The sequence below is a fragment of the Pelecanus crispus genome, chromosome 2 (assembly GCF_030463565.1).
Source record: "Pelecanus crispus isolate bPelCri1 chromosome 2, bPelCri1.pri, whole genome shotgun sequence".
NCBI lineage: Eukaryota > Metazoa > Chordata > Aves > Pelecaniformes > Pelecanidae > Pelecanus > Pelecanus crispus.
This window is the reverse complement of record NC_134644.1, coordinates 79,937,916-80,082,094: the sequence shown is the minus strand read 5'-3', so window position 1 is coordinate 80,082,094 and position 144,179 is coordinate 79,937,916. Positions and strand designations below refer to the sequence as shown.

General features: G+C 40.5%; 2 protein-coding genes across 6 annotated transcripts; one reads left to right on the top strand and one right to left on the bottom strand.

The window, feature by feature from the left end:
• The first annotated feature begins 83,054 nt into the window (after positions 1 to 83,054).
• On the top strand, positions 83,055 to 106,167 carry PRP4K (pre-mRNA processing factor kinase PRP4K). Of its 5 annotated transcripts, XM_075704902.1 has the most exons (17): positions 83,078 to 83,133; positions 87,069 to 88,262; positions 91,286 to 91,459; positions 91,735 to 91,890; positions 92,599 to 92,680; positions 94,254 to 94,464; positions 96,905 to 96,978; positions 98,411 to 98,501; positions 98,879 to 99,026; positions 100,291 to 100,428; positions 101,698 to 101,851; positions 102,815 to 102,929; positions 103,440 to 103,591; positions 104,064 to 104,150; positions 104,838 to 104,933; positions 105,474 to 105,608; positions 106,122 to 106,167. In XM_075704902.1, the coding sequence occupies exons 1-16, from the start codon at positions 83,096 to 83,098 to the stop codon at positions 105,573 to 105,575; spliced, it is 3,012 nt and encodes a 1,003-aa protein (XP_075561017.1). In that variant the 5' UTR covers positions 83,078 to 83,095; the 3' UTR covers positions 105,576 to 105,608; positions 106,122 to 106,167. The 5 variants fall into 5 exon arrangements, 4 of the variants coding, with proteins under 4 accessions (XP_075561018.1, XP_075561017.1, XP_075561016.1 ...); XR_012830828.1 differs by lacking the exon at positions 106,122 to 106,167 and having other exon boundaries at positions 104,838 to 105,115; positions 105,474 to 105,507; XM_075704901.1 differs by having other exon boundaries at positions 105,474 to 106,167.
• A 13,011-nt stretch (positions 106,168 to 119,178) lies between these two features.
• Positions 119,179 to 134,911, bottom strand: ECI2 (enoyl-CoA delta isomerase 2). The gene is made up of 9 exons (XM_009480204.2): positions 134,756 to 134,911; positions 133,372 to 133,470; positions 131,360 to 131,551; positions 130,492 to 130,561; positions 128,543 to 128,645; positions 126,423 to 126,543; positions 123,225 to 123,314; positions 120,485 to 120,628; positions 119,179 to 119,657 (listed from the first exon to the last, which is right to left on the bottom strand). The coding sequence occupies exons 1-9, from the start codon at positions 134,876 to 134,878 to the stop codon at positions 119,502 to 119,504; spliced, it is 1,098 nt and encodes a 365-aa protein (XP_009478479.1). The 5' UTR covers positions 134,879 to 134,911; the 3' UTR covers positions 119,179 to 119,501.
• Positions 134,912 to 144,179: the final 9,268 nt, after the last annotated feature.

The window sequence follows — 144,179 nt, the reverse complement described above, 5'->3', positions numbered from 1 at the left end:
ATACCAAACCTCACCTGAGGCTTGCAGGTGAACAGAAAACGTCATGACCATGCTGCTCTTGTTTGGGAAGCAGCTGTCAAGTTAAGAAAAGTATCTTCTGTTCTTAAATATTGTTCTCTGCCTGCTGGTTTCAGTTGACATCAGTAACTCAGTGTCAAGTAATTAGTCTAGAATGTTCATCAGGATGCAGCACTTACACCATAATTCTTAGGGGAAAAAAAAAGAAATTAGAAAAGACCATCTCTAGTGAGTATTACTGCTATGCAGTCAACAGCAGGGAGTCAAAGTGTCTGCTTCTTACCTGGAGGCTGAGATAATTGTATCGTGTGATCTTCTTGGCATCTCCCAGCTTGATGAAGTAATAACCCAGAGCTGCTCCTGCACCATTCCATGATCTCATGGGTTTAGCTGCCATGCATGATCTTGTTTTGACTCACATGGAAGAGGGTCATTCCCAGTCTCCATCCCCTGCACCGACTGCAAAGCAAAGGGAAAACAATGAGGTCTGAATGCATCACTCATTAAAGACTGCCAGGGTTTCCTTTCACTTGAGATTGCAGTGCTCGGAGTTAAGAAGTTTTATTGCTATCACGTCAACATGGGAAGCCTTTGGTATATATATCCTCCCAGCATTTCCCCTCCTGGATTTATGTCCTTCAGCCAAGCCAGTCTTCCGAGTATTTCACAATGCTGCAATTATCACTGTCTCTTAGCATCAAAGCAAGCACACAGTGAGCAAGCCTTTGTAGGTAACCATAGGAATGGCTCAGGAGAGGTGGGAGAGCCAAGTTTGGTGAGCAGCGCTGAGCGACATTACCTTCTGGAGGGGTTCAGCTGCCCTCCCAGCCCGTACTAAACACATCTTCCCCTCTGGCAGAAAGGAGGAGTCATAAGTAAGTGTTACCTACTCCTGCTGCTATTTCTGAGCCTAATACAAACTTTAAGGTAGCTTCATAATTTACACAGAGAACTTGATTAACTTCTAGCAGATCCAATTACAGGAGGGAGGGCTGGGCACAAAAGCAGAGGAAAGCACCACAACTTCAATTTTTAAAGGTAATTAGGTGATATTTCCATGGCGTTAAGAAACCTAAATGTCATTTTCAGGAGTAACTTAGGTCTGTGGAGGCAAGTCTCAATGACATGCAAGGGGATTTCAGTTGAGTCACAGCCTGAGGTGAACTTCAGCTGTCCACATTACATAGGACATGCAAAAAGTGGAAGAATACCCAATAACCTGTAAAAGCGGAGCCTGGGCCCCTATTCATTGCCAGCAGTATTAAACTTAGCAATCTGTATTTTATTTATTTTCTAAGAGATTCACCCCTTTATGCTTCCATAGCAGAGGGAGCAAACCACTGATTAAGCGATAAACCTGCTAGAGGGTGCAGGCAGTACTTCAGATACACTGTTGCTAATTATCTGCCGATGTACCAGATCCAATTTGTTTCAAAAGACAAAGGCAGAGTGGTCTTTTCAAAGAGTGAGCCAGCTAGTAATAATACAAAGTATTTACTTTAGAGCTACAACTATTTGGAAAGGAAATGTGATTTATCTTTATACAACCTTTAAATATCTTTAAATATCCCTGTTGTCTCCAAAGATGTCTTGGAGAGGTCCAAAGACCCCTTTGTGCACCTGCATCAAAGGAAAAAAGGGGTGCATGAGAAATAACACAGTCACTCAGGCAATCAGATTATTCAACAGAACATAAAGTCCTCAGTAATGTCAGGAGATCTCTGCAACATAAAGCAAGCATGACTCTTTTAAGAAAATGGTTCTAGGTAAAAAAAAAAAAAAACCAAAACAAACCTCCTAGGAACATCAAAATATGGCCAAAGCATATGATTTATAGTAAAAGAATCTCAAAACTGTTTTGAGAAAGCATCTCACTGAAAAGCTCAGACAGCAGATATTTGCTACCTCTGTAGAGCTATTTGGTCTCAATTTTCAGAGGCACTACTTTCATGAGAGTCACAGTTTCATGGTTCTTCTACCGTGGATCATGCGTAAGAAGCAAGAAGTAAGATGAAATGACCCCCTCAAGTTTCCCAGTAACGCTATGAAACATTGGAGAAATGCCCACAGTTTGCCAGTGGAAACCTGGACCCCCAAAGGCCTTTTTGTATGAACCCCCTGCTAAAACAGAGCACAAAAATGCACCCTTTGCAAAAGGCCAGGCCCTGTGAGGCACAGGCTGTTGCTGAAGAGGAACACGCCCAACGAAGGGCATGCAACAGGGTACGGGACGGAGCTGTATGTGGGGAAGCATGCAATGCAGGCCTTCAGTGAAGTACGAGAACTGGGTAATATCATATGGCTATGGTTTCATATAAAGGCCCAGGTCCTTTTTAAAGCATCCTGTTACCTTAAGCACATGCCCAAAGTCCAGAATAAAGGCCATTTGAGGCAATGATGCAGACCCTGGTAATGGCAGTGACATGAGGAAGAGGCACCATATGCCTTGGGAAGGATTAATTTTATCAGGAAACAGACAGCAAAAGCCAAACAATAGCCATAAAACCTGAAACCACCAGAATATGGTTTATTTCCCTGGGAAAGGAACTTTTCATGAAAGCTTAGAAGGTTCCACGTATTTTCCCAGCTCCACAACAGCTATTTTCCATATGGCGCACGGGCTAGACCAAAATAATCAGTCACATAACTCTGCTCTGGTCCTGAACAAATCCTGGCAAAGTTAATCTGGGTGTGGACTTTCCCATATAGGCCCTCCACATAGAGCTGGCTTAATTTGCAGCCCCCACGCATTTCTAGGGGTCAGATAGGACTGACCCACAACTTAGACCCAACTCCAAACATGTCAGTAAGCTGAATCAAATGCATTTTCTCTTAACGATAGACTTCTGGCTATAGGCTGAAGGATACCAGTGACTGCGTTGACCAGTGCATGCAAGGGAATGTCAGATCCACAGTGGGAATTGTTGTGAGCAACCCACTGCTGGGCAAGAAGGGATGGAGATAACCTAGGATGCCTCTGTCCGTGTGGACGTTATTTCTGCAGCTGGCAAAAAAGGTTCTGGGGGAAGCTTCAGAACGACAAAGATGCTAGATTCCTTCTTTGCAGAGAGCATCAAGTCTATCACCACCATCTTGTGAAGAAAAATTACTTAAGCAGCTGCCAAGCACCTGATAAAAAGGTCAGTATTGTTACAGTAGTCAAGGCTGGCTGGGGACACCAGTTTTGTAGGCTCAAATGGCCTACAGCATAGTTTTTATAGGAAGCACTGAATGTTTTGGTGCCCGGAAGGAAAGCAAGTTGTACTGAGCCAAGGAAAGTATATGGGAGTCAGGAGCTTCATTGACATTTCCAGCTCATTGCCTTTCAGATCCCTCTTTTGTAAACTGTGGATGAAGCTTCTCTAAGTCACAGAATTGTTTTGAGAACAAGCTAACGTTTATAAAATACTTTGAAAGTAGAATGGTCAGAGTATTATTTTATTGCATTCATCTTCTCACTTCCTGGGAATCGTTGTCCCATAACAAGATCTCAAACACTCTTAACTGTTTCTGTCCGTTCACTGTTCAAAATGGATGCATATATGAATTCATGCTGGTCAAGACAGATGAAAGGTTGTAGACAGGCCTTCATCTAGACCATTAAATGGCCACTATTTCAGGCCAATATCTTGAGGCACCCATATTCCTCTATTATTTTAATTCATGGCCCAGACTGTGTCTGCTGACAGCATTACAGCACGGACACACAGGGCAGTAAAGTTGTCCTCTGTATGTTCCTGGGAACAGATTGCAGAAGCAGCATGAACTGATGAAACAAACAAAGAAAAACATCTGAGTGATTGCCCACAGAAGATTTCCCTAGGTTCTCACATGGGCATTTCCATTAGAGAGAAGAATCTTAGGGCTGGGGTATCTGAGCTGGTTGTCCACCCTCCAGGTTCAACCAGATGCCGCACAACATCCGTAGGAAGCAAAAATGGGCTTTCTAGGAATATAGAGAGTGTCTAAAGGAGCTGTTGGAATGAAACTGAAGGAACTGCTAACTAACAAAAAAAAAAAAAAAATCAATAATGCATTTTCAAAATAAAAACCCAGACCAGAGGAAATACACTACAGCCACCTACTACTGTCTGAAAGGGGCAAAACTCACTCATCTGGCTTAAAGGCCATGTAGCTAATGCTTCTTGAATTTTTGTTGCCAGACAATGTACCTAAATAGAAGATTTTTTCCTCTCTCACATACATAGCTAATTAAAAATAGTCATGGTGTTATGGGACATCTGTAATTGGCCTTGTGTGGAAGCTCTGTATCCCACTGGTAATTACAATTATTCTCCCATTACAACCAACTTCAGCTTCACTAAATCAGCCATTTATTTTCTCAGCTGTCAGGGTTCTGGCTGAAAACACAGGAACTATTCAACTCCTCTTTCACACTGTGGTATACAAGAAACATCTACATATTCTTCAGTTTTCATAAGACATTTTATTCCTTTAACTCAGAGCATATTTCCTTCAATAATGTACACATTCAAGGCAAAACCCAGCTCCTTTTGGATGGCAGGCTTCAAATGCAAAATAAGTCTTTTTTTCCCCGTAGTTACATCTCTCCTTTCAAAGTGCTGTTAGACAAAACCCCAAGCTGTAATATGTAACACCACTGAAAATGTCCAGATCCCACATCAACCCATAGTCTTAAATACAGGTTGGACCTTCAGTCCATGTAAGAACTAGGCAGTTTCACATGAATTTCATAGTAACAGTAACTGGCATCACTCTGCTTCTGAGGGATTTCCTTTGAAACAGATTCTGCAGACAGTTCCAAATTTGGCATCAGTGCAAGCCCACAGAGTTCATTAGAAATAGCCTTATTTACTATGCCTCATGGAGAAGAAAAAAGGCCTGGGACCCTGGAAATCCAGTCACTTGTAGGCAAAGTGTCAAATTTTTAAAATTAAGAAGCAAGACAGTTGTTCCTGGGAATTTCAGAGTGGATGATTTTGGTGAAGACAAATTCTACATGGAGGCATGTATAGGAACCTGAATTCCTATTCAGGAAAGAGTGACTAAAGCAGGGGAATGACAATGCTACTTGCTCACACCTGGATCTGGGCACACTCCGGGGCTAAAATAGCCAAAATATATTAAGATATATAATATGTTATACAATATAAAACTTCACTGAAGAATGAAGTTTTGTGGAAGGGGGAAGCGACCTACAAATTTGGAACAAGACTATAGAACAGTTTAAGTTAAAAGAACAGGAGAAAAATTAGGATAGCCAAAACAATTATTTTGACATCCTCAAATATTTTTTTTTTCTATTTTGAAAATTGACTAAATATAATATTAAAAGGGAATTAAAGGAGGTTCAGACAAATGTAAATGCCTCAGCAAAACTTGGCTGCTGCCAAAATATTTTATCCAGTCAAAACAGTTTTATTTTTCCAAGAAAAAGGGAAGTGGGGAATGAATTGCTTTTATTTGTGCTTTCCGCATATGAAAATAAGCAATTTGCAGCATGTGCTAGAGTCACCAGTCAATGTCACATCTTGTGACTTGACGTGACTAACCCACATAAGGTCTAGTGGTTTCTGACTGGCTGCTGCTGCAGTGGGAGTGCTCACTAGTCCCCAATGCAAACTCCCTGAACTCTGAAGGGAAAATATAACTTCCCTCCTACGCGTAGACGTCCACTGCTGCAGCATCTCCCTCTTCAGCCTTATGCTCACACTACCAGGACTGCTGTAATCTGAACATGTGCCTACGGCAACAATATATAAGGTTTTAATTAAGCCCGTTTTAAACACTCATCATTCCTGAGATTTCCTCCCAGTGAATCAAGAGTTTATTTTCATACCTCTCCACCAGCCGTGCCTGGAGCTGCTAGCAGGAAAGAGACTCGTGGGGAGGGTCACCTCTCCTCCAAAACAGATGACATTAGTTACTCTCTTTGCGCCACCTTTTTTCCTCTTGCTGAACCACATCTTAAAGTTGAAAGAAGGAGACGTGGTGCCTGGGGCCGCTTGCTGGCACTGGGCAGAGAGGGACCCTCAGCCGCGGCTTTGGATATGGCACAGGCACCTGGTGAGGAGTTCCTCTGAAAACCAATGCCGGTCGTCAGTGAGGGTACGGTGGGAGGCAAAGGGGTAAGCATAGCGACTTCCCCACTGGGGTTTCCTTCTGCGAGAGCATCCACCACCTCCTCGGCACCAACCAGCTTCCTGAAGTGCCTCTTGCAGGCAGGGCCAGAGAGCTCCCCTGGCCAAAATAATCACACTTTTGAGCATCCTCACCTGCTACAGCAGGCAATGACCAGAGCCCTGCTGCCAGCCACAGCTGCCAGGAAAGCTTACTTTAGCAAACTGCGGCCGGTGCACACTATCTGCAAGCTATTGCAGCCCCACCCCAAAAAGCACTGCACCCAGCAGGCTGGCACGCTTGCTCCTTCCTGCTGCTAGGCTATTTTTTTACCTGTGCCTGCTTCTGCCCTTTCGCCTTCCTCCTAACTTGGTCCCATGGCTCTGCCGGTGACATTGCTGACTGACCCGCCTGGCCCTGCCGCTGCGGCTGGTTCCCTTCCACCAGCCGCTGCTTCGCTTTGCGCACCGCTTGTGCCTATTGCAAACAAGCACAGTTAAGGAGGAATCACATGCCAGACGGGCAATCTAACAGCCTACACCTCCTTTTTCTACACCTTTTCCTACACTACACTCCCCCAGTGCAATACAGAGAGCCTGGCAGGGTGGCAGGCGCTACAGCAGAAGCAGTTGCAGCAGCCCCAGGAGCGCGCACACCCTCTGCCCTGCACTGGCACGACGTCCGTGCTTCGGCTTCACTGTCTCTAGAGCAGAGCTGCACAGCTGGGTCACGCTGCAGAGGCTAAAACTGGGCCTTTTCAGTTCTTTCAGCAAGAAGGCCACAATGCAGGAAACGTAATCAATGTGGTTTTGTCAAATATTTTCTACATTTTGAGCCTATTGATAGAAAATTTTTCTCACCAGCTTGCCACAAGGTGTGACTTTTCAGATCACTGTATTATGTCAGTAAACCATCATTACTAACATTAAGTATGTACATTCTTAAAACCAGGACATATTGGACAGGAGTAACAGTATTAATACCCATAAATTTATACAAATCAAGTTTAAAAAACAATTTTGAAATCAGCACATACTTGATTTTGTTCCTCACCAATGTACCTCTGCCACTTTCACATTGAGACATGCTTCTTGCCAGGCAGTGCCACTGATTTTTATTTTATTCTTGTATTGTAGCAGCTGCAGAGACAACCATTGTCCTAGGCACTGTCTACTGAGCTGCAGCAATGTGCTGGATTTCAGAGTCTTACCAGCTCTGCCACTGAGTGGTCCTTAAGCCAAAGCCCCACTTTGAAAGGAAAATATGTCAATGCAAACATGCTGCCTTAGCATCTCAAGATTTTCCAGCTAATCTCTTAAGAGGTACCAGAAGCACAGTCTCAAGAACCCAGGGATAAAGGATATCAGGTCGTGATGAGTGCCTGGCAGCTTCCTTTTCATTATTCTAGAAAATAGATAAGTTTTTTTGCTAGCTTTGTGTTTGCAGAGTTCACAGGAATTGTCACCTACGTATAATTCCTATTCTTAAGAAAAGAAAATCCAGCCAAGCAAACCTGCATTGGCAATCAACTGAGAAATGTAAAGAAGATTAGACACTCCTTACAATTTCTGTACTTTTTTACAGATGCATAATCACCTGTTTGGATGGGATTTTTTCCTCAATACTTTCAGCGGTTTCCCTTGCTACAATTTACACATCCGTATCTCCCACTTGTCATTACTGATAAACCTTACAAGACTACATCTAGTGCTATTTTGCAGGATGGCCAAGAAACCAAACCGCTTCTGCCTCTGAGCATCACTCTGCAACCCCTCTCACAGCAAGGGCTGTGTTTTCCAAGGCCTGGGACGGGATGCCGAAGCACTGATGTCATTTGCCTGAACTGCCAGGCCCTTCTTTTCCTGTTTCTCTTCACTCAACAAACTCCCGAATCATTCCAGCTTCACCATGTGACTCACACACAGCTTGTTCCATAAATAATTGGAAGTAGGAGGGAGCCGAGAGCAATAAAAACAGAACCTGAAAGTGCTGGAATGAGATTGGCTGCCTTGGTGTTGGCTTTTTTTTTCTTTTCCATAAGGAAATCTGCTCTTTAAAAAGGAAAAAAGAAAAGTCATCTGCTTTATTTAGCAGGAGTTAGCAATGCATGCTTTGTTCCCTGCAACAGGCCAAGCTGATGTCACCAGCAGCAGCTGGCTGATAAATATTTTTCAGTATAGCTTCATATATTCCTCAAACCCTTATACTGAAGTTGGGATGAGAGGATTCCAAGCTGATTTGCCTGAATGCAAGCCAGAGGAATAAAATTCCTCTAGTGGTTCCATTTTGTGCTGTCATAGGTATTCATTAGCCACCAAATACCTCACTTTGAATAGTGATAAAACCTTGTAATCCCCTAGTATCTTCCAGCCAATACTTAGCAAATATTAATTACATTAACCTTCAAACACTCCTGTGAAGTAAAGTAGAATCTTTGTCTATCTTATCTCTATTTTAAACAGAACACAACAAGACAAGGGCAAGAACAGATATTTATGCCAACACAGACAATAAGTTTGCACTAAAAATGTGAGTAGAATAAAAGGACTACATTTTCTTATCTGTCATATGATGCGTATTCAACTGAAAAGGGTAGGTGGATTGGATAAACTAGACATAAAACTGTGTTATCTAAGCATCATGAGCAAGGAAAGCTATCACGGAGTTTTGACATACTATAAAAAGTGTGGGAGTGACATTGCAAGGAAGCAAACCAGCAAGGAAACAAATTGTATTCAGGGCCAAATTTCTCACCAATTATTTAACACAGTGCCCTCCAAAACAAGAATCATTTAGACCTGTGAGAGAGATTCAGCTTGCCTATTTTCCACTCTACATGACTGATCTACACAGCAGATACTAGCACAGATGTGAGGTTACTACACATTCAGGGCAGGGTGGGAGCTTTGAGATGCCCCATGCCACAAACAATTTCCAACTCATTTACAACATGAAGGTTTTATTGATTATACATTGATGTTACATGCATACCTCAAATGGGCCAATACTGGTTTCTTGGGGCACACCTGATTTGTGCGGTCACTGTTTCTTCTGGACAATTCACATCTGAATGTATCATATAACCCATTCTGAACCTCTGTTCTCTTACTAATTTCTGTGTTGCCAAATTGGATTAACTGAGCCATGGCCCATGGTGCATTTACGATATGCACACCTGTGAAAACAGTTTCAAGACTGGCAGGTCTGCATTTCTACAGCAGAATTGTCACTGTGAGAGCATGCCATGCAAAGCAGCTGTGCTTGTGGACAGCTGTACCTGAGGTGCCCATTTCCTTTTGAACACCTCCAAATCACCCCTGAAATTATTAACTCATCCAGGATTGCAGCACTGTTGCCCATTGCTACAGGTTCTGGAACAAAATGGGAATTGATGTCAGAGTGTCTCTAGTAAATGTCTGCTAGGTAAGAGCTCATCTTGAAGTGGTCATAAGAAAAAAAGAAAAAATATATCAAAATAATAATGGAGCAAGAAGAAAAATAGTAAAAATTCTCTGCAATTTGGATTTATTTATCCCAGAGGGCTATTCTTCAGCTATGTTGCCAGTGAGTCTTTTAAGACATTTCTTTCCCCTCCAGCCCCCCATAGTTCAGGGGAGTCTGTCACACAGGTCTCTAGTGCCTCAGCTGCTCAGGGCTTGTGAGTTAGACCAGCTCCATTCTCCACAGAAAGGCACTACCCTTTTCATCTTTTAAGTCAGTTTTTCTGCCAAACTGTGGCACTGACACCCTCTGGGTGTGATTCAGCCAATTTTCTCATCCACTTCAATGAGCCTTGACTCTGTGTTAAGAGGATAATTTCTTCCTGCAGCTTCTGGGAACATCAAATGAAATTGGACTGTCACTTACTGGACCCCATTTGTCTTGTTTTTAGGGCAGCCTAAGTCTCCAGTGTACTGGATCTGCTTTCTTTTAATTTCTTTCAGCCTGTGTCAGCCTATCCTTTTACCCCTGTTTTTCTTCCACAACACAAAATAATCTGCCTTGTCCTCATATATGTCTGGAAATTCACCAGCATGGCTCAATCTGCAGGGGAAAAGGTCATCCCAAATTTCCCTTGTGTAGAAAGCTTCAGGTACACAAAAGAGCTGCTCTCATGAAGATGCCGCTGCCTGGGCCCTCTAGCAATTCTGCTTACTGCAAACCCAGCAGGAAAATATCAGTGTTGGAGCAGGTAGGAATATCTGTTCAAATACCCAGTAATATCTGTTCACATTGTGAAGAAACCTGTCATAGAATACACTGTTCTCCTCTACAGCTGTACCCACCACTTTGGTAGAGCAGATTCTCTGCCCCTACAAAGTTATCCCAAGCAAGATGAACTGAAAAGTTTTGTGGGTTTCTCTCCCACAGAAAGCTTTATGGGATGCAGGTCCTGGATCTGACTTCATTAGGAAGTCTGAGGTGGGCCACGGACAAAAGAGCCTTCCCAGCTTGTCCTTGCTGTCTTTCCTGCCCTGGAGCAGGTACGTGCTGTCCTCAAAATTTATTGGGCCCATCTCTAGAAGTATCAGGATTTTTTCCCTAAGGCAAAGAGTCAAACCAGGAAATGTTGCAACCCACAGCAAAAGAGAATTCAAAATTAGAAAGAGAAAGTCCAGCTAAAAAAGGAAGAAATCTGCTGGATATCTATCTCGCTGTCATCACAGTATTATATCCAAGACAATTTTTCAGCACAGTAATGGCAGGAAGACAAAACTAGCAGGCATCTACCAGGTCATTCAGTCTAGCCCACTACTAATACACACACCCACACCGCCCTTTCCCATTCATAACCGCAGCAAGATCTATCTTAAAAGCAGCCACGAATCCCGCTTGTGGGGCTACTGTTCAAATGCTTAGAAACAATTTTCTAATTTCAAGTTTAAATTTATTCCTAGTCATTTGTATTCTAAGGCATCCATGGCTCCTTTTCTCCTCTTTGGTATTTACCCACCTGATGCATTTCCAGACAGCAAACATATCCAATATCTGCTTTTGTTTTGCAAGGTTAAACAAATCGTTCCCTTCAATTTCCTACTGTAAAGCAGGATCCCTGTTCTGCTAATCTCTCTCACTGCCCTCCTCTGCATCTGCCAGTCCCAATTCACCTTCCTACAAAGAGAGCGATCAGAACTGTGTGTGGTGTTGGAGTTAATTTTAACTACCTCAAAATGGGAGAAAAAGGATCACTTTTGAGGACCAGCTTAATTGTAAAGAAAACCCCAACAACATTTATAGCATATGTTAGAACTAAAATCTTTCACTCCTTGTATCTGTGGAAAAAGACTTAAAGAACAGCACTATGTGGCTGTTCTGTCTAAGGATTAGATGGTCAATTGGTCATCACTACTGAAATCTTGTATAATTGTGCTATAACTTGATCCCAGACTCAAAAAGAGGTTGATAGAAAATAAATTGTAAGGTTTGTGGGATGTCTACTGTGTCACGGTAACATTGTTTCTGTCCCTGAACATGGGATTAAGGGCTTGAGGCAAGGACAAAGAACTCAAGCGAAAGCCTCTGTGCTGATTTCAGCAGGCAGAAAACCAGCTCCAGAGGAGTGATTTTCATATTTCTGAACTAATGGACCTTTGCAAGTCCACAGATTTCCCTTCTTTAGGCAGGAGCAGAGCACGGTGCATGGCCTGCCCAACAGCTGTAAGGCCCTGTACATCCTTGCAGCCCCATGCTTGCCACCTACCGGGGTGCATCCTACGTAAGCCCTGATGCAACCCCTGCAACCAGCCAGAACTATTTTCTGTAGCCTTCTGACCATGGAGGGTTTCCTTGGAGCAGAGTTTGTGCAATGCTTCCCTTGGAGCATCCTTGGACACGCACAGAAGCTTTCAAAGCTAGTTTATGAAAGACTATGGACGTATTTTCTCAGGCCAGATGTAGAAAAACCCTCATAATGAAAAGCAAAATGGCTCTACCTGGCAATCACTTCAGTGGCTTTGTTTCTGCAGTCCCAGGAAGGTTTCCTTCAGTTCTGAAGGTAGCACAATGCAACCACAGCAGACACTGTCAATTTGCCGCATTAGGAGTTCTTCCAGGGAAAAAGCGTGTCACCTTCTGGTACCATTCAGTCTTGCATGGATGCATTCTCCAAGTGGGAAAAGGGGAAAGCCAAGAGATTCCCACTGCCATCTGCTTTCTGTCCTTTACACCTTGAAAACTTATGCTATGAACAAAGAAAAGAAATATATGCAGGCACTGGAGCCACAGTGCCAGCAACATCCTCAGAGTATTGGCCAGACCTTCTCTGTAGGCTGTTTTTGAAGCCATTGAAAACAGAGGGATTTCTTCCATTCTTATAATAGAAATAAAGTTCAGAACAGAAAAATGTCTCATGGCTAACTCAAGCAATTGCTGCACTTCAGCTCTTTCTGTTCCACAGTCCTCAAGAATAGTTATTGGCCTTATTGGACCATGTTAATTCCAATTGTACATTAGATTTATGCAGACATATGCTAGTGCTCTACTCACATACAGCAGAGAGGAACAACATCCTTAGGTTTTAACTTCTCTAACTTTCAGCTTTTCTAAGGTCTGTAGTGCATGCTTAGTTGTGTTTACATAGCAATAGCAACAAGAAATGTTTGTTTCTAGGTCTTTGCATTTCAAGATATTTGAAACATACATATTGTTTGCAGCACAAAAGATTTTTCAGGGTATCACATGGACATCAATGAAACACACTTTTGCCAGCATTGGTTGAAGTCACAGAGAAGTCACAATCTCAGAGAGTCAATCTGGCAGGCGAATCCTGGCTGTCATGCCTGCTTTATTTTCTTGCAGGAGACTCTGTCTGTACACATATTTATTCATGGGAGAGAACCATAACAGAAGCAGAAATCTAATTGAGTTTTAAGTTTGCTTACTAACACTTTTTTGACCTAAGGCCCAACATACTGGAAATTGCCAGAGAGAAAAACAATTAAAGTAGCTGTAAATACAAAATTTCTTGTGAAGGGATGAAAGCCATCTCAAAAGGCTAAGCCCTTCCCCCAAGAAGTCTGTAGCAGGCTAGTATCAGAAGAGGATCCAGGACATCTAATGGTACTTAACATCTCAGGAATAGGCATTTAGGTCTCCTGTTCTCATCACAAGGACTTATTAGCTCATCTTCCTTAGACCATAGAAGCTCTACTAGTAAATTCAAGCATGCCCACAATGTGCCTATGCACTCCAACACTGTTACCTATGCTAATAAACTGTGAGAGAGCTCCCTGGCATGAATGTAGCCTGCTCCAACTAGTGCTTTCCCAAGCAACTTCTGGACCTGTTTTGGTCACGGGAGTGTGCCAGGAACCACACCCAAGCACATTTTGCCTCCAGCCACCTAGCGCAGGCAAACCCAGTTCACCTGCATAGATGCAGGCTGTTCCATGCCAGTTGGCCCCAACAGCTGGGAACATTTCCAGGCACGTTTAATATAGTGGCATAAACCCCGCTGAAGTCCTTTAACAAAATTACAAAGTCAAATCGAATCATCACTGAAAAACTGTTATACATACGGTTTTAATAGTGTACTATTTTGCAAGTGTCTGGCATTTTCTGGGCTCCCTACGCTAAGTGTGCTCCAGTTACACACACTGATACAATTTCAGTTAACAGTGGAGTTGCTGCGATGCAGAACTCCAGAAAGGCAGTGATGAACCGGCTCCTTTAGAATGACAAGGGGGAAAGAACCTAAAAAACGACTTTCTAAGGTCAAGTTTGGCCATGACCAAAGTTGCTATCACTAAGCCTTTTCCACATGTGACAATTTCATGATAGTTTTCCACTCTGCCATTGCAATTGCCTCCCACAGCCAGGCACTATCTGAAACAATTCCAAGAAAGCAACTGCTCTCCTATTGTGAGAGCAAAGTTGGAAACACAGATGTGATTGATTGGAGGTCTGGCAAACTCCAAACTCTATTTTTAACTCCAATCACAAGATCTAAGGTGTCTTATTAAATTACTGAAATAAATACAACACCTTATTTCCTTCTAAACCAGCATGCACTCATTCCAGTTGGAAGGGACTTCCAGAGGTCTCCAGTCCAACTTCCTGCTCAAAGCAGGTCCAGTTAAAGCAAGTTGCTCAGGGGCTTGTGCAGCTGTTTTAAAGCTCCCGAAGGGTGGAGAGTTTACAGCTTCTCTAAGAAGTTCCAGTTTTTCTCTGTGTTCCAGTGTTTGACCACCTTCACAGTAAAAAAATTTCCTTACATGAAGTCAGAATTTCCCATGTTCCAGCACGTGTTTGGCTGGCCCAGTCTTCTCTATATTGTCCCATTGTAGATAGCAGTAAGATCTCTCCTCAGCCTTCTCTTCTCCAGGTGGGACAGGCCCAGCTCCCTCAGCCTCTTTTCACACATCTTGTGCTCCAGGCCTCTAATCATTTTGGTGGCCCTCCAGGGAACTCACTCCACTATGTCAATGCTTCTCTTGCACTGGGGAGCCCAAAAATGGACATAGTATCCCAGATGCTGTCTCACAAGTTTCCATGATCTTCCCAGGGACTGAGGTGAGTCTCATCAACCCGTAGCTCCCTGGATCCTTCTTCTTCTTCTTGAATGCAGGTGTGATGCCTCTTCCCAGTCATCAGGAACCTACCTCTGTTGCTATAACCTTTCAGAAAGAATAGAGAGCAGCTTCACTGTGACATCGGTCAGTTCCCTTCACACCCTTGGGTGCATCCCATGTGGTCACATGGACTTTGGTATGTCAGGTTGGCTTAGTACTCCTTACCACCTTACCGTATCTGCAGAAAGTAGTATTTTGCATTCCCACAGACTCTGCTAGAAAGCTCATGGAAGCATGAAGTTAAATGAATTTGGTTTCTGTACCTTTTAGACACATACCTGGTCAGTCACGTGCACTGAAACTGTAAGAGTCAAAGACTTTATTCTACTCTGTTGTCACAGGACAAGCTCAAACAACTTTATTTCACAAACCAGCCAAAACAATATGACAGAAACCAATGAGAAAGGGGTAAACAAAAAAAAAATAATATTAATCAACACTCCAGTAACATTTAACACGTAACAGGTTCAAGGTGTCAGTCAGGGTATTGTTACTACACATTAATACACAAAAGAATGATGATCCAAAGGTGCACACGCACACTCACAAGGGGGGGAAACTCACTCGCGCATGGGTCCCCAGAAGATGTAGTCTCCCACTCGGGGTGGAGGGTGAGGGCTCACTCAAGGACACATCCAGAAGAAATCGCTCACCAAAAGGAGGTGAGGGCACTCAACGCCAGGAAGTTTCCCCAGGCAGCATCCCAGCCCAAGGGGAGAGGCCTCAAGCACAGACCCACTCCTCTGAGAAGACCACACCAAGGTGGTCTCCAGCAGCACCCCACTTATCCCTTGGGTCGGATCTGAGCTGTGGTCATGACTGGTCACGATCCAGAAGCTTCTCTGAGCCAAAGCGCCTCATTGGCTGAGGGCCCTGTCTGTCGACCGAGGGGCCCCGCCTCCCCGCCCCCACCCTCGCCGAGGGGAGTGCGTGCCTGGGGGGCGGCCCCCAGCGGGCGCGGTGGGGCATGAAAGGTGCGAAAATGAGGTGCGAAAAGACGGTGATCCCCGAGTTAAAAGTTCCGATCTTCATCGGGGGTCGGGGTGGAGTGTACCTATCACATCTGTATGCCGAAATGGGCCAAATTCAGATTGCACTGCGACCTGAATTCGTAGTCCTTGCAGCTCCCAAGGGCGAGATTTTGGCAATGCTTTTTTTCAACGCAGGATTTAGTATGTATTTGTAACATATTGTAGAATGCTGTGGTGGGTTGACCCTGGCTGCATGCCAGGTGCCCACCAAAGCCGCTCTATCCCTCCCCTTCTCAAATGAACAGAGGAGAGAAAATACAACTAAAAGCTCATGGGTCGAGATAAGGGCAGGGAGACATCACTCAGCAATTACCGTCACGGGCAAAACAGACTCAACTTGGGGAAATTCAGTTTAATTTATTACCAGTCAAATCAGAGTAGGATAATGAGAAATAAAAACTACATCTTAAACCACCTTCCCCCCCACCTCTCCCTTCTTCCCGGGCTCAACTTCACTCCCGATTTTCTCTACCTCCTCCCCCTGAGCAGCGCAGGGGCATGGGGAATGGAGGTTGTGGTCAGTTCATCACATGTTGTCTCTGCCGCTCCTTCCTCCTCAGGGGAGGACTCCTCACACTCTCCCCCTGCTCCAGCGTGGGCTTCCCGCAGGGTCACAGCCTCCTTTGGGCACATCCAGCTGCTCCGGCGTGGGGTCCTCCCCAGGCTGCAGGTGGGTATCTGCTCCACCGTGGACCTCCATGGGCTGCAGGGGCACAGCTGCCTCACCATGGTCTTCACCACGGGCTGCAGGGGAATCTCTGCTCTGGTGCCTGGAGCACCTCCTCCCCCTCCTTCTGCACTGACCTTGGTGTCTGCAGAGTCGTTCCTCTCACATATTCTCACTCCTCTCTCCAGCTGCAGTTGTGCCTTTTTTTTTTTCCTCCCTTCTTAAATATGTTATCCCAGAGGCGCTACCACTGTCACTGATGGGCTCAGCCTTGGCCAGCGGTGGGTCTGTCTTGGAGCTATTGGACATAGGGGAAGCGTCTAGCAGCTTCTCACAGAAGCCACCTCTGTAGCTCCCCCGCTCCCAAAACCTTGCCACGCAAACCCAATACAAATGCAAGACTGAATATGAAAAGCTTGACAGCTAGAAGTCTACTCCTTACTCTCTCTCACAAATTACAGACAGACAAGCAAGGCCCAAAGAGATTTCTTCCACCTTGTGCTTGTATCTATCTATATGATGCCAGCCATGTAGATGACCACCAATAAACACTAATCAAAACATGCAGTATGCTTTACCAGAGGAGCTTTAGGAGGTAAGGTTTGGCCTTTAAAGCAATTGGTCTGAGCCTTTCATAATAAGGACAGCTGAGCTCAGTTCAGTTCACTATGATTGATGAAATTCCGATTGCTTCCATTAGGAGCTTCGATGGACCAAAAGATGGGGACCAGGGGGGTAAAGCCCCTCCCACTGTAAGGGAAGATCAAGTTCGAGACCACCTGAAGAACCTCAATGTACACAAGTCTATGGGACCTGATGACATGCATCCGAGAGTCCTGAGGGAACTGGCTGATGTAGTTGCCAAGCCACTCTCCACGATACTTGAAAAGTCATGGCAGTCAGGTGAAGTCCCTGCTGACTGGAAAAAGGGGAATGTTGTGCTGATTTTTAAAAAGGGAAGAAAGGAGGACCCTGGGAACTACCGACCTCTCAGCCTCACCTCTGTGCCTGGGAAGATCATGGAACAGATCCTCCTAGAAGCTATGCTCAAGCACATGGAAGACAGAGAGGTGATTCAAGACAGCCAGCACGGCTTCACCAAGGGCAAGTCCTGCCTGACCAACCTAGTGGCTTTCTATGAAGGAGTAACTGCATCAGTGGACAAGGGAAAAGCAATGGATGTCATCTACTTGGATTTCTGTAAAACGTTCGACACAGGCCCCCACAACATCCTTCTCTCTAAATTGGAGAGATATGGGTTTGATGGGTGGACTGTTTGATGGATAAGGAATTGGCTGGATGGTCGCATCCAGAGGGTCATGGTCAATGGCTCGATGTCCACATGGAGACCGGTGACAAGTGGGGTCCCTCAGGGGTCCATACTGGGACCAGTGCTATTTAACATCTTCATCAATGACATAGACAGTGGGATCGAGTGCACCCTCAGCAAGTTTGCAGATGACACCAAGCTGAGTGGTGCCATTGACACACCAGGAGGATGAGATGTCATCCAGAGGGACCTGGACAAGCTGGAGACGTGGGCCTCTGTGAACCTCATGGGGTTCAACAAGGCCAAGTGCAAGGTCCTGCACCTGGGACGGGGCAACCCCCGATATCAATACAGGCTGGGGGATGAAGGGATTGAGAGCAGCCCTGCGGAGAAGGACTTGGGGGTACTGGTGGATGAAAAGCTGGACATGAGCTGGCAATGTGCACTCGCAGCCCAGAAAGCCAACCATACCCTGGGCTGCATCAAAAGAAGCGTGGCCAGCAGGTCAAGGGAGGTGATTCTGCCCCTCTACTCTGCTCTGGTGAGACCTCACCTGGAGTGCTGCGTCCAGCTCTGGGGCCCTCGGCACAAGAAGGACATGGACCTGCTGGAGCAGGTCCAGAAGAGGGCCACCAAAATGATCCGAGGGCTGGAACACCTCTCCTATGAGGCCAGGCTGAGAGAGTTGGGATTGTTCAGCCTAGAGAAGAGAAGGCTGCGAGGAGACCTTATTGCGACCTTCCAATACTTAAAAGGGGCCTACAGGAAAGATGGGGAGAATCTTTTTAATAAGGCCTGTTGTGACAGGACAAGGAATAATGGATTTAAACGAAAGAAGAATAGGAGGCTTGCTGTACTATGAACAGTCAGGAAAAACCCCACCACTACCTTCATTAGGAGAACTTCTATACCGTTTAATAAAAGACAAACCCATCAGACCTCTGTGTCACAAAAGCCATCCCCCCGACTAAAGCGCTTTGTTGGGTCAGGGCAGGAGGTGATGACACCATTCACTGAGCATTTAGGCCAGTGTAGGCACATCCCATTGCATGATTAGGCCCTAAGAGAGGCATCGAGGATTAATTACAGGACGTTTTTTTCTAACAAAGGTTCAAAACCTTGTGACAGAAGATACACTGTGCCCTGACTACTACTGACTTCAGTCTTGTACGGACTGCCAATGAACTTTGTTGTTTGGGCTGCGTCTTTTGCAGTGACTCATGCTGTGACACATTTGTCAGGGGAATACTCACATATACAGAAATACACGCATAGGGCAAACAGGCACTGTATTACAAAGGGAGGTCAAATTATGGTTCCATTAACCTTGAGAGCATCTTTTGAAAAGGAGATGAAAAACAAAACAACAAACAACCAAACCTAACCTCCAGCTAAAAATAGGAGCTCTTCAGCTGAGCTCTTTTGTACTGGAGCAAATATTTATAGATTGCTCAGAAATCCTGAATAATGGGGGGCTTAATGGAGTCTGACAGGTTCTTAACTAAAATAGTGCTAATGGGTACCATGATGAGGCTTCTCTACCCTTTACCACAGGGGCCATCGTGCCGGCAGAGGGTTTGCAGTCTCTACAACCATGGATAATTCATGTTACATAATTAACGACTCCTGAGAGGAAAGCAGACGATCATTCCTGGAGTTTAACGGCAAAGTAAGTGGGTAAATAAATAAATAAAACCTACAGCTTTCAGATTTCTGTCACATCCATCAGGAAAATCTCAGACTAAAATGCAGAGAGAAAGATGTATTAAAGACAAAACACAAGAACAACAATAACATGTTTTTGACTGCCATCCATCTGCAACTGGAAGCAATGAAGGATTTGGGGCAGAGGGACAGTGCACTCAAATTTTTACAATTGCATGTCTTTATTTAAGAATTGCCAGTGTTAATTTTTAAACTTTCCACCGGAAGATAAATGGCTCATTGTAATGTCAAGAACTGTCAACAAATAAGCAAGAGACCTGCGAAGTTCTTCGTCCAGCCCTAGGGTGGGCTCTCTGGTAACAGCAGACAACCCAGAGTACGTTTAAATAACTCAGATGCTAAATCCCGTGGAGAAATGGTGGGTTCTCTTTGCTACTTACACCATTAATAAACAATCTCCTTTCCATTCCTTACAACCCCATCCTGACTCTTTTTTAGGGCACAGGATTTTACAGGAGTCAGCAGGCTAGTTCAGGTCTCGGTGTCAACTGAAAGGACTGAGGTATTTGGCTCTAGAGCTTGGATTCGGCTAACCGGGAAGACAGGAGAGAGCAACAGGGTCCAGAACCAAGGCTGAACCGGGACATCTCTGGACTCAGCATGCCCACGGTTCACATCTGGAGCATCTGTTCACCTCCACAGCAGGACTGCAGAAGTACTAACAGTTACACACATGCAAGATCTGGTATTAATCCCTATGACTTTTATCCCTACATTTCAGAGCAACTTTGTTTATGACTCAATCATCAAGATAATGCTGGAAGCTTTTATTCTGGCGATCCCAAAGCATTCTTTTCCTCTTATGAAAACGTTAGTATTTCTTTGGGGTGTGGTATATAACTTGGATATAAAATTTGGCTGAGGTCTAAGACTAACTAAGAAAAGTGGGAATGACATTTTGCAAGAGATGAACCTTCTTAATTTCTCTCAGTCATTATTGTGAATACCTTAGGCACTTAATTTTGAAACAACATAATCTAAAAGACATGTTAAAAGGCTAAAAAATACATTGCAAAATACTGATCCTTATAATATTGGATTTAGAAAAGTTTAGTGCAAGAAACTGGCTTTAAACCAGTAAATAAACAATGCCTCTTATTTTGTTTCAGATAGCTGGAAGGGGTGGCCAAATCACAGTTCAAAACCACAAAAAATCAAGTCCAGCTTTTCTTATTTTTCTAATATAATAAACAGTTTCATCCTCTTGGGTGAACACTTTATAATAATGATTGCTTAAAGATTTCATTACCTGTAAACACATCACCTCTTTGACTTTGCATATCATTACAGTTTCTCAGAGTGCCAGTCACAGCAGCAGTATGTGCCAACTACTGTCCTTTTTCTCATAAATGGCTGCCTTCCAACAACTTTTGCTATATATAACTACTGGAGTGTTTGAGGAATTTGAGGAATGAAAAATCTCCAGCAGATTAATTTGCACAGGTCTGTCGTAGAAGCTTGAGACCTATCCTTGTATTTCCTAATTAATGGTAATTCAGGAATATCTATTTTGCTGGCCTCTGTATAGTACATTATATCTACAGTCCGCCCAGACCATGGCTCCCGGATGTCTCTTTTAGTGGCAGTGCTCATGTGAACCTCCACCAGCTCCCATCCCCTTCACAGCTATTCATTTCCACTACTTCACCACCCTCCTAGTGGTGCCAAGGACACTTACTGATTAGAAACTCGTGTTCGAACAAACCTCAGGTGGTATCACTTTGTTCTGAGGGAACATTTATTCGGGATGTGGTTATATAATGCAGCTATAAACATCACAAGGTGAACTGATCAGGGAATTGATCCAGGTTTTAAATCAGGATATTTTTAACCCAAGTAAGTTCCCTGATCTGATTCATCATTATAACTAAAGAAGAATGAAACAAAAATGAGGAGACCAGTGGTGTTGAAGGAGGCACTAGCATCAAGAGTATCCATAGACATCTTAAACTCTCTTTCTATGCCCACAAGCCTCTACCAAGCCGCTTCATGCCAAAATTGATGGCTTTATCTCACCTGCTGATGGAGTATATTGACATCTGTGTAGGCCATGAATTAAACCTAAAAGCAGCTTCCCAAGCAAGAATCAGGGACAGCATTCAAGAAGTTCATCCTCTGATGATGATACTGGGTTCAGATGAAAACACGATGATCCGGAGGAGGGCTCTGTCTCCTCCTGTGCTCAGCATGTGCTAGCTGGGGCCCATCCCTCTGGCCAGAGGTGGCCAGGAACTGGACAAAGTCAGTAGGAAAGACTCCAGAACGTATCTCAGGATCCAGCACATCAGTTCAGTTCAAGTGGAGAATTGACACTGCCCAAGCTTCGACTGCTTGTATAGGGAATGGAGAGAGGAAAGCTCCATTATTTAGGCACTCTCAGTCACTCTCTGAAGGTCCCATGGGCTGCATATGATGCCTGCAATTTTATTTTAGGCTCTCAAGCTAGATGAAAACAAAGCCAGACAATGCGAACTCTCCATATATGTCTCTGTACTTAGCATGACTTTTGTCACTTTGAGGGCTAAAGGAAATGAACAGGGGTTCTAAAATTGCAGACTGCTCAAATCCCAGAAGCACTATTACAGACGTGTGTTTGCAAAAGCCATCAAACACCAGTGTGTAACAAATTGTTCTGCAGAAGAAAATCTTCAGTTAGCAGTTGAAAATTAGATCTTTTTTTAACCATTCTCTGATTGCAGTTTCTCATACTATTACTGGACATTTGAAATTATATCTGGAAACCCTTGTGTACACAAGAGCGATTTCCCCCTTCTTTGTCTTAACTCTATACTTTGTGGTATACAGAGTTCATCTGGGTTCCAGTGTAAATTTTGTGCCTCACACCTCTCTGCTAAGGCTGCAGTCTTAGCAGATGCATCAGCAGGTGTTAAGTTTCAGACCATCTAGCAGAATGTTACAGTTCTGAAATTCTTGTTCCTTTTTTTTCCTCAGTCATATTTCCCATTCATTGAGTAGAGTGAGGATGCATATCTCCAGCCTTGGTTCCCTGTAATACACTTTATTTTCTTTTTCTTCAAAGATGCAGTAGGAAAATCAGCTTCTTAAACAGCTCGGCAAGGCCAACAGTTTCAGCAACAATCATTACGAGATGCAAGGTCAGAGGCTCTTACCTGCAGGACAGTGGGTATACCATCCCCACCAGAGCTTTATAAACTATGCTAACATCTTTCTTCATTGTTCTATCTTAACACTATCAAGCATGGGCAGCATAACACAATGGAGACAGCATGTGATTAAGAGGTACCATGTAACAACCTTCCATAGATTTTTTTTTTTTTAATGCCGAAATGCATTACAGAGTTCTCATGCATTTGTGCACTTGTGCAGCAGCCTGCAGTGAAGATTTTGCTGTCTGTCCTCCACAGATACAGGCATGTGGCAACTTGGGCTAAACATAAGGAGTGCATGGGAAAAAGTTGCAAGGTCTTGAAATGTTAATGATCATTTGCTTCTCTTTTTCACTATATAACAACTAAATATACTCATCTTATTGGTACAATCTTAGTAACAAATAACCCAGACTGTTCTGGTTTTGTATAATACTTCTCTCCTAAATCTCTACTGCATTATACTTGAGTGCACATGTGTGCACACAGTCTGCTACAAAATTAGCTGTGATGCCCCCAGCTAAAAAGCATTACAGCCACTACTGGCACTGGCAGAGAAGGGAAGGAGGCACAGCATATTTTTAACAATGATGGTAAGCAAGCTAATAATTAGAATTCATTATGGTCAGCTTCATTCCAGAACACTTTACTGAAGGCACATTAGAAGTCTGACCTTTCTAAAAGATGTTCTCCTGTAAGACTCACATTCATGCAAAAGGCAGATGTGCATCTGTGGTTTTCAGCCTTTCAATAAATAAGTTGCCCACAACTGAAATTTAACAACCCGGAGAAAGCAACAGATGAATGCAGCTTCTAAAGAAGCAAAAGAAATTTTCCTGCTACGGGATGTCACACACAAAACCACTTGAACAGAACATCTGTTGTCTATAATCTGATAGTAGTCTAGTTTTTGTACTGCACAAAGAGATCCTAAAGCATGGGCAGATGTGTGGTTAAAGGCTGCGCACAGGATGGTCCCCGTCCCATGCTACACCATCCCCTCCGATGGAAGAACAAAACCTCACGCCTACCAGAGTGCCGTCTCACTGTCAGCACACATTTGGACAGCCTAAGACCCTAAGGCTTGTTTTATGGAGTACCAGCCTTGTAGCAGTCAACCTGAGCCTTTGTCCTTGTGAAATCATGCCAAAAAGCTGCTCGGGCCAGGGACAGATGTCCTTTGTTCCAGAACAGATGCGGCCTTGCTTTGTGCCCTTTCTTTCATGGCCTCCTGGCCGGGGCTGCAGTGGCACCCTGTCCCCTAAATTGCCGTGTCTGACATCTGCCGCAGCGGCACAGGGGACATCCCTGCCTCAGATGCAGAGCAGCTGCGTGAGCCGTAAGGGCACTGCTGCTGCGCAACTGCCACGATCCGCTCGCTGCTGCCGCGGCCGGGGTATGTGTGTGTGCGCTCGCCTCCCCGTCTGCGTTTCATGACTGCAGGAGGTGACACGTCTGTGATTGAAAGCGGTGACTCCAGCGCTGAGGATGCAAAGCAGCAGGACGTGGGGAAGCACTGGAGTTGCTACGGCTGAGTCAGCAAGCCCCAGCCACTCTCGTGCCTGTTTATCTTACAGCAGTCTGTGCAGCAAGCTCCCCATTACACCATGCTTGCTGGGTAGATTAGTAAAGTGCATTAGAACGGTCTCAGCTCTCCCAAAGCAGAATAAAATATCTGAATTTGCATCTCCAGGCTGGCTACTTCTGCTCTGATCTTTGCAAGCAGAACATCGCTTGCATTTCATCCTTCACAAGACCTCCATGACATTCCTACAGAACTCATCAATGGAGGCAAGGATAAAGATGTTTAATTCTGCTTCCCCATAGAGTTCTGCTTCTTTACAGTCATTCAGAAAGAAAATCTCTGTCCACAACTCTTAAAAATCCCTATTCAACAGCAAGCATGGAATCACTATGGCTGTCTCTAACCTGACCTTAAGCATATTGCAGGATGCTGAATCATCCAGATATTCTGTCTTTGTAGCTTGTCTCCCTACCTTTTCATATGTGGCAGCAATAAGTAGTATAGCAACTGGAATAAGCCACTTCAAGGAGCTTAAAATTAATCTTTTACTTTTTCCTAAACTCATTTTTAGCCAGATCAATTCCTTGAACCATTCCACTGCCTAATAACAGAACTACCTGGGGTGGGAGCAAGCACAGACTGATGGCCAGCTGGATTTGGACTGGCTTCAGCCATGGTGAAAATGCATCCTCCTTCGAGAAGGGAGGCCTCAACCAAGGCATGACTCATGCAATGACCTGGAAGGTTTAAAAAAAAATGTGGTGGGTGATAACAGCAAAGCCCAGGGCAGAAAAAAATGGTGAAGGACAAGCGAGGCAGCATGAAGTAAGGTGGTGTGCTTTCTGAGTGGCCGACCCCTTGGTGGAGCGTGTAATGCCTCTCCTTTTAATAGACACTGCTATTTGGTTGCCTTATGGCTGAGGATTAAACTCTCTAATTTCTAATCACCTCCTGGTGTAGCAAGGACTTGCCACACACACCTTCTGGATGGAGAAGCTATGAGGTTCACATCTATGAAGCTCAAATTGAGAAAAATTTTAAGACACCCAGAGGAAGAAAAGCTCGCTGAGACAGCTACAAGTGTTCATGGAACTGGGGAGAGAGGATCTGAATCTGCCTTGAAAGGGTGGGGAGAAAATATTGCTATTTTCATAGAGAAAATACCTTAATGTCTTTTTGGTCATTGTCAGGGATATGCCTGCAGTTGGAAACTGTGGAGTGATTTAAAACTGTAGAGAAAAAAAAAATCAAATACAAGTCCCCTGATGTCTCATGTTCTCTTCCTGAAGCACATGTGGTAGTCTCAGCTTTTGAAGTTTGGTATCACATCTTTAATTTGTAGGGAAGTTTTCTGTAAGTTGGGATATGTAAGGGCAAGTGAAAACAATGTTCTCTGGCCTCCAGGGCATCTGAAATAATTCTTGTCTTGGAAAAAAAGAATCATTAAGTTGAAGTGCACAGGCTTCCTCAGAGGCCTAACTTTACAGGGCAAACTTCTTAGATCCTCCTACCTGAAATGGTGACAGCAGGGGTTTCAAAATCCCATCTATGCTGTATCCATCCCAATTCTGTAACAGTTTTTCTCACTGAATTCAGAAATAGTTCCCACCGCAGCACAGTTGTTGTACAAAACTGCTGCTTTCTTCCAGGAGTTGAAGAGGGACATGTGTCATATCATCAGCCTGGAGACTAGGGCCAGCAGATGAATGTCAAGAGTTAGCCTGCAGTAAAACATTAAGCATCTCTCTCTTCCTCAGGCATTGCCACAGGCTTCATATCCCTCCCTCAGGACTAGCCATCTCCCAAAGATTATCTTTAATATCCAACTTCTTTCAAGCAATCTAATCTCCCCCTTTGTCTAGACTGCACAATACAGCCTTCAAACAAGAACTGCAGATGAGAACATTTGTATGTTCTCTCCTCATCCCTCCTAAGTGAACAGCCAAGAGACCAACAGGGAACAGAGACTTAGATCTTAGATTTGGTTTATACGCTGCAATAAAATTGCAAACCAAATCGTAGTAATATGAGAGGAGAAGGATTCCTTGGGTATATTCATAGACTCCACAGGCATTTCCTCAGAGATATTCTTTGACACTCAGGGCAAAAGAGCTTCTTCCTCAAACAAAGGGGTTTCTATCTTTTCTAGATGACTTACTGCAGAGGCTTTTCCTTGGCTTGCCACTTGGACTCCGGTTTTCAGGCACGACCTCTTTCTTCGAGAAGCCCTCAGAAAGTCTTTGGTGCTGCTGGCGTTGACCCCCCCCGTGGGAAAACCTGTCAGTGCCCAGGAAGAGGAGGCAATGTTTATAATGTGCAACAATTGGGTGGCTCTCAGCCAACAAGAAGTGCGGTCCAAGGGTCATGTATGCCCTGCTCTGCTGCCTGTTCTGAATGAATACTAACGACCCCCCAAAGACTGCTGTTGCTACAGACTTGTGCTGCAGGTTCTTTGTTGGTGTTTCAAGGAATTTATTTTTAAAATTATTTTTTCTGGCCACAGTTTCCATCTGTTTTTCCTAGAGTTGGTGGATGGTCAATTAACTAGAGTTTGGGGAAATCAGCAGTTTTTTGTTTGCAATCATTCATGCAAATCTTTCTCTGCCTTCAGTCTGAGCTGATTTGCAAAGACAAACAACTAAAATAAACATAGCTATAGCACTGCCTGGTTCAGAGTCAACTGAATATTCAGCTCTGGAAGTACTGCGTGATTTTTGGGTAAAAAGCATAAATCACTCCAAATTTACTTCATGTTTGAAAGAGATCCATCACCAGATGGGCCTGCCTTGGAGCCAGGGGCTGATCGTTAGACTGCGCTCACACTTTCTTCCCGGGATCAGCAGCAGCAATTTCAGTGGAAATACAGAGTAAAAGCTGAACCCTGAGCAGGAGCCTCACAATTTAGTCTTCTGGGTTAACTCCATTTCCTTGGCTCCGCATTGACTGATCAGAAGAAAACACCCTTCAAATAATTCCTGGCTTATTCCCCTGACCTGCCTGCTCCTCACCCCATGCTGTTCATCTTCAGCTCTGCCAACATGGCTCTTTGCATGGCCAAACTGTAAAAACAATAAGGGGAAGAGTCCAGCTTAAAAAAAAAAAAAAAACAGCATGGAAATTTGGGGGAGAGGAGGGAAGTAAGGAGTTATACCCAAATTGGTTCCCCGAGCCCATTTAGGGTGGGATCCCACCAGCCACTGTGTTAGCCTACCCAAGAGGGGGGCCTGAAAAGAAGAAGGGGAAATAAGGACAGGCAGAGATGAAGCAAGTCTTGCTGCCAAGCACAATGGCTTGGGAAGCCCTGACCTGACCTGACAGGGACAGGAGCTCCATAAGCCAGCGCTGCTGCTGCAGCACCCTTTTGATCATGCCACACCATGGGGCAGCCTGAGAAGCAGGTTTAAATCCCTGTGGGCTTTCAAAAGAAGATAAAAAATCTGTAGCTATGGGTGGGAAAAACCCCAGAGGGTATGTTTCATTCTTCCTTGCCATTTATGATTAGATAACTGATGTAAAGTCCACTGAATTCATTTGAAAGACTGCTATGGAGTGCACTGTTTTGGATCAAGACTTCAGATCAAATATTTTAAAGACTTTATAAATTCTTCCACTGGCTACAAAGATACAAATGGGAAAAGATACAAAAAAGAGAAAGAAACACAGAGAGACAGAAACACCATTGAAACAGGATGTTGCTGTGAGATGTAGTTTATAATAATTACTTGATCAACATGCTAGGCAAGGGACTTTTTCCCATTTTGAACCAGAAGATGCACAGATGGGGTCTATAATAGAACTGGCATGTGTCTGGAATTTTTTTTTTTTTTTAAGGCTGCATAATTTTGCAACCACTGCTAATATTCATGTGTGTTGATATAATGGTAAGAGTACTCAAACTTCTGAGAACTGACATTGTCAAACTGGCTTCCTGCCCATCAGGTGACATTGAAATTGCAGTAGTCCTTGTCTGGAGCAGCAGTAGTGGCTACAGCCAGATAGCGCGGATCCACAAACTGCTCCTAAGTAGTAGTAATAGCAGTAGCAGTAATATGATCAGAAGTCATTTAAGAAATGTAATTTTCCCCATGTTTTCAGCCAGAGTCACAGTGACAGCTACCTTGATGAGGATCAAGCAATAGATCTGCTTCTGAGGCAGAGTTAGAAATGAGCTTTTCCAACTCCTGTTCCAGTCCTCTTGCCATATACGATATGGTTTCCCCATGAAAGAGAGCGTCAGCACACACTATCCATTTATTCCACATTGACAAACCATGTCCAAGAGCATTCCCAAGTGCTCCAACGTGCTCCTCTCCACCATTACCTGAACGTCCTCTCTGTCACAAATTTACCACTTCCAGCCACACTCTCCTCAAACCATCACCAGATACATTCTGGCAGTTGGGATGGTCTAGGGACCTTTCCCAAGAGGTCGTTTGCCTGTGACAAGCCTATTCCAGAGGTGATGATAGCCCCCCCAGCCCAGAGATGGGCTGTCCCACATAGGTGGCCAACTGCTTGGGTTCGTTTTGGCCACAGACATAGAGGCCACTTCACAAACGTGCCTCCTGATTGCCCGTTCATGGGTTTATTAAGCGGCCAGATTTTCTAAAGCAAGTTTGAGGAGGGATCATTACCCCTCCCTCATTCACCTCTATCAGTGAGAAGCGAAGAAAATGAATCAAATGACACCATCAGGAGTAAAAAGCCTCAGAAAAAGAAATGTACATCAAAAAATGTGGATTCTGCCTCTCTCCAAGGACAGTGTAGGGAGTACATTTTGTTCCGGGACTTCCACAAGGAAGCAATTAACTCTTGGAGATTAGCAAATAAATATGAGTCAAGATTTTAAAATTTGGATGTGCTAGGGAAACTCACACAAACACGTTTTCAAAATTCTTCTAGTGCTATCAGTTCAGCTGAATGTCACCAGTTCACACGAAGTGCAGGGGGTTCCCTAAGCAACTCAGCACCTTTGAAATACTTATTTAAAATCCAGCCACAGCAGGAAAAGCTTAGCCTTAAGCTAGGTATCTATCAGAGACCCATACATAAAACATTACACTAAAAGAAACTTTTCCAGCATTTGGTCCCTCCTAAGACTGGTCCAAGCTCTTCTGCAAAAATACGGGAGGATGTGTCATGATCCCTGGGATACAACCCAGTTACCGTATATGCCGCTGCAGTCATATTTGTCAGTGGTTTAAAAGAAAGGCCCATATAATGTTAATCTGATCAAACCACAAGCTCAGTGCTTAAGCAATAAAACTGCAGAGTTTTATTGGTCTTTATTGCTGCACAAGTCTTAAAATCTCTGACATGTAATATGACATCCAAACGACCCTTGATATCTGCTATTAAGAGCATAGCAAAGTGAGACCGAAAAATAATTGAGTAAAAATGTAGTAATAATTGAAGTAACCATAATCCAACTAACTAATAATCAAGAGCCTCTCTGAAGGGCTTCCTATTTTGGATGGGTTCTGCTGATCCCTTTTGTTTGTTTGATTTTATCAGCAACATCAGTGAATCAACAGCCCTAAGAGCTGAGGCAGTACAGGCAGCCACTGCATGGCACCGCACCAACATGAATATTACCACTCCAAAATGAGTTGCAAATTCTGGGACATCAGGTGAACAAACCCCACCACCACCAAAAAACAAAACTACAGAATTCAAGCTCTGGAGCAGCTAGCATGAAGAAGGCAATGCTGTGCCAGTAGAGCCATAGATTTTTTCCAGTATGCTTGTCATTCGGATTATTGCCTCCTCAACTGCTGGTAGCTGAATTCCCATCTCACAAAAGCTTTTTGGAAGAAAATCCCTCAGAGATAGTCTACTTTCCAATCTTCTTCTTCATTTCTTTAGCTCTGTGGAAGGCCCACCCACAGTTTTGGCTCCCTATTGCAGCTCTCTATTCTGTCTAAGTTCTTCTCTTCCTCAGTTATTTGCAGCTTCCAATTAGAGCAAAATGTCTGCAGGGCTCTTATTAACGTAAAAAAAAAAAAAAAAGAAAGAAAGAAAGAAAGAAAAGTCTTCATCTCAGTGCTGAAATTAAATTTGGAAAGCTACAAATATTTCAAAATACATCCTATCTTTTTTTTGTTTGGTTGGTTTTTTTGTTCTCTGCCCCAACTACCTCCAAGATCTTTACCTACGATGGAAAAAAACATAAGAAATACATCATCACCTATAGCAGCGATTCACAGTTTGAGGTTTGTGAAGCACCATATATCCATGATGCTTTTCCTCAAGAGATGCCAGAGTAGTCCTCAGAGGACAAGGGTTGCAGCCATGCTGATGCTGTTATAGCGCAAACCATAAGGACTGTATGACCATCTTTTTGGCATTATAAAATGCTTTTGTATAGGATGGGAGTTTTTCCTTGAGTAGCAAGGCCCTGAGATAACTCATGAAAACACCTCATCGTTCCATGAAAGGCTATAAGCAGAAATAACACCTGTATTCTAGGCTACCTTCTTCAGGTTCTGCCTCAAACTTAGACTGCATAAGCCTTTAACTGTTTTTTATAATACATATTTACTGTCTCCAATCCCCCTCTGGTAATGGTACATGCATTAATTGATGTCTCATAATACTGTTACCTCAAAACTTTTTATGGCTCGTAGCCCTGGAAAACACTGTCTTCACTGCACTGCCATTTTATTGTACTTAATACAATTATAAAATAGCATATACATCTGTTAAATATTATTATTACTGAAAGAATAAATCCCCTGTAGCACAAGCAATATTTTTTTTTAGATAGAGCATATTTGTCTTTTGACACTTTATTATACTGACTCATGAAAAATAGAAGCAATACCCTTATTATTTATCTAGTCTAACTTGAAGGATGCTCTAGCCAGTTCCTTCCAGGAAGAAAGGATGTTGAATATTTGATATATGTGATCAGTGAAGTCTGCAGTGACCTCTTCTAGTATTCTGTATTGTTAAAAATCATTGAACCTTACAGAGGAAGAGGAACAGGGGTTTTAAGAGTTGTCATGCATTTAAGACAGTTTCACAAAGCCATTAAATTTCTTGAAGGAAATGGGTAACTTAACCTGTTAAGGAACTTTAACCAAAACATGGGTAAAAGTCACCATCCAAAAAAAAGGGTCATAAGAAGCTGCTCAGGGGGTTGAATCCTGTGCCTCAGTGGGATTCCCTGGGTACTATTTTATGTTTGTTAGAAAGAGACAACAGGAGCACCTCTGGATTTACCTCTTGTCCTCAGCGTTAAAATTTCAAACTACCACAATAACCTTGGTTTTTCTCTAGCTCATCCCCTCAGCAAATCTGCTGCCTGCTAAAAACAGTGTAGAAATGGACCCAAAATACAATGAGCTCTGGGGTCATCACCACCACGATGGCTGAGATGCAGGCTCTTTCCATCCAGACCCTAAAAGAGTAAGAGTGGGCGGTGCTCATAAGTGGGATTTTGGCTTGGGCTCTCCTCCAATCCAAAAGGATCAGGCAAAAAGCAATTGACGCTCACACGAACACAAGTGAAAAAGCTGGGATCATAATTCAGTATTAACTAAAGCACTAGGGTTACCCTTTCGCCCGTCCCAGCACTGCCCTGTTCAGCCGGTGCTCGCTGCCTTTCCCCAGCACTCAGCAGCTGATGGTCCCTCTTGCTGGCACATCCCAGCTCAGCTGTTGCTATGGCAGATTGTGAAATTCACCCTCAGAGCAACATCAGGGATGCTACTGCACCCACTACTTACTTCTACAGTCACTGTGCCGGCTCAAAAGTGCTTTGCAGTTTTGCTGCGAGGCACAGTGAGGGAAGCAGCAGAGCGCAGAAGGGAAAATTCCAGCTGCGGTTGTGTTTCCCCTTCCCTCCCTTCCTGCCCCACAATAGCTTCACTGTCAGAAACAACAACAAACTGCAGGACCGCATTCATGCTGATCCCCAAGAGCAGTTCCTGCCAATTTCAACCCCTCGTCATAGAGATCATTTTCTTTGGCACGTTTAGCTCCAAGCCTCTATGCCCGTCTAAAAAAGCAATATCAATTATTAATAAATGATAATACATAATAGCAATACTCAGAAGCAGTTCTGCCTTGCACTGCTCTGGCTACTACTTCATCAAGCTTTACACTGAAGAATGCTAGAAGATTAATTTTAACATTATTCTATCGTTTAAGGGATATTTCACCATATATTTCTAGGGTAAACAAAAGGAACAACTCCATTCATGGAGTCCAGTACTGGCCAGGTGTATCCATGCTACAATACATACATATATTTATTAGCCCAATGACACAGGATATTGTATGAATTATACAACATGGTCAGAGACAGACTTTCTCAGAGCTATAAATGGTCCAGGGGAGTGCTGAGTAACACTAATGAGATAGCAGTACACACATAGATGAACTGCTGTTTGCCTGTGGGTCTAGAATAACTGTCCGGCCGCTCTCCCTTTCCCTTCAGAGCACTTCCCCAATGTGTGCCAATATGGCTAGTAGCACTGTCCCCATTCTGCAGAGGAAGATGAGGCATGGGTAGGTAGAGCAGCTGGCCAGCAGTTCACCAGCAGAGCCAAGAACAGCAGCCAGGTCCCTCAAGCTCTGCGGCCACGTCCTATTGAGTCAGCCACATACAATGGCGCACCTCACTAAAATAAGGAGAACGTTGCCTTGGTAGAGCTTCCTACACAAATATAGAAGGAAGAGACTTTGGGTCCCAATCCTGTCTGCTCAGGACCTTTCTCAAGCACTGTGCTCATTTCAGAAGAATTTACGGAAAGGATTTGTAATTCATTATCGGCCTTCGTGGCTTTCAGCATTAAATACTGCAGTTCTCAAAACCACAAAATAAACTGAATGCAGATGAGCAAGACCAGAGCCACAGATAATGAAAGAGCCCGGCAGCAGAAAAAAAAGAGAGTGAGATAGAAACACGCCATCCAAATACATTCAAATCATGCCAGTGCCCACTAAAGAATGACAGCAGTGGCCTTCTTTGAGGGATAGGAACCATGTTTGGAGTGCCATTTCATGAGGGAGGAGGTTTATTTATGAATTTGATTTTGTTTGGAGACTTTTAGCTTGACTTTTGCGGTAGGGAAGTCTGGGGCACGGGGCAGAACATCACATAATTTTCTGGAAGAAAGTCCCTTTTCAAAGGTTGTACATATCAAAGCAGGCACATTATCACTACTATTTGCTTAATATATCTATTCCCCAATACCTAAGAGTAAGTAAGGGTGTGTTTCTACACTTGGCAGAAAGAAACAGCAAAGGCACAGCAGAAATGGTGGTGAGGGCACTACGCTGTTACGGAGTAGCAGTGATCCAGGCCTGGCTGATAGGTTTGCACAGATTTTAACCCTCTTTGTCCTTCTGCTCCTCTCCCAGGCTAGAACAGGGAACTATTTTGGCAGCACTGTTCTATACAGCCTGTCTGTATTGTTCCACTTTTGTTCACTACTAGATTCTTCTTGGAAAGGAAGAGATTTTTAGAGCATCACAGAAAATTCATCTGGGGCTTTTTACAAAGCACGTTGCAGCCAAATTCTGACTCCTGCATAGCATAGATGTACAACAACTTGTTTTGAAGTCAACTCTTGAATTTTTCAAAGCAGAAAAAGCACTTCCCTCTCCTGCTGGGAGTAAGGCTACATAGTGCTGATCACAGTGACTTCTCACAGTGATCACTTCCAGAGGCAATAAAATAAACTGCATTTCAGCATTTGTTGACCATAAGGCTTTAACAGTTTCAGCCATAAGCAAGCAAAATATTTTCTTTTCTGTCACAGGTGTGTGAATTTCAGTTGTAAACTCTTAATAAACAGTTATTCGTGTACCTTTTGCAGTTATGTTTCTCAAATGCTTTGAGCAGAAAACTTACTTCTGTACTTCTACAGCTGATCCAAATGGCTTTAAAGCTCTCAACACACTTGTCACCTCTGAAGCCTCATTTAACTGTACAGGCTCTTCTTACATGTCAAGTACAGATTGGAATCCTGAGACAGACACTACAAATTTTTGGAGGTTCATTTCTGCTACAGTCAGAGATGGCAAAAACCACGCTGTCCTAGAACTAATCTTATGAAGCTTCTTTCACTTCAGCCTGAGCAGCCTGCAATAGCTCAGAGACATTGAAACAGTGCTGGCTTTTAAATTTCGACACTGAAAAACTTTTACAAAGACCTTGCCTCCTTTCCATCTCTCATTTTTCTCCTTGGAATAAATTGCCTAGCTCATGGCTGCCTTCTGATGTGCCGTGTTAAAGGGCAGGAGTAACAGTACAGAGCTCCTTTTCACATTAGGCAAAAAGAATCAGTTCATAGGCCGTATTTTTCTTGGAGTTTCTTTATCTTATAAAACATGCGTATTATTTCGCACATACCCAACAGCAGTCCCAGACTTCTACTACTAATGACAGTGATCTGACCTATGATCTTTAGCCCAGTTACCTCTGAACTCATGTAGTCTAATCATCGCCCTCCCTTTCCCCTGATAATAGACACAACTAACACAGCTGCACTCATTCTTCTAGCTGCCACTTGTAAACCCGGGCTCCACATCTGGCAGGAGCTTGTTCCCAGCAATGGCATCAGGCTATGATGCGAAACATCCTTCAAGAGTCCCAGATGCACCACCCGAGCTCTGGAGAATATCCGGGGTTACGGTGGGTGGAATTTCACAGTTTCTCCCTTTGCCACGTTGTAAAGCCATCGTCTACTCTGAAATGTACGGTACTTGCAAACTGCTTTTGTCAGGGGTTAAATACTTTTTATTCACAACACCACAAAGACTCTCTGTGCAACAGTGCCAGAAATGTCTAGGAATTCTGCTTGGCCTCATTTATATCTCTCTGGATGTCGTGCATACTATATTTTCATACATTAAGGATTTCTATAGAATTTATCATTAGCCATAATGGTTTCCAAGAGAATTGCTGGCTCAGCTTTAAAAGTGAATAGCTTCATCTTTAGTTTAGCACTTCTGTCAGGCTAGGATCAAATCCAGACACTCTTTCAATTTTTCTTTTAGTGGTTCATCTACACTTAATGTTAGCCTCTGTCAAACGGGATTAAGAAAACTCTCTATTTTTGTTCAAGGTCCCAAACCCATATATAAACACTGTAATTTACTACATAATGGCAGCTCTTGCAAGGCATAAGTATAAGTAGCAATAACAATCGTGCCTTTTTTGAGAAGTTCGTGTTTCCGGAGGTAGAAATCACACAACTGAAGCGGCGTGTGTGTGACCTTCACATGCCTGATCTCCACAACGCACTGAAAATCCTGCTGCAGAACAGGAGGATCAGCGCAGTCCCTTCTCATCTGGAAAATTGAATGAGATTACATAGAACAGCAACAATTTCTCACCTGATCCCTCCTGCAAATGAGGTTTGTTAAATTGCCTTGGAGATTTCAGAGGGCAAATTCACCCGCTGAGTTGCAGGAGTTATGGCAGGGTTCAGTCTGGTTTCAGTACAGTGAACAGCTTTGGAGTACTGCTGAGGTTACAGTGTGTGCAGAGGTAATGAGATGAAATCACAGATTAGGGAAGGCTTCATTTGCTGAGATATTTTAACAAAAACAGAATATTCCTAAGAGTCTAGTACATTTTATTAGTTTAGCTGGTGGGGGAAAAAAAAACCAAACAACAACGCAAAAAAACCCAAATTATTTTCCATGGAGACTTTAAACAAGGCGAGAAAAGGGTTTCTGAAGTAAAATGGTTTGGTTTTAATTTAACAAACAAAAAGATTTTCTGCTGTGAAGACTTTTGAATGAAACATTTTCATTTTTATTGAAAAATCCCTTTTTGGCTAGAATTAAAATTCCAACTGAGAGAGGAGGAAAAAAGGGTTTTGAACTACTTCTGCAAATATTCCGGGGAAGCTTTGCCTTCTGGTACAGCTATGGCAGGCTAGAAGACAGTATATGCTGGATGTTTTAAAAAGCATACATTTAAATTTCCCTGTTCTTACTTCCTTTACTGCTGAGCTTGCAGAAACAACAGGCCAAAGGGAGGACAGACTCCTGTGAAGCACGTCTCTGCTCCTCATGGGCTGGCTCAGTCCACATCTCCCCACTCAGTCCCTGAACCAGACTGCAGTGGCTCCAGAAGGATTCTCAGGCACGGCACTGTGGTGTTTTTTCCTCCCCACTGAAATAATGGCAATTTGTATAAATCATTTTTTCTCTATTCCCCCCACTGATCGCACAAAGAGCTGCAAACAGAACTTGTTTACCTGAGCACTGTGTTGGAAGAGTCAATATAGATCTAAAGAAAAGGGGACAGGAAAAAGGGCAATATTTTTTTGTTTGTTTAAAAGGTTGAGTGAACTCTGAAATATAGAAAGTACTTGTTATAATGATTTCTTTAGTACATGAGGTTTTAACTGAAGAAACCTTAAATAAATGAAGAGCTTTATAAAGGGATAATCAGCCTCTGAGTAATATTCCAGCAGGGAATATTTCAGTGAACCCCACAGAAATGAGCATAATAAGAGTTAAATTGCTCGTGCTCCAACAGTAGGTTTTTCTTAAAATAAATGCAATGAAAGCACCATCCCTTGAGTTCTATTTGGTATTCTGGAGCCAAAATCCTCTCTTATTTACGCATAAATCTAGGGCTCTTATTCACAGGGTACCAGTTGCTTTGACTCATTTCCCAAGGCACGCTCTCTCCATCACCCCAGGTACAACCCAACATCTGCAGTCAGGCTGTGGATCTCAGTGGACATATTCCAGAGATATATCAGGATAACCACATTCAGAGTTTAATTCTCATACTTATGGCTAATGAAAGCCCGATGTTGCAGAGGTTTATTTACCAGCAGAGGCCAGCAATATCTGAACGGGGGTAGCTTAAATTACCAGGTACAACAGTGTTCAGACTCCTTTTACAGCAATAAGGGGGAAAAAAAAAGCCATTTGAATCTGATTCAAGAAAGGCAAGGTTATTACTCATATCCCAAGGAGATATGGTGTGTGTGATGAACTGAAAATGCTATTAGAGAAGAACAGATTCCTGTTATGATAGGCCAAGTAAGCGCTGGTTTCACTGTCACACTGTTAATTACGCATTCACTCTTTCACGTAATGAGAAAAAGTCTCATGTAGTGTCTACAAAAGGGGTTTGCACATTTGCATATAATGAAACCAGCAATGACAAATGTCAGCAGTACCATACACTGATGCCATGAATAATGCATAACACAGAATTGTGGAGCTAAAAGCAGAGAAATAATCAAAACCGTTGATCTTCCCCCCCTGCCCCCCTTTTCTACAGGCAGATAAAGTCTAATTTTCTGAGCACTTCAAACCCAAATGGTTTCAAGGATTCTGTTTCAGACAGAGGAAACTGATGAACGGTCATGGCGGCTTTCACTTTTAAAGCATCAGTTCAGGTCTGGGCAGTCAAGCATTACCTATCGGCTTACGTATCTGCTGCCCGTGGCACTACCTGGGACTCTGTTTTGCAGAGCAAAGGCCAGGATTTACCCGGTTGTTTCCCTCCAGGAGCAGCATCCTCATAAAAATGGTGGGGCTGATGAGAGGAAATGTGGAGAGTCACCAATCCCTGCTGCATTTACTTTGGTTTCTAAGATTTTTCCACGTCAGCCGGGAGCCTCCTGAAAGGCTGCTGTAGAGCAGTAACTGAGGATGGAGAAGCAACCCCCATGTTCTGCTCATATTCAGCCATGCTATATCCTTAAACAATACCGGCTGGGTTACTGAGCTGTGCTTTCCGACAGCCTGGCTGGGCAGATGGTACCCAAAAACTGCCAGATCAGAAGTTAATGTTTCCCCACTGGCTATAGGAAGCACTGCAGTTGCCCAAGCTGAGGGTTTGCTTTGATAATCATTTGATTAAATAAGCAGATGCCCGCTGACTTCAGAAGGCATCAGCACATGCTCCTACAGAGGAGTTGGCACAACCGGCCCCGCTGGGGGAGAAACAGAAACACCCCACAGGGAAGGGGAATACTGAGGAAAGCTGCGGGAGAGGGGCATTGCCGGTCTGCAAGGATGTCTAGGAAAAGACTTCAGGTCAAGCAGTTCAGTAGAATGCTTTTCTCTGTCATGACTAGTATTTAAACTGGAATTTGAATAAAATCGGACCTGAATGAGGCAGCACTGATCTAATTCTCCACTGATAACACCTCGCACAATCACACAAACAAGGAAGGTCTCCACAGCTGTCTCTAGACTAGAATAGGAGGGAGATATCATTTAGCTCACAATCAAAGCACATTCCCTTCATGGGAAGCTGTAATCTTTTTATTCAGCATCATCTTACACTGCTGGTTATCTCCATCACCTACGTGGTCCACTACACAGTTTTTTAATATATGTGCAAGCATGTGTATATTATGTAGCTTTTAATTACTGGTTCACACTCCTACCAGTGTACAGTACCACCTGTCTCTTTTCCTACACAGAAATCCACATTAAGAGTCCCGATGAGAGTTTTAATCACATTTCCACCGCACTATACACAATGATAGACGACTTAATCATTTGATCATGTACTGTTTAATCCATAAGAACCTCGTCTTGTTCCCTCCACAGAAAAGATTTTGTCTGGAAATGCAGTAACATTTTAAAACAATTTAATTTCTTTGTGGTTCTGGGTGTCACATTGATACCTATCTTGCAAACACCTTTTGCTGCACAGATCTGTGTCATTTTGTCCCACCAGAACAATTCTTTCTATAGAATTAAAACAATGGGTTTAAGTGAAAAAGACTGAACTATAACACACATCACAACAGGAGCAAAATTTATTCTTTTTAAGCAAGGGAAGTAGGAAAGTCCAGGAAAGAGGGCAGATTATTTTTAATACAGAAATCCCATCATGTGAAACATGAGTATTGGGTCTGGAAAGCCAAACCTCTTTGCCCAATGCAGATAAACAGTGAGACAAGGTCATTGGCAGCATGAGACAGGATGCTCCAGAAAGCATGCTTACTTCCACTAACATCATCACAGACCACATAACAAGAGTCTTTATATATTAAAATGCAACATTCTTATGCATGCATGTGCAAACACAATGGAGTACTGAGAGACTGTCTATTCAATAGGCATTGCCATACTATTTATGTACGCATGCATGGGCAGAGCTAATGAAATGCAGAGACAACTTGGTTTATTGTATGACCAATAACAGTATATGCAAAAGAAACAGATTTTTAAGAGACTGTTAATTCAATCCCCTGAGAACTTGTTTCTTCCTGGCACCAAAAGACATACCAGCTACCTAGAGATAGCAGTCTAGTAAAAAATTCAAGCCTATGCTTAATTTCAGGTTTATGCCAATGCGCTGCAAGTCCAGTTACAATCAGAAACTAAAAATTCAGATGGTACTTAAGAAAGTTTTCCTTAATCAGGGCCTTGGTTTCTGTGAAACATGTTTCCATTGTCTCTTGCTGAGGTCAAATAGGCCAAATAGCCTACAAAGGTTTTCTTTTTTTTTTTTTTTTCCTGGAGAAGAAAATCAAACATTTTTTCTTTCTTCTTGAAAAACTGCTAAACTTCCAGAGAGAAAGAAAAAAATTGTTGATGTACCAAGAACAAGTGGGACAAGTATGAGCCAAAGAAGGAAATGCTGGATTAGACTATCTGAAGAGCATGAAATGATGCTTAGCAACCAGCTGAGGACTTGCATCCTCCCAGATGCCAAAACAAACTGGCCCAGAACAGAATATTGATTTCCCACTTTTCAGCAAGTAACACTTTTACCATTCCTAGTTTTCAAATGGAAACTCTACATTCCCTTCCCACTGTGTATTTTTAAACAAATAAGTAATAGCAAAGAGCAAAAATATTGCAAAAAATCTGCACTAAACCGAGAGAAAAATAGAATGGAATAGAATTATTTCAGTAGGAAATCAACGATCATCTAGTCCAACTGCCTGAATGTAATTTAATATACACTGCATTGCACTAAGGACCTTGAGGAATTTGATCTTTTAGCACAGTTCTATCACTCTGTAGCAACTAATTACTGGGCACATTTACGAGGCAGAAAGAGTTCTTTAGAGAAGCAGAGGACTCGCATATTTTGAGGACGTGCTTGTCACTTCAGGGGTTGGGATTTAGTACCATGTGCCTCAGTTTTTACCACTGTAAGCTGTAAACCAACTTTCTTTCTAGAAAACGTATTGCCCACAATTGGGTCCCCAAACTGTGCTATGTGTAGTACTGAAGGGACACATGCCCCTTCAAGGTGGCAAACAGTCTGACAGTAGAGACACCATCGCCATTCTGCTACCACTGAGGGTGTATTTACACATGTACTTCACTTGGCAGCTGCTCACTGTTTACTTTGGAATTGTTTCTTATCTGGACAGGTTGTTACAGGTTCAGCACAAATAAGCAAAAGGGACTGACTGGAAATGAAGCCCAAAATACTCAGAACCATCCTTGTGCTGCACCTCCTTGCAACTGTACTTACAACATCAACGTGGTTAGGCAAACTAAGCTGAGAGAGAACGGGAGCAAAGCTGCAGCAGCTCCTAGTCTCTTTGGGTCCCTCCAGGCTTTGCTGTCTGTAGAGGCAAGTGTGTCTCACTCCCAAAAGCTTTGGATCAGAACGCCTGAGCTTGAAACTGAACTACTGAAGTGTTCAAAAAATGGGTAGATGTGGCACTTCGGGACATGGTTTAGTCTAGTCTACCCTTGATTGGCTTAGAGTAGACTTGGTAGTGTGGGTTAATGGTTGGACTGGATGATCTTAAAGGTCTTTTCCAACCTAAACGATTCTATGATTCTATACTTTAAAACCCACTGTTCCAGGGTGATAATTCGTATCGCATTTCAGGTCAGGAAGTAAATTGGTTGCTGCGTGCTACTTAAAATTTCTTTTTAAGATCAGGAGAAGTGAAATGCTATTCACACAACCTTCTATTCTAGTTAACCAAAAGTGAGAGCTGGGAAAACTAATGACGGTTAAGACCAGTTTGCTGTTGGCCTGTGCTGCAGAGTCTTCTCCACTGTTTTGCCTTGGTAGAACATTACCCTGCTTACATGACAACAAATGCAGGTCATCAAGGTCTCAGAGTTGCATCTACCCTGGTTTTCTGTCCATCGCCATACTTATCCCTCAGGGCATCAGCATGAGGGCAAATGCCTCACATCTATGTGGTGAGAAAATTGGTCTTCTCTGATGCAGCCTATCCTGCTGCCATGACCTGATGGAGTCAAAGCTTGGCATCCTGCTTCACTGACTTTGAGGGCAGAGTTTGGAAGCAGGGCTGCCAGAGTGACCATGAACACCTAGGAATATAGTTTTGCTAATGCAAACTTAAAAAAAGCTAACAAGAACCTCCAAGTTTTTCCATTTGGCCTGCACAGCCACGGTGGATACTCTCCAACTACCGCAGCTGGTTAGGTGTGTTATGATGCACCAGGAACAGATCTCCAAGGAGAAACCCAGAAGAGCAATTATAACAAGGTTACTGAACATTATGAATGAACCATCAGGGTTTTTTCAGAGAGGTGGCTGTATCGTGTCTGTCTCTGGCTTGCATTATCTATTTCTCAGGCTAATGAGAATGACAGAATTCCTCCAACCAGAGAAGTTCAGGACTACATTATACCTCTTAAGAAAATACGCACTTCCGAACACTGCAAGAATAGCTCAAACATCTGGACAGACCTTGTACCTTGAGAGTCAGTAAACTGGAGTGGCATCCTGAACTTTCTTTAGGGGTGCTTTCCATTTCCAGGTGAGCCACTCATGTTTTTTCATCATGTCAGATCAGCATAAGCTTTGGCAGTTCTTCTTAAAAAGCTTTTCCTGCTGCTAGTTTTAAATGCTGTATCTTCTGCTTGATGCAGTAAAATTTCTCATCTTCTCATCCTCACATAAAACTCCCCTTTCTGTTCCAGATAGTTATTCTTGCTCTGTACTTTACATTTTCAGAGTGAACCCGTTTTTAAGTCCCTCCATCAGTAAGAAGGCAGGGAGTAAGTTTGGTGATAAGTGGACTTACTAGGCTGCCATCTGGAAATCAGATTTTAGAGACTTCAACAGTAAATAAAGAGATCTGCAACTCGTACCGTTATTTGAATTAATAAAACTCACTTGGATATCAAAACGTCCATCTCCTTCGGAGGGTGAGGTTCCCAAGCTCACTCCCCCACAAATCACTGCCATCTACGGGCAAGGAGCTGGTTGGTTGGTTTTGCATGCCAGCAAGGAAGCAAATTCAACCTTCCACATTTTGACATTTTCAGTTGTTTATGAGTAAACTGTGAATTAAAGCCATATTCATGATGCAAGCCAAATCACTAACAGCTATCAAAACTATGTTATTTTCTCCAGGGCTTACTAAATGTAGCATGACAACCACATTGACCCACTGCTAAGATTCAGGTGGAAGTCTGGAGCTTTCAAATACTAAAGCCCTTTCTACAGTAAGTGTGTGGAGTTGTAACATTTTCTACGAAGCCCATCTGAGATAATCAGAATTTTTTTTTTTTTTTTTTTAAAGTGTAAAGATATCCCTCACTCTCTGGAAGTCTGCTTGTTCATCTACTGTGGTAAGTGTGCAAAACAGTTCAGTGGTGCTAATCCGATCAGCAACACAACAAATGTCAAACCACAGTGGATGCTCCATACCAAACAACTTCAAAAATCATTTTCCATTGGCTCTCACAAGAGACACTGTAACAGCAAATAAAAAACTTGAAGGTAAAACCAGAATTCTTCCCCCCAAAAGGGTTATCTCCTTAAGAGATGCACAGCAGAAATTCTAGAGAAGATTATTTTTAAAACATAGCAGAGATGACCATTTTGGATCAGTGAGAGGAACTCATAATCTTGCTACTGCTTACCCTAAACATTATTAGCTCGTGTGCTTTCCTATGAAGTATCTGGACATGCAGTGGATGATCTCTGGGAGTCCATCTGGAAGAAGTGCACTTTTCTTTTCTGCTTTTACTGGATGATTTGGGAGAACGCTCACCACATCACTGGATCAGGCCCTAGGATCATTTACTGTATTACACTAAAACTAACTGCTGAGCCTCATTTTCCATCCTTTTGCATTCATGTCATTAAAAATGGCTTTAAGTGTCCCAGATGTGTTGCAGAGCAACAGAGCCTCGAGGTTTCTGCATTTGCCTACCAGAACGAGCTGTTCCACCACAGCTCTTCCCAGCAGTGTTGACTGCAGCAGTTTTCCTGGTGGTACTTTGCTTCACTATTTCTCAGCCCCATTTCAGATCACACGTACAGAAACTGCTTGCCCTTTGGCTCTAGAGGTTTCTTCCTTCTCTTCTGATATTTTTCTCTGCAATATCTTCATTTTGCAACATATTCAGGGAGATGCCTTAAGAAGTCAGCATGAAGGGGCAGAATTAATAAAACTATCTTATGCAGTAAGAGATATTAAAAATTCAAAGGTTTTTTTATTACACATTTCAGTAGGAGCCCGTTTCAAATTCTACTGCTAAATGGCTACAGTCATCAGATACATGCCCTAGCTGAACAGTAAGAATCATGACGACCTATCTAATAAGGATTTATGCTGCATTGACTGAAATGTAACAAATCCCAGACACATGGAGGCCATACTTGGAGGGGAGGGATGTGAATCCTTCCAGGCACATATAAACCAGGGATTAATGCAAGTGCTAGTGTACACATAAGAACAAATTTGTCCCACTTTCCTCATTCTGCCATTGGTATCAGTGCCTAGATGGCCCAAAACCACAACAGATTACAGAACAGAAGAGTTATAACTCTTTAAGAATCTCTGTGCTGGAAGCATTACTGCAAATCATGTTGCTAAAATAAAGCAAATAGTTAGAAAAAGTTTTCTTCCTTTTTTTCCTCTAAGAGAGCAGCTTGCTTTTTTAATATTATTATTAGCCCTGTTTATTACTCATTTCTGGAACCCTATTTATTTTTAACTAGGCAAGAGATCACCAGTGCTTTTTCCAGACCAGGAGAAAGGCTCCATAAATAAGGAAGGGGAGGAAGGAAAGAGCTCTGTTAGATGTGAAGCATCTGCTGTTCCCAGGGAGGTACGTGGGTTTGGGATTGGGTTCATGGATGGGCTACAAAAACACTGGGAGTTAGGTTGCAGGATAAACACCTATATCCAGATGAGATGCAGTATTGCTTCTCCTTCATCACTCAAAACCAAACACTGTTATGCTTTTAAACTCCCACAAAACATTTCTACTTCCCTTGATATTATACATCATGTATTTTGATAACTCTTGACAACAACCATCACAAAAAAAAAAAAAAAAAAAGGAACCTACTGGCTTATAAGTAAAACACAAATTTTTCCTCCATGTTGTGCTTGCAAGGGGGGACTGTAATTACTGCTTCACAAGTACTATGACACACAGGCTGGTTTTGGCAGCTTTAACCTGTCTTCTATGGTTTGCTGAAAAACTCAGATCCCCCATTTGCCCAAAGCCTACTAATTATTAACTGCTGTGCTAAAGAAGGCAGGTCATAAAAGATATGTATCTGATCTATACTAATAGGACCTTTTGCTGGAGTAACTATTTCAGCCTATGCAGCCAGCAGAGCATCCCTAGTGTGGATGTAGCTTAACAGAAGCAGAACCACTGTATTTGGCAACCCTTCTGCAAGTCACCCTGTAACTATATAATAGTTACATTGGTGTAACTGCATTTGTTTTAGGAGATTTTGCTAGCCTGGCTCCACTAGCCAGAGATCACACCTTTTCATATCCCTGGCTGATATTGCTGTGCCAAAAGAAGTCTGCAACATAGATCTGACTACAGATCTCCCTGCTGCATGGCTGTCCAAAGGGATTTTGTTCATGTCAAACAGCACAGCTATATTTACAGCACGTAAAGGGATTTATAAATAACCACCCTAACCTGACACCATCCTTTATGAGAGAGGGAACTGCAGTTCTGTAGAAGAGGCCCAGACACTCCAGTGGAGACCATCAGTCTCTTCACTTAGACCAGTGCAGAAACAGTGCAAGCCCACTAATTTCTTTGGATATGACCCAAATTTACACCAGTGCAAGAGCAGAAGACAACTTGGCTTTAAATCCAATGCTGCTGCAGTGTTTGGTGCTAGTGATGTCAAATTCTGAACTACTTTCCATTAAGGTGATTGGGTTGGGTGGTTTGCAGCTGGACCTAAGTTACATCTTCATCTGAGGATGTGTTGGGGTTTTTACTTAAATTATCCAAGTGTTTTGGATTTTTGCCTCATGCTAATGAGGACAAATTGCTTTGCAGTTGCCATATGATTTAGAGGAATGAATTAAAGATTACAAGGGAAATTTGCATCAACATTTCTTTTCACTGTCATGATTTATACCAGCTGCAGACCTGACCTCAAAAACCCATACTGATGTACACAGTGCACAACACAATGCCATTTCTCACAGTCCCAAGCCTCCTTCTAGCAGCACTGTATTTCTCATACTCTCTTGGGAGATCATCAGTGACAAAGTTTTGGGTATATATATGTTTCCTCTGACTCTGTGGGCTTCCTACTACTTCTGATGCATACACACAGTGCTAGGATGAAACTGGTCCCTTACATTTGTTGCCAGCACTGAGGAAACCACTAAGCCACATGCCCCTCACACTTCCCAGGGTTGCTTAGTAGTTCCCAATTTTTTTCAGTTGTCACTGCATGGAGAGCCATTTAAATTGCTCTCTCCTTTCCTGGATGGCAGCCAGCACAACAGACAAGTTCAGGCAGGGTTGATGCAGAGCCAACGCTCTGCCTAACAGTGTGAAAGCATTTCATGAAAAGAAAAGAAAAAAAGAAGGAAATGACTTACTGCTAATGGCTTAATCCCTTCTGCTTTTTAGCAAATGACATCATAACCAAACCCAGGAGTGTGTAAGTCAGAAGGCAAAGCCAAAGTTAACCTGTGAGATTTACCTTCTATCTGACATGCACTTCATTCTGCTACCCAGGATGCAGAGCACAGCACCAGAACTAATAACACCATGACCTGAAATGAGCAGAGAAAGATCCCGAGGGTGAGAGATGGGGTGTGAGGACGGCGGGGGGGGCTGGGGGGGTGGGGTGATGAAGGATGTAGAGCTACACTTCTCATAGTCTGAGCAATTTGCTTCAGCATTTGACTGTGTTGTCATTGTCTTACCCATGCCTGAGTCACAGCAGGATTTGGTTTTATCCCTGTTCTGAGCACCACCTAAAAGACACTGGGATTTGTGAAAAGGGTGAGATTATACAACTATCCTCCTCCTTAGCAATTCATGTGTGTACAGTCACTTGTGAAGGTCATGCAAACTGTAAAGCTGGAATGATATGCCTTTAAAAGATTTGGGTTTTTTCTTGATAAGGAGAAAAAAACACAGCCTTCCAGCAAACCTACCTGAAGATGATTTGGCTCACTCACCACTTGCATGCTGGGATAACTGCTGTTTCTACTACACAGCTGTGAAGCATCAACAGCTAGATCTTCAACCAGCACTTTTACTCAAACTCCACTCATCATCTCAAACTCCTCTCCCAGCCACAAAGTGATTGGGTATTTCCCTCAGAAATCTCAAATGCTGTTAATGGCACCCCCAAGTAGCCAGCAGTAAAGCACAGAAATGGAGCTCTCAGATGCGAGCAAGACATTTGCTGTTCACTGAGGATTTCTCTACAGTAAGAAGAAACGTTGAGAAGCATCAGCCTTAGTTAACATGTTGAAGAATCCCTTGCCTAGAAGTTGTGGTTTAGCCCCTGTCAGCAAACAAGCACCCCACAGCCGCTTGCTCACCCTCCCCGCCGGGTGGGATGGGGGAGAGAATCGGAAGGGCAAAAGTAAGAAAACTCGTGGGTTGAGATAAGAACAGTTTCATAATTGAAATAAAATAATAATAATAATGATAATAATAATAATAAAAATTGTAATGAAAAGGCAAACGAGAGAGAAAGAAACAAAACCTAGGGAAAAAAAAAAAAAGTGACGCAATTGCTCACCACCCACCGACTGACGCTCAGTCAGTCCCCAAGCAGCAATCACTGCCCCGCAGCCAACTCCCCCCAGTTTATATACTGAGCATGATGTCATATGGTATGGAATAGCCCTTTGGCCAGTTTGAATCCACTGTCCTGGCTGTGCCCCCTCCCAGCTTCTTGTGCACCTGGCAGAGCATGGGAAGCTGAAAAGTCCTTGACTAGCATAAGCAGTACTTAGCAACAACTAAAACATCAGTGTGTTATCAGCATTCTTCTCCTACTAAATCCAAAACACAGCACTACACCAGCTACTAGAAAGAAAATTAACTCTATCCCAGGCAAAACCAGGACACTAGAGAAGATACAGGGAGTGTGGTTTTCACCTTGATTTCTGCCAGTACACATTACCTCTCCTCACCCTCCTTACGCAAGGAAGGTCTGAACAAGACCTGAGACGCTCACACCCCAGGCTGAATACACAATTGTGGAGTTAGATTTTAAGTGACTTAAATTGGAAAAGACTAAAATGCAGTTTTAAGGGTAGACTAAAATTAAGCTCCTATTAGTTTCAATATTAACATTCAAGTAAAACAACAGGGGCCAGTTTTGACCTTCTAGAGCAAGTTTTCAATGTCCAGTAACACAGGCAGACGGTGTTTCACCTGGAGACAGTTTGGGACACAGACGATGCACCTTACAGCCAGAATTTCCTCAAGAAATTACACTGCACTCAAACAGCTGACTTAACAGTTATATTCGTATTTCTGACACTGCACCCCTATCCCTCCACTACCAGCAATGTTCTAGCGCAGACTTTGTAGTTTTAGAAAAGTGACAAATCAGCTGCCACTTGCTGGCATCTAAACTTATATAGGGTTACAAGTAGCTGTCTTAGGCCTGGTCCCTGTGTTTTTACTCAGCCAAGAGTCCCACAAAAGCCCACAGGTTGACACAATACGTCCTTGGTGACAAGTCCCTCATTTCTTCTTCACTGAAGATCTCTTGCAGATCCGCAACTTTTGATTTGACCATTCCCATTATTATTTTCCCTCACCATTATAGTGACAATCTAAAAAACACTTTGAGAACTCTGGAGGGAAACCACATGGTTCCGATCCAGAGCAATGTATTTAAAGTTAATGTAAACATGTTCTTAAGACTGGGCTATTCTTGCATGTATCATCATTTTTAAGGTGTCAAGCACACTTCATAAAGGAAGTCTCGCCCAAAATGCTGGTTTACCAGACATCACAGAGAAGTGTTCCTGTTGCTTCTGGTTGCTTACAAGCTCTGCAGAAGAGAGCACGCTCTCTAGAAAAGCATTCTCTAAGAAGCACCACGGAGAGAAAGAAGAGCTCTAAGAGCAAATGCAGACAGACATCAAAATATAGAAAATAAGTCTAGAATTTGTGGTGAGAATTAGAAGATGACTTTAAGGTAGGAGAGCATCACAGCTCTGGAGCAGCTTTCCGGTAGCATGGGAAAATGACAACTCTCAAAATGGAATTTGATAAATTAATCAGAATTCATTTAATTCTTGGGAGAGCAGGGATGAGATTCAATGACCCAAAAGATTCTTTGCAGTCCTGTATTTCAGAAGTGATAGTTTTGTGATGACTTTAGCTGACCGTTTCAGAACTTAGTTGCATATATAGTTGAAATATATTAATGATGTCCACTCCTTTACATCAGGCGTGTTTTCCTAGTACGTCTTGCTCTAGCATGAGTTGGGCAGGAACAGACATTGGCTTCACTCCTAAATGACTTTTAAAGGATAAAGGAAGAGTATGTTTCTGCTATGCAGGACTCCTGCCAGAGTTCTGGAAGCTGGAGCTGTTGTCCTTATGCTTAGCAATACAGATACACAACACCATTTCACTGTAAGGAACATATGGTCTGTCTAGCATGCGCTTGAACCACTGCCATTTCATTCTAGCCTGGCTGTTTTGTAACAACAAAAGAATCTGATTTTCAACCCATCCATTTTGTCAGTAGTGTCTTCTTAAACCCATACAACTCATCACCCAGCTAGAGGCACAGTTGCCGCCAGCGAAGTTTAACTTTGCTCTGCAGCAGCACACAAAAAAATGACCTGCCAGCACTTAATCACTGAATGCATGAGGTTAAAATGTTTCTAAAAAAAGGACACTAGTACACTCTGCATAATTAATGTTTAGCCATAAGGTGAAATGGTTAACTTGAATCTATTGATCATCCTCAGAGACTAAGGATTAAGCATATCACTGTGTCTGCATGGAACAGTCACTGTTCTGTGAGCAAGAGGGTTCTGCAGACAATGAGATGATGCTCTCATGCATCAGATAGGGGCAAGCAAACAAAACCGGTGTAAGTATTTACCCAAGAAAAACACAATAGGATGACCACTCTGGATAAAATGGAGACAAACTGTAAACTTAACCACATTTGTTTATTATTATAATTTAAAAAATAAATAAATTACCACTTCACAGGGCATTTTTAAAAGAGCAAAGTCTGGTCAAACACATGCTCTTTCTGCTTATGGTTTTAAATCTTTTGTGATGCTAGTTTGTTAGACAAGTTAACAGAACAGAACATGATGCTTTCCCTGTGTAGGGCAAGGAGTTGAATCAATCAGGATCGCTAATCACATGAGAAAAAATACACCATAGAAAGAAACAGCTGGCAATAATAAATTTAAATTGATCTTCATAGAGAGAAAAAAATGGAAACATGTTGTGATAGGCCAACATCTTCATGAATGCACACGCTGCTTGGCTTTGAGCAGGGCATTTGAGGATCTCAAAGGAACAGCATGGTTCGACAAATGCTTGCTAATGAATGCAAGAGTCGTAAAAGGAAAACTAAAGATAAATATTATAAAAATGCAACTTCATAAATTAGCTGGTTTTACAGCTTGTACTGTACTAGCATCTTCACAGCGATTGGGGGGGGGGGGGAAACACACATTGATGTTGCCATCCTTACATTATCATATTTTTTATTGCGCAAAGCAGATAGGAAACAGGGTACCACTCTCTTCCTGCAGGTTCTCTGCCAGCCAGAAAGCATACTATAGAAAGAATCTGACAAGTAATTTATAAATTGTTTTTTGACCACACTGATTGCAATTACAGAGTGAAGAGAAGAACCAGAGTAACATGAAGGCTAGAGAAAATGCCCTACCATAGGGGCCTAAAGAGTTCAGTGTGCTTTGTTTATCAAAAACAAAATCAAGAATGGTCCAATTACGGCACACACACACCCCTTCATGGTGAAAAATAGCTAGTCTCAGAGTCATCTAACCTGGAAGAGAAATGCATTGCAAGAATCAACAGTAAAAAATTAAAGCTAAAAATAACAACGCACATTTAGAAATAAAATAAGCAACATTTTAACTATGACACATCAGTGAGATTATGAACAGAAACAGTACATATCTTTTTTGGTTTTAAATTATATAGTATCTCCATAAAACACAAGCCACCTCTTGTCTAGCGGGAGCTGGCACACAGAAGTTCTGTGGAATAGACTACAGAGAACAGGCGAGGTAGGAGATCTGACACAGGCGCCTTTCTGTGCTTTTTGGGGCCAACCACACTTTGAAATCAGTCATTTCTCAATACTCTAACACATCACCACACCCCTCACTCTAATTTTGTTGCCAAGTTTCTTATGAAAACAAAATATGTGTCTTTGTGCTCTACACAGACATGGGCCTGTCCACTGCCTCTTAGTAATTCTGGAAGCCAGTGGCAAACTTTAACTAACTGTAACAGAAAGGTAGGGGGTTTCTAGAATACTAAACCCTTAAATAACTTGTGAAAATAGACAAGAGAGAGAGGATGTCATATTCCCTACAGAGGAACTGGCCACAGTGTTAAGACACCAGAGAAACCACATGGGCAGAGGCAAGACATGCATACACACGCTTTGGAAACAAGGCTTCATTAGTTTTTTGCTGTTCATGGAATTGCTTAAGTGAGAATATTACAAAAACAATTTTGTGCAACTGATAGTTTATCTTCTGAGCTAAACATGGTCTGTATGCTATCTGGGAGATGTTGATCTCTTTTGGCCTTAAAATCTATACTAGTGCGTTACTTTTTCTTCAAATGTGTCATACAGTAGGGGTCTTTCACCAATCAGTCTGAGTAGCCTTCTAAAACATAGCAGAGAAAAACATGATGGACAATACTGCTTTTCTTACTTATCTGAATTCCACATTCAGCACTAGACTGCAGGGAATGACTGTTCTTTTTTAAACGCCATTGCAATTTTCAGACAGATCCCAAAAAGGAGTTTTAATAACGAGTACTGACAGAATTTCATTTTACTGAAGATCTAACCTGGAAAGAGATCCCTCAGCAGATCCTGTCACAACATGAGGTTTGCAGAGAGCAAAGGCGCCTGCTGTTAGAACACTTCCTGCTGTGGCTGCATCTAGGAAGCATCCATCTTGCTACCCCACCACCCCCAATCGCGGTGGGATTAGTTACTTCCAGGAAATAAATACGGCCTCTGTTGGCTCTAGAAGGAATGAAAGTGCCTAATTTTAGATGGAATGCATGACTTCTTAGGCTACTAAAGTTTGGAAAGATCAATCACATATCCAGCTCCAGGAGAGTTCAAAATTAATACAAGCTCAGGTTAGGAAGACTCAGAGCAGCCAGCATGACCCCTTTTCGCAGGGTGCGGAGTAAAGCCATTGCCTGCAGACATGGCACATGAAATCCTGGCTTCACGCTCAGTAACATGATGGTACCAGCATTTAACCATATCTGTCATCTACAGGAAGTAAAGTACAATAGAAGGAAGGCCATGCAAAGTCCATCCTTAGGAAGCAGGTTTTATGCCTGAAGAGATTTCCCCATGTTTGTCTCAGTTTTATTAGAGACAGTTTCTATTAAATGACCTGTTTCTGCCTGTTCCTCCAGCAGTGACTAAGGCAGGTTTAATTGCACCCTGTGAAAGGTGTGCTGCATTGCTCACTTTCTATTAAGGAAACAGAAATTAAAGCTGCCACATGAAAATGGAACTGCTGCACCTCCACGCAGCAGCTGGCAAGTGAGGAAAAGGCATTCCAATCACCAAGACATCATTTCCGAAATTCAGACAACAATCAAACGCCTTGAGCCAGTCACACCAACTAATGCTGAGGAAGTGATGCCTTCTTAGTATGTAAAAAGGTTGTATTAGGTTGTTGTTTCCTTGTATTTGCGTATGAACAAAGCATAACAACAATAAACATAATGCAGCTATTTACCATAGCATAGCATTTTCTAATCCTGTAACGCTAACACTGGACACACCCACCCCTAAAACCTAGGAGCCAAAGAGAGATGCTGTCTCACAGCAAGTGTGTCAGTAGCAAAAATCTGGGAACGACCCTCTGAGCAATCTCATTCTGGACAAGAGCTGCTAGCGCACATAACCCCACATTGGCAGGGCCAATGGGGAGCCAGACAGGACAAAGAGCCACAATTCCTTGCCAACCCACACTGGCAAGAGGAACGAAATTCTGGCCAAAGTATTCCTCATGACACAAAAGGGGAGTGCTACAGATTCCTTTCCCCAGGCATAAGAATTGCTAATAATTATAGCAGCACACTCTGTTCTCCAGCAAGACTTGAATCGACAAGGCTCTGAGCCCCACCTATAAAGAGGAAAATTCCTCTGCTCCTGCTAACAGCTATTAATCAGTACAATTCAGACCAGAATAAATTAACACCAATTAGAGGCAGTCAACACTTTCAGCTACAGCTTATGGGCATACCTTTGAATATGCCTGGTTAGGAACACAAAAAGAGCTTCCTTCTCCCTGGGCGATAGTGGCTTGTCACTGCTGTATGACCGTATTATTCACTGGGTGTGGAGTTATCAAGGCAATGACCCAAAAGAACGCTGAGTATCAGTCCACAGCGTGGAACTTTCACCTATCCCATGTCTGTTGGTTCATCTTCACATGCCATCTCTTGGCACATGTTTCCTGGATCCAAGAGTCCATAGGAAGCTGCTTATTGTGCAAATAATACACTGTAAATGAGGAAACATAATCCATAAATGTTTTTGAGATATTTTCTGCCGACACTGCTGCTGTGTTTCTAGCCAATTTACTTCTGTTGGCCTTTTATATTTCCTGTTATATTGTCCTGGTTTCGGCTGGGATAGAGTTAATTTTCTTCCTAGCAGCAGGCATAGTGCTGTGTTTTGGATTTAGTAGAAGAATGTTGATAACACGCTGATGTTTTTAGTTGTTGCTGAGTACTGCTTATGCTAGTCAAGGACTTTTTCAGCTTCCCATGCTCTGCCAGCCACACAAGAAACTGGGAGGGGGCACAGCCAGGACACTGGATCCAAACTGACCAAAGGGCTATTCCATACCATATGACGTCATGGTCAGTATATAAACTGGGGGGGGTGGCCAGGGAGCAGTGATCGCTGCTCGGGAACTGTCTGGGTATCGGTCGGCGGGTGGTGAGCAATTGCATTGTGCATCACTTGCTTCGTGTATCATTATTATTATTATCATTATTATACTGTTACTATTAGCATTACTATTTTACTTTATTTCAATTATTAAACTGTTCTTATCTCAACCCAGGAGTGTTTCTCACTCTTACTCCTCCGATTCTCTCCCCCATCCCATCGGGGTAGGGGGAGTGAGCGAGCGGCTGCATGGTACTTAGTTGCTGGCTGGGGCTAAACCACGACATATATGCAGAATGACCTTTGAAAAGAGGAGTGTCAAGTTAAAAACATTAATTTTGGTTTTCAATAAACTTGAAAAATTATTCAAGATGCTTTCAAGCAATGCAATCCAAGAATGTACTTCATGTACATCACTAAGTCCTGTTTAGTTATGATCAAGAAAAAAATGACGTACTAATACAATGCACTACCTTGCAGAATGTAGAGTTAATGCTTTAACTATTGGTCCTCCAACAAAAATCAGGTTTGAGCAATTCCATCTGAGTCAGACTTCTTCTTCCTACCTTTTTAGTTTTATTAGCTATCCTGAATTTGTTTTCATGAAGAATCTTCTAGGGGAAGAAGGGAAGAAGGGTACCCATCTTCTCTATTTTTACTACTGTCCTAAAAAGGACCGGTTTATTTGAAAAGACTGATGCATGAGACAGAAGGATTTTTTCCTGCCTAACTTCTGCCCCTGACTTGCTTTAACCTCAAAGAAGGAAAAATTCAAAAAACCTCTTCTGCCTGATGATATCCCCACCGCCGCTAAAGAAAGGGCCCTGACCATAAAGCTGGAAGAAGATCTGAAACCACTGCTACTCACATAGACTAATTTAGTAATTATTAGCCAACAGAAAAAGAAGAGAATGTCTATACAACATAGCATTTAAGGTATGCTACATGGAATGATGAGACCTAATCCCTGTTCGATTTATAACAATATTTAAATATTCTCTGGAATAGAAATTAGAAGCCTGGTCTCCTCATGCATAAATAACACTTTCATAGGAGCACTTGATAAACCCTGTTTCCAAAAGGTTTTACCTTTCTGCACTCTCTTGGGAAACACAGAATATGAAACCCTGTCCTCCTGTGCAAAGGAGTGATCTGAACCGCCATGTGCTGTCTACACACAGGCAAGTAAGTTAAAGTAGGGGCCCCAGGACTTTCCCCGGTTGTTTTGTCAAACCACACTCCAGCCATGAATGAATCATGACCAGCCAGAGGTACCCAAGTGAAGATTAAGGGTAAAACTCAATCCTATATTCGGCTTTGCCTCTTAACTTGAAGGCTCCCTGCTCAATGTCAGCATCTTCTGGATTGGACTCTGAGGCACCCAGCTCACCTGTAGCTCGATACATACCCATGCTGGGACATGGGGTTGCTCTACGCGCTCAAAGCTCGGGGTCTGGCGTTCCTACGGCATTTTCTGAAATCAGCCTTCAGTCGCTTCTGGAAGGATTCCACATCACTTAGTAGTGCTACACATTTAAAGCCCATTTTAATCCTAAATTCTACTTCTTAGAAGCGTTCTAGGTGTATGTTGCTCAGGCTTGTCCACAAACAGCAGGAAATTAGGGTGCCCAAACTGGACAGCAATAAAATTACATTGGGCCACCCTAATCCGTTTCCCCTTTTTTCTACAGTTCTGCAAGTTGTGGGGGGCAGGGCTCATTTACTCTTTTAAGATCTATAAACTACTAAAAAAATATGCAAAATTAATCTTGACACTGTTTAAAACAAGATTGGTGAATGCATGCAAATAGAAATGATCCAAATTAAAGCAAAAATCAATCTAGCCCAAAGCAAGCTAATAGCCTTCACACAGATTTGTATTCACACACTTATGCACCACTTAGGTAACTGTTAGACACCTTTACTGAAGTTGGTAGGATGTTATCTTTAGAAGAGGCCTTAAGGTGTGGTTGTAAACCAATTTAATTAAAACGGTACAAAAAGTTGTGCTCATCATCTTAGATGCAATTAGTGTTCCAGCTTCATGAATTAGCCAGGTATCAGCTTAGCCACAGTAATTGTGCATACAAGCCTAAACCTGTGGCTAACATCAGGCATAATGTGATTAATCCCAGGGAAATCTGGCAAGAAATGAGTATGTTTATTATCTGCTTTTAAACTCATCTCCTACTAATAGTTAAATTTACTTTCAGTAGGTACAGTGCACGATCCTGTTAATTCTAACCAAAGGAAATGAAATCTGAAACTCTTGACATCAGTGGGTACCCAGTCTTGTAATAGTGTTTTTAGGCAACTTCATAATATATGGTGATAGAAATTCCCAGATGATTAACTAGATAGGATATTTGTCTTAATTTGTAGGAAGGAACTCACTAACACAAGTAGTACTAATAAAAACCAACCACAAATTTGGTGAATGTGTTGTGTGTTCAGCTTACATGCAGAATCTGCCCCTAACAGATTATACCGAAATCAACAAGGCTGTAGAGACTGATATTTCCATTTGCAGTTTCCAATTAAAACATGCATTATTTATAGCAGTAGAACCTTTGCCTGAATATCACTCGACAAAGAGTCCTTTGTCAACTCTGCTACAGCCCCATACCCATGCTGAGGCTGCACATTGTGGAACTACTGCTCTATGAAACATCTCTCCAGACAGCAAAGGGAACTAAGAAGGAACAGGAATGCAAGGGACAGTTTGCTCAAGAGGAAGCACAGTTCATTTAACGGCTCTATAACAATCACACAGAAAACTTACCTCAATTTCCCCTCAGACCCACCCAAACTGACACTCAAAAAACCACACAACACGTTTACTGGTTTACACAGAAAGAAAACAAAGCATACTAACGCAGATATTCCTAGAAAAATTGTGCTTGGAGCTGGACGCAGACTGCAGACTTGTAATATACGTAACAAGTTGAACTAGAAACTAATTCTTTACCGATCTAACTATATTTAAATTATTTCATATTAATAAATGACAGTTTTAAATGATAGCCACTTTAGTCTTCCATTAATGGCTACTCCTGAATGATCAGGGGGTGCGGATTTTTGATAAAAGGCTAGCATTCCAAGATGTCGTACACAACAAAGAGGTCAAGATTATTACTTTCTGTATCTAAATCTTGTTCTTTTTTCTAGAGAGCAAGGAAGTATTTCTGACAGACTGTGTCATATTCGTATTGAAAGATCACTTACAAGGACATACCAAAATCCTTCACCTTACTGCAGAGAAACTGTACTGCCGGAGACTAATATAAAGAACAGATTAAAATTTGGCTCTATAAATCATACCTTTTACGAACAAAAAACTGCTGTCAGCAGTCAGTCTTCTCAGTAAACTAGCTAACACTGAATATTTCTGCCTACTTACAATAGGCTAATAAATAGATAAAAAGAAAAAAAGCACTTACTTTATATTCAAGATCCCATTCCTAATTAACTTATCAAGCCTATTATACAGCCTGCACTAAAAGTGTGTGGGGGGGGAAGCCCAGCACATTAAAAATTCTAGTGGGCACGCAACTGCACCATGCTATGCCTGCAGCTCTGCTACTCCAAGCTGTACACTTGCCTGTTCTCAAATGCTAAGGCTGAGCTTGGTGCTTATATGAAAGACGTGAAAACAGGATAGAATGCTGCCAGAAGTAATCTCTAGTAATTACTAGTAATTTAGTAAGTGGTATAGACCATCCTTCACAACATTACTGAATAAATTCCATAAAACAGTAGGTACTAGATTGCTTACACCACAATTGTCAAGGTGACATCAAAATGAAAGCTCAGTTCACTTACCAACTATTAGAAGTCCCCTTGCGCTTTTTGCAAGATTGGAACTGTTGATCTGAGTTTTGGCTGAATTCCAGTTTCGTTAATTAAATTCCACATATATACATCCCCTCCGCAGTTCACATCTTTTGCTACCGCTAAATGCTATTAAACAACCAACATGATAAGTCAATGTCCTCTGGGCCTAACATCAACAAGGATCAAAATATTTCCCCAAGGCACAGTTAGTGAAAAGCTGCTGGAATCCTTCAGAGTAAAGTAGCACTGTTGTCGTAAATGAGTACTTACCATTCAAGCAGTTTCAAGTTAAAGAACCATCAGACTGTTGTACAAACAAGTTAAAATGCTGTGATGTAAACTGTATTAAGGAAGGTAAATACTTCCCATTAGTAATTATGTATGTGCTCAGTTGCAAATTTCCAACTTTTACACTTCCAGATGAAGAGGAACCAAGTAGTTATGTTGGGTATGCATTTCCAACCTTTTCTGTCCCAACTGTACAACAGGAAGATGAGGTCTGTGATGCTCATCAGTTTCTAACAGTATAAGCATTTTCTTCCGTGAAAAAAGTTTCTCTTTAATTCTTTAATAAAGATTCTACCTACAATTTGCCAGTAGCTACTCTCCACATAACTCCTTTACTAACGTTCTCCTGTAAATCAAGAAACCTAAAACTCACCTGAAGGGAAACTTTTATCCTGTTGAAGTAGTATGTTCTTTACAATTGTGTTTAAGACAACAGGGTAGGCACACTTCAGTCACTATTTGCTTCTGTCTGGTAGAAAGTTGTGATGTTAGGTTTTTTATTTTTAGCAAGAGTTACATTTCATGAGTAACATTCATAACTAGTAAGCGACTCCACAAAACCACCATAGTCAAAGAAGAAATGTGGAGTCTTAAGAGTAAAACCAGTCCTCTAACAGCCTAAAGTTAGAAAGTATTCCACTCTAATTTAAATCTTTTTTTAAAAATGAACAATTTCTATTTGACTAAATAAGGTACAGATGTATTTAATTACTGAATTTTCAAGTCAAGTTTATTTCATATTTCACTAGTTTATATTTTTCCTTCAACATTGGATTAGCTTATGATAATAGACACATTCTGTTATAAAAAATAACCATGAAGAAATTGAATGACTTTTTTTTTACCATATTATGAGTGCTGTAGCAGTGGATTTTCTTGAATCATTTACTGTTTTATATAGAGACCTGTATTAAAAATGAGAGCTGTAGTACAGAAACCACCTGTAGGGTTCACTGTGAGCTTTGGTACATTTCAACAGATTCTGCCTTGCAATGTCAAACTCTTCATTTGTAAGTAAGCAGAATATACCAGCAAGAGGTAACCAGAACAAAAATCAGTATGCCCACCTTTTGTGCAACACACATCTCCATGCTCCTCTCAGCACATTGGAGGAGGTGGTAACCTGTACAGAAACGCGCACAAAGTTTTTTGGGAAGACTAAGTGCTTCTAATTGCCACATAAGGACCGTTTCTTCTCTTCTTCTAGATAACCCCTGGCTTTCTGCACAAAAGTCTGACGCCAATAGCTTCTTTATTTGCCAGGATGCTCTGGTGGAAGTTTAAACGTGAAGAACCTAATGTGCCACAGGAAGTGATTTGAGGGTAAAGGTGGGCTGGGAGCTGGTTAATGAGGTTCCTGAACCCAGGCGATATTTCTGAATGTGTTTTCAGAGGAAGTTGTTTGTCAGGGGAAGAACAGCAGCAAAACTACAGCCAAATGCCTCACCAGTGTGATGTCAGCGTATGTGAAGGTCCAAGCTCTTCTTCTGAATGCTGTAAAAAAATTAAAAAATGTATCAGTTATTAGTACCGTCTGTAGCAGTGAGCGCTGCACAAACACAGGCAGGCAGTCTCTAGCTGGAGTTTTCACAAATCCAAGATAGCCGAACAGTAGGTCAGGCAATAAGTCATCCCTAGCAAGATCTCATGGCTCTGTCCAGTGGCAGGGCTGGACCAGAACACATTTTTCTTCCTACCACTGGAGTAAGTTAGTGGAGTTTGCACCATGTTTTCAGCAATATTTCTATTTTAGTGTCAGTTGTGCACCTGTGGATATATCTGTTCTTTGAAAATAAAACCTCTGTACAGGCATTAAGAATCTAAACTCTTACAAGCACGTGTCCCAATTTACTTTTTATGCATTTACATCCTTAGGATACAACTGCAGCAGCATGCAGCCACACACACCACAGTTGCACACATTTGCATGTGCATGTGAATCTGCACGTAATTCCACCTCAACACGGTGAAAGCTGCAAACCAGTCTGAATATACTGAAAAGTTTTGATCTTGCATTTGTCATTTCATTCTACCTATTTTGCATTATGACAAAAGGATATACCTCAAAATAAAGAACTTAACCATAACACAAATACTGTCAAGGATTCATTCTATATTAAAATGTGAGGTCTGCTACATACTTACTATGGGTCTAAATCCTGCCCTGAGACAGCAGAATTATCATCTGGTCCTAATCAAAACCTCAGGTCTTTCAGATTCAGGGAATACCAAACATAGGACCTAAACCTTTGGGTTTTGGCAGTTCCCCTGAACAAGGCCAACCTAGAATACAACTGTATACAGGCTGTAAGAGAATCCAGACTGAGCCTTGTGGGTCAGTCTCAGCACTTGTTACCTAACATTAAACAATCAGATTTCAAAACTTACCAATTTGTAATGTAAGCTTCTTTGAATTTAAGGTTTCCCTTAAACAGATACTGAGGATCTGTTTATTTTGGCAACAACTATTTGCAGCCCTATCAGCTAGGAAAATTAAAACAATCACCTGCAGTAGGATTCATCCCACATAATGTTAGCCAACAGGCATATTATCTTCTAGATTTCCCCTGTAAAGTTAGGCAGGTGGTAAGTAACCCTAACAGGGGTGAATTAGCCCACCCATTTAAGTAATGTCTCGTACAAAATTAAGATGCCTTGTGGGAATGCCCATGGAGTACAGAAGGGGTTCCACAGAGAGGTCAGATTAAACGACCAAGTTGGCGAAAATTAATTCTTAGACTCAGTAATGTATACACTGTACCAGTTTAAAAACCTCTTAGTTGGTGCTGCAAATATTTAACGTGTTTTCTATATTCAGGGTTGGGGTACTTAGGTGGTAGTGTTATTTATATGAATGCAACAAGCAAAAGACTGGACTTTCTTAAAGCATACTTAATCAGGTAAGTATACCTTAACCCTCCTTTCCCCTTACCACTAACAAAGAATGTAATTGGTTGACCTGGCACGTGAGAAAATATTTTACTACGCAGGCATAGAAAAACTTGGGGTTTCAAGCTAAGATTTACACAGAAGATGAAATATTTCCCCACACATTCTTATCAAAGCAGCACGGAATTCTTTAAATCGCTATCTGTAGAATCATCAGGAACACACAACTTTCAGGAAATCCTCTTGCAGTCTTTGACAGCAAAACTACCAAAAATGTGAACCTGTCAGATTCTGCACCATCAGAAGCAGTCATCAGACTCTTCACAGTCACTAGGCAAGGCAGATATCTCAAGCAAACTTACATCTCTTTCTGTATAGCTCTGAGCTCTTGATATGACAAAAGCCTTAAAGGGACCCTACGTGTTGTAAGCAGCCCAATTACATACATATTTTAAGTCTTGAGTTCATTATGTATATATATTTATGTGTGTGTGTGTGTATATCAATACACACAGAGATGCACTTTAAATTTCACTGTAATCTTGAATTTTGATGAGCAGTTGCCACAGCAGATTTCACTATCTTGTTTTTCATTCAATGTCTCTGGTAAACTCAAAGCACAAATAATCTTAACAGGTGAGAGCTTGAATAGTTAAAACTCTTTTGTAATTTAGTATCAGTAAACAATATCTATTAATTCACAAAATAAATCAGAATACTGGAAAAGTTTAGAGGTTACACTTTTCTGTATATTTCATCACTGCAGTTATGCCATCCTTAGTCCTGCTTACACTCAGATCTGCATGCTCATGTGTGAGTTCTACACTTATACACCTCACTTTTGAATACAGGCCATTGAATCAGTCAGTAGGTTCTATATGGGTGTAAAGAATATGCTTGGGGTCTGGAAAAGGGTTGGCTTTGCTGGTTTGGCTTTTTTTTTTTCTTTTTTTCTTCTTTTGTATTCCTACATTTTGTTGTATTTTTGATACAATTTCAGAAACAGAAGGTGTTATATTCTAGTGTGCTTAAAACAATCTTAAGAGAAGAATTTAAGAAAGTATATGCTTGTAAAGTAATACTGCAAAAAGAGGCAAAATACTATGACAAGTATTACAGAATGGTTTATTAAAAAACCCAGAGTTTTAGTAGTTCAGGACTTAACGACAGTCCCCTGTTGTGCTTCGCTGTACCCTATAACTAAAGTTTACCCGATAGGAGAGGAAACTGGATTTCTTGTGCCTACTACACTAACGCATAAAGAGGTTACCAGTGTTTCACTCTATAGTCTGGAGTTCACCACTACTGTTCCCCTCAAATTTTCCAACCACTATTTTCTCCTGCTCATGTATTAGGACATACTTGATACTTCCTAGAAAGTAAATATCTGCAAACAAGTATCTGTCTTTCACCAGTAAGTGACCATTCCATTATCCAAATTTCCCTCATTTTTTGTTACAACATCTGGATAATGTTTACAATTCTGCATTTTTACACAGCTGCCACAAAAAATAGGAAAAAGCTTTTTGCCCCATTATTCCATTACCAGATACTGAAAAGCTCTTGGTGAAGAAGGAAATTACTTTAAGCTCAAGGTATCTTATCACTTTTGATAGATGCATTTCCAGACTTTAATTCTGGCATCAAAAGACTCTCCAAAAGGAGCACTAGTTTTGTAATCAGAATTACCTTTATTATGACAGATAAAGAAACAAGAGTAAACTAAGCTAATCAAGTTAATCAAGCCATCTCTCCGCCAAACACTGCATCCCTCAAGAAATGACTTGTGGACATTAGGTTTAGTTCAAATCTTTTGAATTTAAAAAAAACCCCAAAACAAATAGTACATCATTTAACGTACAGAGTTTAAACACACAAGAATTTAACATTTAAACAGCCACTAAGGCTGCTAAGTACATACTTTCAACATGTACTTCGGCTTTACTAAGACTAACTAATGCTCCCACTCATCACATGACGCACTCTGCCAACACTGCAAAATGAAATGTGTTAGCACTGTCAGAAATGTGAGCATTTCCTCAATCGGCGGGGGCAGAAGGGTGGAATCAAAACACTACAAACAAAAATGCAGACAAAATCAGTGTGAAAAAGCAGCGTGGTGCACTTAATACAGCAAATTAAGACATACAGTTACTGAATGAACAGATTTTTGTTTTTATACAAGTCACTACCATTTGTCCCAGTACCTCTTCACACACAGACACAGATACTATCACCTTCTTCTACTGGATATTTTTGTACTTATTGCATTGATGTTCCATACGTCTTCCAGCATAGTCTATGCAGTAGTTATATACAGAAAGAGCTGTAAAGAAGGGACAGAAAGCAATCCTTTTAAACAAAAAAGCCTTCATAGAGCCAAGCCCCCAACAGGCACATATTTAAATGCTTGACTTGGCTTTTATTAATGGGTAGAGCGCAAACCTTAAAGTGTGGGATTTTGTTGTTGTTTTTAAAAGCCAACACATTTACAGAATTTGTCCAGCAGAGGAACTATTTACACTTACCAACTATATGAACAGAGTCAACATTTGTAGGGCCTCTCACTAGCACGTGTTTGGAAGTACCACTGCAGAGAGCCTGAATCAATGGAGGCGTTAAGAGCAGATCTCACATTTGCAAGGCTTCTCACCTACCAGGAAATGGGAAACAAATATGAGGATGCAGTATCTTCTATGGGAACACAAAGTGTGTGTAGAAAATGCAAAAGAATATCAGTGGATTAGCATTTACAGCACTTCCTCAAAGCCACAGCTCATCTTTCACGTGAGCTTGTTGCTAATGAAGCATGATCTTAGGTAATGGTCTAGGCAGTTAAAGGTTACAGTCTGTTTTACCAGTAGGAGACCTACTGCACCTAAATTTGGCTTCCACCACAAGTCTAATCAAGAAAAACTGGCCAGAACAGTTTCCAAATTTAGTTTTGATCTTTTTTTTCTGAATCAAAGTTCAGAGGGCCAACTCTCAGCGTACTCTATGTCACGAGTTAAAAACAAACAAACAAAATCCCTTAGAAAGGGGAAATGTAGCAGAACAGGAAATTTTCAAGAAGCAAAAGGAAATGACATTAAGGGAAAGTCATTTTAACTTAATGAAGAAAACACAAAGAATTTTCTGTAAAGACAGCAAGGACAGCATTTAGGTCACAAATACAAAGGAAAACAATGATTTTCAATAACAAAAGCAGAGAGGTACATTCTTAAAGGACTAGCCTCCCCTTTCATCTACATTCCCACTAATAATTTCTAATTTACAATATTTATCTTCAGATGTTTCTGATGTACTAAAATGTTGAAATGTTAGCCTTACAGTAGAGAACGTGAAACAAACCTAACCAGAAAGAATCCACTGACCAAAAAAAAAAAAAAACCAAAAAAAACCCCAAACCCAAACAAAATCACAGAGTGGCTGAGGTTGAATGGAATCTCTGGAGGTCATTTGGTCCAACCCCCAAACAGGCAAACCTATTTTCATTTTTGCAACCCAAAATAAAAACACAAACCAAAGAAAAAAACACATTTGAGTTAAAAAATAATGCAAAGTGAACACATTTTAAGAATATAAAATGGAATAGTAATAATTCTCCTCAAGACAGCATTTCACGCCAACGTTATTACAAGTAACTCTCCATTATTAGTGTTATCTTTTAAGAATTATTGCAGGGGATATTACATTGTGCGATCACTGCATAGTAAGCATGATGTGGAAATTAAAGCATTTTTTTATGTTTACCTTCAGTTGACAATGAGGAAACAAACAGGAAGAGGCTGATGATGTTTCTGGGAGCAGTTGTCAATGGCTTGATTTCCAGATAATAAATTACATTTTCATAGGTAATAACCAGCTTCCTAAAACTCATTAAGTATGTTTGCTGAGCAGGTCAGCTGCAGAACAAGGAACAGGAGACAGTTCTGGATTTGCAGTCCTTCTAGATAGTGACTTATTTTGTTCACTTTTTCCAAAAGTTTAATTTATTTTGCATGTTTTTGGTCACTTGTCTACTTATGCACCTGAACATCATTAACAGTGCCCAGCCACACTGCCTAGCCAGCCTCCTAGAAGTCAGTTATCTCTTCCTTGGGTATCATTCTCCTTTTCCTGCACCTTTTGAAGCCCTGTCAGTTGCCTTCTACATAAGCTAAGAATGTTTAACAGAGCAAATGTCTGTCTCGGAAGACATGGCATACTTGCTACAACAGAGACTGAGAGCCATCTGTCCCAGTAGCATGAGACGTCTATCAGCCCCCTTCACACCTATGTTTCCTGCCAGACATCTGCCTACTCTCCTCTGCCGCCGTGGGTGATGCCACGGCTCCGATGCTGCGGGATGGAGCACCACCCACGTTGCTCAAGTGTTGGAGCGCCGCGCTCCTGCCAAACCACTGCAAGAGTATTTCATTTCTTCAACTCGCTGAAAAGTTAATTTTGCCAGTGTGGACAAAGGTGGATATTCCCTATTCACTATGCTGCCAGGTCCTACAGGACTAGTTCTCCGCAAGCTGATTTATTTAAATATTATCACAAGCAGCTAATTGGCTCCCCACTGTCCTGTTTACCCACTCACTGCACACATCAAGTAGCAGGTTTCAGAAGGCCATTAACGCAACTTAGCACGTTCCCATCCTATTTATTCAGTTAAACTTATTTTCTAATCCTGTAAAATGCTCAGTTCAGAAAAAAGGAGAAAGGCTTCACTTTTTAAATACCAGCAAGATGGAACAGATCCAAGAGTTCCAGGCAGACAGTGATACAAAGTATGTCCTTCTGTGTAAATTCAGGATTTCTAAGGCAAGTGCCTTTTTTGGCAGACTGACTGACCTAATATAACCATGGCAACACAAAGTCTATGTAAACAAATCACTTGACCAAGACAGAAAGAACCCCAAAGCATCAGTCACATAGAGGCTGGGCCTTTGACAGAGGTTCAGCATTAAACTTTAAAACAGAAAACTGAAGCAGGAAGCTTTCCAGAAAATGAAAGGGAATATAGCCAAGGTGGACAAAACTCAATCTATTATATTAAAAATCTTGAAATATGCCAGTATGTGCAAGTTGATTTAGAGAGTTTTGAGCAGACATTCCCATTCTTTCCTGGCCATGGAGTACCAGTATGGAACAAAAAATTATGAACTGGTTGAAGTCCACATCCATCTGAACTAGCAAAGGCATCCTTCTCAGTTAACAAGCCAGGGTCATAAGCTTGTCCTCGTCTTTGCAGTATGCGTACCTTTACATAGGTGTCTTCTGAATACAGATCCTAAACCAGGATTTCTGTAAATATACCCATATTCAGGAAGGCAAATCAAACATATCCTTAAAGATCAATATCCCTCAATGCCACAGAAAACATGTAAGTTAAAAATTTGCCTGTTTTGTTAAATCAGGATCAGAGTGTTTGTTTCTTGCATATTCAACGCAAGAGGGAGAACAACTAATAGGTAAAAAAACACCCCTTTTCTCTAGAAATCCTTTTCACAGCACAAAAGAAGCACTCCTACACAGCTTTCAATATTCAACTGCACAGTACTTTTTTTTCCTCCCTAAGTGGGAACATAAAGACGACATACATGTAATCCACCTGTATGCATTAACATATGCTGTGTCAGAGAGGCCTTGAGCCTTGTTTTGTATTTGCAGTGCTGGCAGTGAAAGGCTTTGATGCCAGCACGTGTTCCCATGTGTTTCTGCAGAGCTAACTATAAGAACGCTTCCTGTCAGAAAGGAAATGAACCTTGTCATAGCTGGAAAATCATCATCCAGTCTTCCTGTGTAAGTGGTCTGAAGGGATGACATTTCTCCGTTGCTGTGTTAATTTAGGTTTTTAATGCCTTTTATCATGAGTGTTTAAAGCTATTAGTTCGGAAAGATCATTATGGGAGGCATGAGAGCACAAAGATTCCTATCAGACCTGTCTACAATCAAGTACTTCAGTTATGATTTTTTTATGTTTCAATTATTTATTTATATTTCCAGAATGACATACTTTGCTCTGTTGAGTAATTTACTAGCAGCCAATACTGCATAATGCAACATGATTATATTGCATTGTTGTATTTTGATGTTTGAATGGTCTACCTAACTCTTCTAGAATTTTTTTTTGTCTGGATGAAAAAGACAGATTCTACTTTCTCAATTGCATGATGTGCTACTCTTTCAGGCCAGCAAGTGGAATTTATTTAGAAAGAAAAATAATGCATATGAAAATTCTATGTGTGCTTATATACAAAGAGAGGACTCCTAGGGAACAACATTGTAAAACATTTGAAATGGCCTACACAGATCACAGATTTGCTGTTCCAAATTCCTTGATTTTCCGGATTCTTCCCCACACCATGCTTAGAATACCTCAAAACCATTTAACTATATGTCTTAAGCACTTAAAAGTTCCTCAGCAACAACAGAGGAAGCACTGGTTGTTCACAAATTCACAAACAAGTCTATAAAGTCACATCTAACACACAATAATTTCAAAGAAAGAAATATAAGCAAAGAACAACTTTAAAATCCTTGTCCTGTGGAAGTCAACTACAGCAGGTTTAAAAGGTGCTTACATCTCTATCCAGATTACTGATCAGCACTCAGCAAAAGGAAACGTCTTTTCGAATGATACCTGTAAATAATTACTAAGTAAAGACTATTTCCAAATACACACACTACATTCACACTACATGTAACAAACAGTATTACTCATTTTTTTAAACACTCTATAATGAAAACACAGTTATTTTTATGACACATTTATGAAGGTAATTGAAGTCCTGCTATTATGAAAACAAAGTACTTTAGAAAACAATGAAATTAGTTTATATTACAGTCAAGACTTCTACTGGTAAGAGTATTCCTGCTAATCCTGAATTAAGAGTGAATCATACAGCTGTTATATTATGCAACAGTGTTCAAAAACAAGAAAGATGCAAAAGGGGATTTAATCCTCAATTATTTGTGTGGATTAACACTTTCTTGTACCAGAGAAATAAAGCTTACATTGCTCAAAGAATAAAAGCCTTAACTTGCATGAGGGAACGTAAGTACTCAGGGGCGTTGTTGAAGTGTTCGATGCATACATAGAAGGTGTGAAAGCTAAACCAATAATCTCAATAGAACCAAAGGCCTATATGGAAAAATCTGGGATTTAAAGAGCAGGCTTCAAAACAAAAGCCAATTCTGAAAGGCAAGCTGTGCCTTTCTGAGTAACTCCTTGTATTAATTTCTCCCCTCTTCCCTAAACAGTTGTGATCTTTCAAGAGGAAAAAAACATCACAAAAAAAAATTGTCAAAGATCTAGATTCTAAACTACTAGAGGACAGAGAGAACTTTTTTAGAGCTACGAAGCAGAGACCAAAAATGCAGGGGCTAATTTCTCCAGTATCTTTGTGAATCCAATGCAAGTACAGTAGTTCAAAGGTTGCCAATTCACAAACTAGGAAAATGTTCTTTGTTACCACTTCTATTCACTGAAATCAGAATTAAAACCATACTTTTAATACATTTAAGGGACATGTCTTTCACAGTGACATAACAGAACAACCTTCCCTTGTTAGGGAATTAAATGCTTTGTAGAAAAGTAGAGCTATTTGGATTTTCTAGCTATTTGAATTACTCCTTAAAAAAATGTGTAAGCATAGCTGCCTATTTCCAGTACATGTAATAGCTTTAAATGCAGATTTGAGAATTCTGATAGTATTGCAGGCAATGCGTATCTTATGCAGTGCTTGTGGTGCAAACTCCCCACAAATACTGATGTGTTCTTTTTTCTCTAAGGAGAAAAGAAAGAAGACACTGTTAGTAGGGGGGTCAGTTGAATCTTTTAAGGTTAAGGAGCAAAAGTGAATCTTTTAAGGTTAAGGAGCAAAAAGTCCAAAGGAACCTGGAATTGCAGTATGGATGATTTAACCTTTCATCCTTTAGATGTAAATAAGGTGTGTTTGAGACAGTGGAAAATTCTGACCCATGAAGACCAAAGGGTCTTGAATACTCTTGATCAAGTTTTAGGTTCTATAGAAGTCCCACATGTATTATAACACTTATGATTTTAATGAAACAGGCAAGACTATCAATAAATCTGTCTTGTTAGGAATCAGTTTCATTCTTCCCAGTTAGCTTTTGAACACTGGTTATAGGCAGCTGATCCTCACAGATGCCACTGTAATTTTCCCTTTTTTATTAAGAACTATTGGATAAAACTCAGCAACTGAAAAGGTTAGACTGCCCTCTCTCTGTGGCTTCTTGCTAACTACTTGATCTGTAACAAACAGAATTATGGTAACACACTCTCAAGAAATTCACAATGGTAGGTATTAATCAGCATTTTCCCATATAGTCATAAAAAACCCAATACTCCAAATCAGCAATATGGTACACCTCCACAGAGTTTTAGATGATAAAACTGTACTTTGCTGCTGAAATAAGACAATAAAATTTACTTATATTGTTTAGTATCACTAGTATTCCCTGTGAATTGAGGCCTTTAACTCGCATGCACTGTCAGCAGAATGCACAAGCCATCCTTGTACATGAATGCATTAATATGTGAATTAAAAGCATCACTATATTTAGTGTATTCTGTTTTATTTTCTGACGGAAGAAAAATGGCCATAAGAACATTATTTTGAATTGTAATATTACATTAATTTAACTTGAAATATAGAAGATAAATATTTGAAAGACGTAAGCAAGACTCAGGTGACATTAACAAATAATCATGTCATGGGATTCCGTGTTTGGCTATTTTATCCTTTAAAAATATACACACACCTAATGCCATAGTCGTAAGAATCTTAAACCTTCATATAGAACTGCCTTTTTTATAAACTTGAAATAGATTTTACTAAATAAATTTTACTGCCTAATACTGAAAAGAATGAAGACTTCTAATTCATACATTCCAGCTATCCTTGTAGCAAATAAATTCGGTAGAAATCATCATTTTAAAACTGTAACATCAGCCGGTAGTCTGCACTGAGGTTTAGAGGCAAAGCAGCATGCTAAAAAAGCATTTGAAAAGTAAAAGCCAGTGTTATGTTGTTCATTTGCTGCCCCCTTCTGGGGAAAAACAAAAGAAACAAGAAAAGCACCACAAGACGGCCAGGAAGACAGCGCTTCCCTGCGTACCATTACCTACACTTCTCTGATAACTCAACTTTGTGGCAGCAGATCTTTTTCAGTTTAAAGGCCTTTTTTTTTTTTTTTTTTAAGGTTTAATTTTAAAGTATCAATAGACTCTAAAATATATTTCTCAAATGAGTCTGTTAAATCCAGGAGTAATGAGAAACAATTGCGGGAAGAAGAGAAATTGAGGCTACTTGCTTTGGTACTCTGAAGCCTTGCGTAGCAGCACAGACTGTGCTCAGAGTCGCAGCCAGGACAGCAGCGTTACCTTTATGCCATTCTGCCTTCAGCTATTCAACCTAAGCTGTGGGACACAACACCGAACTGGCTGCGATTCACAGATTCTGCTCTGCCATGAGGTCAGGGCCTTTAGTGGAAAGAAATAAGAGACAGCCACAGGCTGGTAATATGGCTACTTGCTAGTTTCGTTACTTTGCCCTTCAAAACGGCTGCAAGAAAGAAGCGGTGTTAACGTGAAGTTTGCTTTGCTGTGCAGATAGCACAGCAAAACTCAAGTCCGAACTAGGCATGAAAAGTTCAAGTTCTTAATCTTTGCAGTAATTACAAGCATCGTTCCAGGGAGAGCTCCAGAGACCCAGTCTGTAAGTGCTCTTCTTACTTCCAAAACAGAGAGGTAACGCGTTCATCAGATAATGACGTATTTCATATGTAACCTCAGACTAAATTTGGACTGCCATACTCCACTGGTTCAAAACTAACTGTTGTAATGATACAATGATGTAAAGTGCTTAACCTTATACTTTTCCAAGTTCTTTAAAACTGAGACCAGTTATTTCAAAATACCTCACTGTAAACATGGGAGCAACCTGCTACCTGCTTTGTGAATTTGTAATGACTGAACTGTGCTTTGACTATGACAAGGTTTGTTAACTGATTACTTTAACAAAAAAAAAAAAAAAACCAAACCCCAAAACACACATATGCCTATGTGAAAGGTACATCATCAGCACATCGGTCTACTCCCTACCTACTGGCTGCTAGTTCGCTACAACTAATCAGGCCTTTGACTACCCAAACACAAATTTTTCTCTTTCTTTTTATTACACCGATTTCAGCAAGCTACTAAAACATGTATTTATTTCTTTCTATGTGAACAACAACAACTTCAAACCAGGAAATCCAGATTCAGCATAGACAATTACTTCAGTCCTAGAAAACAGTGGGGTAAAGAAGCTATTTGAGGGAAAAACTTGAACAATTTGAATTAATTACATTATAATGCACAACTTTAAAAGTCAGAAAGTGATTTCTCTAGTTGAACTGAAGGTGTCTATTGTGAAAATGTTTTATAATAACGTAAAAGACATATGTATGGCCATAAACAGCAACAAAAAAAAAAACCCCGAACATCCCCAAACCCAAACTCACATACTTAGAAGAAACCTAGAGAAAGAGAATGTACACTAACTTCTCTACCTAAATATTAGAAAAGCTATCATTAGACTATTGCATGATGTCAACTTGTGGATGGGTGGCTACCAGAGATCACTATCTTCTTTATCAAAGAAAAAAAGAGATCTTTTCTGAATAACAGGAAAATGCCTCCTCAAGTTCTCTTTGAAAGAGAGGATGCACTTGAAGTCAGACAAAGTCTTAGTGTTAACTCTTACAACTGCAGATAAGTGGAGTTTTGCATTAACTGATAAAATTGGTGCTTCAACAAATACACCTCTTAGAAATGCAGCCATGACTGCAAAAGAAGCTGTACACTATCACAGTTTTTTCATCCAGGTTACGCACAGAATTCCAAGAAGTCTCACAGCACATCTCTTGGCTCTTCAAAGAGCACATCCCCGTGGCTCTACCTTTGTCACTGCTTCTAACAAAATGTAAGAGAAAACCTTTAGAAACACCTTTTGATCAGCACCTGCTTACTTTATTCAAAAGACTGGTACTATCACAAACCAAGTAGAAGACAGCTATTTGAATAGGGTACCTTATTTCTGTTCAGGCTATGTGTGGGCAACTTTCTTATAAAAATAAATAAGCAAGTAAGCAAATAAATAAATCTGCCACATTATCAACTATTTTGCAATGAAGATCTACAGAAGTACTTGGAGCATAACAAACAAAATGCAAGTTTTGCTACAATATGGGTCATACCTACTGTAGGTACTACACGCAAATTAACTTGAATCCTTCTTTCTAGTTGCTTTTGTGTTGGAGCACACACGATTATCTTCAGCCTTCTTTCTTCTCTTTCATTTTTCTTTTTTTTTTTTTTTCTGGTGGATCTGTATGAAGTCCATTCATCTGACATCTGGTTTTGAGTACTTGATCCCAAAATGCAGACAGAAGGACTGTAGAAGTTTTGTCATTTTCCATATGCTCTTTCAACTGTGCTCTAGATTGCCAATTAAGAAATAAGTTAACAAATTCAAAGAGAAACCCAAAATACAGTATCAACCAGTATTTTACATTACCAACAGTGACTGAAAAGACTTAAGAGTTTGAGATAAGATACTTATCTCAAATAAAAATCTAGAGATTCTAGTTTCAAACTAGAATCTTTGAGATAAGTTGTAGAGTGAAGTCTGTGATAGTGTAACCCTCATAATTCAGTCCAGTAACAGAGAAGAAAAACCCTGCCGATCATTCTGTGTTATGTTTGTGAAACACACACACACAAAGGGAAAAAAAATAGCTTCCCAAAAAAGCTAGACAAGCCATTTCTTTGGAGGTTTTTTGGTTTGGGTTTTTTTTTTTTGTTTGGGTTTATTTTTTTTAAATGTTGGGCAGAATTAGATCCAAGTTGTTAAATATAGGTAATGTTGAAGAAAGAACTGTTCTATTTTATTTTTGCACATATTGTAAATATAATGAATAGGCAGATAACTTAGAGCAATGTTTAACTGCCATTCACACCCACCCCTAGAGGTAGAGAACATCATTCTTGGATGTACACTTCCATTATAAAATTGCCACAGTACTGCTCAGCGCAAAGAGAAAAACAGTGAAATAAGCACAAATTACAATGATAAAAATGATAGCATTTGGAAAGTCACTACTGTGTGTGACACACTTGCCACCACAATAAATATCCCTGTTTTTTAAAAATTACAAAGCAGGAAGGAGAACCATGATTTTCAGGAATCTCATTTGACCTGAATACCTTGGGTTTACCAGATTACAATGTATTTATCATAGAATCATAGAATCATTTAGGTTGGAAAAGACCTTTAAGATCATCCAGTCCAACCATTAACCTACACTACCAAGTCCACTCTAAACCAATCAAGGGTAGACTAGACTAAACCATGTCCCAAAGTGCCACGTCTACCCATTTTTTGAACACTTCCAGGGATGGTGACTCCACCACCTCTCTGGGCAGCCTGTTCCAATGCTTGACTACCCTTTCCGTAAAGAAATTTTTCTAATTTCCAACCTAAACCTCCCCTGGCACAGCTTGAGCCCATTTCCTCTCGTCCTATCGCTAACTACATGGGAGAAGAGACCAACACCCACCTCACTACAGCCTCCTTTCAGGTAGTTGTAGAGAGCGATAAGGTCTCCCTTCAGCCTCCTCTTCTCCAGGCTAAACAACCCCAGTTCCCTCAGCCGCTCCTCATAAGGCCTGTGCTCCAGACCCTTCACCAGCCTTGTTGCCCTTCTCTGAACACGTTCCAGCGCCTCAATGTCTTTCTTGTATTGAGGGGCCCAAAACTGGACACAGTATTCCAGGTGCAGCCTCACCAGCGCCGAGTACAGGGGGACAATCACCTCCCTGCTCCTGCTGGCTACACTATTCCTGATACAAAAGTTTATCTAACAATGCACATTTTAAGTAGTTGTATTTTCTAAGTTTCCTCAGCTAAACTTCCAATGATCATTATACATTTAAAGAACAAGCAACATATTTACGTAATATTATGTTGCAAGGAATTGATTTTTTTTTTATGTTAGGAACATCCAAATACTAAGTTTCCTTTCTTACACTGTTGTTAAAATACTGTAAAATTCTAATTACATTGTTAAGACTAATATCAAGATCAGTGAAATGACAGACATTTCCAACCTAAAATAAACTTAAACACAGTGCTGCATACACTTTTAAATATATAGCATATTTTGTAAGACTAGGAAAAAAATTAAATAAGCCCGTTAGATAACTGAGAAAATAGCCAATATTCGTTTCAGAGCAAGGGGAATACTTTCATCCACAGAAAACATCATTTGGCACAGAATCACTTAATTTGACTCAATCTTTTTGGTGCTGACATAGTTTGTGTATTACTGCTTTTGTACGAGTTAATTATTTGAGCAACAAAGTACCAAAATTGGTTTAGTGGTGGACTTGGTAATGTTGGGTTAATGATTGGACTGGATGATCTTAAAGGTCTTTTCCAACCTAAACGATTCTATGATTCTATGAAAATTCTCTTTTTGCAACCCCCCCCCAAGATAGAAAAGGTGATGTTGTTATATAAATGAATCAATCTCAAAACAGTCGCACCAACTCTGAAGGCGACTTGTAAAATCCATCAACTTAAGCAGTATGTATCAAATGCTCCCCACAAAGGCTTGGTAATGTAAGAGATTTCAGCACACTGCTGTTTACAGGAAGGAAAAAAATGAAGATTTTTCCTCACCCAGTGTCATCAAGCCTTATTTATTAAATTCCCAATTCCTTTTAATGCGATGGCACAGCAAGCATCAGATTACAAACCCTGCTGGACTATGGAGCCTCTAGTGACTGGGGGAGAAGGGAGGATAAATTGCCAATTTTATGACCATTTACAGATAAAAAATTTTAAACATGTTACACTTTTTTGAGATGGTATATTCAAGACAGTAATATGAATAAACAAACACTTACCTGACCCTCCATTCAGTGTGCACCAGCTCCACGCTTCAGCATGGTTCAGTGGTCAATACATCATACATGTTAGGATGTCATGATGGAGCTGAAGCCAGTGACCCTAAAGGGTGTAGATGTCACAGGACCTAAGGAAGAAATATCCAAACTTTTATACAGCAATGTATTGTATGATCTCACAGCCTAGTAACTAAGAGCATACAGCACATACCGCTAAAGATGATGGCATTTTTGGGAATTTGTTTTAGTATGTTAAGGTAGATTCCCAACATATTTCCCAGAACACAAAATAAATCCTATATTAAAAAACAAACAAAATCCCAGCTCATTAAGGTTTCTAAGCCAAGAAATAAAAATTAGAAATTGCCAAAATTAAAGTTGCTTTCGTAACCTTATTTTCCTTGCTTTTTATGCATATACCCTATGCTCACTAAACAATAAACTAAGGCTAACAAAGCACTACACATTCTACACCCTTAATTTTGGAAGGATCACGTGGGGGGGAAAAAAAGTTCGTATACAGTCAAGTCAGCTGAAGATTTTGCAAGTGCACCCCCACACACAGATGATGAGTGTTTGACTTTGCAACCTTTATTATGAATTTTCTTAAATTTTTTGTGGGTTTTTAAAAACATGTTTAACATGTTTTAGGCTTTATTTTTTGAAACAAAATACCTAAGAAGTTAAAACATAAATTCCAGATTTCACAACAGGAGATTATATTTGGGCTGACTGGCATTACTGAAACCCTTAGATACACCAGAAACATCCGATGCTTGAACTAACTTCCATTTCAGTAATGCCAGCAACAGTAAACAGAAGTGACAGTGTACCCTGTTATATTAATGCTGGTTCATGTATCTGAGACTCTAAATCCTTTCTGTCCACTTCAGGCCACCCTGCTGTCCAAGTTATTTTCACTCTCCAAGACTCCCCACTTTATTTTATTCTCTGCCCACTATGCCCTGTCCCACTAGCAGTTTTTCTAACATGCCAAATTCTGCTTGAGTTAATCTCTTCATCTCATCTAGCAACTTCTCACAGGTTTTCCAGCCCCACTGGTCTTTAGTATCCAACTTCTTTTGTATGCTCTCTATGAAAGAATTTTAAAACTTCACAGCCAGGTACCAAAGAAAACTGACAAGTTTTCTTAGTTCCTGTCCCTGCCTACCTAAAAGACAGCCTGTCACAATTAGCTTCCTGCAGTAAGGTATCTTCACTGTTCATTGCATTTTTCAGAGGCTGTGAAGAGGCCAAATCTCAACAGACTTTTGCATCAGGAGTGTGCCTTTCATCTATTCTAACAGAAGACACCATCTGAAAAATGCTTAGATCTTTCCTGCAAGCCATGGAGTATTAGGGCTCCTTAAATAAAAGGTATCCACGGTCTTACTGGTTCCACTTGAAAACATTATGAACAGAATGTTTTCCCCCATATGCATTCTACAAAATTGGTTGACTCATTTTGGTTGATCTGTTTTTAAAGGAAATGTATCAGTTGAAGGCAAAGAACCAACACAAAAAATTGCAGCCAATACGGTTTAAACAAACAAACAAAAAAAGCAAGACAGGCAAGCAAGTTAAACAGCAACATTGGTAACAAAGCAGAGCATCTAGAGTAGTAAAAAAATGCAGTGTGGTTTTATATCACTAAATATGAAGTAAGCAGTTAAACCACAGAAGTGGTGAGAGATATGCAGGCATGTTATAAATTCATTTAATTTCTGTTTTCAGAGGAAGGTGCCTTCTTTAATATAATCTTGGGGAAAGTATATTCATCAGCATGAAGAGGAACTGCTGCTAGAGATGTATAGCCTCCACCACTATTAAAAAATAAATTACAAAATCAAATTTGATGGTGTAAGTATGCACAGCTCCTGCCCCTCTTTTTGTTCACCCTGCAAGAGACAAAGCTGGAGAGAGTCCTTCGAAAGTTGCTTTAGGATTTAAGAAGTGTTGAAGTTAGCCGTAAGTACTGCTCATTTGATGGAACGAAAGTAAATATATATTGATTGATAGGCTGCTGTACATTGCCCCATCAGATTCACACTGCTTCAGTTAACGAGATTAACCGAAGACAGCAGTCAGAAATCAGAGACACAGGGACAAGTCTCCACACAGCTCTGTTCTAACCACAAGTCTAGGACTTTGTAGGTCAAGGTCTGAGGAATAGGAACTGCTAACAGTACAAACTGCAACGTGTGCTTTTGACATCATTAAATGTCAAAAAAAGGAATCAGAAAGAGACCGATCTCTTGGTCAAAAAAAACCTAAATTGTAGATTGAACCTGGCTGGCTGTCAGAGTATTACAATTCTGGTGTTATTCCAACCTGGCTGGCTGTCATTCAGAGTATTACAATTCTGGTGTTATTCCAGTCACACTGACACAAAGCTAAAGTCAGAAAAGCTTCAGACATGAAGCATCCTTCATCTTTGACATTTTAAGCAGTACAGTATCCCCCCCACCCCCGCCAAGCGAAGGACCCAGTTTGATGACAAAAAAACCCAGCAAAACTGTGAGGTAATACAATTCATCCTTGTATGAAGCAAGATTCTCTACGTATTGCAGACAGAAATAAAGCTCTCACTGAGTAAGATGGAAGCAAGACTGATGAAAGAAGATAAACTTGCTGCTACTAACTTAACAAAGAATTTCCTTTTAAACCATTAGACATCTGGTTATCTAACAAAGCAATTAGCAATTATCAGTTACCAAAATAAGCCCAACAGAAACTCAAATCAATGTATCCAAAACCCAGGCACCTTGTCACGTCCTGCATCCAGATTCCCTGCACTGAGCATCCTCATCACCTTCTTTTCTCCTCTATCTACTTAACAGCTGCTCAGCTGCAAGCTCAATGCAGCTGCTACATCCCACCGCCACCAACAGCCTTTGAAGATGAGGATTCTTTAGTGCCTACAAGCAAACTCTAAGTCATCCCTAATCCTCTTCCCTCCCATCAAGCCACAGTTTCAGTCTAGCTTAATGTTAAATTGTAAAGCTTAATTGTAAAGCCTTCTTCCAAGAATTAAAACAAATTTACTTGTTCATGCACTTGCATTAAGCCAATATTTAGCACTGGTAAGGTCACCTCTAGTCTATAAAAGCAGACAGAAGTAAAATATATAATCAGAAATCCAGTACATGTTTATAGTACTTACAAAGCATTTGTTGCACTTTATAAACTAAACAGTTAAAAAAAAAGTAAAAGAGACCTATTGAAGGGAGGGAGAGGGGAATAAAAAAATAATTAAAAAAAATCCACCTACATTTGGAAGAAACATCTCTCACATTCAGTACATGGATGATGCAGTTTGAAACTGTAACGATGGTTCTGCAGATGCTTGTAGACTTTGATCCAATCCCTTAGCTGTATTAAAAGACACAGTTTGTTATAATAGGTTAAAATCGGATTACATACACTAATTTAAAATAGAAGACATCTCTCCATGTTCAACAGTTATTAGCACGTAAGTTCAAACTTAATTCCTACACAGTTTTAAAGTGTTTTGTGCTTATTTAAGCAATATGAGGCTGAATTTGGCTGAGATGCACAGTATTTCAGAAGAAACAGCAACTATTAATTATGAAGACACAATTTAACCATGGGGGCTCTGGTGGCAAAAGCAAGGTTAGCTCAGCTCTAAGGATGCTCAATGCACTCCTCTCCCCCAATGTCAAAACAGAACAACCAAAAAAAAAAAAAAACCAACCCAAAACCCACCAGGATAACAAACAGTTCTCAAAGATTTCAAACCACAACTTAAAATGAGTTAGCAAAATATATACTTGCAGTGGCATTATTTTGATATGAATTATGGAGCATATGAAAAATACTGAAGGAACAGATACTTAGGAAACATCAAAATACCCAAACTTCAAATAATTATTTTTAGTGGTGAGATGCAATGTACTTTTACTTGTCCATTTTCTTCTAAGCACATCTGGTGACAGTATAAATTTGGTCTGTAGAAAGTACTGGTTGGAGGTTGCGGGTTTTGCATAGGGGATTTCTGTTTAATGGGAAATGCAATCAAGACCACTAACCCTTTTCTGTAAAAGTTTTAACATAAAAATCACTCAACTTGGTAGCAACTTCTGGACTCTTATTTCTTTTAAGGTTTAAGATTCAAAGACCAAAAGTGATGACAGGCAGCGCGATTAGTCTTTCAGGTCTTTTGCTTCTTTAGCCCTGATGCAGATGGTAAACTGTCACTATACAGCCTATACAAATAGCAACAACTTTTAATTTAGGTAAGTAAACAACAAATAACACTGCATAATCGCGTACAAGAATCTTGCAGCATGACAAGTTAATAGCTTTGTCCTAACTAAAAAATTAAGAAGAAATTTCAATATAGTCCACTGAAGTATTGTAGCAATGTGTACATTTTTTTCCACTAACCAGTTAGGCTTTCATGTAGGTTAAAAGTTATAACAAGCATACTGTAGCAAATAATGTTAGCAATTACAGCTCAAACTTGACAATAATTCAAACACAAGCTTGGTGCTAAGAAGCTACAGTTAAAACTTATTTCAAAAACTATTGCATAGCAAGCAAGAAGGCTTGCATACCCATTGTATCAGCTCCACAAGCATAATAAATTGGCAGACAACAGTTCTTTGTAATGTTACAGCAAACCTCCCTTTAATGGAATGAAACATCTGAAAAATACTAGCAAGCTGAAGACTTCTCACAATTTCTTTCATGTTTCTTCTCCACCTCAAAATGTATAGAAATTAGCATGGTGTTAAATAGATATCTAAAAAGACTTCCTTCGCTCACATTTATCACAAAAATTTTCATTCAAAAATATTCAAAACAAATGTAAAATATTTACAATTCTATAATACTACCAATAGCTTAAAAAGTTATTAAGTATTTAACCTACTAAATTTTTCAATAGGAAGCTAAAATTAAGTAAACTTTCTGCATGTGTTAACATAACAGTGAATGGCAAGTTATAATCTACAAAATTCATTGCCCCCAGACATGATGGAAATTGTCAAAAAAGCATCCCAGAAAGCCTAGTCCCAGGTTGTTTTCTCACTACAGTTGTAAGGGAGATGGATTTTTTTTTATACACACCACACACCCCCCCTGCCAATGAAAGGAAATTACTCATTCAAGAGACAATTATAATTTGTCACCACAAAACAGTTCTCCTTTCCCTTAAGAAAACATTGTTTGTATAAGCACTCATAAACCTTTTCACTGTTGTAGTCATCTCAATTTTGAACTACTGTGAATTTCAGCTGTCTTTCTATATGCCCTCCTTCCCAACCCCTTAGAGAAAAAGTTAGACTGGACTGCAGTCTTCTTGTTGGCTTACAGTTGCATACAATTAAGTGGAGACAACGTATGTTGTTGTGAAGCAAATAAGATACTCATTTTGCTTTCAGTTCTAGAAATTACCCTTTTTTAGTTTCTTTTCCTGCAGAAATTCTGCAATAACCTTCTATGAAAATTCTATCTCCTGCCCTTTTAAACAGTAAAAACTCAGAACAACCCCACCTATCCCAAAGACAAAGGAGACTTCAAAATTAGGCTGCACAACACATAATCTAATCTAAACCCTTCAAAACCAACACCACAACACAGATGCAATGCCCGGCCTGGCTACGATCACAGGAAGCCCTCTTATCCCACATTCCCCAATGCTCCTAACATTGCCTGCTTTCTTATCTGACCAGCGCCACAAACAGCAGAGCACGCCCATGAGCCATCATCTTATTTCACTTAAATTACTTGGTTTTGCACTGGTCTTACTGAGCAATCAGAACCAAATCAGTAGTTCAACCCAGACAGCAAGAATTTGGTCTATATTAGCAGTAGCAGCCATGGAAACCTAGCTAAAAATCAATCACTGCAACACTGAATAGTTAAACCGAAAAATGCCTAGACTACCTTTGTACACAAATCTTTCAAGATTTTACCTACAGACCTGAAGATAAGCACTAAATGCATGGCTTTATTGAGGGCAAAACACTTGCAATTAGTAACAGAAACATTTTTATGTTTCTCCCTCCTTGCTTAAATAAATTGGTACAAAAGCACCATTTGTAGTCAATGCAAAGGAGAACAGCACTGGAATACTGGAATTATGTCCTTTTGTGACTTAAGAGACAGATTATGTTACTCTGCCAAGGTCCTCCATTTATAAATGGAGATAATATTTAGCTATTAGCAGTGTCATAAAACTTAAGAGACAAAAAGCATTAACCTTGATAGAAGTACCTTTACAGTAATGCTACAGAGCTATTAAAAAGCTAGTAATATTGCAATTATTGGAATGTGATGGTCAACTACTAGAAATATGCAGAATTCACAGTGTAAAATGATTCTGCAGAATAGACAAACGTCATCAAAAAGCAAATATTCACAACACTTTAGAATTTTTGCAATTCTTGTATTTTCTTTGTTTAAACCGGTATGAAGATGTTTTACTGTGGCTTCTCATGATAGTATTTACAGGTCATGCTGAAACTCTCCAATAAATTCTGCATTGACCAAATAAAGTTATGTGCACAGAGAAGTTTATAGCTGAGGCAACCATACGAGAATAAAAAATAAAATTTGACTTACTGGCAAAATCACTGTGTGGACATTTAAACATATCCTGATAATGGCAAGTTACATGAAGATTTCTTATCTGCTCAGTTTCAAAAGATGAATACATTGTGCACTGAAAGACATGAGGTTCCTTCTGATGGCTGTTTCCATACGCTTTCCAGGCACTTTGTGACATAAAAACTTTCACAGATGAGGCACTGGTAGGTTTCTTTTATCCACTTGTGTGATTTTAAATGATTTTCCATAGTGTCCCACTCAGTCACACGCGACAATAAATGCATGTAAAGCCACGATCCACATCATGACCCTTTTCACGGATTTTTACAAGCATCTTTTGACTTTAGTGCTACATTGCATGCATTGCAGAAAGGCTGAGTTCTCTCAGAACTGTAGCTCCAAGGCACAAGCACCTTTCACAGGATGAGCTAACCCTTTACTGTCACATCTAGCTTTCTTCTGTTTTTTGTAATTTTTACACCTTGACTCAACTTTAAGGGTTTTTATCTCCCCAACTGGCATCCGAGTTCTAACACCAGAAACACAACAGAGGCCAAGATGCAGAGACTGGGCTTCATCTTTGCTCTTGGAATATGAAAGAGAAGTCAGCACTGCAGAACAGGGCTCCTCAAGTTGCAAATGAGCTGCTGCTTCTCCAAACACTTCACAGGAGTGAGAGGCATGAGGATTATCGCTCTGACTGCTCGGGCTCATGTCACAACAGTGAGGACCCATATTTTGAAGCATCTGATATACAGGTAATAAGACAGACAGTTTTTGCAAGATTTTCTTTGTTTTCTTCATATTCTTGCTTAGCTTCATCTCCCATGCTATACAACTCATTTTCACCTTGGTCCATTTTAGGACAACCTGAAATTTGACATGCTGTATCTGTTTCATGCATATGAGCCAGGTGCGTCCTGATCTTACTTTTGATGCTGCTTGTGAACCGGCAGAGCTTGCACCTGTATACCTCCAACAGAAACATCTCCACCAGGCTGGCAATCTGGGCTTCAAAACCTTCAGGCACAGCAGCATACAATTGGGATGTCGTGATTTCTCTGGGGGCAAAGCAGGTTCATTGATGCAACACATTGGTATTTGTATTTAAATTCATTCACCTTCCGTAGTTGCTGGTAAGTAAACCTACAAAAGACAATAAACAAACCAGTTAAAATCTACTTTGATTTCAGGTGTCCTTTATCAAAGCTCCAGGCCACAATGAAATCTAGATTCAGATTCCTGTCCTAGGGATGTCTGGAGATCTTAAGACTATCTGAAAGGAGCGAGGGTTTTGCCAGGAGAAAAGTGATGCCATAAATATTAAAATCTCTTTTGGGAATTAAAAATTAATCACAGGTTAATAACATTCTGTCATTTTTTTTGTTAAGTTCGTAACAGTTCCCGCTATGAAACAGGCAGTATTAACCTTGAAGCAAAGAATACTGGTGAGAAATCTGCACTGCTAATACGTGCGGAGGCCTCCGGACCGCAGCCATTTACCAGCGTACCCTAAATGCAGCCCAGCGCCCCGTCGCTAAAGGCCCGCCGACCCTTTCCGTGCAGCTCGGTGCAGTCAGACGGGAGTCTGGAAAAGCAAACCAAGGAGAGCAACTCCTTACGAGAGGCGCCAGCTGCCTCCGGAGCACCCGTGCCGAAACACGGGGCAGCCCCGCCGGCGGCCTCTCCCGCCGCCAGGCCCTTTCCCAACCCGAGCGGCTGGAAGCGGCGCCCGCGTCCCGCTGAGGTTCCCTGAGGAGACGCTCGGGGCCCGGGCCCGCCCACGCCGGGAGGCGAGGAGGTGCCACGGCGAACACGGGTGTCGGGGCCGAGCACTCACGACCTTCGCTTCGCTTCGCTTCGCTTCGCTCCGCTCCGCTCCGCTCCGCTCCGCCTCGCCTCGCCTCCCCTCCCCGGCGGCAGCAGGGGCGGCGGCAGCAGCACCGAACCCGCCGCCGGCGCCAGGCCGCTCCCGCCGCTCCCAGGGCACCGCCTCCCCTCGGCCGCCCCCGGGGGCGGAGCTTCCGGCCCGCTCCCTGCCCAGGGCGCGGAGTTCACTTCCGGCGTCCGGCTGCCCCCGCCTCAACCCGCCCTCCTTCCCCCCCCCGCCCCCCGCGGCGCCTCTGTGCGCGTGCGCGGCGGCCCCGCGTCTCCCCAGCGGCAGCGAAGGAGTTTGGAAGTTCAAAATGGCCGCCGCGGCGGAGCCTGAGCTGCGAGCGCCCGAGTAAGAGACCGGCTGGGAGGCTCCTCGCGATGGCGCCTCGGGGAGGAGGGAGGAAGGGAGGGAGGCGGAGGGGAAGCGCGGGCGAGGCGAGGGGAGGCGGGGGGAGGCCGAGAAGCGGCCCGGCTGGGGATGGCGAGGGAGGAGGAGGAGGAGGAGGAGGGAGATGGGGGAAGGCGGCCGCTCCGGGGGAGAGGGGTTGCTATAGGAGCCGCTGGCCGGCTGCCCCGCCGTGAGGCGGCCCAGCGGGGCCGGGGCGCGGGAGCCGCCTCACGCCGCTGGGGACCGGGTTTGGGGGGGTGGGGGGGGTGGGGGGAAGGGGGAGGCAGGAGGCCGCCAGCCGGGCGCGCGCGAGGCGGCCGGCCGGGGGCGGGGGGAGGGGAAGCGGAGCCGGGACCTGCGGGCGCGTGTCCTCAGTTCCGCGTGCGCCTTCCCGCCTCGGGGGGGAGGGGGGAGGCCGGCGCTGCCCTCCCCGCTCCCGCCCCGGCCCCTTTCCCCGGGGAAGCGGGGCTGCCCCGGGCGGAGGAAGGGAAGCGGGGAGCCTCTTCTCCGCGTGGTTGTGAGGCCGCTGCCCCCCCCGCCCCGGGCCGGCGGGTGCCCGGGGGTGCCCAGGGCTCGGGTGTCCCTGAGGCGAAACCGGGCCGGCGCTCCCCGGGATCCCCCCCCGCGGCTCCCTGCCAGAGCGGGGCGGGGGGGAGCCGGGCCAGAGGGTGCCTCGGGGCTGCCCCCCCGTTTGCCGCCTAGCCGCTGCCCGCCCCGCGGCGAGCCCACCTCCCCCGAGTCCCGGGCGCTCTCGCGTTACAAAAAAAAAAAAAAAAAAAAAAAAGAGGGGGGGGGGAAGTGCCTGCGCCGGTGGAAGCAAAAAGCGATTTGTTGCCGCCAGCCCCTCCTTCCAGCCCTCGAAATGACTGGCAACTCCCGGCTCCCGTTGGGAAGCGAAGATCGAGCTGCCGGCTGCCCGCCGGACCGGGTCTGCGGGGGTGCATTTCACTGGCACCCCGGTTAGCATCGTGAGATTTAGGTTTGTCGACGCTCAGGAGCTCGTGAACACTTTCTTCTCTGGAACTTTTGCCCGGAGTTGGCAACCTAATGCTTACTTCATTGCTCCTCTTTACTATACAGATATTTCAGCCGTAAAAACTGGTTTCTGTATTTTCTTTTTTTCTCCCTTAAAAAGTAGCGATTTGAGGTTGTTGTTGTTGTTAATAGTGGGAGTAGAAAAACAGGTGAGGAAAAGCAGTGGATGTACATCTGAACCAGGTAAAACACATGAGCACATGAAGAGCGTTTAGTATTGTATAGGGAAACATAACGAAGAGTAATAAGGTAAAAACTGGTGATAGGAGGCCTGACTGTAGGAAAAGATGGGTGAAATCCCTTTGCAAATCTTCATGAACTTCCTATCCTTCTCGAATTCAAAAGTAAGAAGTGGGGCTGTAACAAGATCATGTCACAATTCCTCCCTATTTAAAGCTATTAGCACCTAAATGTGTAGATAGCTCTCTGCCTCATCACCTTCTGAAATCTTAAAAGGTTTCTCATCTGTGTCATGACACTTCCAAAGCATTTGAATGAAGTAAAACTTTATCCATGTTTTGATGGAATTACTTGAAATAAACAGATTCGTGTACATGAAGAAACTCTGAAACATCTAACGTCTATTAGTGAAGTTAATAGTAATTTTGTAGTTGAGGTACAAATGCAAAGAAAGCTGGCAGTTGTATTAGCAGTCTGTAGTGGCCTGAGATACTGTTGTGGTGCTGTGTCTCCTCTGGCACTACTGCTACCAGCTTGCTTTTATGGAATGTAAGGTGACGTTATGTAATAACATTAAAATACATACGATAACAAAATAACTTCTTAATAGATTTCAGTGTGACTTTCTGCTATTAAGAGAAGGAAGACTTATCTGGAGTGGCTTGAATGGGTATGATTTTTGTTGTTCTGTAATACTTTTATAATGTATTGAAGTGCCGTTAATGTGTTAATTGGGGAATTATACAGCATCCTGTATCCGACTAAAGGAAATCTTGAAAGATGCATGGTTCCCTTAAAATTCTTGTGACGTTTCTTTGCCCTTTAGCCAACTTACGTCACTGACATCCTTGTTCTGGATTGCAAATGCAAGTTGAAAAAGTTTTACATATAATACTTTTTCCTTCTTTTTCGTGTCTTTTGTGCCAAACGCAACGTAGAGCAAACTCATTTTAAGGCAGTTTGTCCTCTTTCTCATATTGTCGTAATGGTGTGGAGTGTCAGGAGGAAGCAATTAAGTGTGCACCTTTCTTTCTAAAAGCTTTGAGTAAGCAGAAGTAGTGGGAAAGATGCAGAAGAAAAAGCATACAGCATTCTAACTTAAGTCTCTGAATATTGTGTATTTTTAACTCAAACTATCTGTTCCCTTAAGGAGTTTCTAATTTCAGAGCGCTAAAGTGTTAATGGTTTTAGCAAATAATTTCAGTGGATGTTGCAGAAAAGACTGGATTATTTACTGCTACTAGAATTAGATTTAACTCAAGAAGGAGAGAATCAGTAACTGCACTGTTTAAAGATCCTGTCTTTAATGAGGAAGACACTAATCAAATTTATAGTGAAATGCCATCCTTCAGGCCTGGCTGAGAATACCTCTGAGATACTTATTCTATTGGATCATTGATCATATTCTTCAGAAACATCTGTCGTGTGAAACTAGTAGAGTTTGGAAGATATCTCTATATTTCTGTGTACATCCCCCTCGCCACTTGTGACCATCATGTTTAGGGAATTTCTTTTCAATGAATGAGGCTTGGGATACAGAGGGAGCTATATTTAAGTTATTGAAGTGTTAGCTACTAAATTCCGAAACTGTAGTTTAGATGGGGCGAGTTTGTAGAAAGGTGAATTCTGGCACCTGTAATATTTGGCAACAGATTCCAAAAGGCTAATAGCTGAATTACCACAGACAGTAACTTAATTGATGTTCTGAAGGAGATCAGGAGATATTTGCTAAACACTATAAAAAATCTATTGGTAAGCCAGCTTCAGCTTCTAAGGAAGATAATTTAAGTGGCTGCATAACATCAGGACTGAATTTTACAGTTTTCAAAGTTAAGTGCACTATTTAAACTGCTTGTTGCAGTGACTAGCTAATTGAAATAATTTTTTAAAAAGAAACACTGTACATTATTATTTTAATAACCTGCTGTAGACTTATTTTCTGCTTTTTTGGCCAGTGCTGTTTTGCAGGTCTAAAGATTACTGCTTTTTTGTTGGGAAGCTGATAGACTGCTGTGTATTATCATAAAGCTTTTCTGAAATTATGCTTCCTTAATTTATCCCGTTCCTCAGTAGTGTCCCCTGTATTGCATAAATAATATAAGTGCATGACAAGAACAATTCTTGATTTTTCTAATAGGTGTGTATACTGCCAGAAGGAAATAGCAGTTAGGAGAACCAGTCGACTCTGCGTGAGATTTTGCAAGATGGTTTTGTTAGGTGGTCAGCGTCATCCCTTGAAATAAGTTGTGATCTTTGGAGCACAACTGTGTGCTGCCATTTGAAAATACTTTTTAAAAGGCATCAGTGTGGAGCAGCAAATAAGATAGGTGATGGACTGACAGGGTGCATAAATACGCAGCACCATTAACAGATACCATTTAATACCATTAACAGATATTGTCAGGATTGAACCTAAAAGCATAAGCATTGATTTCACCCACACGTTTTGTTTTGTTAGTGCATTTGCTGTAATTCCGTAGTATTTCTTGCAGTCATAGCTGTCTGTTCATGAGGAAGTGTATCTGCTGTTACAACTTAGTTATGTTAGTCGTACATTTTTAATTCTCCCAAAGGTAGGTGATTAAATGCCAGTTAGTTTCTATCATAAAAAAGACTGTCAACACAAGATTAAGGGCTGCAGTGAGTTGATAATACTGATCTCTGGTTTCTATTTTTTGCAGGGTTGAGGATGCTGATGTGTCTGAGAGAAGTGTAAATGAAGAAAATGGGGAAGTATCAGAGGCAGACCAACCTCAGAACAAGCACAGCCGACACAAAAAAAAGAAACACAAACACCGAAGTAAACACAAGAAACATAAACATTCTTCAGAAGAAGATAAGGACAAAAAACATAAACACAGACACAAACATAAGAAACATAAACGGAAAGAGGTAGCTGATACCTCTGACAAAGAAGATGGACCAGCTAAAAGAACTAAAATTGATTTTTTAGCTCCTCTGGAAGACTTGGAGAAACAAAGAGCATTACTGAAAGCTGAACTTGAAAACGAGTTAATGGAAGGAAAAGTCCAGTCTGGGATGGGATTAATATTACAAGGTTATGAGTCAGGATCTGAAGAAGAGGGAGAGATTAATGAAAAAGTGCGAAATGGAACAAGACCTACAGCTAAGTCAAACACTAAGGGGAAATTAGAACCTGTGGACAATAAAACTAGTTCCAAGAAAGGAAGTAAGAGTGAATCAAAAGAAAGGACTAGGCACAGATCTGACAAAAAGAAAGGCAAGGTAGGAGTTGATGGAATCAAAGAGAAGACAACTAGAAGCAAGTCAAAAGAGAGGAGGAAATCCAAAAGCCCTCATAAGAGAAGTAAGTCTCAGGATCAGACAAGAAAATCTAGGTCTCCAATGCTTAAAAGGCGATCTCAGGAGAAAAACAGAAAGTCTAAATCTCCCCCAGAGGATAGAAATAAGGCTGATGATAAAAGTAAATCAAGAGATCGCAGGAAGTCTCCAGTTGTAAATGAAAACAAAAGCAGAGATCGTGGCAGAAAATCTAAGTCTCCGACAGAACTAAGAAGCAAATCCAAAGATAGAAGATCACGGTCCAAAGATAGAAAACCTAGGAGATCAGAGACTGACAAAGAAAAAAAGCCAATTAAATCTCCTTCTAAAGATGCTTCTTCAGGGAAAGAAAACAGGTCCCCTAGACGACCTGGCCGTAGCCCAAAAGGAAGAAGCTTATCTCCCAAACAACGTGAAAAGTCAAGAAGAAGCAGATCCCCTCTCTTTAATGATCGTAGATCTAAACAGAGTAAATCCCCCTCTCGAACCCGGTCTCCGGTTAGAAGAGTGAGGAGTAGATCTGCAGAAAGGAAAAGAAGAGAATCAGAAAGGAGGCGTCTTTCTTCTCCCAGGTAACTTAAAGATGTCATGAACCATCACAAAAATGTATTAGACGTTTAACTATCTTCTAGTTCGGTGTTTATCTCTTCCGCGACTCTTCTGAAAATAGCTATTAAAAAAGGTAATCAGATTGTGCATTATATTATAAGCTTATTTTGTATGTATTCAGTTTTTGAAAAATACTCCCCCCAGCTGTCAGACGTGCAAATTGAGCTTTGGTTGTTGAAGTGCTGAGTTACTTGCTGCTCACACCATTAGTGGGAACAAGTTTTGTAGCTCAGGTTCTCCTTGTTGTCACTTGGTTGGATTTGGAATTTGGCTTCTGTTTTGTTTCTTAGTTAATAGTTCTGTTGCTTTCAGGAATTGCTGTGGAGTGGGAGTCCCCTCCACTCTGCATATCAGTGTTGCCTAAAAGTGGGTAATTAACCCCTTCTCCCCCTCAGAAAAAAACCCTCATGAGAGAGTCAGCATGTGTGAATGTAAGCAAATCTTTTATTTCGAGATGTCTTTCTTAAATTTTTCTCACATCAGTAGTTTTTTTTCTTTAAAATATTTTGTATTTTTCATTTGTTAGAGGTGTGGTAGTATTGCTTCATTATTGGTCTGTTGTATATCATTACCATATTTTGCATATACTTAAAGGAGAAAGACTGAAATCTTTTTAAAGTATTTTTAGCCTCTGCATGCTTTGAAAAGATAATTTAGCCTATGAAAGCAGTTACCTTGAAATTTAATATAAACCATGAGACAATAATTACTAGCATCTCCTTCTCTTAAGCTGATAAGGCCTGGATGGTAAGTTCCCAAGCAGAGAGCAGTATACATTATTGTATTGTATACATTTTTGGAAGTTAATTCATTAAATGTAAGAAGTTCAAGAGGCAGAAGAGATCAGCATTACTTTTGGATAATGAATAATTTAAAACTTTTTATCGTGGGGTTTCGCTTCACCTACTCTGAGAATTAAGAACAAAGAAGTACGAATTTAAAACCATGTTTTGGAACCACAAAAGTCTAGCTCAGTAAATAAGCGCCTAATAAATGTGAAAGTCTTTCTGCCTGCGTTGCTGAAGGTTACTCTGGTGTCAAGTACGGAGTATCTTCTACAGGTGCATTATCAGCTTATTTGTCTGTGCTACTGCTTAGCAATGCTGCAGGTACTTTGGAGGATGGCCCCAGTGATGTTAACCAGATTGGGCAAGTATCATGTACACTAGCAGTCTATCTGACTGCTTTCTGGTGAATCAGGAATGTATCAGCACAACCACTAAGTTTCTTTGACATAGTATTTGACTTTTCTTCTGTAGCATTTTGCATCTTCCGGTTTTCATTTCTCATGAGAGCTTGCATTGCGGCCAGTTTGAATTAGTTGTCTGGACACTATTTCAAATGATGCATGTGTCTAGAATTTTGCTATCAAATTCATCCTTCTGTAACACTGTGCCGAGCAGCATGTGAGTGGAGGACTACTAAGAAATATTTTGTGCTGGAAGTGTTTGCAAATCAGCAGGAATAATCTTTCTTTGTGGGACATCCTGAACTAACTCCAACTATGTTGGAGTTTTAACAGTTTTACAGTTTTAACCAAAATTTCCCAGTACTGTTATTTTTCACTTTTGTTTCCAGTGTTCTAGTCATGTAAGATACTTCTCAGGTCTTCGACTAAAGTTACTCATTATGTGATGTTACTATGAATTCTTAGTCAGCTTCTACTCTTTATCTCATACCTCTGATCCCTGAACTGTTTGGGTTTTTTTTTTTTCCACAGATATTTTGATTAGGTTTTGGCAGTACAACCACTTTGTTAGCCAGGAAACCTGGAACTATCAGTTCATCCTGTGACTTTTTTTGTGATATTGTTCACAAGAACATAACGTAAATTAAATGTGTTAAAGGCATCAGCCTGCTCCAGCATTTGAGTGTATAGTAATTTCTTGTAGAAACTGCCAGTACTTCTGCATGTGCATAAATTTACCTTCTGTCCCACTATTTACTCTTTTGCATCAGTTCTGTATGCCTGGTCATTATACATAGCTAAGGTAACCGAAGCTGATATAATAGTCTCAAAACAAACAAAAAAACATTACAGAATGGGTGGAATTAATCTTTCAGACCCAAGAGATTTTGTCCATTGATGAGAGGTAACACCTGAAATAACTTGTCCCAATTTGATTTTAAAAAAAAAGGGGGGGAAGAAATAGAGTAGCAACATTTTCTTTGAACAATGGTGTGAAAATATTTTCCAAGAATTTCTGTTGCAGCCTCATTAGAATAGTTGTTAATTTTTTTTTTTAACTTCTATTCTTCCCAGTTTTTGATTGAAGTCTTGCTGTTATGGAACACAGTTAAGCTTTTTAATGTAGTTGTCCCATCAAGGATTTTTTTTTCTTGAATAATTGTGAGTCTATATAGACAAGAATGAACAAATTTTGAATAGTATATAGTGTTAAACTTGATTTATTTTTTTTTTAATTTGAGAAGGGTTAGTTTACATGTTAATTAAGAATTTTAGTTTTCAGCTGCTGTATTAGAATGTGTGAAATGTTGAAGCTGTCCAGTTCTAGTGCCCAAATTGAAATAGACATTAATAGTCATAGTTGTGGAGTAGTGTGGTCCTAAATTTCAATGTTGTGTTGTAAAGTTGCTGAGAAAATTCTCAAGAATTAGTTTCTGGGTTTTATTTATTGTTTAAATACTGTTTCTGACAAGCATGAAAACAGGCTGCTATTTATGTAAGACCTAAACCCAAGCTTTGTTTTAAAACCTCTCTTAGCTTTGTGGTAGTAATTAACAAGCTCTGTTTCCAGAGTTGTCCTGAACTAGACCTGTGTATGAGCACATATTTCCCACGGTGGGGATTCACACACAGGAAGGGCAGCCAGCTCTGCAGCACACTTATCCGTCCCTCTCTCAGAAGCCCATCTGGTGGTCCCTGACCTGCAGTAAGATTTTAAAGTGAGCTTTTAGACAGAATTGTGATTTTTGTTTTCAGCTTGCTCCTGATTTTACTACCATTCTCTTCCTCTATTTTAAGAACACGGACCAGAGATGATATTTTGTCTAGACGTGAAAGATCAAAAGATGTTAGCCCACCCAGTAGATGGTCCCCGTCCAGAAGAAGGTCTCGGTCCCCCATTAGAAGGAGGTCTCGTTCACCCCTTCGACGTAGCCGATCTCCAAGAAGGCGGAGTAGGTCTCCTCGGAGGAGGTAAAGATACGCTGCATTTTTTTTTAATATATGTTGTGTAATATTACTAAAAGACTGAAGATTGCTATCTTGGGTGTAAACAGACAATGTGGGTTTTGTCCACATTTGTATATGCTAGCATAGTTGAATTCATTTTGTCCTCCATGAATTAATTTGTTTTATTACTTGGAGTCATTGTGTACCTTTATGTTTTATGAATAGGTTTTCCTCCTTTTCTTCAAAAAAACAAACCAACCCAAAATCCCTAAAACCCAAACCCCTCTTACTGTCACCAGGGATAGAGGCCGAAGAAGTAGATCTCGCCTTCGAAGGAGGTCCAGGTCACGTGGTGGCCATAGACGTAGGAGCAGAAGCAAAGTTAAAGAAGACAAATTTAAAGGTAGCCTTTCTGAGGGTATGAAAGCTGAACAGGAGTCTTCATCAGACGAAAAGTAAGAATTAATTTCTAACTCACACGGGTGATCTAAAAATATAGATCCACTGATTTGAGAATGAACTGACATTTATCTTCATGGTGCAGTTTTTTGGGTTGTCACCTAAAACCTTAGTCATGTATTAGTACTTGTGATCTTGTCAAATTACTGTTGGGATGATCTAGAAAACCTCAGAATATGCAAGAAATAACAGGGCCTGTTGGCTAGTGGGCAGACCTGAGGGGATGATATGTTGTTCCATTTCTAAATGCAACTTGATCTTGTGAAAATATTTGGTCTGGGGAAAAAAAAAACTGTAACAGCTGACAGGATTAATTGCTATCTGCAAATTGTTTTTATATTTGCTAAATATCTACTTAATCCAATTGCACAAGAGTATGCATTCGTTATCAAATTATCGAGGAAGAATGATGCTGGAATGAAAATGAGCAAGGTTTTTATTCTCTTTAAAAGCAGTTACTATTAATTGTTTGCAGTTAAAAATGAAATACTCAAAGTTCCAATGAGATACCAAAAGATAAATTTTTCTCTCTAAGGAGTTGTAAATATACACTGGGATTTAATACACCTTTGCTTTCTGAGTCAGTTGAACAGCTATTGTTTAATGTATTGTGTGCTTTCTATGCCAAAGAACTGCATTTGGTAAAATTCAGTAGATAATCTTATGTTCATGACGTTATTTAAAAAGTAATTCTATTTTTATAGTCTTGAAGACTTTGATTTGGAAGAAGAGGATGAGGAAGCAGAGATAAGACAAAGAAGATTACAGCGGCTAGCAATTGTTCAGGTACACAATTATACTATCATGTGGGTTACAGAAACTAATTTTATGCTTTTCGTGTAAAATGTTGTGATAAAGGAAGGCTCTTAGCCTGTCACTACGTTACGGTAGTAATTGCTTTTACTATATTTTTTCCGTAAATGTTAGGCTCAGTTAAACTTTACACTTCTATTGCAACAGCATTGCTTTTAAGACTGAAGCAACTTTTCTGTGAGTCATTTTTGTGCTGTGGTTAAATGTTCTCTTACAGTCCTATGACATGTTAAAAATGCTCTTCAGTGCTCTTAATCTGTAGGTTTTCTTCCTAGCTGCATCATTGATATCCTAATGTCAACATAGCATTGAGTTATATATCACTTAACCTAACTGGTCAGTTTGTTTCAAGTAGAAATTGGCCTTGTCCATTTCCAAAACTTCATAAAGCTACTGACATGGGTTCCCTCTTCATGAAAGTAGATTCATGAAAGTATTCAGTTACACATGTGAGTTCCCATTAACTTCTTATTCCTGGTAAGAAGGTAACAGTAGTGACAAGTAATATGTGATTGAGACCCCTGAAAGGGAGCTGTGGCCAAAGGGGATGTAATTTCTACAGTCAGGTATCTTTTTTTAAAGTTGGGATTTGGCACCAGTTAGAATATAGTAAGCAAAATGCTGTAGCATATTTGCTTAATATTTAGTTACAAAACCACCAGTTATAATGTGCTGCTTATTTTAAGCAGCACTAAAAATACTGTTCATCATTTGACTTTTATGGAAAGCCCATTGTAAAATCCTTCAGGACTATGAGTGAGCAAAACCATATAAAGTAAATTATTTTTAAGGGCTGGTTACACCTGTTGTTGGTCCATGCAGGAAGCAAATTCCAGAGCTTCATTCCCTAAATGGGAAACCTCTGCTTCTATTATTGAATAATTTGACCTTGATAACTGAGTGGTATCAGCGTTTTATTCAGTTTGTTTTTTAACTTTTGGGAGAGGAAGTAACATTTGTATAGTTTCATGCTACTTGAGTTAAAACAAAATAATTTGGAAAGATGCTGTCTTGAACTTTGGTAATGCGTCTGAAATTTTGCAGCAAGAATGAATGAATAAACAGGATTTCCAATTCAAATTAAAAACCTGAATCTAAAAGCTACTTTTCTGTACCATAGGACTAATAAAAAAATGGAAAAGATTCTAGGACATAAGATAGAAGATCATTCATTTTTCCTTAAGGACTTTGTTTCACTGCTTGTGTGCCAGAATGTTTTAGTAATAAATCTGTTGGTACTGACATGGTCATGCACAACAAAATAGTTAATCTTCAATAAAAATCACTTTTTACAGCAATGTAAAAGTCTAAAGGACACACATGAATTTTTCATTCTTCTTTTATGGTCTGGGCTGTGGTGCATTGGAGCAAAATGAGTTTTCAAAAGCTGTATCCCATTCTGCAAATAATCTGTTGCCATTAGAGATGTAGGTGATTATGAAAGCAAAGATTAAAGTTTAGCACAAACCGTTGAAAGAGTGAGTATAAAAATGTTTAAATTGTGATAAGCTGTGATGGTGAGATTAATAAGTAAATTTCTTCTTAGAAATACAAAGGCCAGACAGAAGACAGTAATATATCTGTACCGTCTGAACCAAGCAGCCCTCAAAGTAGTACGCGTAGTCGCTCAAATTCGCCAGACGATATCCTAGAAAGAGTAGCTGCTGATGTTAAGGAGTACGAACGGGAAAATGTGGACACATTTGAGGCATCAGTAAAAGCCAAGCACAACCTCATGACAGTTGAACAAAACAACGGTAAGAATCTGAATTCTCACTGTATAGTGCAATTTATGAAAGCTCAACTCTTAAGCAGAGCACTTTGAAAGAGACATTTTTCTTAGTTTCCTTACCCATTTCCAGACTTGGACATAAATTGACTTTTTGGACAGAATTTGATAATGTTTCCATGAATATTATAGTACTTATAACATTAAAATAAAGCTTGCTCGTTAAGGAAGATGATATGAATGGAACATGCTGTCTATATTTCTAAAAACTCGTAACACAATTCATGCTATCAATTTGGAAGAGCAAATAATGGTGTCTGTCTTTATAGTTAAGAATTACCCTTTTTAACTTCTGAATTTTTCTTTTCGCTTATGCATGTTGTTTTCTTAGAAGCTTAATCCAGTCCTAGTCTTTATTTTGGGGTGGGTTGGAAACTGTGCCCCTTTTTGTCCCTTTTTTTGGACAAAGCCACTGTGTTAGAAGAACATAGGTGGGTCTCTAGTAATTTAGAATGATTAAGGCTTTTGAGAGTCGTTGTTTCTAAGTCTGTTTGGTGGCATATCTTCTGGCTGAAGAAATGGCTATTTTCTCCTATTCCTCCCTGCACATAATCTATTGTATAATAATACTGAAATGAAATACATCTTGATATAAAACTGCCTTGTGCCTGCTGCGGCAAAAGGAACATAGAGCATCTCCCAGTGCACCCTGTAATACTGAAAATCTGCCTTTTTTTTTGAAAGTGCATTACTGTACATCTTCCAAGTAGTCAAAAGGTGTGACTAGTTGCTGTGTGGGCATATTTGAACTAGTTTTAACTACTTCAGTTTCTCTTTACAGTTTAATTGCAACAACATGCTGTTTAACAAGGGCTGTGAAACCTGCCCAGCCCCTCAGGAAATGGTTGGACAGTTAGCTTGTGTTTCGTGTCATGTGCTAGATGTATCCTTGGGGTCTAAATATGCTATGTTCTAGTGGGTGCTTCTCTTTGAAGTAATAAAGCTGTATCTCTTTGGGACTGGAGTACTGCTCTGTCGTTTGTCCTGGTGTTCCCTTGAGCAGTATGTTTTCAGATTGTTCTCCTGCAGCGTAGGTGGGAAGAACTATCTTAGGCAGTTTTGCTTTATTTGCATACCACAAGTTTAGACTTAGTCTTCTTGAGTGTAACAGACAATATCTTTTTCCTTTTTTGTCAGAGGCATGTACTGCTTTCTAATTTTGTCCACTAAAGTATATGAAAATATAACTGTTAACTACATAGACATTTTTAAGATATGAAAAAGGTTTGGTTTTAAAAACGGAACAGTTACACTCAAATCTGGGAATTTTCATATATTGGTTAGGATTTTGGGTTGGAAGTGGCTATAACAACAGATGGAAATGGTGGATCATCTTTCTTTGTAAGAGGCACACACAGATTTATATTCTGACCTCATATAGAGGCAGGGTAGTAAGTTGCTAAGGAACTAGTTAATAACTCATTGTAGCCCAGTGCAAGTGTGAGTGACTGGGACTAAAAAGAAAATTTGAGGAAGTTGCTGGAAGGGTCTTCATCTTGAAACAATGGTGTCAGCATGATGGATGAGAGTTTTTGATGCTGTCAGAGGATTTCAGTCTAGTTATTTTGTATGAAAGTGGTTGGCTATATGCATCATGAGACCTGAAGCATCTGAGGTTAACCATTTATTTTTCTGTATTGCTTAATACCCTAAAGGCAATGTCTGTGACTTACCGTGGTCATGAAGAGATGCTACTGTAATGCGTGTTACGAAATAGTTTGAAGTTCACTTGCTTTCACTAATGTGTACTTAATTTATATTTCTTTGCTTTTATCTTATCAACCAAGTAAAATGTCTTTGGGACTTTAAAGATGATTAAAAGGTGAGAAAAGGATAATCTTGCCCACATTAAAAATGTTTCTCTTAAACATAATAGTTAACATTGTCTTTGACTAAAAGCAACACACAAGATCCTTTTGACAGGGTCAAAGGAAACATTTTCCAAAGAAATAATTTCTGGGCTTTGCAACTTTTGTTTTTAGTAACATACCTTGTGATTAGTAGAAAAACCGAAACTGGTATATTGCAACCATGTCTGTATTTTTTTTATATATACCCACAGTCATTTTAAACTTCTTTTTATGCATATATATGTAGTCATTATCTGTAGGGATCATGTAAATATGTACTTCTTGCTTTCTGATGTGTGAATTATGTGAAAGCCATTATACATATATTTTTCAAGGAGGTATAAATTTTTGAGTGCTTTGAAGAAATTATCCAGTCAGAGTTTTGTATTTCTAGAATGTAAAATGGTAATTGCTAGAAACATTAGTAGAGCTACCTGTTTGCCAACATACTGATCTTAGATTATATTGTAAAGATACCAAGTCACGAATTACACTGTAGTAACAGAGTTATTAATTTGTCATCTTTTTCATGTTGAGTAATCTAAATTTCATTTTAAGGTTCAGCTCAGAAGAAACTGCTAGCTCCTGATATGTTCACAGAATCAGATGATATGTTCGCTGCATACTTTGATGTAGGTAACTCTTGGAGATGAAATGTATGATTTTTTTTTTTTTTTCCCCTTGGTTTTTGTTAGAGAATTACTGTCACTTGAGGTTTGTGGGAACTTTGATTTGTCTGACTGAATGGGTAGTATGTTCTAAATCTTTTCATCAGCCAAGGCAGACAAAATAGTTCCTAATCAACATTTCAGTGAAAGAAAACCTGCTGAAATTAGTGGGAGTTTTATCAGTGTAAGCAATTAGGGAATTCACCTGTTGTTTGAATAGGGCCTATACTGGCACAGAGTTTATAAGTTATGCTTTATGTTAATGTTACCATGCTGCACTGTTCTAAATATGTGCTTTTTTCAGAGGTTCATGTATGGTTAATTAAAAAGTATCTGTGTAAGACATTTTAATTTGCTAATGATGCTGTGTTGGAGTAATGTGGTGGTTTGTTTGGTGGGGTTGGGGTTTTTGGATGGAGAGGTGCATTTCCTGGTTTTACTTTTGCACTATTCCAGCAACTTTTCTCTAAATGCGCTGAAGTGGCCTGCAAATCTTCACAGTCCAGTGACTAGTTTTGAGGCTTTACTTGCTATTCTCTCTAAATGTAACTCATTGTTGCTGATGCACAATACTGAGAAATAAGTCTAAACAACAACTTTCTTCTTAACTTGGAAATTGTCCAGTTAATTTTGGTTTATGGCAGGCACAATCTATTAGTTACAACAGAAGCATTGGTGACAAAAGGTTGCTGTGGTGTCACTCTAGTAAGACTGATAATAATAATTAAAAAAAAAGAAATCAAAACCCCTTTGACCTGGAAAAAGTTAGTGGGGGCAGTGCTTTTAAAAATTTGCAAGTTACAAGTAGGGATTTAAATGGCTTGCAAGTGAGCAGTTCCCCCTTACAGAAACTGTTGTTCAATTGAAGATATTCTTTACTACTCATAGATTTGAATTTGTGATAATATATTGCCAAATCTTTTAAGAGATGACAACAGCAATTGTAGTAATTTTATGATCATAAGTATAATTGTGTGAAATCTTTGAAGTGGCATTGAATGAACAGAAATTCAAGGCTTAAACAATTACATTTTTCCCGCAAATTGCTAAACTTTATTACTACAAATGTACTGTAAGTAAAAAGCCTTATTCAGATGGTCCAAAGTGTGTGTTCTAACATGACTTGTGTAAATGTCTTGTGGGTGTTAATTGAAACTTTGCCCATTTATGTTTAATAATAGTTCTATTGGTTGTTCCCATTCTCTTTTCTTGCATCAGTCTTTAGATACTGGTATGTAAATAGCATTTTGTGTTCAGTTGTTTCTCTCTCCTACGAGATAAGTGTGTTTGTACTGTGGAGGGGAACAGTGGTTTTGTAGGAAAAAAGGGCTTTCCGTAAGTAAACGTCAAGGAAAAACATGGAGCATGCAAGCAAAGCTGTTACTTTTTATTTCAGAGCGCTCGTCTGAGGGCTGCTGGGTTTGGAAAAGACTTCAAAGAAAACCCCAATCTCAGGGATAACTGGACTGATGCAGAAGGCTACTACCGTAAGTTGTATTTGTTGATTTGCAAGGACAGCTAGAATGTGGGTGCTGAATGGAAAAGATCCTCACGTAAAAAGTACTGAAACGTTATTCTGTTGTAAAGGTACCACAGTGCCCTCACTGAGTGTGTAATGTAATGGATGAAATGAGCATGCAGGTTTTAACCTCAGTTACGAAAAGGCTCCAGACTTACAGAATCACAGTTTGTTCCCCCTAATTTCCACAAAGCTAGGTGATATAAAACATTGTATGCTCTGAAATTAAGTGATTATACCATTTATCCTGTTTTTCTGAATTATACAGAATAATTTATTTGTCATAAAATATTTCGTTATGTATGTCACTCCTAACTCTTTAAATTGCTTGATTTTATCCTTCAGGTGTTAATATAGGTGAAGTTCTAGATAAACGTTACAATGTCTATGGTTACACTGGTCAGGGAGTCTTCAGTAACGTAGTGCGAGCCAGGGACATGGCAAGAGCAAACCAAGAAGTAGCGGTTAAAATCATCAGGAACAATGAACTTATGTGAGTAATGTTTTTGTTTAATAATAATAAAGCGTATGTGTAACAGTTGGAAGTTTTTCATGATGTGATTTGAATCTCCCTTTGTTTCAAGTGAAGTAACAGATTACAGCTGTGATTCCTGCCTTTTCTGCTAATATGAGCCAGATAATGGGAAGCGCTTGAGGACTATGTATCCACGCTTCTTTACAGCTATCACAGGAGAAGGGTACTTGCATTTTCATCAGGCACTTTCTCATTTGCAAAACTGCAGGGAACAGTGGTAGCAAGAAAGAAGGTTACAGTTAATTATGAAGCCTGCCCAGTCCTAAAAATTTTCGAGTTGGGAGTTGTGGAATCTAAAAATTCTGGTTTGATGGACCAAATCGATTTGGCAGGCTATGGGTTGGATCCTAATGGGTCATCTGCAAGTTACAAAAAGACCTCTGTACATTAATTATCTTTGTATGTTCTCTGTGTGTTTGCATGTACATAAGATACATAAAAAGGGATGGGACTCTCCCTGTTGAAATAAAAAAAATTTGAGGTCTTTCAGAATGAGTGAACATTAATAAGTATGATCTATTAAACTATGACATGTGAGGACTGGTCTATAATATTCATTTTCAGTATCTGCTGCAGTATTTCTACAGCCATGTAGAAATATGTCCTCTTCCATTAAAGACAACTTAAATGAAAATCTTTTCCATGCATTTTACCTTGGAAGTTTTAAAAGTTGTCTTGCTGTGTGTATAACTGGATTATTTTGAGTTATATGAATAGGTGTCTAGAAAAGTTTTTTTTAAAAAAAAGGCGGGGGGGTGATAAGCTATTTCAGTCTGGTATGTCATATAGATAATCAGTTTGGGTGTGTACTTGACTCTATAGTCAGTTTAGCTTCAAACTTTTTTTAATAATGTAGGTGGTTAAGTACTTTTTTTAAAAAAGTAAACTTCTCAAGTGAGTGGTGTTTGAAACTGAAGTGTTGTATTACAGGAGGAAATCTAATTTTAGCTTTACATGCAACCGGGAGGGACGGGGAAAGGATAAGTAGGTTACAAAGGCACAGTGAAGATCAAAGAACTAAATAAACTTGCCCGATATGTAGACACTGACAGCAAACCGCTGATGTGATTTTTTTTTTTTTTTTTTAACGTGTGGTATGTTAAGTAATGACAAGACACTTCTCATTTCCTGATAATTATAACTGCGCGAGTGAATGTCTAGATTTAAAAAAGTACTCAAATTTCACTGATTTTGTTTTCTAATCATATTTCTTTGTTTTCAGGCAAAAAACTGGCCTAAAAGAACTGGAATTTTTGAAGAAGCTCAATGATGCAGATCCTGATGACAAGTTTCATTGTCTACGGTTGTTCAGGCATTTCTACCACAAACAACATCTCTGTCTGGTGTTTGAGCCACTCAGGTAAGATGACAAATGTTAGGGGTTCTCTGTAAAAAGTAAAATACTATTGAGTGATCTTTACCTTTCTGGTTTTGGCTATTGTTTTATACCTTGTTCTGTAGCCAAGATTCAAGAATGCAAGGAAATTTAAAAAACCAAAAAACCCCCCAAAAAACCCAACCCACAAAAAAAACCCAAACCCCAAACAAACAAAAGAAATACCCCAAACCTATCTGGAGGCACAAATCCACAGACTACTGAGCTATTTCTGATTTACTTAAAGCGTCATTGTGAACTTTCAGCCTGGACAATATTTGAAACAAAATAATGTATTATTAAAATGGTTCATCTCACCGGTGCTGCTCTTAATGATCTATTTTGTGTGTGTGTCACAATATTTTTATTAGTTTTCATAATTCTTTATTGTAAGGATTTGGATTAAGAATGCATTACCAGAGAGGTTCAGCAAATTGTGTCTATTCTGTGAAGAGTACATATATAACGACAGTCTCGGGAAGAAGATTGTTACAGTGCTTTCTTTGCATGCTCACTTTTTCTTTAAATGCTTAGGCTCTTTTGACAGGTTAATTGCAGAAGCTGTTTTATGATAGAACTGGGTATATTAATTGCCTTAGTTCCCATTCCTGCTTAGAGACATCAGTGTTTGTATCCTAAGTTTTCTGTGTATGTCATGTTTTAATTTTTGCCATATTTGAGGTGAAGACAAGTTTTATGCTGCAGCAATGCAAATTTTATGAAATTACTATTTATTTTCATTAATAAGCCATACAACAGATTATTTTCTTATGCTGCACTTTCTCTTTATCACACACTTGTAAATTATTTATATGCAGTGATGTTTTTGTCTTGGAATTGTGGTTTTATCTGGTGTTAAAGTCATCAAAAAATCGCCTCCTCAACTTGTATCTTTTGCGTACTTCTTTATTTCTTCAGAAAATGAGTACAAAGACAGTACAGTTGTTAAGAAAATGCTGTTCATGTGCAAATAAATCCTTTCAAATTAATCTTGATTAAAAATGTGTTATGAACTAAGTAAGTCCGGTCCTGTAAGTACTTACACAGTATAGGACAGATCTGATTGACCAGCATTTTTGTTCCACTGCTGTAGCTAACAGAGCGGTATGTATGTTAAGTTGAATGCTGCTTTGCTGCAAAAATGTCTAAAGCTAACTGGTTTCTTCAAGTTTGTCTTACTGTTTAGGTGGCCACTATATTTTTTTTCCTTTGTTAAGCTCTTTTCTTTCTCTCTCCCTTTCTTTCTTTTAATAGTATGAATTTACGAGAGGTGTTGAAAAAGTACGGGAAAGATGTTGGACTCCATATTAAAGCTGTGCGTTCCTACAGCCAACAGTTGTTCCTGGCTTTAAAACTTCTTAAAAGATGCAATATCCTACATGCAGATATTAAACCAGATAATATTTTGGTAAGTAATAAAAGACTGAAACTTATTTTGCATAGTCTATAGTGTAAAATTAAGCATTTGAAATTAATATCATTCTGCTAATTTAGGTCAAGTCAAAATTTACTTTAACTGAAAATGTTAAGGATTCATGTTTTGATATAAAATGTTATTGTGGTATAAATAGTAAGTAAGAAATATAATACAGCATCTAAATAAAATATTTTATTTAGTACAATCTTTCTCAAACAAACCTGCATCCACTTGTATCTTTTTAGAAAGCAGATCTTCCAAAGTAAGACACATCCTTTCTTAGGAGAAATTGTGGGACTTCTTCCATCAGTAGTTGAAAAAATGTTCTTGGTTTCTGCAAAATGGAAGTAGGCTGTTTGAGTCTGGATGGAGATTTTGTTTATGTGAATGAGATAATGGGGAAAAGTCCTTAATGCCTTTTTTTTTTCCTTTTCTGTTTCCATTAAACATTCTGGTTAGCAGAGAGTGAGAGCTACGTCAGAGGAATCAAGCATGTTTCCTTTGGTTTTCTTGGTGGTCATCCCTGTGACAAACTCAGATTTTTATTTTATTTAAAATGTTCTCCTCTTGTCATCACAGCAGTAAAATTTACTATGTAAGCATGAGATATGTGAATAATATGCTGTTTTATGAGTGGTACTCTGGATACTAGAGTTGGAAGTCTAAACTGATAGAATTTCAGTATTGGGAATGCAGTCTGGGTCCACCAAGGATGTTTTGGTAAGGGAAAAGTATGTGAAACTGACCTTTTTTGTATTTTGTAGGATCTGAAGACATTAACTGTCACTTTCAGTTTAAGAAGGTTTTATGGTTTCCTTAGAATACAGGGAGGAAGGACTGAAATACGGGAAGAACTTCTAATTTGAAGGCTGAATGTTTTTCTTACACTTTCACAGTGCTTTTCGTAATTCTGTCTCCAAATAGTGCTAATGGATATTTATGTTTAACTTTCAGGTGAATGAGTCTAAAACGATACTAAAGCTTTGCGATTTTGGATCAGCTTCGCATGTTGCAGATAATGATATCACACCATATCTTGTTAGTAGATTTTATCGAGCTCCAGAAATCAGTAAGTACATTTGGATTGGCTACATGTATCTTAAGCAGTAGCAGGATACACCAGTACTAGCAAATGAGAATTTGACTTGAATTCACTCTCTGTTTGGTCTTAGCAAAACATCACTCTGGAAATATGATGGCAGTCAAAAATTCAGTCTTTGAAAGCATGCTTGTGTGACTCTTCATGTATGTTGGTGGTCAGCTCAGTGAGGACAGGGAGAAGTCACTCTGATTGATTATAGTTATGTTTTAATTTAGAGGTATTGTTCTGACTTCTTGGTTTCTTACTAACTTAATTCATGCTGATTAGTTTGGGTGTTAGGTAAAAGCCTCCATTTCTAAAATAGGGATACAGAAAAAGTTAAAAGGCTTGTGTCCTCCTTTCATGGTGACTTCTTATTTCTACAAGGAGGACCACCAATATAGTTTACAAATCAGAATTTTTTCATCTGTCTAGTTTTGTGACATTATGTCATTTAAGGCTGCCTTTATGGAATTAACTGGAATTGCTCTGTTTCAGTTATAGGAAAGATCTATGACTATGGTATAGATATGTGGTCTGTAGGCTGCACATTGTATGAACTTTATACAGGAAAAATACTCTTTCCTGGCAAAACAAATAACCATATGTTGAAACTAGCCATGGATCTCAAAGGAAAGATGCCAAACAAGGTAAGAAAAGTATATGATTTTTAATTAATATCTGAGACTGCTGTAATGAACAGTAGAACGTACTTTCTTTTTTCTCCTGAATTCTGTTTCTTATCATATACATCTTCTCTTAACAGCAAGTAAATATCAGACATCGCTCTGACTGTATAATTTATATTGATTTAAAATCTTATGAAGTGAAAGTATACAGCTTCTTTTTCATAGACTAAGTATAAAGTGAAAGCAGAAACCTTCTAAGCACTGACCTGAAAAAAAATACGTAAGTCAATGGAAGATACTGTGTCCTTTTTCAACGGGTTTGCACTGTATTTTTTTTACTGAATCTAGACATTTCTTACTGTCCTTTTGATATATTTTTCATTAGTAGTAAATTATTCATGTTGCAATAAATTAGTAGACATTGATGCTGATTGTGGAGTTTGTAAGACACAGAGAACTTGCCTGAAACTCTTGCCTCTCCCTCATTTTCCAGATGATTCGAAAAGGTGTGTTCAAAGATCAGCACTTTGATCAAAATCTCAACTTTATGTATATAGAAGTAGACAAAGTGACAGAAAGGGTAAGTCCTTAATGTGTTGACTAACCTATAACTTTTTTCCAAGCTTTCCTACTATTATGGTCTTTCAAATGTATCTTGACATCTTAATTAAAAATAAGATCTTTATAAACTACTTGAATGTCCTTTCACAGCAGTACGGACAGGTTACATAGTTGCAAACTGGCAACAGAGATTTTTCCCTACCACAAATTTGGAACGCGTTTAAGAGAAATCTAAGTTTAATCTTGGTAGGTATACAGGGTATCTCCACATAATCTATCCATAAATTACTAATAAATTCTGCCTTCATTTTCGAGAAGGATGTCCAACTTGAGTATGATGTTGTAGGAGGTCACTATACTTTCAGTATCATTTTCACATAGTGTATTTGTCAAGAATCACAGAATTTGTGGTCAGATATGGGAACTTTCCACGTGGAATTTTGATGTTCTCCATTAACTGGGATGTTAGGTTCACGTATGCACCTGCTGTTGGTGAAAGATGCAGCCTGGCCTACCCCGACAGCATTATTTCCGCTCATTTTCCGTGGCCCTCTTGAGGATTTCTGAGGCCATATGATGACGAAGGGCATTGCTGATCAGATACGAGATAACCCTGCCAAAAAGTTGGTGCTGAAGCTCTGTAAAAAGGGATTGGGGTTTTGTACGTTGCTTCTGTTCTACAAGGTTGCTGTTTTTGTATTTGTAGGAGAAAGTTACTGTTATGAGCACCATTAATCCAACCAAGGACCTGTTAGCAGACTTGATTGGGTGCCAACGACTCCCTGAAGACCAGCGTAAAAAAGTACACCAGCTAAAGGACTTGTTGGACCAGATTCTAATGTTAGACCCAGCTAAACGGATTAGCATCAACCAGGCTCTGCAGCACGCCTTCATCCAGGAAAAAATTTAAACCAGATGAAGAAGTTCAAAGGGTTTGAGTAATTAAGATACAAAGACTGAAGAAATTTCACAGCAGTTATTAATGTATATAAACATAAATATTTCCCCTGCAAAGTTGAGGAAGAAATGATACATTTGAATTAACATCAAGGCTGATATTTCTTTTAGAAATGTTAGAGTAATTCTGTTTTGTGTCTTATGTGAAAATTTTCACTGTAGAACTGTTTTAATTGCCAAGACTGCACAGAAGTACAATGCTAATGTATATGGTTGCAGTTCGTATATATTATAAAAAGAAAAAAGCATCTGTTATAAAAAAAAAAAGAGCGGAAAAAAAAGAGCAGTAATACTGGGTGGTTGATTTGTTTTTAGCAGACTTGGCTTCATTTTTGTCTTTAAAAAATGGCCAGCATAAATGCTGTTTATATTCACATTTTCCTAGGTGTGTGTGTGCAGGCCACAGCAGCATGCCCTTGGTGTAGTCAGTGCCGAAGGGGGCCTGTTCCTTCTTGAGCCTGCCCGCAGGGATGGTCTCCTCTTTTAAAGCAGGTTGTGTACAACTTTCAGTACACTGAAGGTAAGCTAACCCATCAACATCACCGGTGTTTAAGCTGTTATTTTACTGGAACAACTGACAAATGAGAGACAATAGCATTGTGGCAGAATTCCCTGCATGTTTGATAAATGATCTTCTTTTATTTTCTGGCATTGCAACCGTGGCATAGTTACAGCTTCTGTTCTGTTCATCACATTTAAAATTTTGAGAGTGCGCACTTGATGGATAGAGCGCCTTCAGTGTACTGTTTCTTATTACTTTAATTTTTTTAATCAACTTGCTATAGACTTTGTATACATTTTGTTAAATACAGTTCACTATGACATAGAACCAATACTTACAGAAGAGTTTTCATTTAGTAATTACATATGTTGGGATCTCATTCGAAAGACCTTATATCTAAGGGATAGATAGACAACATAATGAAATTTTTAACTATTTGTATGTCATTTTGAAAGTGTACTGCTTTATGCTAAAAGTGTTTCATTTGTTCATTGTTTTCATTATTTGTGATCATGTTGTCTTTCAATACAGGCATAAACCTTCCACTCTTGAACAAAGCAGCTGCTTTTTAAAAGCGGTAATTGCTTCTTTACCTTTTATTTCTTTTGTAAATGAAGCTTTTCTTTAAGAAATGTGACTTTAAAGTGTTGTCTCTTGCATAAAACAGTTGACACTTACTTATTGTAAAGTGAAGATTGTTCTGCTGCATGTAAAGTGGACCATGCAGATTTCTGTATGTTTTCAGTATGCATCATTAGATAATAAAGTCTTTTGTGAACAAGGCATTTGTAGCCATTTTTAAAAGAATCTGTCTTCAGTGATGGTAAATCAGGTAATTCGTAAGAACGACCCCTGCATTTCCTATTAATCATTTAATTAAAGGGATTATTAAATGTTATGATCTTTGGGAGAGCTGTAGGCTATGTTAATTAGATATATAATTATCACTGCTTAAACAAAAACAAAGCAAAAAAACCCCTACAGATAATGTCTGTCTGCTTTCATTGTAATGAAATTATTCCTGTAGGACATGGGATTAAATTCAGGCTTTAACTAATGTTTGTGCTGTTTTTCTCACTTTTCCTTTTGATGGTGCTGAAAGAGAAAAAGGAAAGCGAGTCACAGGCCACTCAACGCCTACTCCATGGGTCTGATTTGCTGAGACACCAACTTCACCTTCCTAACAAGGTTATTTCTGACAGCATGTGTAGATAAACATTTAGCAACAAGTTAAAACAGCTTGAAACATTTGAGTTGGTTATACAGCGTGAGGAAACCAGAATCAAACTTTTCAGGTCCATACTGCTGTTTTAATGTTCTCTCTGACAATATTAAGAACTTCATCTTTTCATTTTTATTAATATATTCTGAAAGCTGTGAAAACCCCACTGGTTTCACGTACTTTGTAATACTACTTTGAACTAAGAAGGGTTTTTGTATCCATCTAGGTACATAATGGCAACAATCATGCACTCTTAGTGCACTCAAGAATGGAAAAATGACACAAAGCAGTCATTCTGCTGGTGGGGAATACCCCACCGAGGAGATGTAATGAGCTAACTACGAAAACAAGCAGGAGATGGGTGGTTTTGTATGCCTATTTGGAACCTTCAACCTGTCTCTTCTCAATTTATATTGTAAAATTCTTAAGAAAAAATAATCTCTCCTTTACCTACATATTAAGGTACCTTGTTCATACAGGAAATTAAAAAAAATTAGCTTTCATGCTTAATGAAATTCTGGTTGCTTGCTAGTTAAATACTGAAAGTAACTTGCACTTTTACAACGTAGGCAGCACTTCTGAGGGCAATTTTACACAGATCTAGTAATAGCCTATTCTTTCTGTTGCTTTGTACTTTATTCTTAAAATAGGAATATAAAACAATGAAATGAGTTGGTGATACAGAAACAAAGCAGTAGAAAAGATGCCCCTTAATGCCTACAGAACTGTTTTAAGCTATTCTGGAGAAGCATAAAGTTGCTCGTTTACTTGTTCTTTGTGTTGTAGGTGCAGCTCAAAAGAAGATGATGGCTACCAGAAGACATGAACAAAGGTTTCTGTCCTATAAAAGATATGAAAAATATTCTTCGTGTAGTTCTGTCTTAATCTTTTGGTTTCCAGCATTCCAATTTAGAATTGGTTAGCGCTGCTGCAGTACTGATAATTCCTGAAACATACTTACTGTATTAGAATTTGTTATGTAGATGTGTTTGTTTCATTTCGGGTTGAAGAGATTTTGTTGTTGTTGTTGTTGTGATTAAATGTAGGTAAATAAGCATTACTGTTTAAATGCAGTTTTTCTTACAATGATAGAACGATCAGTACAAAACCTATGAAATTTAGGAAAAAATCTGCCATTATATTTGGTTAAAATACATGTGCTTTAACTAGTAAATATTTAAGCAGAGGATACACTTTTTTCTTTAACTTCAGCAGGTTCATTATTTTAATTCTGTCAGACTTTATTGTTGATGCAGAGACTAGCTGCCAGGGGTTATTCAAGACAAGTGGATTTCAGTCCTCCATCCAGCATCAGCTTCAGGGGGTACTTGTCGGCAACAATAGAAAATCTTTAGTTCTGGCTTCAAAAGCCTCTGGAGTTGAGGACTTTTTGACACTGTTAAGGAACCTCTCCAGTTTTAGGCAATACCTGTCCCAGTAGCCTGTGGTCTCTGAGGAGAGCAGAGCAACTGCTAGTGCCACTGCAGTCAGCTGAATTCCAGTGGTTGCAGCTCGGAGCAAACAGAAGGGCTGTGCAACGGAGTTGTTGTGTTGAACTATTTCTCAGCTGATCTAAGAGGGAGGATAATTTATGTTTTCCTCCCATACATGAAGATGTAACTTGTGTCTTCACATGAGGTCCTACATATAGCAAGTTTGGTGAAATCTACTGTGCTGATTTGTTTCCTTCTCCCTCATGGTGACAAGGAGCTTCACATTTAACTTAGACTACAGATGTCTACCAAGCATTCAGAAAAAAACAAAATACTGGCCCTATGCAGTTAGAATGTGTTTTTATTACCTTTATTTAAAATTAAAAACTGTTTAAGAGTTTTTGATAGATATAATGATTCCTTTAAAACCTCTTTTAATAATACTTTATCTCCATACATAGGGTAAGTGGCATTAAACCTCTGAAGAACCTTTATATGTATATTGACCCGTACACAGAAGGCAGACCAGTCTGTGATACTACTGGAGATAGAGCGATCTTCTACAGTATGTGTAAAATTGTAACTCGGGTGGAGGATGTTGGGAAGTGGCAATTGCTTGACATTATAATAAAGTATGCTTAAAACTTACTTGCATCCTGTCTTCTGTTGTGTTTACAAATGTCATACAGCAAAGCTGCTAAATATATAAACAATTTTTAAAGACACCAAAACCAAAGCATCGTTCTTTGAATGGGGTTGTATGCTTAGGTATCAGAGGTATTAAAGAATCAGTGAAAAAATCTTGAATATGTGTAAAATGGGGCTGTTGTCTTTTGTTCACTTGCCTCTCCCCTGGTTTTGGAAGCCCTGTGAGCCCCAAAGAATTCATGTGGATTTCACATTGGTTTTCCCCATGCCTTTTTTTTATCTTTTATAGGGAGGTACTGGCCTGTGTGAGTTACCAGATGAAAGAATTACATTGTATTACAGTGAATTACAGTGTATTACAGTGAAGGGAAGCCAGATATATTTATAGATTTTAAGAAAAAATTGAGGCTAGTCAAATGGGAGAAGCAGCATGGTGAAGTGGGTTGGAGTGTGTGTTTTCATTTCTTAACTTATGAATTATGTATCAAATTACTAATCTAAATATATTCGTTACTCACTATGTGGGTACAGTGGCAAAACTACAAAACACATCTAGACTTCCATGTCTTAGTTTCGTTCATCTGGATACTTGAATAGCTAAAGCTGAATTTAAACTTGTGACAAATAATTACTTTCTCTAAATGAAAAACTTGGCCCTTCCTTCCATGATACCCCTTTTGAATGCTTCATTGTCTCAATTATTTCCTCATGAACACTGATTTTGACGATTGCGGCCCAGATCCTTCTATAAAGTAGGTATGAGCTAATTATTCAAAAAATAATGAAACACAAGAATATTTACAATGATTTGGTGCTCAGTTTAGGTTAATGAGACAGTTTAAGGCTACTTCTGGGCAGGTAGAAATAAATAGGTCATAACCCAGAAAGTGGAACAGTCACCATCTGCTTCGTAACTGTTCATGGTTCAGTCTCAAGTGAGAACGCAACAAATGGGGCTTTGTGTTCTTGTAAAAAGAAACTAGGAGGGGGTAACCAAGGACAACTACAGTACACCCTTTTAAAAGAATGGGACTGATAGTTGCTACCATGAAAAATAAGCAAAGGCTGTCTGTATGGCTTTAAAAAGAAACATGGAGTTGGTAAAGGAGGTTACTGGGCACAGGAAGGCAGCTGCAGTCATGCCAGAGTGAAGGAAACTCTTTTGATTCTTCTGCCTTGCTGCCAGCGGCACGTGCAAGGTGCCCGGTTTTTCTGGGGGGCTGCTCTCTCCCCAAGGGCTCCCATTAAGAGGGAGGACAGAATGCCAGCACCTGGAGCCTGCAGCACCCCCAGACCAAGCCGCCTCTCTGCGTTGGCAAGCGGCAAACCAATCCTTCTCTTCAGAAAAGAAGGCGCTCTGATTTCCAGTAACAGGTCAAAACCCCTAATCCTGTATTGTTACAGGAAACGGATCTTTTCAGTTAGACGGTCTCCTTGGCATGTTCTACAAGTCTTTGAAAGCCTATTTAGACCTGCAGCTACAAATAGACCTGTCCCTTTGGAGAGGTAGATTTATCATGGAATCTGATACATTATCAGGCTGAAGTACAGTTTCTTAGAGGATGCAGGCAAATTTCTGCATTGATGGAAAGACTGGCAACCACCGTAAGTCATCTGCTGTAAGACCACATGACCTACAGAGTATTGGAGAGGGTTGCTGTTACTTGGTGGGGTTTTTTCTGTCATTTGTAAAGGTTCATTTACTAGCAGCATTGATTTTTATGCTAAGTTCCTTGCAATGAATGAGGTTTTGGTTCTAAAGTAATGCAAATGTTTACGTCTTACCCTTTTGTAAGTCCCATACCTCACTATTACCGTATTTCTCGCCCCACGGATAAAAAAACAAGCCTCAATTAGAATAAATGGGAGAATGCTCTTCCTGCAATTTATTGAATTTGAGCTTAACCCTAGCAAAGAGTAAGAATGGCGTTGAACACATTACAAGCAGGAGCAGCAGACCTAATATTCATGATTTTTGACAAAAATAAGTTTCTTCTGCAAATACTCTTGACAGTGGCTTTGAGCTGTCACAATTGCCAATCTGAATTTATCTGTATTCTTTCTGCTTCTAAACCCCGTACTCAAATGAGGAAGCTGAACTTCACATGCTACTTATAAAAGGAGCTTTACCTTATCTAAATACACCTAAAGCTCAGGCATTCTGCAAATCTGACTGCCACAAGGTTTTACGGTGCAGGGAAGGAGAGATTGGCAGAAGTCACCATCACGGTTCTCCTAGTTTCCCACTGACTCCCACTAGAGACAATCAAGCCTATTCTCATTGCTTTCCTGATTTCCTAAAGAAGCAATTGGCGCAACTGCCACAGGAATGTCCCGCAATGGGAAGTGCAATCTCACAGAGATTCTTCCTAAACATTTTTAAATACATAGTTTACAAAAAGCTTGCAAAAGCATATGGAAAACCCTTCAAAAACTTAGCAGCGTGCCCTCTGCTAGCTACAGCAGAGTAGCAAAACTTGGGACAATTCCCCACTCCACCCCCTTAGTCTCGCCTTTATGTTTTCCAGCAAGCACAAAGGACGAGCACGTTCTCAGAGATGAAGGGCTATGCAGGAAGTGGAGGGCTTGGGAAAGAAAAGTGCTTAATAGAAGTGTTTCTGCACATATTTTGGGTTCTTACCTAGATGGCAGAATTTGTTCTCCCTTGATGGGTAGATTAGTGAGAACTAAATTTCAAACTAACATACTTAAGGTTTTGCTAAAATAAGAAAATTGCTATTGAAATAGTTCTGAGGTAACCATTTTAGAGCACTTAGGTCAGTTCTTGGGGCATCTAATTTCAGCATCACTAGAAGATGATCTAATCGTCAGTAGAATCATCAAAAGAAAATTCAGCGGTAGTAGTATGAGTGGAAAGGTGCTTCTCTTCACTGAAATTCATCCTGCTGATTATGAACAATCCAACTCACCAAGGCAATCTTAAAATTTGGTGTTAGCCACATATTTTATAATATAATGCTTTCTCCTGACATCCAACTCATTCATGAACACACTGAGCAAAAGCAACACCAGAATAAACTCCTGTCAGATCCCAGTCTATGCCCACTCACTTTGATAACCTGATGGCTACTGCTTAGTAGAGTGTTTCAGCCAATTCTACAGCTCTACAATTCTGATTTAATCTAGATCACATTTCCTGGAATTGTTTATGGCAGCTGCATAGCAGAACAGCACAAAAAACTTTCTAAACTTTAAATTGCGTTCATTGCTGTTCGCTTATGCACCAAGCCAGGCACACTAATGAAGGAAATTAGATCAGTTTGATATTGTTTGTCCTTGACAAATACAGACTATGTTTTGTTCTGCTTTATTACTGCAGAGTAGGGAGGAGATTTCCAAGAAACTCTCTCCACTAACCTTACGTACTTAACTGTACCTTCTGCTTCTTCTCCTTGTACAACAGTAGACCCTGATAAAAAAAAAAACCCTCAGCATTCTGTCCTTGTATCACAAAAGAAAGGTAAGTCACACATATTTAGAAGATCAGGGCTAATGGAACAATATGATCTGAAGTTAGCTTCTGCCCTTTTGTTGCTCAGATACTTTAAAAAAAAAAAAAAGTTTTAAAATGTTACTCAAATCTAATCACTTCAAATGTCAAAAAGAAATAGAACAATATTCAGCAGTGCTGTGCAACAGGAAAAATATCCCTTCAATCAATGCAAAGTGTAACAACTTACAGATTATTCCATTGTCTTCTTTTATGTAAGTTGTTACAAACTCCATGGAATTTCTGTAAGTATTTTAATTTCTAACTTTTTTTTATCTATGCAAATCTTTTACAGATTTTTAAATTAACCTTCATATGAATAGATACAGAATTCCCTATTTCATATCTGTGAGATTAGTTATACTACTTTTACCTAAAATGCCAGGTAAAAAATACATTTGCAATAGATATTTTACTGGCTGAAAAATACGAAACCCTACCCACCACAAAAGGTTAATTAAGGTGAACATATACTATCATGAGGGATACAAACTGGAGATCAGTTTATTTACATATACATTTAGGGAAAACAAGTAAGTGAATAAGTTCAGGTTGAAGTTTTCAATCTGCATAAACATTTCCTAAACATTAGAACAAGTGGTGCGTAAGAAATGTTGTTTGTAATCTAAAGTACTGACATGGTTCTCGCGGTTCTAGGCTTTTAACTAAATTGGTAGAGAAAGCCCAGTACCAGTAAAAGAAAATCAGCCAAACAAAAGTCTCTGTCTCTGCTGTATACTACTCCTTTAATAATGAAAAGCAGCATCAGACAGAGTATACAGAGCATCTACTGAAGAAATTACACTAATAATAATGGAGTTAATGAATTGTATATTTAGATATCTACAAGCATCCTCAGGGTGTAACTACAGTACAAAGTAACGTGCTTTAGAAGAGACTAAAGGCTTTTACTTGAACATACTGTTCCTTACCTCTCAAGTGCCCTTCCTTAACTTTAATGAAAACAAGTTTACATCAATTAATAAAAGCCCTTTGAGCACTCCAATTAGAAAACATACAAGCTGATAATTACCTGTTGACATTTAATTCCACAGAGTGCTAACATGTCTTTGCATGCATTGCTCTCACCTGTTCAGCCTGGCTGGATGGCTATGACATTCACTACTCAATTTAATTTGATATAATTATTAAAACATTATTTTACCTGCTCACAGCAATTTTGCCTTCATTATGTGTCTTCTTCCAGGCATGAAACATTCCTTCTTCGCTGATATTTTGAGTTAGCTAAGGTAAGGAAAACAGTTTTGTTTAAATACCAGAAACGTGTTTCAGAATGAGTGCAAGGAATATGAAATAAAATAGGATACCTAATTTATTTGGCCAAGGGAGTCCGCCTGTGTTGTGCTATGCTTATTTTCAGACGACCTCAAATCTAGCAATAGGTCCACTGGAAGTCTGAAAGAGTCCTGCAAAAAGAACAAACCAATTTGGGATATAGTCCACGTGAAAACACTTCTCAGAAATGATCACTTACTTTTTTTTTTTGATCTTTTACTAGAAAGTTTGAAGCTGTTACAAGCATGTATCTGCCAGTTTCAGTGAGCTGAACTTGGCTTTTAACAACATACCTCAAATTCTGTGTCTGTATTTGAACAAGATGGGGATTTTAGGCAAGGAGAAATAACTTCTACAAAACTGACTACCATAGTCAGAGAAAAGAGGAGTGCTGTTGAGGACGTGAAAAAAGAGCTACGTGCCAGAATAATTTCCGACTTTTTACACTACAGTAGCCGCTCTACCAAAGGATATCTTCCTATGAACCTGGTTTTGTTTATGTTCTTAGCACTCTATGTCTCTAACATAATCTCGGTGCTTGTGAACTTTGCACTCGTGAGCAGCGCTGGTTCACGAGGTTTGCAAGCCCCAGAAAAGAACAGGGCAGCCTGGAGCGCAGAGCTCAGGGCACCCCGGGGGGCAGCAGGAGGATTCACGTAGGGGCCAACACTGCGCTGCAACCCCTCTGCAGCAGCGCAATGACCCAACATCCACACGCAGCTTGGCACGCCTTCAAGTCACACTTCTCACCGCTACTGGTAGATACGAGGTCCTCAGCAGCGTCCTACCAGCTCTCAACGTGACCTTTGGGTGGCGATGAGAGAGGGCCTGAGGAGAGGCTGGGTGTTTTCTGTCAGAAGAGGGAAAAAGCCTCTTTGATCCAGAGAGTAGCTACTGCCTGACAAGCTACTATTCAATTTTCAGTCGTACAGATTTATATTTTAACCCAATGTTGGACAATCTGACAATAGCAATCTTAGCCTTTTTGCTCCAGCCCTCTGCAAACCCCAAACTGATCGCCTTGCAAAGCTTTGCAGGCTTTGCTGCCAGTTCTGTCAGTCATCCTCTTGTGCTGCGTAACCTTTTGGTGAGAAGCTGCTGAACTGCTATCCCAGGTGCATTCCACTGCAACTGATCAATTAAAGCAATATCATGTTAAATGCTCTATACAAACTGCTTTCAATTGTACACTTCTTGATTATACTGAATGGAGAAGGTTAATAAGACACAAAAGGATCTGGTTTGGGGTTTTAGACGTTGCATTCTAGACCTATTCCACCTACTTAGGGCTAAAATGTATTGATACTACATTTCACTTGTTACAGGCAACATGGAGTGCATTTTAAAGTTTGCTCGGTTGCAAATCAAAGAGGAAAACTAATCCTCCAAGAAAATTTTGTGAATGAAAATATTTTGTTTAGTTACTACAAGAAGATTATATAATGCAATAGTTGCCTGTCTCTAAGTATCTAGGAAAAGTTATAGATGGAGGAAACCTTTTAAGAATGGCCACGGTTTAGAGTTTTTCATCACAAATTCTAACTTGTCTGAAAAACTTCAAAGTCTTCGTTTAGATATGAGGTCTACTACATTACCCTCATGGACATGTTCACATTCAGCTGGAACAAGGGAGAGGCACCTTAACACAGCAGAGTTGTTATGGGATATTTACAACTGAACTGTAAATTCAGTGTTAGAAACATAAAACCCAGCATCATGATGCAGCCTGAAAATACTGACTCATTTATGATAAAAATATGGAGTATATCACTAATGTTTCACAAAGCCCTTATATGCGGAGTGTTGTGGTTTTGACAGACTTTGTATTTCTAATTGCCAGCCTCAAATCAGTTTTCAGTTAAACAGGTGTTATATTAGCAGTAACTATAATGAATATAATCAGTGAATGTTGCAGGTCTTACATCCAGTGTAAGCTTAGAACACCTGATTTTCTGAAAATAGGTACAGATATCTTGCCATCGGTATTTCGGTGTGATCTATTTGATTATTTACCTGTGATTCTATACAAACATGGAGGCAGATTATTAAGCACGTGTACAACTGTGCCAAGCGTGACCTGAATGCTGTTGTACATTGCACCCCCGTGTTAGCAAGATGTACACCACCCAACGGTGATACCTTGATGGGAACATAAGGAACATTCAGGAACATTTGGTGTAATCCTCACAATGCAATTATAATCATATAATAGCATTAATAAGTGACTATTTCAGAAGAAATTATCTAAAGTTGCAAGTTTGTTGTATGGAGTAAATAGAAATTGTTTGAAGAGATCCATCGGACTTGTTTTGTTGTTCTTAATACCGGACACCTATAAAATGTGTAAAAATTACTAAAGATGCTGCTAATCAGAAACAAATGTTTTGTGAAGAAAAAAGTTATGGAGTGAACTTCATAAGTGATCTGAGATAATGATTTAACTTTTCAAAAAGTTAACTAAAACCACCCAGGAGTTCATTGCCTACAAGCAATGTGGATTTATTCTCATTACTCAAAAAGAGTCAGAACAGGAAAAAGTATTTCAACAGATCTAATTCATTACAAAACCAGCAACGGTTCATCTCCCATTGCTGTAAGAGGTATTCTGGCATCTACTGATCAAGAAAATGCTGTTTCTGCTATTTCACCCATCAACAGATTATCAGTGGCTCTGTTTTTCCTTGAGGAAAGCAAACACATCACACACACACACAAAATACACTTGCTGACATAGCTCATGCACTACTAAACCTACTAAATGTTATTGCTGATATTTAAAAGACTGAACAACTGTTTATCCCCAGCTATGCCCACAACGGCCACCACTACAGTGCCACAAAAACCCCACAGAAAGCGTTTCAGGCTCACATGAGCAGCATGGCGGGGGAAAAAAAAAACAGTATATGAGCCACAAAACCTTGGCAAGACAAAGCGGTGTTTCACCCTCCGGTCCTGACGGTGCATCCCCTGTGCTGCCCCAAGCCCAGGGGCTGCCCTGGGCCAGGGCCCCAGCTCTTGGCCTCCTCCTCGCCCCGCGCAGCTGCCGCCATTTTGCAGCCGGCACCGAGCCTCACACCTTGGGGTGCCCCAGCAATGCCTGCCCGGAGCCAGTGTGGCCCCAGCGGGCAACCCGCTGCCTCAAGCGCGGCTCCTTGCCAGCAGCCCAAGGGCTGCCCCGTCCGCAGTGGGGTGCAGCTGGGTGGGGTGGTGGAGGCTGTGGCCTCATGGGGCTGGGGCACCACGGTGGCCCTGAGTCTGCTGGCAGCGCTCGCCTCCCACCTGGGTCTCTGCCTCAGCTTCTTCTCTCATTGCCTCTCCCGCCGCCATCCCCTGGGCCTCAGCCAGCCCTCCCGTCCCAGCACTGCGCCGGCCCCGTGGCATCGCCCGTGTGTGTTGCCCCACAGACGTCCTTCCTCCCACCGCCGTGGCCTGGGGCCACGTCCCCTCTCTGGTGCTGGGGGGAAGGCGGAAGAGCCCCCCTGTCCCTTGGCTGTTCACACCTGCTGGATGCATGCCCCCCGCCCCCGGCCCTTCTCCATGTTACTTCATGAAAACAGGAAAGTATTTTGGTTTCCCTCTCTTTCCTGCCAGCTGGGTCTAAGGCTGGACTTGGGTGTCCCTCGCAGATTTACCCTCTCCTTCTCCCCTGTACCTCGCTGCCATTTTGCCCTCCCCATGTTTCCGCTGGCCCTGCCTCTGCCATCCCGTGTGTGACAGCAGACTTGGTTTTGCTGGTAAATCCTGCGTGGCAGCATCGACACTCACAGAGGGTTAAGGAGGACCCTAAATACCTTTAATACTTCTTAGAATCAACTGCTTGATTGAACTTCAATCAAGAAGTTCAACTGCTGTAGCATAGCTGCATGATGCATAGCAACACTTCCCATTTTCTTTTCCTCCGATCCCATTCATCTTTTTCTTTCTCAGTAGTTAAATCCTAAGGGCCAGGTAACCACGCTGGAGGCCAAGTCTGGATTTTAAGACCTGCTTACCATGCGAGGCAGCAGTGCCACCGCCAAGCAGCCATCCTGCGTGTCCGTGCTGCCCGGGCACAGGCGACTTTCCGACAGCGGCACCAAAAGTCTCGGCCGAGGTGCACTGGCGGCACCCAAAGCCGTCCCATTTCTGGCAGCTCGCTGCTCCGCTCCAGCAGCTCCCGCCCCTGTGCTGCGCCCCGGTGCTCCGGCACTCACATCCGGACGACAAAACCGGCACCCACCTCAACCTCTGCTGCGCCTACGTCAGCCTCCCTCTGCATCGCCCGTAGGCACCCGCTGCATCCCTGTTTTTATGCACATCCCTGCCTAAGCATGCAGGGCCAGGACCACAGTGCCGCCTTTTGGGTTTCTCACCATCAATGCTCTTGAGATCAGAGTCTAGAGCACTGAAATTAAAGACTTTTTTCTTTTTTTTTTTTTTTTTTATTTGACAACAATCAGCTCCTTGTCATTGAGAGGCTTTTCTTGATGAGTAATGGCTGCTTCTCCACAATATCCTTTCGCTGGCATGAGCTAAATGCCTACCTACTTCCAGCAGCCCGACCCCATCCTCTGCAGTGCCTGGAACACTCTCTACCCAAAGACATCCATGAACGGTGGAGAAATTTTCTGTTGAAAAATAATTAACTCCAAAATGGCTCCAGTAAAAGGTCATACTATCTTTAATGGGATTTTTCACAGAAAAAGGGTGATATGAAGCAATTGAGGGAAAAATATATTTAAGATTACGTTGTGGTTTAGCCCCTGTTGTCAACGAAGCACCACACAGCTGTTCTCTCCTGGTGGGATGGGGAGAGAATCAGAATAGCAAAAGTAAGAAAACTTGTGGGTTAAGATAAGAACAGTTTAGTAATTGAAATAAAATAATAATAAAAATTGTGATGAAAAGGAGAATGAAAGAGAGAAACAAAACCCAGGGGAAAAAAAAAAGGGATGCAATTGCTCGCCACCCACTGACTGATACCCAGCCAGTCCCTGACCAGCAATCGCTGCTCCCCGGCCAAATCCCCCCAGTTTATATACTGAGCATGATGTCATATGGTATGGAATAGCCCTTTGGCCAGTTTGGGTCAGCTGCCCTGGCTGTGCCCCCTCCCAGCTTTTTGTGCACCTGGCAGAGCGTGGGAAGCTGAGAAGTCCTTGACTAGCGTAAACACTACTTAGCAACAACTAAAACATCAGTGTGCCACCAGCATTCTTCTCATACTAAATCCAAAACACAGCACTATGCCTGCTACTAGGAAGAAAGTTAGCTCTATCCCAGCCAAAACCAGGACAGATTAGTCATAAAGCTAACAAACATCTTTGAGAACCTTCAAGTCAGTCAAGTGAATACTTCTTGTAAGACTATTATATTAATACACCTCCAGGAACTACTTTCCTTCTCACTGAGGATGTTCAACAGAACTAAGAATCAGCACAACAGTAATTAAATACTTCTATTTATTTTTTCATTAATACAGTATTTCCTTCCCCACAGATTAATAAAAAGCATCACTCATATGACATTTATTGAAGAGCTATCAGAATATGGTGCTACTGAATCTGCTGCTTCTTTTGGAAGACAATCTGCTTTAGTATTATTCAGAAACATCGCTGCTGCCTACAGAATAATGAACCTTTTTTCCCCAACCTAGATATCCATAATGGAGCCAAGGCACATAACATTGTATTAATTTTGTGAACCAGTTTTAACCCAGTACTCAGAACAGAAATATACCACATCGAAACGTGTAACAGGTTTATTAATGGTAAGGGCAGATTAAGCTATTGCCAGAAGGTGAATTATTCTACTGGTGAAGACTAGAGTCTTGATTTCTTCTGAAAGAAGCTGACAATAGCATTTACACATTCATCAGATAACCACCTCTCTTTCAGGACTTCACACTCTTTACTGTTGACTTCATGGAGCTTTTCCTTTTCCATACTACGTAACAGTTGCTTTGACACCGCCAAGGACTGGAGGAGAGAGAGAGAAGCATTGGGAAGTTACATTTTCTGTACCTTAATTTAATGTTTCAGAAAATAGCACAATAAACACATTGGAATTCAAACAGAGTCATATTAACGTTGTACTTCTTAGCTTTTAGTCAACCTTTTTGCTGGAAGTAATTATTGCATTTAATTACTAAGACTGCTAATATGGTGGATGAGGTTCATGGGAAGCGCAATAGCAGTCAACTAAGTGCTCATCATCAGAGTAGATGGGCATAAGAAGCGAAACGTGTTCAACTGTCTGCAGTGCCAAATGCAACCTATGTTATCAGCAGTTGGCACAAGAGTCTCCTCTTGTCCAATAGTAACATAACGCCATTGCGATTCAAGGAGTTTTGCAAAACCTAAACTAGTGAGCAGGATGACTGAATTCAGCAGCAGCTAAATCCACCCAGTATCATCTTGAGCACTCACAGTGCACACAGTACAATTAATATTGCAGAACCAGAGGTAAAGCTCTTAAACCTAAACTATTGCCAAAATAAAAATCTAAGGGAAGGCATCCAAGGCACACACAGAGACTGCAAGTGGATTAATTAGTTAGTTTTTAAGGCTTTTCAGGCATTGAATCTCTGTGTACAGTGCACTGTCTTAGATTTCAGCCAGGGTAGAAGAGAGGTATCTGTTTCACAGCAGCAGAGGGACAGGGCCAGATCTGTGCTTGAAGGAAAATATATTGAGCCTTGTTATTTCAATTGAGGATGAAGTGAAACCAAGTAACAGGATAGGTCTGGCAGGAGGATTGGGAATGCTACAGGCTTACAAGGTGGAGAAAAATTTAAAATACTGACATTTTTGGGGAGGCTTGCATAAGCTTCTAATCTTGCCCAAACTTCCTTCTGAAAAGTGCTGTCGGGGAAGACTTCAGTCACAAGTCCCTGGGCACAGGCTTCTGCTGCAGTCAGCTTTTTATTGAAAAGCAAAATCTCATTTGCCTAAATAAAGAAAGGTAGAAAGTGTGACTCAACAAGACGCAAGACTCGAGTAATCTGACAGGAAAGGTACAAACTTCCAAGTCACATTTATTTTACTCTCTTGCTCTGTAATGTCTGTCCTCTGAGAAGAACACAGAATCACAGAATAGATGAGGTTGGAAGGGACCTCCAGATAGTGTCCAGTTCAAACTCCCTGCTCAAGCAGGGTCATCTGGAGCAAGCTGCCCAGGACTCTGTCCTGCTGGGTTTTGAGTATCTCCAAGGATGAAGACACTTCTCCAAGGATGAAGACTTCACAGCATCTCTGCACAACCTGTTCCCGTGTTTCACCACCCTCACTATAAAATTATTTTTTTATGTTCAGATGGAATTTCCTGTGTTTCAATTTGTACTCCCTTCCTCTTGTCCTGTCGCTGGGTACCACTCACAAGAATCTGTCTCCATCTTCTTTACACCCTCCCATCAGGTATTTATAAACACTGGCAAGGCTCCCCCAAGCCTCCTCTGCTCCAGGAAAAACAGTCCCAGCTCTCTCAGCCTCTTCTCATACGTCATATGCTCCAGTGCCTTAATCACCTCCGTGGCTCTTTGCTGGGCCTGCTCCAGTATGTCCATGTCTCTCTCGTAGCCAGAGCCCAGACCTGAACCCAGCACTCCAGCTGTGGTCTCACCAGTGTTGAGCAGAGGAGAAGAATCACCTCCCTCAACCTGCTGGCAACGCTCCACCTAATGCAACCCAGGATACCGTTGGCCACCTTTGCTGCAAGGCTGCGCTGCTGGCTCACGGGCAACTTGCTGTCCACCAGCACACACAGGCCCTTCTCTGCAAAGCTACTTTCCAGCCAGTAAGCCCCCAGCATGCACTGGTGTGTGGGATTATTTCTTCCCAGATACAGGACTTTGCCTTTTCCTTTGCTGAAGTCTATGAGATTCTGCAATTCTCCAGCCTGTCCAGGTTGCTTTGAATGGCAACGCATCTGGTGTATCAACCATTCGTCTCAGTTTTGTATCACCTGCTGAGGGTGTATTCAGTCCCATCATCTATGATCTGAGCCATAATTAAGAGGTTAAATAAATATTAGACCCAGTATCAACCCCTGAGCTACACCACTAGTGACTGGCCTCCAGCTCCCACTGTTCACCAAGAGTCTACATGTCTTTTTGAGCAGAGCTCCAAGGTTGTCACCTGCAATTACCACATCATAAATGTGTTTGTTCGCTTCCTGCAGTGACTCCCAAGATTTCTAATACATGTACTGGTAGGTTATATCTCACTGAACAGACTACCCTTGATACCTGGATGTTTATGAAGCACTTGCTCTATCCCTTACAGATTTAAACCCTGCTCAACAAAAATACATTCTATTAATGCAGGCAGTAATATCAGGTAAGTATTTGAAACGATCCATTTTTTTCTGTGGGATATCAAAAGAAGCAGAAAGGGAGTTATGCCTTTCTAAGAAAAGAAAATTTAGATTCTGCTGTCTCTTCTTTTTTTTCTTTTTGTTTTCTTTTTTTTTTTTTTTAATTACTATTATTTCATTTCCTTATTTCTAGAGTAGACAGAGAAAATAAAGAGTATGGACAGAAGACCAATATATATTAGAACAAAACAGATCATCTAAGAGGTCTGGAAGTAAATACATAAATGGATTGCTTCACATTCACATTTGGAGGAATGGCTGAATACAAGTTTCCCACAGGGTTGGCAGAAATCACTGCAACACTTGCCCCCTTGCCTGATAAAGGCAGCCTACCAAGACACTTCTTAAGAGTGCTCTTATTTTCTTTTTTTAATCCTTCTTTACATGATTCCCTCCCATTGTTGGAAGAAAGATACAACCTTTCGCCATACAGAAATTGTCTGAAGAAGGTGGAGGAAGTAATGAGAAAGAAAACCTTCATTGGTATCACAGTATGGCTTTACAAGTGGTCAGTACTCTGTTATGGTGCCCTGTGCTGACACTGTCATTACATTTCTTGATATTTGTTTCAGAAGATGTGAACAGGAGCTTTCTTTGAGGACTCTTGTGACTCCGCTTGCTCTTAGACTTGGAGGATATCAACACACAAAGGTCAGATGGTCCCATATAGAGTACAGACATCTCTACAACTACCTGAAAGGAGGTTGTAGTGAGGTGGGTGTTCGTCTCTTCTCCCAAGTAGTCAGCGATAGGACAAGAGGAAATGGGCTCAAGCTGCGCCAGCGGAGGTTTGGATTGGATGTTAGGAAAAACTTCTTCATGGAAAGGGTAGTCAAGCATTGGAACAGGCTGCCCAGAGAGGTGGTGGAGTCACCATCCCTGGAAGTGTTCAAAAAATGGGTAGACGTGGCACTCTGGGACATGGTTTAGTGGACATGGTGGTGTTGGGTTGATGGTTGGACTGATGATCTTAGAGGTCCTTTCCAAACTTAATGATTCCTAGTTTTTACTTTCATTATAAATAATCCAGCCACCAAGCCAGGAAACATGAAATTGCTACTCTACCCTTAATTGGTTTAGCGGTGGACTTGGTAATGTTAGGTTAATGTTGGACTGGATGATCTTAAAGATCTTTTCCAACCTAAATGATTCTATGATTCTATGATTCTTACCTTAGCTAAGCCCATGATTTTTGGAAAAAGGTAAGAGGAACATCCTTCCGGACTCTGTCCAAGTTGACTAAATGGGCTGTGAAACGTAGCCTGGAAAAAAAAAAAAGAACAAAACAAAGCAAATCTTACAACAGAGCACAGCACTAAGGTATGAGGATTTAGTTTTCATTTTAAAGCTTCTATTGTGACAGAGTTTACCAGAAATAGATTTGAACTGTTACAGTAATAGTCTTTCCCAGTAACACTGCTTCATCCCCTCAATGCACCTAAGAGCTGACTCTGTGTAATTCAATTCCCTTATCATAACAACCCTGTTGATGAAGTTACCTTATTTGAATACAGTGCTTAAAGAAACTAATTTGCATGTGCAAAATCTTTACAGAAAAGATGTTCAAACACATCTGTGCTAAAAGTTATTAAATACATAGCCCAAATAAGAGATAAAGAGCATTTTGCTTTCTGAAGGCACACTAAGTTTATTCTGCTCCTGAAAAATTCAAGTAATTAAATCTTATTTCCTCAAATTTTATGCAAATTTAAAAAGAACCTGTGGCAGAAATGCATCATGGGATCATACAAAACAACGCCCTAATTGCAAGTTAGAACTGAACTGCAGAACTTTATGTTTTGACAGTTTACATCAACTTTAAGTAAGGAAGACAAAATGCTTGCCTTTATTTCCATTTAAAAATATGAACTGATACACAAAAAGTGCACAAGTTGCCAATGCAGCTTTCACTGTAACAGAAGGCAATCATCTCTTACTGTACTGCAGATAGGCATACAGTAAGACAGATCAACAGACTCCCTAGGAAGAAAGTGACAATTACATCATTGTAAGAAAAGGTTAGACAACATCTGCCAGGATACAGGCTAGTGTAATTGGTCCTGCTTTAGCAAGGGGAGATGAACTATAGCAGGGGTACAACCTGGTGCCCCAGTAACTGGAGCAAAATCCAGTCTAGAAAGCTGACCGCCCAAAATGCTGATCTGTTGTCAGACTGGGCTACACAGTATCCCGTTAATGTGGTTGGTAATGATCTGCTCTGGGAATATCTGGCTAAGAACAAAACCAGATCCTGGACATAGCAAAGCTGGCCACTTCTGGAGTAGGTAGTCAATGCCGCCTAAGGCACTCCAACCAAACCACTGGAGAATGTGAAATAAAGTAGTAATTTGGATGAGAATGACCTTAGTGCATGGGAGTTCGCAATCTTGGAAAGGGAAGAATAGACAACAATCACCTCTGAGAAGGCTTCAATAAAATTGAAGTTAACAGGGAAGTTCTCATGAAGACTAATCTAAGTGAAAAGCAAAGTTAGACCCTACAGAAATCCTGAAAGAACTGTTACCAAGGGCACAAGCAAAAGCTGTCTCAGGGCATGTAGGAAGGTACTAACAGATTGTGTCAGCTAAATCACGAGCTCATCACTGACTTTAAATACAAGTACACAGAAAGTGAAAACTACATCAGACAACTAAGTATGAAACAAATATAAGTATGCAGAGATTAAAAAATAGAAATACAAGGCAAAAGTAAGATGCATTTACCAATGATTATGTATACGAGTAGTAAAAGGGAGTTCAAGTATGAATCTCAAAGTATGAAGTATGACTCCTTCAGGAAAGGAAGATACTATTAACACGACAAAACATTTAACGCCTATTTGGATTGACTTCAACTGAATCTATACTAACTTAAGGCTGTAGGAGATATTATACTGAGGGGGAAGTGATTAGAATTCAAAATAGTCATAATAAAGTGGAGAGGTACGAGTAAGAAGATGCTATTTAATACAGACAAGTTAAAGCTTGGCACAATAACCTGGTATACAGTACATGATATATGACAGGGACAACTGTTTAACTGGCAACTCTACAGTAAGGAATTCAGGTGTTACAGCAGATCACAAGTATGTAAATTAAGTAACATCGTGGGATGTCAAAACAGAAATACAGTCTGCAGAATGTGGAGAGGTTCTTCTGCTCTACTTTGTATCAGTAAGACATGAGCTGGAGTGATGTGTCCAGTTTGTACCACTATGCTTAGAGAGACACAGAACAACTGGAATGAGTCCAGAGGAATGTGACTGCAGGCCTAAGAAAGGACATGAGGAAAAACTGAATGAATTGCAGCTGTTTAGCTCAAAAAAAGAAAAGATTGAGAAAGTGGATGTAAACCTGAGATAGATCTAACAGTCTAAGTACACTGATGGCTAAGCACGCTTACGGTTATTGTAAGGGAGGATGAAAACAGTCCGTTTTTTAAATTCTGGAACAATAAACAAGGGGTTCACCCTGCGGCAAAAAAAGATCAGATGGGAGGGGGGGAAGGAGAACCAACAATTTTCTAGTAAAAGAAGAAATGTAGGGACCACAATAGACTGAAAAAATCATGCACATTATACAAGCATATGTCAGGAGTGGCGTGGTCCTAGCTGATCCTCTTATGGGGCAAGCAGAAGGAGTTGGCCCCTTCCAGCTCAATTTTCCTAAGTTTCATAGTGACAAACCCAATCCAGCAGGGACTTTGAGGAAAAATCTGACAGAGTGATGAAGCAGGAGTCAAAGTACCACCCACCATAGACACTTCTGCAAGCAAAAGCTTGCCTAAACCCGAGGTCTTAACTAATTTAAGTTCTCTATCTGTTTAATAACCTTATACAAATGAACAGCACAGAACATAAAAAGTAAGCCATATAATAGGATTCTGTGCTACGCCTTAATATAGCTTTTGGTTACGTATTTGGCAAGTTACCTTAAAAGGAATCTTAAGCTGAATAAACAAAAACTTTTCCAAAGTTACCTTGGAACACAGATTAGATAAAATGCCCGTTACTGCACTTCCATTCCATAATAATCTTCTGCTCCCCCTTCCACACTTGAAAGGGGCCTTACAACTACCATTTCACATCAGCTACTCTTTACTTTACCCACTGATACAGTAAAGAGTTTCTAAACTGACTGACTAAACAGTCAGTAACTTGATAACTGTAACTACAGCAGGGAAATTCCATGCATGTAAACCACTGGCTGATGCACCCCTGTGCTGGTAATGAATATAAGTGTTCCTTGACATGATATAAAAAGCCTGTACACTTGTGTGTTCTTTTCTGCCAGATTACCCCAAACCAAATAATATTTGCTACAGAAAGAGGCTTAACGACCACCTTGGGATCACCTATGTAATGTACTTACCCTGTCAGAAGCATAGACAATGTCACACAATCCAAGGACTGTTACACAGATTCCAATTGCTGGGCCATTTACCACTGCAATCAGTGGTTTAGGAAAATCAATAAAATGACCCACAAACTCTCTAGAGAGAAGGAAAAACAGAATGTAAGAGATGCATCCTAGTCTTTTTCATCAAATATAAACAACTTTCAAAACACATGATTAGATACTGCACAACAAAACCCATGAGCTAGATTCTATGTAGCATATGTTTTTGTCCCTTTCCCAAATGAATTCTGACAAAGAAAATAAGAACTATTTGAAATACCTGCATTTCCTTACCAACTAAGAATCAAACACGTATATGACAGCACAGCTTTCCTAGTTCCTACAATGAGGTTACGAAAGTGCTGTCCTCTTCAGTTACAGTTACTGAATACATCTCACTAACAAGAGCAGTCCTTTGCCCTGTCTATCTACATGCCTACATATCCATCCCAACTCCCCCCATGGGATAATCCATTCCCTTCACAGATTCTGTCCTGCAGTGAAGCCCCAGCAGGCACCAAAGTTGTGATGCTACCACAACGCAGAATTCCCTAGTGCTGTTCTGCCTGGGTTTGAGACACAGTATTTTGTTTCATCTGACAGCTACTTCTCCATCCAAGAGGTGCAAAATACATTCTCAAAACAGTATTTTTCAAAAGTGAACAGTGCTGTAAAAACTCCACTTCTCCGACATCTCTGTGCATCAGTTGTAGCGAAGCACTGTACTTGTGTAACAGTAACAGAATAGCGAATACAGTCTTCTCACAAGAGCAAGATGAAAGACCATAAAGTACACGTGAGACTATGCATTGTGCTGAACACCCTACAAAACACTGCAGGCTGGAACGCTTGCCAGCTACCACTGAATAACTTTGCAACAGATTCGGACTGCATGATTATCACTTTGTAGTGGCAACAGACAGCTTGCCTAAGTAAAATCTGCAAAACTGAGTACTTTACTTGCAGTTCATCTTTAAAATATAAATCAGAAACACTGTTTGCTTTTCTGTGTATTTTAGGTTTTCCATCAATTGCAAGTACTTGAGGAAGCAATCCAACTTGCAAGCATCTCTCAGATGTAATCATCACATAGAGAAGTAAAAGAGAAGACAAAATCTGCTTAAATAGGGAAGAAATAAACATGTTGGATATTAGGAAAAATTTCTTCACAGAAAGGGTAGTCAAGCATTGGAACAGGCTGCCCAGAGAGGTGGTGGAGTCACCATCCCTGGAAGTGTTCAAAAAATGGGTAGACGTGGCACTCTGGGACATGGTTTAGTGGACATGGTGGTGTTGGGTTGATGGTTGGACTGATGATCTTAAGAGATCCTTTCCAATCTTAATGATTCCTAGTTTTTACTTTCATTATAAATAATCCAGCCACCAAGCCAGGAAACATGAAATTGCTACTCTACCCTTAATTGGTTTAGTGGTGGACTTGGTAGTGTTGGGTTAATGGTTGGACTGGATGATCTTAAAGGTCTTTTCCAACCTAAATGATTCTATGTTGTTTGACCCAAAAAAACATTTCAGCCACTGTGTCAGATGATGCCCTGATCTCCTTGGCCTTAGAAAATAAATTAGTTTAACAGTTAGATTCAGACTCAAAGATGGAACCACAATCTCTGAATTCTGGGCAATTTTGAACAAGTTCATTACACCTCATCCCTATTCAACGAAATCTGACAGTGAAGGTATTTTGACATGTCCTGCTAGTGCAGACACTGTTGGATATCAAAAACCCCACAAATTTTTCATTGCAGCTTACAAACTGTACAGTCAAAATCATGTTTTTGTCATTGTATCTGCATGTACTTTGGGGACTAAAAAAAATACAATCAAGTCTTTAGCATCACTGTACTTAAAAAGATTTATAATATTAATCTCATTTCCTCATTTATTTCACACAATTAATACTACTTCTCCCCCATGATCTTTGTGTTTATGCACATGGTGAGCCCTTAGACACAGTCATCTCAATGGGTGTATCATAGCATAACTGGGTCCCTGCTGTTCTGTTTTCTGACAATGTCTGCAAATTACATTTTACCCATTACAGTAACTTATGCATATATGAAACCAAGATGTTCTACTTGAGTAATACGGCTCCATCTTTTGCCATCTTCTCCATTTCACCGGGTTGGATATTAGTAAAATTATTCAGATCATTTCCACTACTATAGTAGTCTCCATTTCCTGCAGAGAACACATATGAATAAATGCACCAATGGTTTCTGAGTAGGTAAGAGAAGCTTCCATTTATTACATTTACAAAAGAATTACATTTTAAGTGTCTAACATTATTAAGTAATTAGAGGGCTTACCTTGAAGTATACACACTACCTTAAAGAACATCTACAGTTTAAAAGTAAGTTTTGACTGACAATTCACTGAAAAACAATGGGTTGAAAGCCAAAGAATATTAAATTTGAAAGATTTGAGGGGGGGAATAAATTTTCCTTTTTCCATAACAGTGTCAGATGGAAAAAAAATATTTTATTTCTTTCCCTCCATACTTGCTCAGGTTTCTTTCCTGTCAATTCACACAGTAAGACATGAGGAATTTTTTTTTTTTTTTTTTTAAACAGGAAAATGGAAATCGAAGTTTATCCCTTCACCCCACTTCAAACTGATGAAGGAATCGGAAGTAGACAGAATAACCTATTTAATGTGGTAGAAGTTTCATGCTTTTTATGATCAATTAAGGAAAAGGCATTCTAGGGAGAAGACTGGCAGCATTGCATTGAAATCATTGTACTGAAAGATGTTATTCTTCAATAAGGAGCAGATATACTGTTACTGAATGTATAAGTCAGTTTGAGGCACCATCAAAAAAGCAAGGAGTATTTAAAAGCTAGAATGCATGATTTAATTGCCTAAATCATCCTATGTTCCATGAGGACATTCACAGGATGGGACCTTTCACTGGTTAGCACATCCATTACTTTATGCTGCAGTGCTCTTACTAACTACGTAAAATGGAACAGAAAGGTTTATGTCGGGGTGTTTGCTATTTACTCCTAGCTATACATGTGTTAGACATTCCAGTTGTGTGAACTGCCCTTCTCATTTTGTAAGGTTTGTTGTGCCTAGTCATTGCTACTGAAAGGAAATTCAGCATCCTGGGAATGCAAAGTGTTGGTAAAGACGACAGTGCAGAAGAACATGTATGCAATTACCTCAGAAGTAACGATTAAACAGGCCTAAGCCCAAATTCACCTCACATCCACACTACTTAGCTGCCACCCAAAGCTCAATCTTTGGCTAATTTCCTAAATGCACATCTATCTGCAACAAGGATGAGCCAGACAGGCAGCACCTGCCCTTGCCACTGTGTCATTCAGTCAGCATCAGAGACGGACCAAAGGGTCCTCTAGAGAATCCAAATGACATGTCCCCAGAGCAGCTAGACTTCACAGGCAGCATGAGTTTGGGCTGCCCTTTCACACTGCTGCTGCAGTCATCCAGCTGCACACATCTGGTGACTGGGATGTATACAGCTGGGCCAGGTTGCAGCTTGCCTAGCCAATCCTTTCCTATGGCAGCCACAGGAAAAAAAGAAAAAAATATAAAGTATCAGGTTTTTCCGATGATCAGAGGTATAATATGCAGTGTAAACTTTGTACTGGCCATGCCTGTGCAGGATTTGAGGGGCTTGTTTTTAGTATGTTCCAATGTATCACAGAGGTAGAGAAAATTGACTAAACCCATACCAGTGAACTTCAAAAGCAGTAGTGAAGATGCTATGGAGCAGACATATCAGCTACTCAAAAGTGATAAAGCCCTTAGGAGTATTCCATGTCTATCCTCTCATCTCAGAAAGATGTTTTGATGCAACAGCGAGCTTGTTAAAGAATCTGAAACACCACCTTGAAAGAATTTTTCCAAAACACTTTGGAAAATCTTTCTTCTATACTAGAGGAAAGAATTTCCTCACTTACACAACTCTCTCTTAGTCTAAATATAGGTAGATAGTTCATATCAGTACTGTACTTTGGCATAATATAAAACAAATCTAAGAGAGGCATATGAAGTGTGGTACCAGTAATAACTGCTATGGTAGAATCATCTTTTCCAGCTTCTTCAAGCGCTTTGATAATTTCTCTGTACATCTGCATAAGAGGAAAATCAACAAAGTACAAATGTGATACTACAGAAGACCACAAAAAGGAGATTCACACTGACAACAAGGAACTTGAGAGACAGATTAACTATGGTCCTTTTACGTATGAAAAAAATTTGCATCCACAGAAAATTAAGTATTACATGTGAGGTATTTCTTACCATAAAGACACATGCTTGCAATACTCAAGACTTCGGATGCAAATCTAAAGGACAAAATAAGGTCCTCTGGAAAACAGACATTAACTGGAAACAGCTAGTTTTAAAACCTGAGAAATAGTTTAAGTGGGCAATATAATATAGTAAAGAATTAACAGCAGTAGGGTGAAGTACCCACTGTTTTGGTATCTTTGCAGTTGTGAAACAGGATGATCACATTTCCAACAGGATGGACTTCCTCATGAAGATAGCTATGGGAACCGGAACACTATCTAGACACACACACACCAGTGCTGAGCCAAAGTAGGCTGTGCACATACTTTTTTATACATAAGGCTACAGTCACATCTTGTATCCACAAAAGAGGCCAGTCTTCCTGCAGTCTGCCATTTTAGTTCAGTGCAGACCGTAACCCTATAACAAGTTTGAAAAAACCCAAGAGACACAGAAAAGCCCAATCCGTAAAATTTTAGATGAATGGTTTCATTTTTTACTGGGTATTTATTCCCTAGGTTGTCATCGGAGTCAAGATACTAAGCCCTGATAAAATTCAGACCACCATGCTTCAGTCAGTTGTGCTAAACCCAGGAAAGAAAAAATCATTAATCCTCCCAAGTTAATTTCTTTACCTTATGGTTGATGGCATTTTTCCTATCAGGTCGGTTAAATGTTATCTTTGTGATATTGTTTTTGGTGGTAACTAGTATTGTTTCATAGCCATCATGTCTGCTCTCCTCTGGAGAAGCATCTTTCTTCTGGCCAGCAGATTCTGCAGAGACCAGACTTGAGACAAGTTCAGTATATTTCTGTCTGGCATTATCCTGTAATGAAAGAAAAATTAAAAAAAGGAAAAAAAAAAATCACACAAGATTATCAAAGGCTGAAATGGAAATCAGTTTGTCATGCTATTCATAAAATGGGTACCAAGGGGGAGGGGGGCAGAAAGGGGGACTGTGCTTCAGGACAAAAGGAAAAAAAATCTCAATTAGGAAGTATTCTAATTAGGATGAGAAGAAGAACATGCTGTATTTAAACACTGCAGATCATGCTTAAAATCATCTGGAAAGCAGCAGCAATGGATCTGCAAAATAAAAGTGCACAGATGCTGGGATGGTGACATCTATTTTGTTGGAGAAGTGCCCCCATCCACACCTAAGATTTCAGAGAGACCTTTGTCATATTCCCAGCATTTACACCTTTCTCTGGATCCTTTGTTTCTGCTTTCCAGTTGGACATTTCTCCAGCAAAATAAAAGTTTTTATTTTAGAACATGTGTTTCTGAAAATAAGTGCTGAAATGGGTCTACGGCATTTTAAAATTGCTTGAAGACGCTAGTTTTTATTTAGCACAAACATGACATGCAAAAGCCTAAAGAATCCTGCCTCCCTATTTCTACAGTAAGCAGTGATTTAAACGAATTGTAAGTTCTTGGTCATTACAACCCATTTTCTTGAAAGAATAATATACTTTGAGCAATTCTATAATCCATAATCTGTAGCACATGAAATTGTCTATTTCCTCTCCACTATAACTTCAAGAGCAGATTCTTCTCCTTAAGTCTTTCTTGGCTATTCCTAAAAGCTGCAGAGGCATCTCAAAAAAACCCAAACAAAGCACCCAAAAAACCCCAAACCCCAAAACAAACCCCCCAAACTCTAAAGCAACACAAGAATATGTTATGTTCATGAAATTACGCAAGCATGTTTTCTTTTAAAAGAAAAAATGCAACACCCCCCCCCCCCCCCCCCCCCCCCCCCCCCCCCCCGTATTAAGTAATATCTTTGACTGACCTCAGAAACTACTCTTGAACAGGAGGGCCTAATGCAGCAGTGACACAGCTGGTTTGTAAAGCTTACGTTTTCTTTGTTTAATAGTAGCTGAAGAAACTCTGGTAGCTACATGGAATGTCAGACTTACTACAGTCTGCATGAAAAATGAACACTTACGTATCTTTGCACCTATATTCTTCCTGCCTGCTTCACTTGAAGTGAAGACTTCTCTAAAGGTTATGAAAGATGTCAAGATATACTGAGAAAGAATGAAGAGGGTGGAGTCACCATCCCTGGAAGTGTTCAAAAAACGGGTAGACGTGGCACTTTGGGACATGGTTTAGTGGGCATGGTGGTGCTGGGTTGATGGTTGGACTGATGATCTTAGAGGTCCTTTCCAATCTTAATGATTTCTAGTTTTTACTTTCATTATAAATAATCCAGCCACCAAGCCAGGAAACACAAAATTGCTACTCCACCCTTAATTGGTTTAGTGGTGGACTTGGTGATGTTAGGTTAATGGTTGGACTGGATGATCTTAAAGGTCTTTTCCAACCTAAACGATTCTATGATTCTGTGATTCTATGAGTGAAAAACACTATTTTTACTAAAAGTCAACACACATGTAAGATACCTTACACTGGTAGAAGCTGGTAGTAATAATGTAGAACTAGGCTTACACAGTAGAAAAAACTCCAAAAATTGAAGCAGTGCAATGACTGTAAAATACAGTGCAAAACATTTTGGTGTCTGAAGCAGAGTCGCTCAACTAGCACATAATATGTTTAGACACCAGCCATACACTTACAGACCAGGCATTTCGAGGTAGAGTTATCTACAAAATATCTAAGTGAAATTATAGGTACTGTCACCTGAGACAAATCTCCAAGAGAATTCCATGCATCCCACTTGGCTTTCTTGACAAAGTCCAGCATACCTGGTTTTGGAGAATTGCAGGGACCTTCAGTAGCCTGAAAAGAGAGTGGAACAAAACTTATTTAAACCTTTGATTAAAGTTCAGATGCCTTGGTATAAAGGATGACGACTGTTAGGAATACTTATGTGATCAGGATGCAGAATTCAACTCTAAGACAGAAGGAATACCTAGTGGTTGAGCAATATTCAGACAGTTCACATACCATGAAATTTGCAGTGCCTGCTATTTCCTAATACCTGGTGCTGGGCTTTCAGAAGCACCTAATCAATACAAGACACTAGTTTCCAAAACACTGATGCATGTTAAGTTCTCCTATCTCAAAAATTGTGGAAGTTTTATTCTTAAAAATTTACAGACTTGTAAGCTGTATGAACGAAGAACCCATTGCATAAGATCTATTAAGTTGGATCTTACTTCAAAGTTGGCCCTACTATGAGCAAGGGCGTTGGACCAGTTGAACCGCAAGAGTCCGAGCTATCCTGAAGTATTCTATGATCAGTTTTCCTGAAGAAAAGTACACTATTAGAGAGAAATATTTCAAGTGGGAGGCAGGAAAGAAAGAATACATTTATGAGCTCATTATTATTAATTAGTAAATTAACTGACCTGGAACAGTCAGCTGCCTAAGTTTTTATTTAAAGGAGCAATTGATTGTCTTCTTCAATATAACAAGCCACAGCCTGTACTGACCCTGCAGACAATCTTGATCCACAAATACTTCCCCAAATACAAGTACAAACCCTGCTAAGGACTTGCAGCTATTTCTACAAAGGTCTCCTTCCATGCTGTAGTAAAGAACAACCTTCACTAAAAGTGTGGAGGAACAGTTCCTTGAACTTAAAGGGCGGAGGGGAAGGGGGGAAGACTACAATGACCATGCAAAAAGAAGAAAGAAAAAACCCCTAGAAACCAACCTTCAAACATCAACACCATTACATTATAGGCCCAGCTGACTGACTGTAGATACAACACACTTAAAAGGAAACATGCGGCACACTCTTTTTTCCTAGGCATAAGCCATTTTTCCAGAGCTGCATCAATATATGCTGTATTATATGGAAGGCATCACACAATTGATGTAAATTGGCTCTGTTTCTTTGAATACAGGCTTCTATTCAAAGCATGATTTATAAGATGAAATAGGTTTGGCTTCCCTCAGAATTCAGGCAGGGTTTGAGGGGCTGGCATTTCAAGAACAGAATTTGAGCACTTGAAGAGCTTGTTAAGACACAATACATTTGAACAACCCCTAGTTTAAGTACAGGTCCATCCCCTCTGATTATAAATGCCCCTTATGAAACAAAATAAGTCAAGCTTACCTGTTTAAACAAAGCGTAGAGCTTCAACTTAGTTTCATTCCCAGGATCCTTTTTCAAAAGCTTCAGTTGTTCTTGAGCCTTTTCAAAGTCTTTCTGGCTGGCTTGCATGGTAGCTGCAGTCATGTGCAGGTGAACTGCTGGAATGCAAACGGCTTGCGCTCGCCTGTTAGTAAATGAAAAAAAATCCCATTGCTTGGTTTTTGTGTAAGACTAGAAGAGAAACAAATATGCTGCTTTTTAAAGACATTTAAAGTAAATGTAAAACATTATTTGTACCTGCGCTGATTAAAACAACAACAAAAAGCAAGATACTAAAAATTACAAGAAAGTTGCTTTAGAAGTTTGCTTTAGCTGCAACATAATTAACCTTTGGAGAATATGATATTATCTCTCTCTAGTATGTAAAGTGCTAGATTTAATGCTGCCAGATGACAAAAACTATGCAGTAATATACCAGATGATCATATATAGACCACTAAATGGCAGTAGTGGTAAACTAATGTTTTGCTGGTTTTGGAATAAATCAGAGCCCCACAGGTTCTGTCCATGACAAACAAATAAGAAACGCAGAACATGTTTATTAACGGTTTAAATCTCTGTATGCAACATTAACAGCTTTATATGTCTATGAATTAAAACAAGTACACAGCCTGTCTGTTTTTTGTGATCTTTTCAAGTTTGTGTGCTTCTATCTAGCAACACTTCAATCTGAAAGCCTGGTTCTCCAATAGGGCACGATAAATGAACGCTAATTTCAAAATGTACTTGGGGAAAGGCCTGACTGTAAACCAGCCTGTAGACACTTGAAAAAAGAGGTGGTAAAAATATTCTGGGAGAAGAACTCTCCACCAGAAAAAAGGTAATGCCATAAAAAAAACCCCTAAAACCCCAAATCCCACTCCAAAGAAGCACACCTAACCCAACCCTGTAATGCTTTGTAAAAGCAGGTTTACTTCAACAGAGTTTGGAATCAAAAGCCAAGAAGTCTAATAATTTTAGCTTGTTTCAATAGCGCAAAAGCATGTCTTCTCTGTTTTCTTTGGTTAAACTGCCATATATGTAAGTATTTCTACTATTTTTAAAATGTTAGCCATTTATGCATCAATGTTCCTTCTCTATTTTATTAAAAAAAGAACAAAAAAACCCCCAACTTTCCCCATTCTAACTTACAGACACAGCTGTCATCTTAGAACATCATATATGACGGATTTCATAACCAGTCATGTTTGAAAAAATAATCATTATCTCAAATGCAGACCGAATGTTCCATCATTAATTTAATCTGTTAACATTTCAGTTACGGAACCATCATTTAAAAATCATACCTAACATGAAAAGTCTGCCTTTTAATACACACCTAATGAGAATTTGAGAGAAATTCTACTGCCTACTTTGAAAACATCCTCATTGCTGTATTTCTTAAATAAAATTTATTTTCTGTTGCAAGCCTAAAAGTTGCAGGCAGGAAGTGTGAAGAATGCCAACTGTGTCCAATTAATTTTATTACTCTTTCATTTCAAGCAGATAAAAGGTTTTAGATGTCTTGCAAAAATGTTTGTAAGATCTATTGGTTTTATGTCCTATTACAGCCCTTCTGTATTAATAAAAACTAAGTTACTGGTATTTTGGGGCTACTGAGTTTGAATGAGAGAAACTGATTTTCTGTTATGTAAATTCTTTCAGGAAGAAAGAATTCCAGAATCTGCTTCAAAATCTCATGCTACTAAAAAGAAGCGTGAGCCACACAAAATGGAATAGGCTGTTAAAACAGGCTGCAGGAACAGAAAGTGTTCTCAAATTGATCAGCTGTAGGCCTTTATTAACACAGCAGTGCACCCAGACAGACATGGGTTAACCATCTGCCATTTTAACTAACATTCAAATTGATGTGTTCAGAAGACTGTGCCAGAGTTTAACAAGTTTATCCCTTAACCAACTGGGAGGCTATTTAGCCAACTTGTGGACTTCACCTCCATCATCAATAAAAGCCCTTTGACAGGAAAAAGTGTACCTAAATGGATACAAATACTAGGTTTTCAATACTGAGTTTCATTGATTAGTCTGTCCTGGAGTCACAGAACATGATGCTCACTTTCAGATCCTATCCCCAAACATGTTTTTAAAGTCACATTTACAGGAAGAAGAAAATGAGAGTGCAGGGAGAAGACTAGCAATTTCTTTTGGTTTTGGGGTTTTTTTCCCCTCCAATTTTGCTAGCCGTCTTTGGAACTACTTGAATGCGCTGTTCCCGAGATGATCCATGTGTCAGGTACAAATTTTGTCAGTCTAGGCAGTGACTATACTAAAGTGGATTCAATGTTTAAAAAGGGAGATTTGGGTTTACATGTTTGACAATCTAGACTTCACTCCAGCTTGGCTATGGTCAATATTATTGTGATGGGTTGGACCCTGGCTGGACACCAGGTGCCCACCAGAGCTGCTCTATCCCTCCTCTTCTCAACCGGACAGGGGAGAGAAAATATAACAAAAGGCTCATGGGTCAAGATAAGGACAGAGAGAGATCACTCAGCAATTATCATCACGGGCAAAACAGACTCGACTTGGGGAACTTGGTTTAATTTATTACCAATCAAATCAGAGTAGGATAATGAGAAAATAAAAACTAAATCTTAGGACACCTTCCCCCCACACCCCCCTTCTTCCCAGGCTTAACTTTACTCCCAAAATTCTCTACCTCCTCCCCCTGAGTGGCATGGAGGGGATGAGGAATGGGGGTTGCAGACAGTTCATCCCATGTTGTCTCTGCCGCTCCTTCCTCCTCAGGGGAGGACTCCTCACACTCTTCCCCTGCTCCAGCATGGGGTCCCTCCCACGCGAGACAGTCCTCCACGAACTTCTCCAACGTGAGTCCTTCCCACGGGCTGCAGTTCTTCACGAACTGCTCCAGCGTGGGTCCCTTTCGTGGGGTGCAGTCCTTCAGGAATAGGCTGCTCCAGTGTGGGTCCCCCACGGGGTCACAAGTCCTGCCAGCAAACCTGCTCCAGCCTGGGCTCCTCTCTCTCCATGGGTCCACAGGTCCTGCCAGGAGCTTCGGGCACAGCCACCTGCTCCGGCGTGGGCTCCTCCCCGGGCTGCAGGTGGGTATCTGCTCCACCGTGGACCTCCATGGGCTGCAGGGGCACAGCTGCCTCACCATGGTCTTCACCACGGGCTGCAGGGGAATCTCTGCTCCGGTGCCTGGAGCACCTCCTCCCCCTCCTTCTGCACTGACCTTGGTGTCTGCAGAGTCGTTCCTCTCACATATTCACACTCCTCCCTCCAGCTGCAGTTGTTCTTGCTGCTCCCTCCCCCCCCGCCCCTTCTTATATATGTTATCCCAGAGGCGCTACCACTGTCGCTGATGGGCTCAGCCTTGGCCAGCAGCGGGTCCGTCTTGGAGCCGGCTGGCATTGGCTCTGTCGGACATAGGGGAAACTTCTGGCAGCTTCTCACAGAAGCCACCCCTGTAGCCCCACTGCTACAAACCTTGCCATGCAAACCCAATACAACTATAACTAGGCTTTAAGAATCTTTTATATACAATTTGATAGTGACCATAAATTAACAAAAGTTGAGGATGGGCAGCTGGGGAGAGGGGAACAGCATAGCAGCCAGTCTGAAGGTATGTATGCACATACCTGCGGAAGTTAAGGGTTTCTGGCATTTAGCAGATCACAAGTTCTCTTCCTCATGAAGGATGCAAACTGGACAAGTCAGAAGAGGATGAGAAAACAGTTAGGTAAATTAAAAAAAAAAAAGTTGGTGGGGAGAAATGGCATGATCTTTCAGTAAGTCCAGACTTGGAGCTACTTTCCTTTGCTGTTTGGTTATATTCAGTTTTACTTCCTAGCTACAAAACTGTTTGGGTTGTCCTGGTTTTGGCAGGGTAAAATACATTATCTCTCCACTTCAAAACTCTATCTTTCATTCTTCTTTTCCTCCTTACCTACTCCATTGTAATAGGAAATTGTGCAACTTAGCTGTTTAATAAAGTCTAAAGTTTATAAGAAAAGGCCTCTTTAGTTCTTCCTTGCTGCTTGTAGCTCAGTTCTCTGCAGGATCTGTGAGTCACTACTTTCTCTCTGCCTTCTGATCTCAGAGGACGTTTACTATACATTAGCGATGATCACCAGTTCTCAGCATGCTAAGGCTAAGCTGACTGCTGCTATTTCCCTATTAAAATAACAAAGGATGAAAACGCAAAGGAAAAATTAAATTATTTCACAATTTATTCATCTTGGGCAGGATCTCATTCTTCAGAGAGATACACAAAATGCAGGAGCAGAGCTCCTTCACCCCAGGTGGATCCCACCCAGAGTGAGGAGGAGATGACTCTCCACCTGCCAGCGCACACAACAGCACTGCCACCTCTGGGACCACCCCGTGACGCTGTGCCACAATCCCAAAGACCAAGGAGCAGGAAAGGCTGCTGTAACCTGCTACGGGGAGGACTTACTCCCTCCAGCTGCTGCTCCCTTGCTGTGACACCAAATCCTTCTTACTCCCCCGCTGAGCAAATCCATGCCTCTTTTTAGTGGCCTCATCACTGAAACCACACACGATTTTGCTGAAACAACACAAGGCAGGCAGAAAGCCTGGAACCTGACCTACAAATTACTGGTGTCAAACCTGCACTTGTTTCAGTCCAAGCAGAAAAAGAAGCCTAGGAAAGGCAGCCAAAACCCCCTCTGTATTCCTCCTTCTCATCCACTTGCTGCAACAAAGCTAAATGATCTCCTTTGCAAAGCTTCCTCTCTTTATTGCCCTACACCTTGCAGGCAATTAGCTGCCACTGCCCCACTGCTACAAATTACCTTTGTCATACTGGCACCCATGGAAGTGTGGTGAGGGCCCAGCAACCTCCCACAGCTGGGTAAAAAAAACAGCTCCCACCAGAGAGAGAGAGAGAAGCTAGAGGAGTCACAACTTGGCAGAGCAACCACAAAGTCCATGACACTTGTCTGCACACTCCTGCAAGATCATTCACGTGGTACTTCACAAGCCGTACACTGTGAAAAAAACCAAAAAAAATCCTGGGCATCACTGTCTGAACCTGAAACATCCAGGCTGACAATCATTTCGCATTTATTCCCTTGCCTTGGACATCTCTTTGTTCCCATTCAGTCATTCTGGGTATCTTGCAAGCCCATCCTATTCATTCTACCTGTTCACATAAATGTCTCTTTTCCTGATAAACACTCAAACATAAGGCTCTTAATTAAGATTTTTAAAGTCAATTACACTGAAAGTAGTTTCTCACTGTTTAGCAAGGACTGCAAAGCCTGTTAAAGACAGGGCCTCTCGCTACAGTGTACTTCTGTCACTCGCATAAGGACTTTTACAGAGTTAAAAATACCAACTTTTTGTACAATGCTGACTGCTTACTAACTTCTAAAGCAACTTAGCAGTTTCCTCATTAAGGAAGCCAACAGAAGCCAAAAGATCTCTTTGCATAGGAAACATCAGACATGCTTAGCAAAAGAAAGGGATCGATATACCTGAACTCCATCTTCCATTTACTTAATAAAGGTTCTCTTTTAAACATTAGTAGATCCTGGGGAAATAAAGCACAGACAAAAGCAGTTAAAAATCCTGTTAGGATTAAAAGCAGCAGGTGGTGCTAGAAACATGTGGGTTTAAAACTCCTGACAGAACTGGACAATGCTCATTTCACATTACTGTAACTAGCTCTAGAGAGACAAGGAAGAAAAAAGAATAGGAAGTATTATCAGCCAGAAATAAGCAGTATATTAAACTGTCACTCAGATGAATCCTGGAACATACGTTTAATAGATGATGTGGATATCTTGTACATTATGTGTAATACTTCAGATAACGCATACAACATATCTTCTTTGCCACGATCACTATCTCAAGGTGCTGTGATCTTTTGAGCTGCTCTTTCCACACGTTCCTCACGCATAACAGTGAGCAGCACAGTAACTGCCCCTTGCCGTCTGACACAGACCTGGTATTACAGCATCATAAAGTGGCAATATTTCTGCTCATATTCTTTCCATCGAAAGAGAAAATTCAACAAAATACTGCTTTGCTGCTGCTACTATAGAAAGAGTTGTATGGGTTGGGTTTTTTTTTTTTTTTTTAAGTTAGGATACAAAGCAATCAATTCCCACAAACCTCAAGGCGCCAAGTGTTTGGTTATAACTTAAACCAAGCTTCTGATTTCGTGCCTCTCCAGAGTCTCTGCAAAGAGGGGACAGCACACATTGCCCAACCCAGCCCATCACTGTTTTTGAGGCACCAACCAAAGCCTTAACTGTTCTACAAGGTTCAGGGGTCCGAAACTTATCCCAAGCACTTCACCAGGTCTGCTCTGGCACCAGCAACCACTGCTCTGAGAGGCTGCTCCAAAGTCAAGCAGGGGAGCAACCAAATGAGACCTCCTCACTCCCCTGTCCTCCTGCTGTTGGGACACACACATCCACAGCAGAGGAACCACAAGCTCTCCCCGGCGGGGTAACTGGGGTAGTCCTTGCCTGCTGGCGCCTGGCCATGGAGTATTCCTGCTCCAAGCAGAGTCTCAGGCTTCAGTCCCCCTCTTTCAGCAGCACTTCTCCCATTTTGATCCTCCCTCAAAATTATCCTGATTTTTCTCCATGGAGGAGAAAGAAAGGGATCTGGAGAAGCAACAGCAACCTTTAATCATTAGTTCAGCTACATCAAGGGACACAGGAGCAGAGCTGGAGGGAAAGGTTGCCACCATTGGCAGTTGCAGCACTGTTAGGAAATGAGGCATGTGAGTGGAATAGAAACCAGTATCTAATCTGTAACTGTGAGAAGCTAAGTGGACCATCTGGAAAAAGAAATTCAACCCAAGACACTGACGTCTCTTTATTTTTTCCCCCCAAGACTTCATATCAGAATCTCTAAAAAGAAGATTAAAAAAAGGAAAAAGAAAGGTTGATAACCAAATAATGACAATGAGCAAAGGATTAGCAGTACCACTATTTTGTAGCTTTCTTGGTAACTAGGAAAATGATGTTACTGTTTTCCGTATTCACTTGCAGTATTTTCTGCATGTGATAAATTTGAAGTTCTACTTCACTTTATTTTGCTGAGTGACAGGAAGCTACTGTCTACGCTATTAACATACAAATCATTAGAAATTTTAATCTGCAGGTTGCCCAGATCACCATTCATCATGCCACTGGTTATATACTATTGAATCCAAACAGATATTTACCTATACAATAATGTAACATTAGGGATTCATAAATTCTCACATGGCCCGAGCACTTTACACAGCAATATAAGACCTTTCCCTGTATAGCTGAAAGTGGAGATGGCTAATGTCAAATTTCTGCCATACCTCTCAGTCCTCCAGTTATTCTCTCCACACAAGCTGCCTAGAGCTGAGCTGGGAAAAGAAGAGGCACCTAAAGCAAACTGAGCAGCCTCTGGCATGTTTGGAGCAATCATTCCTCCTTTGCCACTGGAGAAAAAAAAAACAGGAGTGGTATGTGGGGGGTGGATGGTTAATTAATACAGACATTCTGGGCGGAAGTTCTTCTGGCTGTAGAAGCAAAGCAGCCCTCTCTTTTTTTATGCCATCCTGTTAAAGGCTTCTCCCAAAGAACTTCAGCTCATAGATCATTTGACTGTATACACTATTTCTTGTCATATACTCTTTTCAGGTTGGGTTGTTTTTTTTTTTTTTCCCTCTCCCTGCAGAATTATTTTGTTTTTCATGAGTGTCTATGAAATGAATATGATGTCTGTTACAATATCTTGTCAGACTTTTAGGTGGAAAGCAGTATCCCTGTAAGTTGTACAGACAGACTTCCTTACAAATAGGAGTTGTATAGTATGCAGTGACAGTGTCATACTAAAGAAATCTCAGCTTGACAGTTCTTATGCTAATAAAGTGAAATGACTTCAGCTGCTAATTTCTAGTCCTGTCCTTTCAAGTTTCTTCTCTTATACTGGGAAATGTGAAGTAACCATATTTGACATCTGAACATCTTCCTTTGCAACTTCTGTCATCCTGACAAAGCCTGTATCTGCTTCCACAACCATCCCATGCAAAAACTTCCACTTCCCCTCAATTTGTATGCACCTCTTTCAAGATCCTCTGCCATTAGTTAAAATTAAATAATTCAGAACATGGGCAGATGAAATTTAGTCATTTATTCAGAAGATGGAGAAGCAGAGACTGCCTTTAACAAATTTTGCCCCTCCTTTACCTGAAAGGAGGTTGTAGTGAGGTGGGTGTTGGTCTCTTCTCCCATGTAGTTAGCGATAGGATGAGAGGAAATGGGCTTAAGCTGCACCAGGGGAGGTTTAGGTTGGAAATTAGGAAAAATTTCTTTACGGAAAGGGTGGTCAAGAATTGGAACAGGCTGCCCAGAGAGGTGGTGGAGTCACCATCCCTGGAAGTGTTCAAAAAACGGGTAGATGTGGCACTTCGGGACATGGTTTAGTCTAGTCTACCCTTGACTGGCTTAGAGTAGACTTGGTAGTGTAGGTTAATGGTTGGACTGGATGATCTTAAAGGTCTTTTCCAACCTAAACGATTCTATGATTCTATGATTCAAATTTCAGTAACTGGTACATTTTCTAGTACCTAGCAACTACAACAGAAGGAAACGCAGTTAAATAATTGAGTTGCTCTTTCAAGTTAAAACCAAAACCCTGCACTTTTCATGACAGCAAACTTTACACCTTACAATCAACAAGTCAACTAACTTGCAGTAACTACTCCATGCAAAGCAGTCTGTACTTTCAGGCTCACTCTGTTAAGCCCTGCATTGCTATCACCCGCAAACATGCACCATGGCAGTAGGTTAATAGTAATCCAAGATAGTAGGTGTCAGCAGGGTAGCAGTAGGTTCACACTAGCTTAGCAGCCAGAGTCGTTTTATTTCTTTGTGCAGCAAGAACAAATGCACAGGTCTGTTTGGTAAAGCAACGCTACTGTTCACCAAGCTCCTGCAGAGATCTATCAGAACAAGCGCATCGCCTCTTAGACCAAAACCCAGTAGCCTAAGAAAGTCTCATCAGAACCAAGGTTGTTCTCTAGAAATCAATACATTTGGTTCACTTGGGGAAATACAAGGTTTTATTACCCATGGTGATAACATGGAGGCATTGATGACTCAGTAGACAGAACTCCAGTATTCCTAAAAAACATAAGAAAATAACTATTTCTCCCTGTTCTACCAACAGTCCCTGGCAGTACCCCATTGTACTGTGGCTAGTGTGGAGCAACTGAAATGTATTGCTGTCAGGTAATAGGAATGCTTCTAGTGTTCTGGTATTTCCAATATATCTAGCTAGCAGAAAAGATCAGTGCAAATACTCTATAACCAATTCACTTACTGCTGCTTTAATAAATAGAAAGAAATGAAAGTCAAATTATTTGCTCCTTTACATTAGAACATTTCAATAGTTATTCTAAACACAA

Excerpts from the sequence above, each read along its gene's own strand:
- PRP4K (XM_075704900.1), top strand. The coding sequence starts at position 83,096 with ATGGCCGCCGCGGCGGAGCCTGAGCTGCGAGCGCCCGA. Across the intron at positions 91,460-91,734 it reads AGTAGGTCTCCTCGGAGGAG|GGATAGAGGCCGAAGAAGTA; the intron begins GTAAAGATACGC and ends TACTGTCACCAG. Across the intron at positions 102,930-103,439 it reads TTATCGAGCTCCAGAAATCA|TTATAGGAAAGATCTATGAC; the intron begins GTAAGTACATTT and ends GCTCTGTTTCAG.
- ECI2 (XM_009480204.2), bottom strand. The coding sequence starts at position 134,878 with ATGACTGCAGCTACCATGCAAGCCAGCCAGAAAGACTTTGAAAAGGCT. Across the intron at positions 123,315-126,422 it reads TTGTCTATGCTTCTGACAGG|GCTACGTTTCACAGCCCATT; the intron begins GTAAGTACATTA and ends TTTTTTTTCCAG. Across the intron at positions 119,658-120,484 it reads ATGCAAGCCTCCCCAAAAAT|TCCTTGGCGGTGTCAAAGCA; the intron begins GTCAGTATTTTA and ends TCTCTCCTCCAG.